General features: G+C 46.2%; 2 protein-coding genes across 13 annotated transcripts; both read right to left on the reverse strand.

The window, feature by feature from the left end:
* Positions 1-21276: 21276 nt before the first annotated feature.
* ZMIZ2 (zinc finger MIZ-type containing 2) lies at positions 21277-31038 on the reverse strand (the record flags this gene model as incomplete). 9 transcript variants are annotated; one of them, XM_084247895.1, is made up of 18 exons in its annotated part: positions 21277-21686; positions 22431-22670; positions 22771-22940; positions 23557-23801; positions 24071-24139; positions 24544-24611; positions 25625-25782; positions 26019-26124; positions 26767-26977; positions 27050-27194; positions 27880-28048; positions 28220-28297; positions 28951-29106; positions 29288-29542; positions 29812-29995; positions 30266-30372; positions 30766-30880; positions 30989-31038. In XM_084247895.1, 18 exons carry the CDS (start codon positions 31036-31038, stop codon positions 21579-21581), a joined length of 2634 nt encoding a protein of 877 aa, XP_084104021.1. In that variant the 3' UTR covers positions 21277-21578. The 9 variants fall into 9 exon arrangements, with proteins under 9 accessions (XP_084104021.1, XP_084104022.1, XP_084104018.1 ...); XM_084247896.1 differs by having other exon boundaries at positions 27050-27190; positions 27876-27946; positions 30266-30468; XM_084247892.1 differs by having other exon boundaries at positions 30266-30468.
* A 24424-nt stretch (positions 31039-55462) lies between these two features.
* Positions 55463-120534, reverse strand: OGDH (oxoglutarate dehydrogenase; the record flags this gene model as incomplete). Of its 4 annotated transcripts, none has more annotated exons than XM_084246714.1 (23): positions 55463-55583; positions 55725-55879; positions 56012-56175; positions 57216-57288; positions 57839-57967; positions 58825-58896; positions 59303-59481; positions 59626-59753; positions 60010-60160; positions 60493-60621; positions 60821-60923; positions 61667-61819; positions 62100-62279; positions 77695-77823; positions 81478-81657; positions 81996-82086; positions 84234-84380; positions 84563-84717; positions 90215-90330; positions 98510-98554; positions 104184-104286; positions 106078-106269; positions 120313-120534. In XM_084246714.1, 23 exons carry the CDS (start codon positions 120532-120534, stop codon positions 55463-55465), a joined length of 3117 nt encoding a protein of 1038 aa, XP_084102840.1. The 4 variants fall into 4 exon arrangements, with proteins under 4 accessions (XP_084102840.1, XP_084102841.1, XP_084102842.1 ...); XM_084246715.1 differs by lacking the exon at positions 104184-104286 and adding an exon at positions 104410-104500; XM_084246716.1 differs by lacking the exon at positions 98510-98554.
* Between the last annotated feature and the right edge of the window lie 18148 nt (positions 120535-138682).

Below are 138682 nucleotides of genomic sequence, written 5' to 3' on the forward strand. Positions count from 1 at the left end.
TTTTTACCATCCCTCTAAATCCTCAATGTTACTTCCTATTTGCTTTTACTTGGGAAAATCCGGACACACACCTCCCAGCAACTGGCCTGGACAGTCCTGCCTTAGGGTTCCCGGGACAGCCCTCATCTGTTTGGTCAGGCATTAGCCAGTGATCTCTCGACATGTCATACTCCACCCAGCACTCTCCTCCAGTGTGTTGCTGACTCCTCCTCTGCCGTCCTTCTCTGCCACAATCTCAGCAACACACTGCACAACTCCTCAGCTTCCTGTGCTCCAAAGAATACTGTCTCCCCATCCAAAGCTCAACTTTCAGTTCCCATAGTCATCTATCTGGGTCTTTGACTAACTCCCTCCAAACAGCTGACGGTGGACCACAAGCAGACAATCCAGGACCCTCCCTCCCCTGAATCAGCAGAACAAATCCTTTCTTTCCTAGGTTTGGTTGGATTCTTCCGTCATTAAATCCCTAATTTTGCTTTCCCAGCCAAGCCACTACACAACTCAACAAAAGCCTCCTAAAAAATCTCTCCAATCCCCCGAAAAGTCCGCAGGGCCTTCCTTTTACTCACACATATCCTTCTGAAGACACCTGTCCTTACCCTTCCTGATCCAGAAAAGCCTTTGCTCCTGTTCACAGCCAAACGTCAGGGTATGGCGGCAGGTGTCCTTTCCCAGCCTCTGGGCCTAGCTCTGCGTCCTGTCGCTTATCTCTCCAAGCAAATGAATTCCACTGTCAGGGGCTGGCAACCCTGCCTTAGAGCCCCGGCAGCGGCAGCCCAACTCACCCGGGGAACCCCTCAAACTTACTCTGGGAAGACCCGTCCAAGTACATTCCTCGCACTGCCTTCAGGACCTCCTGTCTCGCCGCTCGCTCTCCACTCTTACTCCTTCCTGCTTACAAAATTTCCATATATTCTTTATCGAAAACCCTCTAGTGAGTCTCACTCAGTCTAATTCTCTCAACCCAGGCACTCTCCTGCCTGTCTCTGGTCCCCTTTCTGCCGCCCATTTCTGCCCTGAAATCCTGGAAGATACACAAACTCTCCTTTGTCAGATGCCTCCTGTGCTTGTAGACTGGCAGCTCTTGTGAAGATGCACGTGGTCAGCAGCGGGCCACCTAGGCCACTGTTACCATCGATCAACTCACCAACTGCGTGGACACCTACCCAGACAGGATTGACCTCTCCCTACTCAGGCAACTACTCCAGCAACAGGCAGACCGGTACTTACCCAGTCCTGCCTCGGATCTCGACCTCCTCAACCAACCTTCCCTACCACTACATCCAGGAGACCAAGTCCTGCTCAAATCGCTTCAGCCAAAGCCACTGCAGCCTCGGTGGACCAGCCCACACACGGTCATTCTCACCACGCCTACAGCGGTAAAACTTCTGGGACACCCCTCCTGGCACCATCTATCACGGGTCAAATGTGCCCCTGAAGACAAACAGTATGTATGTTATAACCTGGGTCCTACTAGGATGTGCATTTCTTGTCAAAATCTCCCCTAGCTCAGTGTCATGTGTATGGAAATTCAAAGTTAGGGAGACCTTTGTCTCAGGATCCACTGAGACCACCCACTAGGTGGGTACTGCGGAGTGCCCACAGGCCGGATGCACAGCACTTATCACTCTCACCCTAACTCTTTCATCGATTACTAACCCTATGAACACCTTGTTTTGTTTCTTTACCATCAAACCTTAAATCACTGCAAAAATACCTATAGAGAATATGGGGGGTGCCCTTACCAGTCATGCACAGTGCACCTTCCAGACAAAGGCCAAATGTTCTCTCTGGTCCGTCATAATATGGGCTTCAATATGAGTCAAGTTAGCTATGCTATTTCAGATCCTTGGGACCAACGTTGGGTACAGGGAGTCCAAGCCGCAGGGTACACTGGCTGGCATTCCTATCCAGTGGCAACACTGACCATCTCAAGGGAATATGTCCCGACACAAAATGCCACAGTCCAAGTCTCCCAGGACATCCTCCATTCAGAACAAATCCTATAAAATTAGCTAACATCATCAGAAAAGACCGAGACACCCTCTGTTATAGGACAGGGAGAGGGGTAGCCACTCTGGGACAGAAGCTGAAAGAGCAAATTAAACATCTAAGCACAGATTACACCTCCCCCACACTAGGGAGGGACAACAACACAGGTATGAAAACCCGGCACAGTTAGTTACATGATGCACCCTAAAGAGTGCTTTCCATAACAGACCTTCCTCAGTAGGAAGCAGAAACTTAGAATCTTGTCTTACACCAGCAATTGAACAAATCCAGGATTCAAAATGGCAAACATGCCCAAAACAAATTGTGTAGACAAAATTCACAGCAGCAAATCCTTTCAGACTCAGACAAAATCTTGTTAATTTTTCTGATCCAGACTTTGCAAAAATTCAAGTTATCTCCAAGAATCCATCAAGGCTACCAGCAATTACCAGTTACTGCTCAAGGCTACTCTTTACTTAACACCCAGGCATACATTTGCTAATTTAAACACCACTACTCCACAATTGGCTTGCAAAATCCATCAGGCAGAGAGCAGGAAGTAGCCAAAGACAAAGCAACATACCACTGAAGAAACATTATTGCTTTTAGAAATGCTAATGAGACAGCAGAGATTACAAAAAGAAAGAAAAAAAAGTTCCAAAGTCCTAGCAACCAGAACCTTTGAATTTTACAAGAGGACGCCAAGTGCCCTCAGATGCCATCTTTGATCTGGCCACATGGTCCAATGTACTGCCTTATCTTTTGAGTAAAACTGGCACAGAAAAAAATTTCCACAAATTAAAATGTCTTAGCTAGTCACGACAAACAAATTACACACAAACGCACAGAATCTTCACAAAGCCCAAGCCAGTTTTTCAACAGCAAATCGACATATGAAACAAACACACTAGAGAAACCAAAAATCACATTTGCGCTTATGGTAGCCAGTGCCATAGGGAAGCCCAGTTTCCCCATGGGGCTGACTAACCACGGATGGCTCTGTCCTAAATCACGTTGGACGCCAAATCTGTTATAGGACAGGGAGAGGGGCAGCCCAAGCTGCCATCCGCCGCATCAACACAAAACATATGAGACTTTAATGGGAAGGAACTTTAATAAAACTAGGAAACAATACAGGTAAGGCAAAGAGTCTAGTTTCTAAATGAAGCACCCAAAGTTACCCGTCCCCTCGTGGGTAAAACTCCATCCATATGGGATCGGCCCAGAACAAGGCCCCAAAGCCTGCTACAAGTCTAAAGCATCTTCCAGTGGGGATCCACAGAAAAGGGTCACAAACAACCAGACAAGCCCGGAAGGAAAAGAGAAAAATCAACATCAAGATAAAAGCTGCCATTGTCACCTCCCCACGGGTCTCACCCACATCTGTGTCACCCAGTCCACGACCAAAAGACAAGCACAGTTTCTTTTTTTTTTTTTTTTTTTTTTTTTTTAAAGATTTATTTATTTATTTATACTGGGTACAGTCAGAAGCGCGGGAGGGTGAGAGAATTCACCAGAGCCAGAGCGGGGAGCAGAAGAGGCAGAGGGCGGCAGGAGAGGTCTGCGCACCATGTGGGACCCTCACCCAGCGGTCGGGGATCGAACCGGTGCTGCAGAGGCTGCAGCTTCGCAACCCAGCGCTCAACCGCTGCGCCACCAGGGAGGCCCCAAGCACAGTTTCTTTACGTGTCTCTAGGCTCCATGCGCCTCCTCCAGGTCTCCTTCTGACTCCATCCTGCTCCTTCCTTCCTCAGTCTCTTCTTCAGCTTCTTCTCTTCCTGCTCAGCTCCACCCTCCCTTGGGTGGGGCAGGGAACCTCCCCCTTTCCTGGGACCACCCTGTTACACCTCAACCTAAATTTATATAATCCAAAACGCTATAACCTTCCTAAATGACTCTTGGGACTAACACCTCCTCTTGTTTCCTCTGTGCTTCCCTTTGGAGGCCTCTACTGGCAGCAGGTCCAATTAATCTCAATACCACTACCACCAAGATAACGGACGCTGCTTGCCAGACTCCCCAACTCTCAGTCACCCTATGGGACTCCAATCACAGCTACCCCTGCTATCAAACTGATGCCCTTGTCGGCTTTCATTCCTGTGCTTCTAACATTTCGGTTACTTCTGTACTCCAAACAACAGCAAAGAGAAACTTTTTCTGGTGCAATGGCTCTCTCTCTCAGTGTACTAATTCTGCTACTCCAGGCCCACGTATCTGTGGAACTAAGCTTAGCCGAGGTTTCGCCATTTTGTATATCCTCCACCTTGATATGTTAGTCCTTGTCCAGCCGTATTCCGGAGATAGTTTCAGCAGTCACAACCCTCACTCCACTTGGTGACGAAAAAGCAGACCACCCCAGCCGCCAGTGAGGGCAGTCCTGTCCATAAATGGGACAGCATCTCTAACCGTCCAATCAGTTTGAAACTGTAACCGTGCGCGCCAAAATGCCTTTGTAGTAGCCAATGACTAATTGCCAGCTTCTTTCAAAGTTTGCGCCACTCGCGACCCTATAAGACACCCCTGCTTCCTCTGTTCGGGGCTCTCGACCTCTGCCGTTGCATCGGTGCGTGTCGAGGGCCCGGTCTCGAGCCCGTAATAAACTCCCTTTTGCATTTGCATCAGCTGTCTTTGGATTCTTGGAGGCTATGCTCGCCGAGTCTGCTGATCTTGGGTACTACAGTATCCAAGTCCTCGCGGTCCCACAGTTAGCTCTGTACAGATGGTCTGAGCTAGGTTAGTTATTCTCACCACATTGGACTAAGCGGGCAGCCTTTCTTTCAATCATGGTTGAAATCAGCCTGGCATCATCGATAGCAGCTGCAAGTATGGCAGGTGGGGCCCTGGGACACAGCCTGATTTCTGCCCAGGAATTTTATGAACAAATTGATACCTCCCTAGAAAAAACCTATGTGTCTTCAACATCATTAAAAAGACAGCTCACCTCCCTGGCACAGGTCACTCTCCCAAACCGGCGGGCTCTGGACTTGTTAACAGCTAATAAAGGGGGTACCTGCCTGTTCCTCAGGGAAGAATGTTATTACTAGTAAAACCGGGGACTCCAACTCTCTGCTGACATGGTTTCAAAATCCTATAGTGTCATGGCTCCTCCCACTCTTGGGGCCAATACTAATGATAACCTTATTTTTTTTCTTTTCGCTCCTTGCCTCCTAAAATTCATACAGGCTCGCATTCGGGAAATGTCCTTTAACCACCTTTAACCAGCTCCTGCTCCATCCATATTCTCACATCCCCGCAGAAGACCCTCATAACCAGGCCTGAGCCACCCCCTTGATCTTCGCCCCTTTTCAGCAGGAAGTAGCCAAAGAAAGAACCGTCGCCCCTTTTCCTATCAACAAAAGGCTGGTATGAAAGGTCCATGCAGGAAGCCAGAATGCAGGAGCCAACCAGGAAGCCCACCTGGGGGGCAGGAATGCGGATACCTGCCTGGAGGACTCAGACAATGAGCCTCCCCCCTCCCACTAAGAGTCTCATCTCAGACAAAGAACCTCTACCTGCCCTACAAACTTTTCCCGCAGTACGAGCCCAACTACCCACCTGACCTCTCCTCACCCTATAAAACCCTGCTTCCCCCTAACAACGTGCGCAACTCCACTGACCCCCACCTTGGGTGCGTGAGGTCCGCCCGGGGCGCAATAAACTTTCCCTCCCTTTGAGAAATGTAGCCTGGCTCTCCTCTCCTTTACCGCGCCGAACCTTTCACTTCCCAGCAGCTCCTCCTCTGGTGGCATCTGGATTCAGAGCACTTCCGGCTGCTAGGACAGATCAGTCTCTGACAGAAATGGCGTCCATCACTCTTCCAGCGGATCCTGGGCCAGGAAGTTACTGAGATCAGACAGGTCATAAGTCAAACAATGTATGTACGTGCAAATTCCTAAACTGTGCATGGTGCCCTTTTCATTCCCCTCCTTTGCTCCAATCAAAACTGTCAAGAATTTTCAAAATTAATGAAATATAGTAACTGATTCAAGGAGCTCAGCAATGCCCAAGCAGAATTAAAAATGAACAAACAAAAACACAAAATTTAGGGACTCCCTGGTGGCGCAAGAGGTTAAATGCAGCACTGAAAAGCTGTCTGCAGCCTCTGCAGTGTGAGTTTGATCCCCAGCCAGCTAGGGAGCAGCCAGGAGCTACCCACATGGCACGGCAGACCTCTTCTGTCTCGCCCACTGCTCCTCTCAGCAGTGTACTTCAGTCTATATGTCTGTTCTGTTCCCCACTATGTCTCTGGTGAATCCTCTCACCTCCCACATCTCTGGCCTGTGCCCTAGTTCTTGTATGCATAAATAAGTAAATCTTAAAAAAATAATATATCTGGGGCCTCCCTGGTAGCCTAGGAGTTAAGTCTCAGCATTATCACACTGTCACTGCTTTGGCCTGAGTTCTATCCCCAGCCAGGGAACTAACCCACATGGCCCAGCAGTCCTCTCCTGTCTCACCCACTGCTCCCCTCAGCAGTGTATTTCAGTAAGTCCACCTGTTCTGTTCCTCACTGTCTCTGGTGAATCCTCTCACCCTCTACACCTCTGAGGTTTGAGCCCTGCAGCTCTTGTATGGACAAATAAATCAAATAAATCTTTTAGTGCCTCCCAAGTGGTTAAGCACCACACTATGAAGCAATTTGCAGCCTCTGCAGCACGAGTTCGATCCCCCGCTGGTCAGGAGCAACCCACATGGCACAGCAGATCTCTCCTGTCTTGCCCGCTGCTCCCCTCAGCAGTGTATTTCTGTCAGTCTTCCTATTCTGTTCCCCACTCCGTCTCTGGTGAATCCTCTCACCCCCATTATCCCTGGCCTGTAACCCGGCTCTTGTATGCATAAATAAATAAACCTTAAAATAAATAAACAAATAAATAAATAAATAAACCTTTAAAAAAAAAGAAATTGGGGTGGGGGAAGCAAATATTGTTTAAAAATGAACAATGGGCCTCCCCTGGTGGCGCAGCAGTTGAGCGCTGGGCTGCGAAGCTGCCCGCAGCCTCTGCAGCGCCAGTTCAATCCCCGGCCACCGGGGAGGGTCCCACACAGCGCGCAGACCTCTCCTGCTGCCCGCTGCTCCCCTCAGCAGTGTGCTTCCGTCCTTCTGCCTGCTCTGCTCCCCGCTCTGGCTCTGGTGAATTCTCTCACCCTCCCGCGCTTCTGACTGAACCCAGTGCTTGTATAAATAAATAAATAAATCTTTTTTAAAAATTAAAAAAAAATAAAAATGAACAATGATGGAAAAAAATTTAAAAATTAATATTAGAAAAAAATAAAGAGAGAAAGAAAGTTAAATCTCATTAGGTCATATTCTCTAATCTTGTTTAAATGGTCTTTGTTTTGTTGAGTTTTTCTCTTCCTGTGTCCATCAATTTCTGAAAGTATATTAATGTACTATATCGTGACTATCAGTTTATTTCTCTTTTAGATCCGTCCATATTTTGAGACCATGTTCTTAAGCATATACAAATTTGAAATGAAGACGTAGTAACCTTCTCTCAAGCCTCTCCTTTGATCTGAACTCAGCTGCATATTATTCAATTCTGAAGTCCTTTTCGGGTCTTTTTCAAAACTGCAATGTTACTTTTTATAATGTCCTGTTTCCTGCAAATATTTTTTTTAAAGATTTATTTATGCATACAAAACCTTGGGTGCAGGCCAGAGGTGTGTGTGTGGGGGGGGTGAGAGGATTCACCAGAGACAGAGTGGAGAACAGAAAAGGAGGATCCGGGGCATCCCTGATGGCGCAAGGGATTAAGCACAGCACTGTGAAGATATCCACAGCCTCTGCAGCACAAGTTTGAACCCCAGCCGGCCAGGGAGCTGCCCACATGGCGCAGCAGACCGCTCCTGTCACGCCCGCTGCACCTCTCAGCAGTGTATTTCAGTCAGTCTGCCTGTTCTGTTCCCCACTCTTGTCTCTGGTGAATCTTCTTACCCCCTGAATCTCTGGCCTACACCCAATCCTCGTATGCATAAAAATAAATAAATCTTTAAAAAAAAAAAGAAATAAAAGAAAAGGCAGATTCACCAAAATACACTCTAGAGGTGAGCAGTGGTTAAGACCGGAGAGGTCTGCTGAGCCATGTGGGTCACCTCCCTTCCTGGGAATCAAACTTGTGTCCCAGTAGCTGCGGATAGCTTCATAGTGATGCGTCTTAATGCTTTGTACCACATGGGAGGTCCCAGCAAATATTTTTCAGGCTTGATTCTTTTTCTTTTAAAGATTTATTTATTTATGCATTCAAGAACTGGGTAGAGGCCAGAGGTGTTAGGGATGAGAGGATTCACCAGAGACAGAGTGGGGAACAGAACAGGCAGACTGACCAAAATACACTGCTGAGGGGAGCAGCAGGCGAGACAGGAGAGGTCTGCTGCGCCATGTGGGCCGCTCCCGGGGCAGCCAGGGTTCGAACCCATACTGCAGAGGCTGCGGATTGCTTTATAGTGTGGTGCTTTAACCCCTTGCGCCACCAGGGAGGCCCCTCAAGTTTGATTGTTATTCTTGAAATAGAATAAGCTTTCTATAGTATGTGCCTGATAATTTCAAGTTTGTTTGTTTTCTACCATTTTGGCTAAGTTTTATGTGCCTGGTTATCTTTGAATGAGTGTGAAAGTATATTTAAATTTTTATTTGTAGAAATCAAGGCATAGGATGAATCAGGAAAAGAATTTATTGGTGTCTTCCAGCTGTTTGGAGCAGCAGGAATACAGCATGACTTAACTCATCAGGTATCCCCCAGGCTATCAGGCCTTCCAGAGCAGGCCCTCTGGGTTTTCCTCCTTCTGGAGGTGAGGTGTGGCCCTTTAAGCTCACAGCTGAATGCTGTTGGGAGCCCTACCTTAGCCTTCATTCCATCTCTTAGGCTCCAAAGAGCAGCAAATTTCCACACAGTCCACTGATTATTTTGTAGGGACTGGTAGATGCCCTCAGGAGGAAGATAGTCGTATCTCTAGATTGAGCTCTCAAGGTTCTTGCCTTCTCAATTTTGGTAACTCCTCACTATCTTTTAGCTCTTAGAAGTTTTAATTAGTATTTTAAGATATTCTGTCTTTTACTTGCTTTAATAAGTTTCCTCTAAACTCCATTTTCACCACTGCTGAATGAGAGTGAACTTCCTAAAAGTAAAGATTTTCCTCAAGTCTTAAAAATTAAATAAAAAAAGAACTAGAAGTAAAGTATGAGGTATTTTTTTTTTTTTTATACTCTTGGGGAAGAGAAAGTCTTCATAGGCCTGACATAAAGGCCTAGATTAACAGATTAACAATAAAAAACAACATGACTTCAGCCAAAAAAATTAATATAAATGATACATGACATTTTCTAATAAGGTCAAACTTCATTAGAAAAAAATAAGGGGCCTCCTTGGTGGCACAAGGGGTTAAGACACAACCTATGAAGCTAGCAGCAGCCATTGCAGCACGAGTTTGATCCCCAGTCAGGGAGCTACCCACATGGCACAGCAGACTCTCCTGACTTGCCTGCTGCTCCCCTCAGCAGCTTATTTCAGTCAATCTGTTTGTTCTGCTCCCCACTCTGTCTTTGGTGAATCCTCTCACCCCACACACCTCTAGCCTACACCCCAGTTCTTGTATGCATAAATAAATCTTTAAAAAACAAAAAAGGGCAGATGTAGATGAGGGGCCTTGGAGCTCCATGGTGAGTAGGTCTCTGTCTGTGCTGAGCCCCCAGAAAGCAGGGAGGGCTGGGACACTTGTGCCTACCTTCATTCAGCCCAGCAATACCTACATATGAGACCCCTTGTTTTTCAGGAGGAACTCTCAGAACTCAAAATAGAACATGAATCCCTCTACCACAATCTCACAACTTGGTCTTTTCTGTCTGTGGATGTCCCTTGCCAGGTATTGTCCTCTTTTCTTTTATTTCTTTTTTTTTTCTTTTTCTTTTATTTCTTTATAAAGTATAAATTATGTTGTGTGTGAAATTCAAGTACCTACTTTTTTAAAAAAAGATTTATTTATTTTTGCATACGAGAGCTTGGGTACAGGCCAGAGGTGCAGGGGTGGGGGGTGGTGTGGAGGATTCACCAGAGACCGAGTGGGGAACAGAACAGGTGGACTGACTGAAATACACTGCTGAGGGGAGCAGCGGGCAAGTCAGGAGAGGTCTGCTGCACCATGTGGGTTGCTCCCTGGCTACCAGGATGAAACTCATCCTGCAGAGGCTGAGGGCAGCTTCATAGGTTGCGTCTTAACCCCTTGAGCCAACAGTGAGGCCCAAGCTACTTTTTTTTTTGTTTGATTTTGTTTTTAAAGATTTTTTTTTGTTTAATTTTTTTAAAGATTTATTTTTATTTTTATACAAGAGCTGGGGTACAGGCCAGAGGCATGGGAGGGTGAGAGGATTCACCAGAGACAGAGCTGGGAGCAGAACAGGCAGACGACCGATATACACTGCTGAGGAGAGCAGCAGGCGTGGGCAGGAAAGGTCTGCTGCGCCATGTGGGATTCTCTTTGGCTGGCCAGGAATCGAACCAGCGCTACAAACGCTGCGGACAGCTTCACAGTGCTGCGCTCAACCGGCTGCACCACCAGGGAGGCCCTAAAGATTTTTTTTTTAATTTATACAAGAACTGGAGTACAGGCCAGAGGCATGGGAGGGTGAGAAGATTCACCAGAGACAGAGCAGGGAGCAGAACAGGCAGACTGACCGAAGATACTGCTGAGAGTGGCAGAGGGCAAGGCAGGAGAGGTCTGCTGTGGCATGTGGGTAACTCCCTGGCGGGCCAGGAATCGAACCCTCGCTGCAGAGGCTGCAGACAGCTTCACAGCGCTGTGCTCAACCTGCTGCACCACCAGAGAGGGCCTCAATCACCTATTTTTTCAACTTAATCTTATACTGTAAGCATTTGATTGCATTCCAATTTCCTCAACAAATTTTTACACTGTTGGGTGATAATCTGTGTAAAGGAAGTTCCATATCCTGCCTATCTCCTTGATTGCTAAGCACTTATCTCTCTCCAGTTTTTTTTTTTTTTGTTTTGTTTTTACTTTATAAATAAGCAAGTGATTTTTCCCATGAAAGGAAACTAGGGTTCCCTGGCAAAATGGCTGAACCCAAGTCAGAGGGGTAGAAAGGGCAGGGTGAACTGGAACAAAAAGCAAGAGAATTTTAAAACTCTCATGGACTGTGTAGAAAAATTAAGGACTTTTGTTGAGGGGTATCACCAACCAAACCTGGGTCAATTTAAGTTCAAGAACAATAATAACAGGTAGAAACTATAGCACATTGAACAGAAACAAATTCAAGTCCCTGGTGATTCTAAATAATAAAAGTGTGTGTGTTTAAGGGGGCAGAGGTGGGGCCTTTTCTTTACAGAATTGCAGGTAGTACATGTAGAAGGAAAGATCAAGGAGGGAAATCACAGCTTTGCAATGTAATACATATATCATCAGGGGTCTTCAGTGAAGGCTAAAGCCACATTGAAAATGTTACAGGGCAGGGAGAGGGGCAGCCCAGACCCCGCAAACCTGCCTGCTCTAAATAGGTTCTGCCATCCACTGCATCAACACAAAATATATGAGACTTTAAGAAAAGGAACTTTAATGCAATTAGTAAACAACGCAGGAAAGGCAAAGAACATAGTTTCTAAATCAAGCACCCAAAGTTACCCGTCCCCTCGTGGGTAAAAGTCCACCCAAGCGGGATTGGCCCAGACTAAGGCCCCAAAGCCTGCCTCAAGTCTAAAGCACCTTCCAGTGGGGACCCACAGAAAAGGATCAGAAACAACCAGACAAGTCTGGAAGGAAAAGAGCAAAATCAAAATCAAGAAAAAAGTTGCCATTGTCACCTCCCCATGGGTCTCACCCACATCTGTGTCACCCAGTCTATGACCAAAAGGCAAGCGCAGTTTCTTCCACATGCCTCTCGGCTCCATGTGCCTCCTCCAGGTCTCCTTCTGACTCTTCATCCTGCTTCCTTCCTTCCTCAGTCTCCTCTGCAGCTTTTTCTCTTTAGCTCCATCCTCCCTTGAGTGGAGCAGGGAACCTGGAACTTCCCCTTTTCCTAGGCACTACCCTGTTACATACCCACTGTTGGATGAATGTGATGGAGGACAAGAATAGAAAACTGAAAAGGAGGTGCTCACAAGACCAGAAACCTGGCTCACACAAGTTGGTAGGGTAGAAAAGATTAACATAGCCATTGACACAGCTATGGAAACCAAGATCCTTAGGTGCCAATGCCTAGATTTCAAAGCATAAAATTCAAGCAGGTATCAGACTGCTGTAGAGAGTGTCTAGAGCATAGGCCCAAGGGTAAAGATATGGAGATTGAGCCCATTGTGGAACCTCCAGTCCCTTTTTAGTTTTGCCTAGTTATCCAAAAATCAGCAACAAACAGGCCACTCCACAAAGGAGTGAGTCCTTCCCAAAGAGAAAAGGACTGTATCAGGGCAGTCTCTGCATAGGCTCGGGGCAGCAGTCCCTCTGCCCACCTGTGACTATGCAGGTGCCTCTTCTTACCAACTCTCTCCCTCTGCAGGGCAGCAGCTTCCTGCCTGCCCGTAACCTGTACCTGCTGCCGGGGCTTCTCACTGACTTCCCTCAGCAGAGGCCACTCTCCTCAAGGCCGCCCGCGGGCACCTGTAACAGGTTGGTCCCCAGGAAAGGGGGAGGTTCCAGGTTCCCTGCCCCACTCAAAGGAGGGTGGAGCTGAGCAGGGAGAAAAGAAACTGCAGAGGAGACTGAGGAAGGAAGGAAGCAGGATGAAGAGTCAGAAGGAGACCTGGAGGAGGCACATGGAGCCGAGAGGCATGTGGAAGAAACTGCGCTTGCCTTTTGGTCATAGACTGGGTGACACAGATGTGGGTGAGACCCATGGGGAGGTGACAATGGCAACTTTTTTCTTGATTTTGATTTTGCTCTTTTCCTTCCAGACTTGTCTGGTTGTTTCTGATCCTTTTCTGTGGGTCCCCACTGGAAGGTGCTTTAGACTTGAGGCAGGCTTTGGGGCCTTAGTCTGGGCCAATCCCGCTTGGGTGGACTTTTACCCACGAGGGGACGGGTAACTTTGGGTGCTTGATTTAGAAACTATGTTCTTTGCCTTTCCTGCGTTGTTTACTAATTGCATTAAAGTTCCTTTTCTTAAAGTCTCATATATTTTGTGTTGATGCAGTGGATGGCAGAACCTATTTAGAGCAGGCAGGTTTGCGGGGTCTGGGCTGCCCCTCTCCCTGCCCTGTAACACAAGCATGCAGGCCTCTCTCAGCAAACCTGTCCCTTCTGGGGCAGCTCTTCCTGCCCGCTGTGTCTTTGTTAGTGTCTTTTACTCTTCCATCCCTTTCCCTAATAAACCTGCCCTTTAAATACAACCAATGTCTCTGTCTCCTGGAGAAGCTCACCTGGGAAACTTGCCGCGTGTCACTGAAACGGGAGCTCTGGTGAAAACTTTCCCAGGGTGAACCCAAGGACCCTGTACTCCAAACCCACAGACTCCAAAAATCCCATCAAATGGATAAACTAAACATGGCCTATATAAATAACGAACTACTATTCTGCCTTAAAAAGGGATGAAATTTTGGCACATGCTACAACATGGAGGGCTTTGAAGAGATTAAGTGAAATAGAGCCTCCCTGGTGGCCCAGGGGTTAAAGTCTCAGTGCTATCAAGCTATTGCCAGCCACTGCAGACCGAGTTCCATTAGCTGGCCAGCCAGGAAGCTGACCCACACGGTGCAGCAGACCTCTTCTGTCTCCCCGGCTGCTCCCCTCAGCAGTGTATTTCAGTGGATCTACCTGTTCTGCTCCCCACTCTTTCTCTGGTGAATCCTCTCACCCTCTGCACCTCGGCCTACCCAGTTCTTGTATGCATAAATAAAAATAAATCTTTAAAAAAGAGAGAAATTAAGTGAAATAAACCAGTCATAGAGGGACAAGTTCTCTAAGATTCCACTTCTGTGAAACACCTAGAGTGAGCAAGTAGAGTGGAAAGTAAAACAGAGGTCACCAGGGCCTCAGAAAGGGGACAATGGGGAATTATTATTTAATGAGTAGAATTTTGGGTGTAGGCTGGGGATGGCTACAAACACTGTGAATACATTTACTACCACTGAATTACATACTTGAATGTCTAAAATTATCAATATTACACTATAGATACACTATGGATACACCAAAACAAATTAGACAGACATGGAACATGGAAATTAGAGGTCATCATTCAAGAAGGAACCCTTTTGTCAGTACCCATGAAGTGCTGCTGCAGGTGAGGCCTCACACCATAGGAGCTTTTGAAGTCTTCAGGAAGACAAGGGATCTCATTGATTTCCAACAGCTATCATTTTTTAATAAGATTTTATTTATTTATTTATGCATATAAGAACTGGGGAGCAGGGTCAGAGGTGTGGGGAGTGAGAGGATTCACCAGGGACAGAGTGGGGAGCACAGTAGGCAGGTCTACTGAAATACTTTCCAAGGGGGAGTGGCGGGTGAGACAGGAGAGGTCTGCTATGTCATATGTGATTTATCTCTCTGGCTGGGGATAGAATTCAGGCCATCGCAGTGGGCCTTTGAGGTGGAAGTACTGAAACAACCCCTAGGCCACCAGGGAGGCCCAGTAGTTAACATTTTTAGGAAGAAAGAGCCGTGATTTCCCCTGCAGCTGTGAATGTCCACCACATGCAGGCGCGTGCGTCTGACGGTCAGGCTGTCATCTGGTGAGACATGACCCAGAACCCACAGGCTGCATCTCAGCTGTGTTTGGACATCAAGGGACCATGGAGTCCAGCACAAACCCTGAACTCACATGCTGTCCTTAGGCCCAGCTGTTCCCCCACAGGTGAGATTAGGGTACAGGTGCTATTGCCTGGCTTGGCTGTCATGCCCTCCCCACCACTTCATGAGATTCATTCATCGGGCTTGACCCTGCGTTCCCTCTTACTGCTGTTCCTTTCACTGAAGCTTGAAATCAGAGACAGGCTAGTGAGGCGCTTAAGGGGCCCCATTCCCAGGTCTCTCTTGGTTTCAGTGGACTCTCTATGGGTCCCTTTCCTCCTCAGTCCCATTCTACTCCTCTTTAGGAGACCCGTAGCAGGGACACTGGCTCTCACTAACACACACACACACACAAAGCGTGTCTGTGTTTGAAAATCAAAACCATTGCTGAGAGAAATACCCCTGATACAGAGCTTTGCTCTGTGGGCAACATGGCCAGGCTAGGAGGATGGGCACAGGAAGGAGAAGGCTCATCTAGACTTGTTTCCAAGTTTTTGAAGTTCCAAGACTGGTGGGCTGAGGCAGAGGAAGCCCCAATTCCAAGTCAGCCTGCTCTGACACTCAGGAGGGTGTTAGAACCACAGGCCGGGTGGGCTGGAGGAGGTGGCCCAGAGTGGTGTTCAGTCAGAGCAGAACACGGGTGGACATCTGTGCCTCTGTCAGGTTAGTGCCCCGTCCTCCTTCTGTGGCTAACAGCACCCAAGTTCCCTTTAGTGAGGCCCGTACCTGATCTCATTCCAGATACATATTCCAGGTGGAGCTGACCTTACTTTCCACTCTAGGAAGGGCCACACTCAGCTCTGGCAGGTAAAATGACAGTGCTCAGATCAGAACAGGCACAAATCCCAATCTGGCCAGTGTGGGATCTCCTGGGGCTTTCGCTGAAAGATTGCCAGAGGCTTTTTTTTTTTTTTTTTTTTTTTACAAACCTGTGTGTCAAGGACTGACTTTCAATAGAACACAGCGTGGGAGGAAGAGACTCCCTTTTTCTTGGCCTTGCTCGGATGTGGTCCTCATGCATCACTTTCCCAGGCGGTTCAAGCCCTCTTCCCTGACTGGGTCAGGGCACCACTTCCTAGCACCATGTCACATTCCTCAGCCCTGTGTCACCTCCCCCCAACCCCGTCCTGTGCCAACTCTGAAGCCCCGGCTCATCTCCCAGCACCCAGCAGCTGTAATCTCCTAGGCCTCTTGTCTCATTCTGCTAGGACCCTTTACAGAACTTGCAGGGCTTAGTGCAAAATGAAAATGTGGGGTGCTATATTCAAGTGTTATGAAGCATCTCAAAGTGGCAACATAAGGGCCTCCCTGGTGACACAGGGGTTAAGTCTCAGCACTATGAAGCTATCTGCAGCCACTGCAGCAAGGCACGATTCGATCCCTGGCCAGCCAGGGAGCTAACCCACCTGGTGCAGCAGACCTTTCCTGACTCGCCCGCTGCTCCCCTCAGCAGTGTATTTCAGTCAATTCACCTGTTCTGTTCCCTACTCTGTCTCTGGTGAATCCACTCATCCCTCTACACCTCTGGCCTATACCCCAGTTCTTGTATGCGTAAAAAAATCTTTAAAAAAAAAAAAAGTGGCAACATAGGACATTAACCCAAGCGTGGTCCCCCAGCTTGGTGCCCCTCCACACTGCACAGTGCAGCTGAGGTACAGCTTGGACTTGAGGGCCATGGCCACAGGTCCCTGCACTCCTCTGCGCCAGCTCTGTTCCGGACCTTGCTTGCCAGGCCCCACTGCCCGCACGATGTATCCTTTGCTGGCAAGGCTTCACTTCTCTGTTGGTCCCATTTCCCAGCACTGAGCTTTGCTGGTTCTGGAGTGGAGCTTGCTTGGTGTCCTCGGACCTCCACGGACTTAGAACTGTTGGTTCCCATTCCAGTGTTGATGAGGGAGGGGCATGATCAGAACTGGAAGTCCACAAGTGGATTTTTAAAAACATATCCTCTATACCAAACATTTCAATTATAATCAACAGAAATCAACACTAGCTCACTTAAGCCAAAAGGGGACTTATCGGAGGTCTCTCCAGTAGTAATTCAATTCAGGAGGGCAGGAGACACCAGCTCAGAAAATAGGCAGGAATAAGGTAACCTATACAGTCCTGAGTGCCCTGAAGATCAGTAGGATGGAGGCCGTCCCAGACTCCAGACAACCTGTGCCACTCCTTCCCTCCAACTGGTTTGCATCTCACCTGTATTGCACCCCTACTGCGCAGCACCCAAGCCCAGGTCTCTGCCTGCTTGTGAGAATCAAACCCTGCTCTAGTGTTTCATTTTAATTTTTACCATGAGTGCAATTACTATACAAAAGCAGCATTTCCTTTCCAGATCGCAAGGAACTTAGGTGGGTTGTGACACTGTTGGCATGACACCTGCCTCTCTTCTTCTTTTTTTTTTTTTTTTTTAAGATTTATTTTTATGGGCCTCCCCGGTGGCGCAGTGGTTGAGCGCTGGGTTGCGAAGCTGCCCACGGCCTCTGCGGCACCAGTTCGATCCCCAGCTGCTCCCCGGCCACCGGAGGAGGGTCCCACATGGCGCGCAGACCTCTCCTGCCGCCCGCTGCTCCCCTCAGCAGTGTACTTCAGTCCTTCTGCCTGCTCTGCTCCCCGCTCTGGCTCTGGTGAATTCTCTCACCCTCCCGTGCTTCTGACTGTACCCAGTGCATGTATAAACAAACAAACAAACAAAGAAATAAATAAAACATGCCTCTATAAAAAAAAATAAAAAAATAAAAAAAATAAAAAAAAAAGATTTATTTTTATACAAGAACCGGGGTACAGGCCAGATGCACGGGAGAGTGAGAGGATTCACCAGAGACAGAGCGGGGAACAGAACAGGCAGACTGACGAAATATGTTGCTGAGGGGAGCAGCGGGGAGCCAGGAGAGGTCTGCTTCACCATGTGGCCAGCGGGATTGAAACCGCGCTTCAGAGGCTGCGGGACAGCTTCACAGTGCGGCGCTTAACCATCTGTGCCACCAGGGAGGCTCCTGGCTCTCTTCTTCCTTCAGGCTCCTATGAGGAGGGTTGGGAGAACACCCAAAACAGACACCTTGGTGCTTGAGAGGGGACACCAAGGAACAAGTCGACTCTGGGACTGTGTAGTTTCAGTCAGAATAAGGTTTGGCATCAAGAGAGAAAACAACTCAATTTCAGCTCAAACCATGTGGACAATGAACTTTCTTACACCGTGGAGTACAGCTGGCCTGTCTAGGCTGGTGTGGCCGCTCCACAGTTTTCGGGGCCCAAGTCCCTGTCCCTTCTGCCCCCACTACCCTTGACATTTGGTGCCCACTTAGTGATGGAGTCCTAACCCCCATTCCACTTTCTACTTGGAGAAGGAAAAGAGGAGGGCGTGTCTCTCCTCACACACAGCCACCCCCTGGAGGCAGGTACATGCAACTGCAGAGGAGCTGGAAAGGGACTCCCTTCTGGCAGTCAGGCGTCCAGCTCAAGAGCTGGGTCACTACTCCCAAGGTAGAAGTGGGAAGTGTGCAGGAGGTGGCGGCAGTCGTTGCTGTGTTGTGCTTGAGGGTTCTCTAACAGGGTGCTCAGTCATCCATCCTTATAAAACAGATGACCATTAAGACAGCAAATGTTCACTGGACACCTGCTGACTGTCCTCCAGTGGCCCTGTTCCTAGCAGAGGACAGCCACAAGCTGAGTGGGAACACAAACAGGACTTGAGTACACTGGAAGCAGATGATGATACCAGTGGAATGGACCAGTCCAATTGCTCCTGTCACAGCCTTCATGTGTTCCTTGATTAATTTAACTGACAAACGTTGCCAGCACTGGAATAAATCAGAACACAGAGATCTAGTCCCTGTCCTGTGGAGCTTCAGTCTCTTAGGAAAAAGGGTTAAAAATAATGATCTCCTCTGACCAAGGACATTTAATCAAGTCCTAACCCTATTGTAAATCACAGGGAATACAGAGGACAAGGGGACAGAAGGTGTACGATGTACAAAGGATGCAAGGGTACAAGGGAGAGCAACACCAGGAAGAAGCAATTAAGCGAGTCACAACACAGGACAGACCGTAAGGTGACTTGCTTGCACCGTTCAAAACAAAAATCATTGTAAGGGGGAAAAAAGGCATTTTTTAGACTAAAAGGCTGAAGAGACACCAGATGTAAAATGCCAACCTTGAGGGAATGCCCCAAATTGGGGGGGGGGGGGGAGTTCTAAATGGTATTTTGAACAGTTGGGGGCATTTGAGTCAATGATGCAATGGAATTACTGTCCCTTTTCTTAGGTGATCACGGGAATGTTTATGTAAGAGGACATTCTTATTTTTCCAAGAGGCATGTTGAACTATTTAGGGATGAAGTGTCTATTTGCAACATGCTTCCTAAAGTTGGCAACAACAAAGGAGTGTATGCAAAAATACAGGTATGTACAAGAGGGGGAATATTTATGTACAATTGCAGTGTTCTCTTTAGTTCTGTAGGGCTGGTAGTAATTCCCCTATTTTCATTTGTGACCTCAGTTGTGTTTTTTCTCCTTAGTCAATCTGAGTTTTGTTCATGGATGCTTTTCAAACAAACTTTTGCTCCCATTGATTCTTTAACCTTTTCCTAGACTCTGTGGGCCCTAATCTTAATTACTTTCTTATGCTAATTTTGGATTTATTTTTCTAGTTTTTGGAGGTGTAGTTACATTATTAGAGCCCTCCTTTTTTTTAAACATAGACGCTTACAGCTATAAATATACCTCTGGACACTCTCCCATGCATCTCAAAATTTTAGGTGTCTTGTTTTAATCTGTCTCAAAATATCTAATTTGTGATTTTGTTCTTTGAGTCTTTAGTTGTTCATTTCCACAGCTTTCCCACTTCACTCTACTGTGGTCAGAGATTTTTGTATGATTCCCATCTTTTCCATTTTTTGAGACCTGTTTTGTGATCTGATGTGTACTATCTTGGAGACTGTTCATGTGCACTTGAGAAGAACATTCTGCTGCTCTTGGGTGAGGCATTGAAGTCTAGTTGGCTTTTAAATCATGACACATCATTACAGAGTGAAAACCCATCATGCCTCTACTTGCCCTTGAGGGTCAGACTGTCATAATCTTCACTTGTCACAAATGTGTACGTGTTCCATCGCCACAGGTAGCGCTGTAATAATTGTGTGGATTCTTCATAATTTTATAAGTTCTGTTTAAAAATGTATTTGGCATTGAGCTTTGTAAGAATGACATTACACTGAGTCTTTGGGATGTCAGGGCTCTCGTCCCTGTTCTACAGCTGTGATATTCCTGATGTCACCCTGTCCCTTATCCATCTTTCTATGGGAGGGACTACTGAGTAGCTTGTAGGTTTAGGCTCATATCCAGCTTCTGATTTCTCCGTTCCACCTGGGAGCACATGCTGAGGGTACATTGATGTCCTGCCAGACCACAGACAGCACCCCTTTATGCTGCCCCCCCCCCAGGTCGACCTGTCCACCACAGGCTGAGTGGGCTGTGAAGAACTCTGCTGGAGTCTGTCTATCTCCACCCTCCCCATATCTGGGCTGGGCTTCTGGATGAACTAAGCCTACAGCAAGGTACTGCACACTGTGCTGCTCCTAAGCCAGAAAAGCTGGAAACACAGGATTCTGAAAGAGACAAGGTGACCCACAACTGGAGTCCCAAATGGGCAACTCAGAGCCATGTGTCCCTCCCCTAAGGCAGGTTTCCCTTGCCCTCTCCTGCAGGGTTCCTAAGCCTCTTTGAACTGGGAGGGGGGAGGGGCGTCCTCCCAGGGGCAGAGCCTACATTCTGGCCCCAGAAATGTCCATGAATGTGACGTGGTAGCAAATGTGTCTCCTGGCCCTGGCAACAATTCACAAAATAGCTTTCTAGCTGATGCCAATTTGGAAAATTCCAGGGACAAGGAAACTCACAAGGGGCGGGGATAGCCAGGCCTTGGCTGGGAACAGTTGCCCCTCCCAGGTCAGAGCGTGGGCGGATCACGAAGGAGGAACGCGCCAGGCCCACCACGAGGGAGTCCTTTAATAGAGATGGGCACAGACAGGGGACACGACCCGGGCCCTGAGCCAAGGATGCGGTGGCTCCCTCCCCCACCTGGCCTGGCCCCAGAGTGAAGCCGGGAGGAGATTTTAAAAAACACAGCGGCTAACTGTTCACTCTCACGGAAACAGGGAACCACCCGGGAGAGCAGCCCGCTGGAGAATTCGTACATGGAAATGAGCGCCGCCCCCACACTGTCAGCCCCCCTCCTGCCCAGTGAATCGGGGGCAGGTCCAGAGGACTGGCAGCCCTACAGCTCTGGGTGTTTCTACACCATGTACATCCTTGTGCTTTAGCGTCCCCTCTCAGCCTCTGCCCGGAGATGGGGTGGGAAGTGACCTCCACCACCAACTACTCCGGGGCTGGGCGATTTCCAGGTCAGTACAGAGCCAGCCCCACTCTTGCTGGCTCTGCAGGTCCCAGAGGAATCAAAACACAAGGGTTAACGTTGAACGTGAAGCAGGCCAGTAGGTACAGGCAGGGGCAGAGGGTGGCAGAGGATGCAAATGTTCGTGGAGGCACCACGGAGGGGCAGGACATGGATGAGGTGAGCCAGGACAGGGTGATGCTGGGCACGGATAGGCGTGGACAGGGGGCGGGGCTGGGCATCTCATCATTTGTTCTGCAGCAGTGAGCTTGGTGGGGGTGCGGGCTGCTGCAAGGTCCCTCCCAACAGTGGGTTGCTTTCAGGGACCAGGAGGTGGAGGCCCAGGGCCTGGCTCCAGGCGTGCATGAAGGGAGGGTGCAGGGAGGGCAGCCAGTGTCAGATGGGGTTGGGTGTGGGGGGCAGGGCGTGGTGACATCTGTGGCTTCTCCCTGCCAGGAGGGTCAACAGGATCAGTTGTTCTCAAAGAGGGACAGCAGGTCATCATTGTTGTTTGTAGGGAGGTCGGGCGGGCCCAGGTAGGACAGCAACTCATCGGGGTTGGTCAGCTCTGGAAGCAGCTGAGGACAAAGTAAACTTATCAGGAGCTCTGGCCTCAAACCCACAAGCCCCCAGGCCCAGCAGGGCTATGACGCAACCTCCACTCCACCCCATTCACACACAGGCCTGAACAGGTGAACTCAGTCTGCACAAAGGCTCTCCCTGAAGAAGGCTGCTGTGTGACTAAGAATCACCCAGGACGAGCTGCCCAAGGACAACAGGGGATGTAGGTAGTTCTGCTGCTGAAGGTGCAGAGCGCACAGGATTGGGAGGGGAACCCCCCACTGGGGACAGGGCAAATGGAGGAGGCAGAATCCTCAGTCCCTAGAATTTTCTTCTTTGAACTGCTCTAATTTTTCTCACATTGCATGTCAGCGAGTTTTGTTTATTAGGGTAGACGGACGGTCACCTCTGTCTCTTATGTGCTGATTTTGGCTCACAAGCCACCTGTGAGTCAGGACAAACCAGACCCCAAGGCTGGTGTCATCAACTTCAAGCCCAGTCTTCTCAAGGGCTATGTCCACGTGGTGAGCAGGTCCCAAGAGCCCACAGCATAGACACAACCACCCCATGCCAGTTGGAACCCGAAACTCAGCAAAGAAAAAGCTGGTGTTATTTGATCAGCTCATCCTTTGATAGAGGTCACTGAGCTGTCAAGTGTTCTCCCTTCTATGAAGTGTATGGATCCTGGGGACAAGGGAAAAGTGGCCCCCCACCCAAGCCCCAGGTTCCATGCACACCCCACCTTTGGATCTGGCACTCACATCAAGGGTTGGTTCTGGGGCCTCCCCCCCACCAGACATGGGGGGCCCCATCACGCCTGTGGCAGGGTTGAAGGTCAGCTCGTTGACAGGACTGGAGCTCACTTGGCCCAGGGGCTGCCGTGATGCAGGGGAAGGATTCGGATGGTGCAGTTGGGGCCCTGGGGGGCCTCCAAGGTTAGGAGCGTGCAGCCCTGGCAGCCCAGCATTGTGAGCTGGGTCCAGGTGACCTGATGGTGCCATCTGGGGAAAGAGAGAAGAATCCGGTAAAACAGCCCAGGGAGTCCCTGGGGTGGGGGCTGGGGGTGGGGTGGGGAAGGTTTCCCATTGGTTTGGCACTGACCTGACCGGGGATACAGGGGGCAGACTTCTCTGGCGTCAGAAGGCTGCTAGGAATGTCGGACTGGTAGGAGATGGGGGGTGGTCCAGAGGTGAACTCAGGAAGGGTCGGGGTGCTGGGTGTGGTGGGCAGGAAGGAGTCAGGGAAGGTTCCAGGTCCTAGGAAGCTGGAACCTGAAAGAGGAGAGCCAGGTATTGGGTGAAGCCGATAGGATTCAAGTTGGCAGAGAAGCCGAGAAGGCAGGCTGACTGTGGATGGACACAACTCACAGTGCTCACCCACAGATAACAGGAGCTCTGGCCTCAGACCCACGAGGGTCTGCATCAGTTTTCACAGATGTCACTACTCAGAAAAGGGCACTTCTCATTGCTGCCAGGGGAACTGGCCTCACAACACTGCTAGGAGGTCTTGAGGGGACAGGAATGGGACCCACCACACCCAGATACCCACATTCAGGGTGGGAGGTGGGTGCAATCCATGGAAGTGTAACAGCAGACAAGCCCTATTCCAAAAAGCTGGGGAGGATGAGCAGAGCCAGAGACGTGGCCCTGCTGCCATCTGCACTGGCACAGCTGAGCCTGGGCCTCCACTGCCATGTCCCCAATCAGCCACTTGGTCCCAAGGCTGGGCGTCCAGGAGGACAGGCACCACTCAGCACGTTTTGGCTGGATGTTTTAACAATGTGTGGGGCACGCACAGTGTCACTTTCACAGGTAGGAGAGTATTCTGGAGAGGACAGATCATTTGCCCAGCGCCACGACACTTCTGGGCTGGGTCTGCTGTACTCACCCTGACTGGGGTAGTCGCTGGGGGCCGGGGTGGAGGGGGGCTGCAGGGGGGCGAAGGGGGTGACCCCAGGGCCCAGGGCAGCTATCATCTCCATCACGTTGGGCATGAGCACGTGGGCGGGGCTCACAGTGCGGCAGCGCTTCAGCACTGGCCCGTCCGGCTCTTCCTTGACATGCAAGTCAGGCTTCACAGGTACCGGCCTCCAGCTGCATGTGGGGTCGATGGTGATCTCCTCATAGTCTGAGCTGGGTGGGGACACAAGGGGGCTGGTCACCACCTGTCCTGCTGCCTCTCCTGGCCCTCTTGCAAGTTATAGGCAGACCTTCCACTCAAAGGCTCGCAGCCACCCAACATATTGCACGTGCCCTATGGGATGCCGGCCTGGATATGGATTCACCTGTAGCCTGGAATTGAGCCAGCTCTGTGGCTGATGAGCTAGGAGCATTTCCCCACCTGTCCTAGGACTTCCCTCTGTTGACCATAGATACTGGAGTGGCAGGAAGAGGAGACTTACTTCTGAATATAAATTAGGATGCCCAGCATGTACTGGTCCACCTCCAGACCCTCCAGCAGAGCTGTCTTGCTGTAGAAAATAAAGGAGACATGGCTCAGAGGCCTTGTCCAGCCTCACTCTGAGCACATACTCTCTTATTTCCATCACCCAGCATGATGCTGCCCAGTGCCAGGTAACCCTTTTTTAAGTGCCCCTGTGTGAGGGGCTGTATGAGGTGACACCACCAGGTGAATGAGGTCACTCTGCACCTGATCACCTGGGTCGGTGGCAGGATAGGAGTGCTGATCCTACAGGAGATGAATGTATAATGTGACCTATGTGAGGTCTCGACCCTGAGTCACATTATCTTAGTCTGTGCTGAGATCCCCAATACCTGGCTGGTGTATTTCTTGTGGTGTTGGAAGGACATGAGAGTCTCTGAGGAAGTGTCACCTGCTCCAGCACATACCATGAGGAGCGAACAAGACACTCACTTGCATACTGGGCACCTCCAGGTCCCCCGCTCACAGTTGAGCTGTAGGTACGACTCCAGGTCAAAACACTGCAGAGAGATGGGGGAAATACCTTTCCTCAGGCTGCGCAAGGGGGTGGGGGAGCGCAATGCATAGTCTGACCACATCCTGCAATCCAGTCACGTGGTTTCAGGAACATAAGACTTATTTACTTGCATGTGAGTGTGTATCACATGCAAGTATGTATGTATCAGGTTGTCACTGCAGGATCACACTAATAGACAGAGGTTGGGGTAGGCCATACAGCTGCCTGGACCAGAATGCTACTTGGCCAAAGCAGGAATTGGGCAGCTGTGCGGATGAGGAACTATCTCCAGACAATAGTGTTGAAAGAAAAAAGCATAGTGTGGAGTGCACCACAGTGTACAACAGTAACTTCTTGGGTAACCAAAAAAGGTGGAGGGATGAACACGTGCTGGCCACTGGGCAGAGTGTTTCTGCCAGAGACAGACACTCCAGTGTCACTCCTAGGGGCGTGACTGGAAGAAGACTGCACTGTGCCTCCTCCACGCCTCGAACAAAAGCCCGTGAAAGCAGTCACATGGTGACTATACTGAGAAAAAAACAAAAGTTCAGTCTGGGGGGAAGGAGCAGGGAGCCAGGTCACCTGCCCACTGGTTGGTCTGTTTTGCCAATTCTCAGCCAAGGTCCACATCCGCTAAAAACAGTCTAGAGGTGGGCCTCCCCGGTGGCGCAGCAGTTGAGCGCTGGGTTGCGAAGCTGCCCGCGGCCTCTGCCGCGCCGGTTCGATCCCCGGCTGCTCCCCGGCCACCAGAGGAGGATCCCACATGGTGCGCAGACCTCTCCTGCCACCCACTGCTCCCCTCAGCAGTGTACTTCAGTCCTTCTGCCTGCTCTGCTCCCCACTCTGGCTCTGGTGAATTCTCTCACCCTCCTGCGCTTCTGACTGTACCCAGTGCATGTATAAACAAAACAAACAAACAAACATAATAAATAAATAAATAAAAACATGCCTCTATTAAAAAAAAAAAAAACAGTCTAGAGGTGCAAGCTCTGACAAGGCTCTGCAGAGATCACCCACCTGTATGTGGCGGCAGTCATGGCCACGCGCAGGAAGCTGGATCCTGCGGAAGGTGATGGGGCACTTCAGGGACACCTTGATGGCTGTCTGCTCTACCCCATCCTCTCCGTTGGGTCCAGGGGTGCCAGGGATGGTGCCGCTGCTAAAGTTCCGCTTTACTGGTGTCAACAGGGGAAAGGGCCACCAACCAGGGACCCAGTCACTGGTGGCTCCACAGCTCTGAGGGGCAATCTGAGCTGAACACTGCTGTCCCTCCGCCCCCCACCTTGTGCAGAGGCTCCTTACCCAGAGGACACAGCCTTATGTCTGACACAAGATGGGCCACGTGGAGCAGTGGCCTCAGCAGAGGCACAGGCTGGCTGCCCAGTGGCCAAGGAATGCAAGGGCTACTCACTCTTGGTGATGCAGTGCTCAGCGGGCAGGAGCCGTTTCTTGAGGAGGCCCTGCAGCACGGAGCGGACAGAGGGCCGATGCACCAGTTGCAGCACGAAGAGGTGGGACTGCAATGGGAGGACTTGGTCAGAGAGACATAGGTCACACCAGCTACACTGCTGGGCAGCAGGGCCTGTCCCTCTCAGCAAGGGGGCACTGGCAGCATGTCTGGCTGACTCTCACCTGGAAACACAGGCTTGCCCATGCTAACACCTCCATGTAAAACTCCATGCCCATACAGTATTAGGTACTCAACTACTTGTCCTCTGCTTCTCCATCAAAACCAAGTATCTGAGAAACCTCTGCATGCATCCTGCTTACAGCACCCAACTTTAAGTACATTTTGTCTGAGTTCAGACCTCTCAAGTCCACAGAACATGGCTGGGGCTATACCATCTCAGCTCCCTCATACCCAGGCTGACCAAGGCTGCTTATCTAAATATTTTCTTTTGTAGCCGAAGTCCTGCCTGAATCCTGCTGACTCCTAACAAGGATTCGGGGTCAGCTGGGGACTCGCGAGCTTCCTCAAGGAATGACACAGGGCCAGTTTAGTCTCTCTTATGTAATTAACGTGAGCATCTGACCGAATTACACTGGAAAGCTGCTCAGGCGTATTTGATTGCATCCCTTTTCTGAAAAGGCTGGATTGAATGGAAGCCCCAAGGTGAGCATGAGGAAACACAATGCCTGACCCTACAGGGGGCACTCACACAGCAGCAGGCAGTGACGGTGATCTGGATGGTGTTGCGGCCAGGCTGGCACACGTGCTTCAGGTACAGGGGCTTGTGGGAGGTCTTGTTGTCACCACGCTCGATGGTGAGTGGGGTGGCATTGACGCTGACCTGCACTGAGGCCGGCCAGTTTGTGTTCATCTGCCGGTCCTCGTGGTGATAGCATTTGAACTGCAGCTCCAGGTCAGGCCTGTGTGGGGAGGAGGTACACTGAGAAAGAGGGGGTGGCACCAGGGGTCGGCGGCAGGATAGGAGTGCTCACCTCAGCATCAGGGTCTTATAGACGGAGTCTCGGAGCTGGAAGGCATGGTTGCTCACAGCCAAGTTGTGTTGCAGACGGAAGGGCTCCAGGACCACCCCGTCACGCACAGGGAAGGTCAGTCGCAGCTCGTCACAGGGGCCACTGCCTGGGAGCAGGCCATGCTGGGTGAGCTGGCTACTCGTACCAGAGCATGAGGACCTCCCAGGCCAGGCCGCCTGCCCCCTACCCCTGTGGCAAGAGGTACTTTGCCCCACCACCAGACACTGCTAGGCAGCCATGAGCCAAGTCATGGGGCTGAGTTTGGGGAGCATCTCTCCTGGGACCCTAGGTTCAGTGTCACCTCCAATAGTAACAGAAACTTTGTATCCCACTGTTCAGTCCTGTCCCACTTGCCCAGCTCTATCTCTAAATTATGACCAGACACCATGCCCCCAGCCCAGAAAGAAGCACTTCCGGTAAGAGGGCTAGAGGCTGAGGAGGTATGAACGGATCACTTGCCACCTCTCTCACGGTTAGCTTAGGATACCAACCTCTGCCTCATTAGATATGCCCCTGAAATTAGAGATTCTTAACCAGGAGAGGGGTTCCCCTGAAATTAGAGATTCTTAACCAGGAGTGGGGTTCAGGGAGCTTATGTATCTCCTGAAACTATATATAATATTTTCTGTGCGTGCGTATATGTCCTTTGAGAAAATCCACAGCCTTGAATGAATTTGCACGGAGGTCCACGAATAGAAAATAAAGGTGAAAGCCCTTGCCCCTCAGATTTCCTGTGCAAATCTCTGGAGTCTGACCCCCACCCACTTATCTTGAGAGCAGACGACACTCACCGGGGGGTGACGGGTGCAAGGAGCTCACACTGGGCTTGAGGTCAGGCAGGAAGGGAGACTTGACTTCCTGGCTGGTGGACATGTAGGGGACGCTGCTGCTGGGGGTCATGGGCGGCGTGGGGCTCCCCGGCAGTGGGGAGCTGGGGTAGCCAGGGATGGAACGGGTGGGCTGTAGGGTCGAGCACACAGTCAAGGCAGAATGGTGGGGGGGTAGTTTGTCTGTGGAGCACCCACTGGGAAAGGTCAGACAAAAATGGGTAGAGGCAGCCCCAGGAGGGTCCGCCGGGGTGCCCTCTCTCCACGCGCCCATCCCGTAAGCCTCCCTCCCCACTGCCCGTACCCCACTCAGGCCAGGCTGGCTGTAGCCGATGCTCCCCCCGTTGAAGCTGGCGCCCTGCCCGTTGAACTGCTCTGCAGGCTGCGGGAGACAAAACTATATGTGCCTGGGCCTCCGCCTGCCCCCAGCCAGGCCCCTGGACTTGACCGGAGGGGAGGGCTGGGAGCAGGGGGCCCTTCCCCCCCAAACATATGGGCACTGGCCTTTATTTTCTTCTTTGTACACTTTTTGGGTTATCCAAATAACCTCCAGGGAGCATGTACCGATTTCACAATTTTAAAAAGCACTACTACAGAAGTGGCACCACACCTCAGAAGGGCTTACAGGGAAGCAACAGAGAGGCTGAAAAAGAGAGGTGCACACCCCCCACCAGGCTTCTGGTAAGCTGCATTTCTCCCCCAGGTGACCCTGATGGGTCTGTCCCTAGCTGGGCTCTTCTGCAGTCAGCAGAAGGAATGGGGATACTTTCTCATAAAGGACATTTCAGTGGCTTGGGTGTCTGCCCACTGCTCCCTGCACTGATGTTTGTCCACTGAAATCTAGGACCCACAGAGAGGGTCCCCTTTCAGAACCAGCTCCCCCCACCCTTCCTGGAGCTGATGCGGCACTGGTCAGGACCCATGGCTGCCTGGCCTCTCCTAGCACATGCAGGCTGCTCCCCAGCATCCCAGACTGCCGTGGGGTCTATCTGTGTACACGGCACCTGGCACAGAGCCCAGGAGAAGTTGCCCTACCTTGTAATGCAGTGCTGCAGGGTTGGAGGCGGAAAGGGGCTGGCCCACAGCCTGTTGGAGGGGCAGTCTGTGACCAGGGTAGGAGGAAGGGGCAGGGGGCTGCCCAGGGCCAGGTGCATACTGGCCTCCTGGCAGGTACTGCTGTCCTGGATACACCTGAAGGAGGAAAAGAGCAAAGTGCCAGAGGAAGGAACAGGTATCTCTAGGGGCGGCAGCAGTGCCCCCTTGCTGGGCATGGTCAGTTCCTCTCATAACCAGGTGTCCCCTCACAATGGCTAGAGATGGTGCTCAGGGTTAAGGGCAGTCGTACCAAGGTCACACTGGCCCTGACACTCACCTCACTAGAATAGGCTCTCTTGACCCCCTGTCGGGGTAATGGCTGGGCCTGGGGAGGCCCAGGGTACCCATGCTGGGGCAGGCGTTGCCCTGCATACAGGGATGCCATGCCTGCTGCCCGGGTGGGGTTCATGCCCATGGGGTTCATGCCAGAGGAGCTCATCAGCCCTCCTACGCTGGTAGGGTTCATGCTGCTGGGCCCACGGGGTCCTCCATGCTGCAGGAACTGGCTGTTAAAAGACTGTCCAGCCCCCATCTGGGAAGAGAAGAGAGGAGTCACCTACGTCCTACCCACTGCTCTGGTGCCAGCTGTGCCTGTCTGTGCCTGTCAAGTCAACCCCCACCCCCAGCCCCTAGAGCCTCGCCCCCTTAGCTCCTCACTCCATCCCCACCCATCCCCCTCTCACCAGTCTCCTCTTTAGCGGCACAGCACATCTCATGTACATTTTGCGTCCTCAGACCCAAGCTGCCTGGTTGGTCCCTGCCTTCTAGACCCCTTGAATAGGAGAAGCTGCTGGGCCTCACCGCTCCGTACTGGCTCAGCTCCTGGCTCTGCTTCTCCTGGAGGGCAGCCACTGTGGCTGTGGCTGTGGCTGTGGCTGTGGCAGCAGCTGCAGCCACAGCAGCAGCTGCCGCTGCTTGAGTAAAATCAGTGGAAGGTCGTGTGGCATGTGAGGGGAGGCCGAGGCCCCCTGGGCCCCCCGCATACCTGCAAGAGAAACAGACTGGCTCAGTTCCTCTGACCATCATTTGAAGGCCAGGCCTACACTAATGGGGGTAGGGGGTAAATTGGGGAAACGCGCACACAGGACCAACAAGAGCTCCATTCTTTTCCATACACTCCTTAACTCATTATGGAAGGCAGAGACACAACCTTCTACAAATCAGTATCACACAGCTGCAAGGTGCCTGCCAAGCTGGAAGCATTACCCCCGGAGGACTCCCAGCATTAACGGCCAGGTGGGGCGTTTCTGCTTACCCAGTGGTGAAGCCAGGGCCCCCAGGGTAGCCCCCACGGCCATACACCCCTTGCTGCACGTAGCCCTTGGGTGTGCCACCTTCACCAAATGCCTGCTGTCCAAGGCACTGTGGAGAGTTCAGGGTGGAGCTGCCACCTGCCATGCCAGGCATTATGGAGGTGCTGGGGGGGCTCCCTGCAGGGCCCATGGGGTTCCCCAAAACCTACAAGGAAGCGAGAATCACCAAAAGTAATCATCCAAGCAGTTTCAAGCACTGGCTTTAAAGTGCTGGGAAGGAGAGGCCTGCTAGGTGAGGGTGACAGAAGGGAGGGGGAGGGAAGAAAATGAGGAGGGGAAAAGACGAGCCTGGCAGGGTGCAGCCGTCACAGGTGGGTCTGTGGAGGCCAGGTGAAGATAGGCAGAAAACCCACAACAAGCATGGAAGGAGAATAAATGTCCAAGGATGTGGGGGGCTCAGGAAGCTCTGGTGGCTTGAGGGTGGGGTCAGGTGTGGACTCACTTGGCTCTGGGCTGCGTTGCCGACTCCCCACACGGTTGTGACCACGGACAGCGATCCTGCTGGCTGAGTGGCACTTTGTTGCCAAGGCACTGCCTCGTAAGCGAATGGACCATCACTGCGAGGGGAGATGTTGGTGAGCTCACTTGGAAGGTGGGTATCGGGAGACCACAGGTGCCCATATCGCTAGAGACTAAAAGGGAGAGCAACAGGAACCCCAACTCACCTGTGTGGTGCGGGGGGCAGGGCAGGTTTCATGGGGTTCATGGGGTTCATTGGCTTTGAAGTAGCCTAAAGCCCAGGTTGGTGGGTTGTAGGAAGTAGCCTCACTGCTTCTTCTGTGGGGCTTAGCTGCTCTGGCAGTCAGGACAAGAGGGAAAGGATGTCAGCGGAGATAGAACTGTGGGACCCTGTTAGCAGGGTGGAAGAAGCAGTAGGCCCCGATCTTCCTTGGCTCCAGTTGAAGAGAGGGCAGCCTGGTAAGGGCCCGTCTTGCTGCCCACCCACGCAAACCTCTGCCCTTTCCCCCACCCAGACCCAACCTGGAAGCCAGTATTAGCCCTTTTAAACCCAGGCTCTGCCACCCAGGGCCCCTGGGATGGCTCTGGAAGCAAGTTTTTGGATCCCAAACACCTTCCATACTTCCATACACAAAGGTCTGGATACCCTAAAGCCAGGGGAAATTGAGGAACCACCCTGAAAAGGCCCATGGTGGAGGACAACACAAGCCAGAAGAGGAGGCTGAGGGGCCAGAAGGGGAGCCAGCAGATGACCCACCCACCCTGAGGCCAGGGCCAGCTAGGTCAGCCACCTCCGCCTGGCCTGGGGGAGGAATGTGTAGTATGTCTGCTGAAGCAGGGTGTGGTACCCTCCCAAAGAGCCCCTCCTCATAGCAGCATGTACTCACTTTTGAACTTGGGGCCAGAGGGACTGCCTGAGACTGTTGGGGGCACAGGGGCCAAGCAGGCAGATCTGACCCCCACAGCGAGTTCCTAACAGAGCAGGAACACACACTGTGAAACAGGTAGAGGGTTGGCAGCCACCTAAGGACACAGCAAGGGGCCAATGGGCGCTCAGCAGCAGTGGCCAGTGGCCTCTTCCTGCTGCAGACCCTCCTCCCATTTAGTATCTTAGAAAAAAGATGAGGCAAGGGCTGCCATTCCTCCAGGCTGCCAATGCCCTCTGACACCCCTACAAGCAAGCTCTTTACAGATGGGCTCTGATGTCCCCAAGGCCACCTTCCACACCCACTTCTGTCCAGCCTAGCCAGGAGGTACCTGGGTATGGTTCCCAGGGGGCCGCCTGGGGAGGCCCAAGCAAAGAGGCTGGGTACCTTCTTCTAGCTTGTTCTGGAGACAAGCTAATCTATGGGGTTCAATCCTAGCCCCCAGCACCCACAGTGCCTCCTATGTCCTGAGAGAGATGATGGCCCGGCACCAGTCAACTCTAGGGCTCTCATTCCTGAGTGCTGTCCATGAACAAACTTCACTGACACAGTGGCTGCAGGACAAAGGATCATCATCATGTCCTTAGCAAATACAAGGAGAGTGAGTCCCACACTCAGGCCCAGGGCAGCGAGGGACTGTCACTTAGGCCACCGGCATAACATGGGCAGGCCTGCCTTTGCAGGGTGTGGGCCTCACTGGCCCTTCCCACCATGGAACACTGAGGTAAATGAGCCCCAGAATTGAAGCAGAGCCAGGGCTAGAAGGGCAGTGACCCATCTGGTGAGAGGAAGAGGGAGGCAGTCAGCTGAGTCCCACCTTATACCTGGCCTGACCCCCAACTCCTCACCCCAGGCTCCTCTCCTTCTGTCCCCCAGCCCAGTTCCCACTAGTAAGCAGGCCTGGGAGCCAAGATCACCCAGTGGGCAAGGGAAGGCTATGTATGGTCCTCAGTCCCCACTGTCTGACTCAGGATGGTGACACTGGGGCCCCTGAGGGCCCAGAAACTCCTTCCCAGACCTGCTGAGTGGGGCCTGGAGCAACATGCAGGGTTTTTTTTTGTGTGTGTGTGGGACCCTCACCGGTGGCCGGGGATCGAACTGGCGCTGCAGAGGCTGCAGGCAGCCTCTGCGCCACCAGGGGAGGCCCTACAACATGGAGGGTTTTAAGGACTTCGAATATGGGTAGGCAATTCCAGACTGTAGTGTTGGTAGAGGGACACACGCACCCAGCAATGGAACAGCCCAGAGAACGAGAGAACCTGAAACAGACCCATGCAAATACACATAGCTGATTTTTGACAAAATCTATGCAATGATGAGCATTTTCAACTAATGGTGCAGGTGCAGCTGGATGTCCACAGGCAAAAGAAAAAGACCCAATGTCTCATATCGTACAGAAGTTACCAGAAAAAGGGCCACAGATTTAAATGCACAAAACTAGGAACACTTTAGGAAAATACAGAAGAGAATGTCTTCAGGATCTAGGACTACAGATAGAGTTCTTAGATTTGACACCAAACACATGATCCATGAAAGCAAAAACTGAAAACATTTGCTCTGAAAGACTGTATTAAGAGTATGAAAAAAAAAAGACAAGCTACAGATTGGGAGAACTTCTACAGACTACATATTCGACAAGTCACTATTATTTACAATTTGTAAAAAAATTCTCAAAATTCTCTAGCTAAAAAAAATCAAATTAGAAAATGGACAAAAGACATGAAAAGACACCTCACTGAAAAGAATACAGGTGACAAATAAGCACCGGTGACAACATTCAACATCAATGACAATCAGGGATATGCAACTTAAAACCACAACGAGGCATCTCTACACACCTATCAGAATGGCTCAAATGAAAAATAAAGACACCTGTGGCTGCTGGCAAGGAGAAATGGTCTCTTGCACACTGTTGGTGGGACTGTGAAATGGTATAGCCGCTCTGGAAAACAGTTTGGCAGTTTCTTGTAAAACTAAGCATGCAGCTATCATATAACCCAGCAACTGCACATTTATCTCAGAGAAATGTAAACTTATGTTCATATAAAAATCTGTACAAAAATGCTTACAGAAGCTTTACTCCTAATAGGCAAAGAATGGAACCCCAGATGACTTTCACTGGTGAAGAGGGAATCAACTGTGGTCCATCCACGACCTGAAGGCATACAAAGAACCAACGGTACAGGCACCCACCTGTAGGCGCTCCAAAGAATTATGCTGCATGGAAAAAGTGCCCAAGAATTACACACTGAATTATTACCACTCTGTAACATTCTTGAAATGCCGAAAATATAGACATGAAAACACAGCAATGGTAGCCAGCGGGTTAAGCTCAGGGGAGGGAAGTGGGTGTGAATGTAAGAAAGCAGGATGAACCTGCCCCTCCACTGTATCCACGCAGTATTCTGGAGTGATGCTGTACTAGTTTTGCAAGATCTTCCCACTAGAGAAACGGGTACAAGATACAACTGTTCTTTCCTTGTTTCCTTACAACTGCACGTGAATCTGTAATTATCTCAAAATAAAAAATTAGTTAAAAAACCACCATCCCACGCTCTCCCCAGACATGACAATGGCAATTCTTTCCCACCCCAGAGGTTGAGTTGGTCAGGCCCACTTCGTTGTCCCAAAAGCAAAGGGCAGGAAAGAGGCAGGAGTCCAAGGTTCATGGCAGGTGCTGTTCTTTTCAGAACTGCCTCTCCTCTAACTCCAGCACACTGACTCTTGGGGACAAGACTGCTCAGACCCCCCAAGTCAGAAGAACCTGCATTTCTAAGAAGGCACAGGTGATGCTGCTGGTCCAGTACCACAGTTTCAGAGCCTCCAGAGGCAGGGAGGAGGGAGACAGGGCAGGTGCTGGTCTTGAGGCCCAGGGCCACCTCCTGTATCACATGGGCACGGGGAATTCCACCCCCTTACGCCTCTGCCAAGGATGAGACCACAAACATTTCTAGTTCCCTCCAAGCTTACTGCAAGGGGGAGGTGACTTCCTGCTGAGTTCCTGAACTTAAGCTTGCTCTCCTCCCTGGGGACAAGTGTCTCTGAGAGGAACCACTCCAGGTCAGGTATCTCACAGCCTTCTGCTCCTGACAAGGGAGAGGTGTCTTATGAGTGCAGACTCTCCTACCTCAGGTCTTGAACTGTGCTGCCATGCTGTAGCTTTTCACTGGCCAGGAGGGTCTCCCCGTACACTAACTCCAGCTAGAAGCCAGACCCTTGGCATAGCTGCTCTGATGTAAGATGAGTCTAGAAGGCTACATGGCTTTCTTGGTGTCAGGGTCACATTGTCCTTCAGGGGAAAAAAAGGCTACAGAGAGCTCACTACCCAGACCTCTCCTCCCCAGAACCTCAAAGTGCCTGCATCTTCGAGTCTCTTGCTTGTCCACCAAAAACAGGTGACATCACTGTGAGTCAATGCTCTTCAGCCTCTACTCTGTCCCACCTGGCTGGTGACCCAGGAAAAGCACACACACCACAAGCCACCTGACCCCAGGAAGGCAGCTCATGCTCCAGGGTCACAGAGCACCTCTGGCAACAGCAGGGAGTCCATGGGTCCAGGGACAGGCCCAACCAGAGAGCAGATGGAATCAGATGGTCTCAAAGAACAGAGAAATGATGGTTCAAGTAGGGCAGGAATCAGGACTCAGAGCCAAAAGGAGGACACATGATGGGCCTATGTGTTGAGGTGGCTGGAAGTCCAGCTCCTTCTACCTATGAGACTACAATACTGACTACCTGAAGTGCTAGTGCTCATCCAAAAAGCCCAGGAATGGGCACTGATAATGGTCCAGGAGTGGGACACCAGGGAATGGCTTTGTTACTCTGGGCCTCAGTTGACAATATGTGAAATGGGTATGTGGCAGACATCCAAGGACTGAGGAAAGGTAAGGACACTTGACAGCCTTTAAGTTATTAGCCCTGGCCCCTGTCCTGAACACAGATGCAACTGGAAAAACCATGGAGGGGCCTGGTGCCCTTGGAGGTCAAGCCTAATGAATGGGAGTCCTCCCCAAACATATTTTACCTGTTCTTCAGAAGTCTCTTAACCTCTCATTACCATACCTTCCCCTTTCCTGATTTCTTATTTATAGCCTATAACCACCTTTTGGGCATGACAAGCCCCCAAGGTCAGTACCCATTAAGTGAGGTTAAGATTCTCACTTGCCCTGTTTCCCCTCTCCAGCTTCTTTAAGGGAATTCTTCTGGTTATAGCAGGCAGGATTTGGTGGGTGAGTCTTTGTTCACCCTATCTTATGCATCATGGTTTTACAGATCACATTAAGGTTCTGTTTAAGTCCCAGTGAAATCTTCTGCGATAATACAAATGACTTATAGACATCACCATGGATGATCTGCAACTACTGGAAAGAAGGTATGGGTGGGGAGGGCAGGTGGGGAACATGTCAGGGAGCAGCGGGGTAAGGGGGAGCAGGTTAGGATGAAGGTTCAGGGGAGGAAATGGGAGAGGGAAAATGGGATGGGGGAGAAGGGAGGGACCGACTAGAAGGGGGGGAGTGGGGAGGGGAGTCAAGAGCCTGGGTGGACAGGGCATGGGGTGGGGGTGGGGGGCGGCTAGGATAGTCCGGGGAAGCAAACGTCCTCTTCCCTGAGCTTCAGTATGTCCCGTTTCAAAAGGGGTCTACCCACCGAAACCAGGACTGCGGGTGAATGATCAACATCGCCCGGCGCCGGCTAGGGCCCCCCACATCACCGTACTGGTGGGCGCGTACGGGCCAGAGGGCCCTGAAAGGTGAACTCGTTGGTCCCAGCGCGTAGTGAAGACAGCCCGGGACCGCCTACTAGGCAAGGGCCGGGACCAGCCTCCTTGCCCAGGAGGCCGCGGAGACCGCGCACACCCCGGGCGCTCGACCCGCTTCCGGTCAGCCCCCAACAAAGGCTCAGGTGAGGGGTCGCTCCGGAGCGCACCGGGCCGGGTCGGCCCGAGCTCACAACGCACGCGCGCAGGTACGGCTGGGCCCAGCTCCCAGCCGGGTCCGGGCAGTCTAGGTGCCGGCTCCCGGGCGACAGCACCTGCCCGCCGCCCGCACCTGCCGCCCGCCGGCACCTGCGCACCTGCCGCCGCCCCCGCCCGCCCGCACCTGCCCCCCAGGCCCACTCACCTCGGCCCGCCCCGGCCCCTCGCCGCCGCGGCCCCCAGCCCGCGCTGCTCCATGCACTCAGCCCGCCCTCCGTGCCGCCAGCGGCCCCGGGGTCGCAGCAGCCCGCGCCATCGCGCCGCCGCCCGCTCGGAGGGCACAATGGAGCCTCCGCGCGCCGTTCATGCATATGCATGACGCCGTGCCGCCGGCCCCGCCCCCAGGCCAGAGCAGTAGAGCCCCGAGCCGCCGCTTCGGGCGGCAGCGCCTGCCACTCTGCGCGGGCCGGGCTGGGGCGCTGGGGTCCGGGAGGGTGGGGTGGGCGGCTGCGCGGGCTGGGGGCGACCTGCACCCCATCCCCTCGCCCCAGCACACCTTTCGGAACTCGGCGTTGGCGTAGCCACCTGCGCTTCCTGCTCGCTCTCCGCCGGGCGGGGCTGGGGGCGCGGCCTGGGCGGGGGGGCGGGCCGGGCGGGGTGGGCGCGCCACTTCTGGGAGGGGGTTTTGTGGAGAAAACCACCCTGAACAAAACAAGTCACTTCCCTCCCTGCTCTTCTAGCTTCCCAGAGCCGCCCCCATTAAAGCTCTTACCGTCGCTGTCGGCTTACAGCCAGATGAAGCGGCCTCTCTGATCAGATGGCACCTTTCAAAAGCTATTGTCACCCTTTAAGCTAGGCTTCTTCCCACCTCCGTTTAGGAACACCACATTCTCTGATTATTCACTTTTTTAAATTGTGATAAAACACTCAATATTTACCATTTCAATAATTTCTCAGGGTCCCGCTGAGTGGCACTAAATACATTCACGCTGATGTGCAGCCATCACCACCATCGAAATCCACAGTTTCTCATCTATTAAACTAACTCCCTCCTGGCAACCATCCTTTTACTTTCTGTCTATGAATTTGACTACTCTAAGTACCTCCTATGAGTAGAATCATAACAGTATTTGTCTTTTCATAGCTGATTTAGTTCATTTAGCATCGCTGTTATGGCGCCTTTCAGAATTTCCTTCTTTTTAAGGCTGAATAACAATCCATTTTATGGATAGACCCTATTTTGGTCTATCCATTTTGTAGGGTAAATGATTTTCAGTCTTTTCTGCCCTCCTACTATTAGGAATGCCCTGCCTGATGGGGCACCTACATTTGTTACATTGTTATAAGTTGCGTTGTTTACTTCTGTGGGCCATGACTGCAGTTTTGATATATTCTCCAAGAGAAACAGAGGCAGGAGACAGAGGCAAGAGAGGCAGGAGGGAGAAGGGGAGAAAGAAGCCCAGAGTGAAGACTTGCTGGAGGCTTGGAGGCCTCCTGGTCTCCTTCTCCCACCCTCCCAACCCCTGCCTGCCGTGTACCTGGTTGCTGCACTACATGTAAAAACTCATAAAAGCATGAGCAAGCCGGGCCTCCCCGGGGGCCCAGTGGTTGAGCGCCGGATTGCAAGGCTGCCTGCAGCCTCTGTAGCGCCAGTTTGATCCCCGGCTGCTGGGCGAGGATCCCACATGGCACGCAGACCTCTCCTGCTGCCCGCTGCTCCCCTCAGCAGTGTACTTCGTCGGTCTGCCTGCTCTGTTCCCCGCACTGGCTCTGGTGAATTCTCTCACCTTCCCGCGCTTCTGACTGTACCCAGTGCTTGCATAAATAAATAAATCTTTAAAAAAAAAAAAAAAGGAGGCATGAGCAAGCCACCGAGGGCTCCAGGACTCCTCCTTTACCTGGTCTGCATAGGATCATAGAAAACCAGCTCTGTGCCTTCCTGGTGCTACACACTTATTGGTCAATGAATGCGCTACAATTAAATTTTAATATTGCTACGATTTCTTCCTTCAAGGTTGTCTGAACCCTATGTTCTGTTTTGCTCCAGAACCATTAATTTATTGAACTGTATGGCAGGCCTGCTACGTGCCTGGGATGGTATGGGCTCTGAACATTCGTCTATCTCCAATGACTGCAACATAAGGCCTGTAGAGGAGAGAGAGGTCTTACTTTACTCACCAGGTAGCAATGTGTCTATCAGGACAAGTTGGGAAGAAAAGTAAAGCAGGACTAGAGGGTAGGGAACAATAGGGAAGGATTCCCTGGAGAGAGCTAGCCCTGCAGAAGTGGGGGTGGGAGGCATTACTGGACTCTGACCCTTTTTTTTTTTTTTTAAAGAAGCAGAACAGGCAGATTGACTGAAATACACTGCTGAATAAGCAGCAGGTGAGACAGGAGAGGTCTGCTGCGCCACGTGGGTTAGCTCCCTGGTCGGGGATTGAACTTGTTCTACACTGGTTGGCAATAGCTTCATAGCGCTGTGTCTTAACCCCTTGTCCTACCAGGGAGGCCCGTGACCCTCTTCTACCTCCAGGAGCCAATAGTTTGGGGTAACTGTAGGCAGATTCACACAGGAGGCCAGAAACTGCCACACCTAGTTGTCTAGCCAACGCAGCAGGTAGCCCTGCCCCTCAGTGCAAGGCCTGCCCCAGTTCTCCTAGGAGACACCATTTAGCGCCTGCTCCCTTCTAGACAGTGTTTTCATCTTTGACTATATGGATTATTAGAAAAGTATTCCTTAATTTCCAGAAAATGATTGCCCTCATGAAACCTTCCTTTAAAGTTGAGTACATGAGGGGCCTCCCTGGTGGCACAACAGGTTAAGCACAGCACAGTGAAGCAATCTGTAGCCTCTGCAGTAAGAGTTTGATCCCCGGCTGGCCAGGGAGCTATCCACATGGTGCAGCAGACCTCTCCTATCTCGCCTGCTGCTCCCCTCAGCAGTGTGTTTCAGTTAGTCTGCCTGTTCTGTTCCCCACTGTATCTGGTGAATCCTCTCACCTCCCTCACCTCTGGCCTGTATCCCAGTTCTTGTATGCACAACTAAATAAATCTTTAAAAAATAAATAAATAAATGAGAAGCTCATCAAGTATTGGAAGAAACTTCTCATTCCTTTTGGATGTTCTGTCAGAAAGAATAAAAATGCCCAGTTCAGCATGATTGTGAGAAGTCATACTGGTGGGCCACTCTCATTTAGATGCACACAGGTTAGAAAAAATGTAACATGGGGCCTCCCTGGTGGTGCAAGAGGTTAAGCACAACACTGCAAAGCTATACGTAGCCTCTTCATCAAGAGTTCGATTCCCAGCTGGCCAAGGAGCAACCCACATGGCGAAGCAGACCTCCCCTTTCTCACTTGCTGTTCCCCTCAGCAGTTTATTTCAGTCAGTCTGCCTGTTCTGTTCCCCACTCTGTCTCTGGTGAATCCTCTCCCCCCCACACACACTTCTGGCCTGTACCCCAGTTCTTGTATGCATAAATAAATGAATCTTAAAAAAAATTAAAATGTAACACAAAGAAGGTATATGACATGCCAAATTTACCTGCCTAGCACAGCACCTTGGGGCTTTTGTGAATTTAGTCTTTGTTGCAGGTGATGTGGCCTAAATTTGATTTTTAACTGGGACCCCCACTTAATATGAGTGACTTAAGTGATACAGGGCAGCAAGGAGCACTAAAACTGGCCAAGGACAGTGCCCAATAGTTTATCGGTGCAAATAGTTTATACTTGTGCACACAACTGCAAGACTACTCAGGTTCAGAGAACAACAATAATGGGACTTATTTAACAAACCAGGGAAAAACAAAGAGTCACTGAGGCCAGAAATGGCCACTTACCTCACCTGGAGCAGTGTCCAGTGTTTTAAAGTCCTAAACACAAACGCTCCCAAGATGGCATCCTCCTGCCACTGAGGACCTGGAGCACGCGGCAGCCCAATTATAAACTGGGATCCAACTCATGAAGACAGCAGAAGATACAACAGGAGATGCTCACTGGAGCTGCCAAGATGTGCCAGTACAGCACCAGACAAGTGACACTCAAAACAGCAGCTGCAGCAGCCAAACTGTTACAGGACAGCCCCGATATTGAATGGGTTCCTGGCTGTGGGTCCTCACCTGCGCGCTTAAAAAGGACTTATTAATACTCCACTATAGGCACACACAAAAGGTTAATAAAAGGTTTATTTACAAGGGAAAAGGAAATAAGGAAAATGTACAACTCAGGGAGAAAATAGGGAAATAAAGTCTTTAATGCGTCCTACCCGATCCCCCGACCAGGAAACCCAAAGTCACTCTCAGAGCTGGCCGGACGCTGCTAGTTGGTGGAGAGCCAAAATGGGGGACCCCCCACCAAAGCCCTCGTGTCTGCCTTTATATCAACCTGGCTGCTTAACCCCACCCTCAGGTCCCAGCCACCTTCCCTTTGGTGGTGATGGGATTTGGAGTTCCCAGTGTCTTTGGCTTTGGCCTGGGTTGGGGGTGGAGTCCACAAAGCCTGTATGGAATTAGCTTTAGGACATCCTTTTCCCCCTAACAAAACTACTCGACAAATGGCCACACTTATGTAGCTCAGGGAAGCACCGGGCTCTGGGTCTTCACCTTCCCTGCCAGACTGTAACAGCAGCAAAACTGGGAACAATTTTCAGTCACTCAACTACTTGCAAAGCCTCCAAACTTTTCCTCTTTGAGGGTGGCTGCTGGAAGCCTATGTTCTTCAAAGGCCCACGAGAGCCTTCTGGAAGATAGGCAAGGTGGGGACAGAAATCACCGATACCATAATCCCTGAAGATCTGAAAATGCTGAAATCCAGAACTGTATCCCAAACATTAGATAATGAGGGCTGCTTCCTCAGTCCTTATATTTCTTATCAGGGTTTCCACCCCACTGATACTTTGTTTGCATTTTCCCTGGGGCTATTCCTCCTCACCAGCAACCCCCTCCAGGGGGTACCACTTGTAACAGTCTTTGGCTTAAGACCCCCCTCTACCTCCCCATTACATAAGTACACATAGTTATAACTATTTTCTCCTTGCAAAAACTAACTTTAAAGATTTATTTTAATTTATTTATGCATAGAAGAACTGGGGTGTAGGCCAGAGGTGCAGAGAGTGAGAGGATTCACCAGAAACAGAGTGGGGAGCAGGGCCTCCCTGATGGCGCAAGGGGTTGAGTCGCAACACTGTGAGACTATCTGCAGCCTCTGCAGCATGGGTTTGATCCCTGGCCAGCCATGGAGCTGCCCACGTGGTGCAGCAGACCTCTCCTATCTCACCCGCTGCTCCCCTCAGCAGTGTATTTCAGTAGATCTGCCTGTTCTGCTCCCCACTTGGTCTCTAGTGAATCATCTCAGCCTCTGCACCTCTGACCTACACCCCAGTTCTTCTATGCATAAATAAATAAAAATAAATCTTTCAAAAAATAAAATAAAATGAAAATGTTTCTTTATGTACAACTAATATCTTCTAATTGTAGGAAAATTCAGAGTAAATCAAAACCTTCCACTATCCAAATATTACAAGATAATCCTTATTAGTTCTTGGTTCTATTTTCTCCCAGATGATTCTCTTTGCATATTTTTATGGTTTGGCAATTAGCATATACATGGTTTCCATATCCTTATTCTTTCACTCTATTGACATAAACATTTCCCTTCTTATAAACATTATCCTCATAAACACTGTGAAGATTTGTATGCAAGGATGTTTGCTGTGGCATTATCTGTGATATTGAAAAATTAGACACATACTGTATTCATTCATTCAACAAATTTTGGTTGTACTTCTGCCCTTTGCCAGACACTCTTCTCTGTGCTGGAAATATGGCAGCAAGTGCAACAGACCTAACGCAGTCATGGGGCTTCCATTAAAGCTAATGATTTAATTCTGTAGTTGACAGTTAAGAAGAATACAATTGTAGGGTCTCCCTGGTGGCGCAGCGGTTGAGCTGTCCCCAGCCTCTGCAGTGCCGTTTCGATCCCCGGCCATGGGCGAGGGTCCCACATAGTGCAGCAGACCTCTCATGCCACGCCCGCTGCTCCCTTCAGCAGTGTATTTCGTCAGTCTGCCTGTTCTGTTCCCTGCTCTGGCTCTGGTGAATTCTCTCACCCTCCCGTACTTCTGACTAAAGCCAGTGCTTGTATAAATAAATAAATCAATCTTTAAAAAAAAAATACACCTGTAGGTAATATTTTATACAACACCAAAAATTACATTTTTGAAGGATATTTACCGGTAAAAGAAGATTTTTACAACTTGTTAAATGAAAAACAGAATAGAAAGTTGTATGGTGCTAACATAGTTACTAAAAAAAATACATATATATATATATATATATATATATATATATATATATATTTATGGAACAGATGGTCTCCCATTAGGCCACTAACTCATTTCAAGCTGGGAAAGTTACCATTACAATAAAGACATCAGTTAGATACCACCTTAAACAAACAACAAGTCATTATCACCAATCACAGGACTAGACATCCTGTGCTTGCTGTGTGATGGTCAGAAAAAGGACACAGAACTCCCCCACATGGAAGTTCCAGACAGGAATGTTGGACCAGAATCTAATCATGACAAAAACACCAGATAAATTCACACAGGGTGTCCATCTCCAGAACTGACTGCTCCTAGAAAACACCAGGCCTGGAGAAATGGTCTTCATTAGAAGAGAACAGAGATAGCGAGAGAGAAATGCAAAGTCCTGAACTTGAGTGGACTTTGGGTGGGGAAAGACAGTTTTGGGCCATGGGGAAATTTGCATACAGGCTAGAGATGAGACAATAGCATTGAATGGGTGTTCAGTCTCCCAAGTATGATAACCACGTGTTGGATTTCGTAGAATGTCTTTGTTCTTAAAGCTGTCAGAAGAGGGACTCCCTGGTGGTGCAAGGGGTTAAGACATAACCTATGAAGTGGTCTGCAGCCACTGACTGCAGCACAAGTTTGATCCCTGGCCAGGGAGTTACCCACATGGTGCAGCAGACCTATCCTGTCTTGCCCACTGCTCCCCTCAGCAGTGTATTTCAGTTGATCTGCCTGTTCTGCTCCCCACTCTGTCTCTGGTTAATCCTCTCACTCCCTGCACCTCTGGCCGTTTACCCCAGTTCTTCTATGCATAAGTAAATAAATCTTTAAAAAATAAAGACTGTCAGAAGTATTTAAGAAGTGTGTTGTATGTGGTATGTGTGTACATATATGTGTAGATACAGGGAGAAATAAGGAAATGTGTCAAAGCATTCGTAGGGGAATCTTAAAAGTAGTTTATTTATTTATTTTAAAGACTTTTTTTTTATACATACAAGAGCTGGGGTACAGGCCAGAGGTGTGGGGGCAAGAGGATTCACCAGAGAAGAGAGGAGAGCAGAACAGGCAGATTGAGGAGCAGAGAGACAGGAGAGGTCTTCTGTGCTATGTGGGTTGCTCTCTGGCTGGCCGGGGATCGAACTCGTGCTGCATAGGCTGCATATTGCTTCACAGTGCTGTGCTTAACCCCTTGTGCCACCAGGGAGGCCCTTAAAAGTATTTTAAAAGGCATTAAGAAATGATTGTCAGGAAATCCACCAATTCACAAATAAGAAAACACTATTTGTAGATTTGTTACAGGGCAACCCCACTCTAAAACCGACTGCCTGACTGTGGGTCCTTACCCATGTGCTTAAAAGGGACTTACACTGCAGGCACACACAAAAGTTTAAGAAAGGCTTATTTACAAGGGAAGGGGAATGAGGAAATGTACAATTCAGGGAGAAAAGAGGGCGATAAAGTCATAAATGCCACCTACCCGTTCTCCGACCTGTAATTCCAAGTGACCCGCTGTGACCAAACCTGCCAAGCCAATTGCCTGAGACCCCACTAACACGGCTGGTTTTTATTTACTAACAGAGAAAATGGCTGCTTAACTCTGCCTTAGGTCCGCGCAACTTCCCTTTGGGGATCATGGGATTTGTAGTTCCCAGTGTCTTGATGGAGTGGGGGTGGCATCCACAAAGCCTGTATGGAGTTTTCTCAGGACATCCTTTCTCCCTAACAGAACCACAGTGGAAACTTTTTTTAATAAAAGATTTATTTAATTATGCATACAAGAACTGAAACTGGGGTATAGGCCAGAGGTGCGGGGTGGGGGTGGGGGAGAGGATTCACCAGAGAGACTGGGGAACAGAACAGGTGGATCTACTGAAATACACTGCTGAGGGGATCCGCAGGGAGACAGGAGAGGGCTACTGCACCACTCAGGTTAGTGGCTGGCTTGATAGCGCTGTGTCCTTAACCCCTGCACCACCAGGGAGGCCCCACCGTGGAAACTTATTGCCTATTTGAATGTGACATTCACATTGATCTTTTATAAATATTGATCACCACCAAGTAGAAAAGATTTATTCTTGGAAGTCAAAATTGATCATTGACCCAGAAGGAACAGATCAATGGAAAAGGGGTCCTAACCATCTGCTTCTTGCCTGTGCCCCCACTCACCCAGATAGGGTCTAGTTATCTAGCACTAGGAGGGAGGGAGTTCTCAGTCATTAGGAGGAGTTGCATTGTTACATTTAAGGCAAGGATATTATAGAAACAAAGAATCAGTTTTATAGGGCATCATTTTTCATAGATACATTTTAATCTCCTAACAGAATGTCTGCATACTTTAGACTCAGGAGATCATCATCTCTGGCTAATAAAATTTATATGTAATAAAGCCAAGGACTTAGGAGATAACAATCTATCACAAGGAATTGCTCATTTGGTTGGGAACAGAGGGTCTGTGGGTCATGGCAGGGGGGATACTCCTGACTTCTAGCCCGGGATTCCCTCTGGTAGATGACACGAGGCTTATCACTAGGGCTTATGATTGTAGCGCTCTTCACAACAGTTCTCTTTGTTCTATTGACACTGCCTCTGCAAGTCCATTCTCCTTTGCCCCAAACTTGATCTTTTTTTACCCTGGTGGGAATATGTCTTTGTTGTTGGTGGTGGTTTTTTTGTTTTGTTTGTTTTTTAAGATTTATTTATTTATGCATACAAGAACTGGGGTACAGGCCAGAGGTCTGGGGGGTGAGAGGATTCACCAGAGACAGAGTGGGGAGCAGAACAGGCAGAGTGACTGAAATATACTGCTGAGGGAAGCAGCGGGTGAGTCAGGAGAGGTCTGCTGTACCATGTGGGTAGCTCCCTGGCCAGGAATTGAACTCGTGTTGCAGAGGCTGCAGATTTCTTCACTGTGCTGTGTTTAACTTGTTGTGCCACCAGGGAGGCCCAGGTGGGAGTGTGTACTTGTAATACAGGTGTTTGGATGAGCGAGTATAGACACCATCTCTCCTGCACCTGTTGAAGTTAGCTCACCGAAAGATCCACATTCTGTGGGTATGGGTGCCTGTGGCCAAAAGGGACTATGGCTATGGGAAGTGGTTTTTCCCTTCTGTGACCAGTAAACAATATCTGGGACACAACTGACTTTTGTCCTCAACCTCCAGATGTCAGCACCCTGACTGACCCTAAGGGTCAAGGGCTGTGGAATCATTTTAAGTGTGCTCCCAGGTCCTTTAAGTCCCCCTCCACATGATGACACCATCACCCTGGCTCTTGCTTATACCACCAGCTCTGTTTACCTTCTTATCCACAGTGACACTCTTGGCCCTGTTCTAGATATCATCCACTGTCCTCATCATTTCCTCCATCTCCAGTGGCTTTGCTCCTGATTTCACTGAGAAAATGGAAGCTATGGGAAAAGCTTCTGTAGGTGCCCATGTCTGCCAACCTGTGCTCACACCATCCTTTGCTGTCTCTTTTTGCCCCCGATGTTGTTCCATGCACATAGAGTCTGTGACTATCACTTCACGTCATGCAAAAGGTATGACTGAGTTATGGACTGTGAGAGCACTTTATCCTGGATTATCTGGGTGGATCCTAAAAGCATAGGTGGGTCTCCCTGGTGGCACAGGGGTTAGTCTCAGCACTATCAAACTGTCGCCAGCCACTGCAGCATGAGTTCCATCCCTGGCCAGGTAGCTACCCACACGGCACAGCAGACCTCTCCTGCCTCGCCCGCTGTTCCCCTCAGCTGTGTATTTCAGTAGATCCACCTGTTCTGCTCCCCACTCTGTCTCTGGTGAATCCTCTAACCCCCAGAACCTCTGGCCTGCACCCCAGTTCTTGTACGCATGAATAAATAAAATAAATCTAAAAGTATAGGAGAGAGGAAGAGGGATAAGAGATGTATGCAGTCAGCCATGGGCCCACAGAACAGCCCCTAGGGAGACAAGGTCACCAACCAGGAAAGTTGGACATGCAGGGAGGGATGCTGCCTTGCAGCCTCCAGAGGGAATGCGGCCTTTCCACAACTTAATTTCAGATTTTTGGCTTTCAGACTGTGTAAGAGTGTATTCCTGTTGTTTTAAGCCAATTGGTTTGTGGTAATTTGTTACAGCGCACACTCCTGCAAATGCCTGGTCTGGTTTTCATTATATCAAATGTTTCCTGTCCTGTGTAGAGGCATCAGCATCTCCCATCTAGAGCATCCAGACTACCCTTCCTGGACTGCAGGTGTTTTGGGACCAGTGCCCCTCCTCTGTGACAGTGATATGCTGTCACTCCTTCCTGGACACCTCACTCACTCTGCATGGAACAAGTCAAGGGCAGTCCTGACCTTCTGTGAGGCCAAGCCTCCACCCTGAACTGTCCTCCTTGCCTTCTCTATTTGGGCTTGGTGGCCAGTGCTGGACCTCTCACTGTCCTCTTTCTTGAAGTAATGCTCCAGCAGCTGGTGTGGTCCTGTGTCTCTGTCTATGTGAAAGGATCTCACACATTCCTCCCCTGTGCCCTGGCTTGCCTGGCCTGTCACTTCTTTTTTCTGATACAAATCTCAGCATGTTCAAAATGGAATTCTGGGTTCTCTCCCAGGTCTGCTGACCCAGTTTCTCCTGTAGGCCTCCCCTGGTGTGCTAGCAGCCTCCCCTACATCTCCTGGACACCACTCTCCTCCTGCATACATTCCTGTCCCTGACCTCAGCCGACCCAAATTCAAACTCTTCTTACCACCAGCTACTGCTGCGTGGATCCCAGCCCTACCAGCTCTCTTTTTATTCTAGTAGTATCTTAATTGAGAAAGAACTCACATTCCATACAATTCACCCATACAAAGTGAGTAACCAATGATGTTACATTTATCTAAAATCATGCCAGGCCTTCCTGGTGGCACAGGGGTTAAAGACAGCTCTGTCAAGCTATCGCAAGCCATTGCAGCACTAGTTTGATCCCCAGCTGGCCACATGGCGCAGCAGATCTCTCCTGTCTCACCCACTGCTCCCCTCAGCAGTGGATTTCAGTAGATCTGCCTGTTCTGTTCCCCACTCTGTCTCTGGTGAATCCTTTCATTTCCGCCCCCTCCACACCTCTGGCTTACACTCCAGTTCTTGTATGCATAAATAAATAAATCTTTAAAAAAAAAAAATTATTGGGCCTCCCCGGTGGCGCAGCGGTTGAGCGCTGAGTTGCGAGGCTGCCCGCAGCCTTTGCAGCGCCAGTTCGATCCCCGGCTGCTCCCCGGCCACCGGAGGAGGGTCCCACATGGCGCGCAGACCTCTCCTGTCACCTGCTGCTCCCCTCAGCAGTGTACTTCGGTCCTTCTGCCAGCTCTGCTCCTCGCTCTGGCTCTGGTGAATTCTCTCACCCTCCCGCGCTTCAGACTGTGCCCAGTGCTTGTATAAACAAACAAATGAATAAATAAATAAATAAATCTTTTTAAAAAAAATAAAATTATTCACCATCACCACAATCTGTTTGTGTTTTCATCACCCCCAAGTGAAATCTATACCTTAACAATCACTCCCCATCTCTTTTCCAGCCCCAGCAACCAATAATCCACTTATTATCTGTGTGGATTTGCCTATTCTGGACATCTCACATATTTGGAATCGTAAAATGTGTTTGTTTTTTTTTTTTATCTAGCTGCCTTCACTTACAGGTTTTCAAAGTTCATGTTGTAGCATGTGTGAGCACTTTGTTCCTTTTTATGATTGAGTAATATTCCATTATATGGCTGTACTATGTTCTGTATGTTTATCCATCAACTGATGAGCACTTAGGTTGATTCCAATATTTTTTGCTATGTGAATAATGCTGCTGTGCAAATGTTCATGTACAAGTTTCTGTATGGACATATGTTTCCATTTCTCTGGGTATATACCTAAAAATGGAATTACTGGTCATATGATAATGCTGTGTTCAACCTTTAAAGTCATGCCAGAATTTGGGCCTCCCCGGTGGCGCAGCGGTTGAGCGCTGGGTTGCGAAGCTGCCCGCGGCCTCTGCGGCGCCAGTTCGATCCCCGGCTGCTCCCCAGCCACCGGAGGAGGGTCCCACATGGTGAGCAGACCTCTCCTGCCGCCCGCTGCTCCCCTCAGCAGTGTACTTCGGTCCTTCTGCCTGCTCTGCTCCCCGCTCTGGCTCTGGTGAATTCTCTCACCCTCCCGCGCTTCTGACTGTACCCAGTGCATGTATAAACCAAACAAACAAACAAATAATAAATAAATAAATAAATAAATAAATAAATAAATAAATAAATAAGACATGCCTCTAGAAAAATTAAAAAAAAAAACTATTAAAAAAAATTCTCTGTAAAGTCATGCCAGAATTTTACAAAGCAGCTGCACTATTTTATATTCCCACAAACAATGTACAAGAGTTCCAGGTTTCCCACATCCTTTATATTTTTTATTTATTATAGACATCCAAGTGGTTAAGCAAAGAGATTTTAGATTGGACAGCAAGAACTTGATTCATATTGATAAGTTATACTTTATCAAAATTAAATTTTTTTTGTCTATTGAAGTCTGGGTTAAGGGGATAAAAAAACAAACTGTAGCTATGGAAGATATTTGCAAATGAAAATCTCAACATGATTTTTTTTGGGCTGTTACATTAATATCCTTTGGTGTGTCTTGCATTGTAAATTCATCTTTTAACACGTGCACTATTTTGTAATATCATATATTGGTCATCTGCGATACGTTGAGTTATATAAATCATTTAAACTTTGGCACACTTCCACAAATGATCAAAAAATTACATGTTAATGTCAGAAAAGCTGTAAATACTGGGAAACTGTCAAACTCATGGTGACAGATACAAGTTTTCCAAAATTCTTTTTAAAAATTTAATGAAATTAACTAATATATTTATTTTTAAAAGATTTTTTTTGCATAGAAGAAGTGGGGTGTAGGCCAGAGGTGCGGGGGGTGAGAGGATTCACCAAAGACAGAGTCGGGAGCAGAGAAGGCAAATTTACTGAAATACACTGCCAAAGGAAGCAGCAGGCGAGACAGGAGAGGTCTGCTGCACCATGTGTGGGTCAGCTCCCTGGCATAGGATTGAACTCAGGCCATCATGGTGACAGCATTGAGACTTAACCCCTAGGCCACCAGGGAGACCCCAAGTTTTCCAAAATTCTAATTTTCATACAAAATATTTTTTATCAACGTATCATTATTAATATCACAAATACTAACAATTGCAGGTTTACTTCTTTTAGTTTAGACTGATGTTGGCAAAGTGCCCTTGTGTGAATATGTGTAGTTTGTATATGAGTTGTTCTTTCAAGTCAGTGAGATGCAATGTGAGAAAAGTTGCAAATTCAAGACAAGTAACCACACCAGAACCTTTCCTGGAGGCAATCTTCATGTTTCAGTACAGGGCATTTGTCATGTAGAATATTAAAAGGACATGTCCCTAAGGGTAGAGATTTAATAAAAATTAATTTTATTGCTTCATCAAGGGCATTCTTAAGTGAACTGGTGGTTTTATTTAAATAACGTTCCTTGAGGGCAGGGCTGGCAAGGGCGATGGGGCAAAGCTAAACTGTTTCAGTTTGGCGTCCAGGGCCAGGAGATTCACTGCTGTTGCTTTGTCACTATCAAGGCAAATGTCCACACAGACCAAAAGGCAAATACGGTTTTTTGTTTACAAAATAGTTTTGAGCTCACTGATCCCTAGTCGGGCTTCAGGGAGCGCTGAGGGTCTGTGACCCACACCTTTGAGAATCACTGCTCTGGGTCTTAGTTTCACTGGTAGGATCAGGGCCGGGCCTTCCCTAGCCACCTCAGGTGGGAATGCTCTGGGCAATCCCAGGACAACTGCACTTTGGTGTGCAACCTGGCCACCTGAATCCCTGTCCGGCCCAGCTGTATACCTCCCGAGGACACAACTGCTCTCTCCACCCCTCACCTGCTCACAGCGGAGTGTGCAGAACTGTCTGACTCAGACCTGTCAACTGCTGGGCCTCAGGCCAGCACCTTTCCACAGGGCACAGCCCTTCCTGACCTCTGACCTCTGATATTTGTCTTCTGCAGCCCCAGGTTTAATCTCACCTGCCTGACCTGTTTATGCTCCAGGAACTTCCAGGGCCTTCTGACTTGCCAGCTAGTCACACAACTGCCTGGCTTCTGGGATAAGATGTCACCCTGTAGGAAGACCTCTGGACTACCCACCTGTTATCCTGCACTTCTGACACTCACATCTCTTCTCTGGAACCAAGTATAATGCACCTGGATCTGGGCCTTCCTGGTGGCCTAGGGGTTAAGTCTCAGCATTAGCACCCTGAGGGGGCCTGAGCTGGATCCCAGCCAGGGAGCTAAACCACATGGTGCAGCAGACCTCTCCTGTCTCACCCACTGCTCCCCTCAGTGGTATATTTCAGTAAATCCACCTGCTCTGCTCCCCACTTTGTCTCTGGTGAATCCTCTCTCCCCCCACATCTCTGGTCTACACCCCAGTTCTACGCACAAATAAATAAAAATCTTTAAAAAATAATGCACACAGATCTATCCAGTATCCTTCATGGAACTTAGATACTAACTAAGCGCTCTTTTTTTTTTTTTAAAGATTTATTTATTCATGCATACAAGAACCAGGGTACAGGGCAGATGCGTGGGAGGGTGAGAGGATTCACCAGAGACAGAGTGGGGAACAGAACAGGCAGACTGACTGAAGTACACTGCTGAGAGGAGCAGCGGGTGAGTCAGGAGAGGTCTGCTGGGCCATGTGGGATTCTCGCTTGCCTGCGAATGGAACCAGCACTGCAGAGGCTATTGCACTTCACAGTGCTGCGCTCAACCGCCACCAGGGGAGGCCCTAACCGCTCTTCTTTTTTTTTTTTTTTTTTTGTTTTATACATGCACTGGGTACAGTCAGAAGCGCGGGAGGGTGAGAGAATTCACCAGAGCCAGAGCGGGGAGCAGAGCAGGCAGAAGGACCGAAGTACACTGCTGAGGGGAGCAGCGGGCGGCAGGAGAGGTCTGCGCGCCATGTGGGACCCTCGCCGGTGGCCGGGGAGCAACTGGGGATCGAACCGGCACCACAGAGGCCGCGGGCAGCTTCGCAACCCAGCGCTCAACCGCTGCGCCACCGGGGAGGCCCCCTAACCGCTCTTCTTAAGGCTAAACTTAAAGGAGCAGAGGAAGCAGCAGGGCAATCAGAACCCAAAGTCAGGAGAGGAAGGGCCTAGCATGGAGAGGGTTAATTTAGCTACAACACCCCTTAGGTGGTACACCTTACCAGGGTGAGTTGGGATATTGAGTTCCATGGGTCTGGGCACAGATGGTGTTGGGGGCAGGGAAGGGATACTGGGGTCTGCATGTTTGGGCAAAAGGTCACCAAGGGCAGGGGACCCAGACTGGGGTCCAGCTCTGGGCCGGGAAGATAGGGCCTTTGCTGTTCACTGGACTTCAGCAGGTGGGCAGATGGAGGGGAAAGGTATTCCAGCTCATCCGACACAGGCATTCAGGGTTAACAGAGGGGCTTGGTGGGATGGGGGTGGCTGGGAAGGTGGTGTAGGCAAGATGGGGCGGGATGTCAATTGGAGGAAGGAGTTCCCCTGGGGGTGAGGGGCAGGGCAGCGCCTGCTTGCCCCAGGAGGGTAACGGACTCTCCCACCCTCATGTCAGGATGCCAGGAGCCGGGTGTGGTAGGTGGACTCTGAGGGGACAGCAAACTGTGGAGTTGGGAGTCCCTGTCTGGAGACTGTGGAGGTGAGGTGTGTGGCTAACACTGAGGGGTTTTCTATGGTCTACTATGTTCAGTGTACTCCCAAATGAATACCCCAATAGGGAGCTCATCATTCCACCTCATTTGGGGCAGAAACAGGTTAGATGTTACTTCCAATTCTATTTTCACTAGAGAATATGGAGTTACCCAGTGGGCGCAGCCTTTTCCTCCCACATAGGACACCTGCCCCAGGGCTTGCCCACAATGGAGGGAAACTTGAGTCTCACTTGAGCCCTGCAGGGAGGTGGGGGCATGAGAGATGGCCAGGGTGGTCAGGGACCCCTGTTGCCACTCCTGGGGCCTGCAATCTCCTTGTCTTGGTCTCTCTGGCAGAGTCGGCAGGCCCTCTCCCAAATGCTTTCATAGCTGCTTCTATGTTGAATGGGTTTTACATCTGGAAAAGACCCCCAGAAACTGCATTGTCCAGCACACAGGCTCAGGTGCTCACCCACTCGTACCCACAAGCACCCATTCCCACACCCATTGGTTGGGTCAACTGAAAGCACATCTGGGCGCACAGGATGCTCTCCTAGACCACGAAGTGTCTTCCTTCTCATAGTTGTTCTTTCCCACTTTCAGGAGAGGGGCAACTGCAAACTGAAATGTAAAGCAGCTAACCAGACAACCATCTGCTCGGCATCCAATCTGACATCCATTCTTCTTGGATGGCACATGGCTGCAGACCCACACTCAGAGCAAAGGGAAAGGGAGAGGCCTCTGCGGCTGCCTCCCAGTTCCTGAGGCCCCAACGCCCAAGGGAAGGGCTGGTGCTGGATGCCCTTGACACCCTCAGGTACTTCAGGACCTAACTCGAGTCTGGCCTCCACTCTCAGAGTGTGTCCCCAACTTCGGCTCTGTCCATGGGTAGAGAGGAAGCAGTCTGAGAAGAGGTCCTAGCTTCCTTCTCATGTCTCACCCCAAATGATCTCCAGATTGGGGTAAAAGTGGACCCCTAACTCAACATGTAAGTGTAGAACCTGGATAGCTGCCCAGATAGAGCCAGGAATGTCTCCATGAAAGGAGGTCCTACCACTAACTTTTTGCCTTTTAGTTCTATCCACCCTGGCTGACCACATCAGATACAGTGAGGGCAGGTGGGACTGGGAGTAAGCACACACAGAGCCCCCCGCCGTACCCGACCCACTTGCATGGTGCCCCTGCACACCAGACTTGTGGAGAGATCCAGGGAGCACACAGGACAAAATGAAGAGATCCTGAGGTTTCAAGGACAAGGAATCCAAATGTGTGTGGCCTGGAGGACAAGGAGATGACCATCAGGGTTTGGGGGCCCCTCCTACTAGAGGGTACTCCATCTCCACCCCCTGGTCTCTCCCTGAGCTCTTTCCCTCATCACTGGGATCCACTGACCCCCAAGGAGGCCAAGGCGGTGAGGCTTTTGGCCAGAGGGTCACTGGGCTCTAGGGGCCTGCCAGTACGGTAGGCTCACCTCCAGAGGTCCAATAAGCTGCCTGAGCTTTGGGGTGCTAATCCACCAGGCACAATGGTTCAATATAAAAGCAGACTTAGAGCCCTTTTTAGGTGGAGTGGGGAGTAGGACCTAGGAGCAGGGGAGGCTCAGAAATTAGCTGCACCAGGGATGATCTGCAGAGATGGCAAAGCCAGGCCAGAAGGAAGTGAGTACTGCACACGGGGGCACTGCTCAGCAGAGCAGGAAGTTATCCCACTCCCTCCAGTGAGAAGGGGCTGCTTCCCAGGCAGGGTAAGTAGGGAGAAGCCTAGGCCAGTCCATTTTTCTCAGGGGAAAAGGTAAATGGGGAAGAATGACACAGCAGACAGGCCCATGGATAACTTAGTTTATGGGTCAAGCCAAATGCAATGCAAAGTTGTTTTCGTTCTTTTTTTTTTGTAACCAAAATAAATAAATCAGATCCATCCCTGTGACAAGTGTGGGGAGCTGGCCCCGCAGCCTCGTGTTCTCCTCATCCTCCTCCCTTCTCTCCTCTAACCAGCTTTGGCACAGCAGAGAACGCTCAGTCTCCAGTGTGTTGAAGGGAAGCAGGAGAGAAGAGTGGGCTGGGCAGGGTGGGAGGCCAGAGGGGGATGTGAAGGGAGAGCAGAACCCAAACAAGCAGCTGGTATACCAGCCGGGAGCCTGGAGATGTGCTTCCTGCCCACAAGCACACCTGGTGGGCCCCAGGTGGGTGAGCATGTACAGCCCCCACCACGGCCTGGGATCCTTTTGAGGTGCAGAAGTGGACACTGCAGAGAGTGAACCTGCCATCTCTGCCAGGTCAGGCTAGGGCCGTCTCCTGACAGCCACCCCTCAGTTCAATGGGCACTAGGGGCCTGCCAAAGCCCCATGCACCCCACAAAGACTCTGATGTCTGCTCTGAGAAATCTAGGGCTCAGCCCAGGAAGACAAAGTCACCCTAGTCCAGGTGCAAAAGCCCCCTCGATGGGTGATGAGGACTGCCAACATGCGGGGAAGCCACATAAGGCTGGTCCTGTGGGGTGAAGCTGGTGGGGTTGCGGGATGGTTGGGGATGGGGCAGAACCGACTCTCCCAGGACACCTTAAGGGCTCCATCTCCTCCTCCCACTCCCCACTGCCTCCGAGAAGGCTGCTGGCCTGACAGACATCACAGAGCCCGGAGAGTGTCTGGCATGGGGGCAGTCAAGTGCATGGGGAGAAGAGTAGCCTAATTCCTAAGCGAGCGAGGGGGGAGTGTGTGGTGCAGTAGACGGGCAGAGGTGTGGGCAGCGCTGAGGCACGATTCTTTAGTTGAGAAGCGAGGAGCAGTCGTGGATGAGGGCAAAGGGCCAAGAAGCCCCAGGCAGCATCTACGAGAAGTTCTTGAAGGCGTCTAGGTCGAAGGCCGTGTCCAGGAGGCGCTGCAGCTCGGTGAGGTGAGTCTTCTTATTGCCGGTGGCTGGAGCTGCTGCTGGGTCCCGACCAGCATACCTAGGGTGGCAGGTGGGTATGTGTAGTACTGAGTGGTGAGCGTCAGTGAGAAGTGACCGTGAGGGTCACCGAGAGGCTCAGACCTCATTTTTCTCCCTGGCCCCCAGCTAACCGTCCACTAGGCAGGGCTGCAGGTCTTACCACACGGGCTTGGCGCGGTTTATGGTGGTCCGAAGTCTTGGCTTCACATAGTCATAGTAGCCTTGGTTCTTGTGCTCTTCCTGGCACCAGGCTAGCTCGGCATTGGGGTACTTCTGTACCTCCTGCAGCAGGAGGTCAAAGGGGAATGGGGACAGCTGGGGAAAGAACAGGAGTCTTGTTAAGAAAGGACACTCAGAGCAAAGGGCCAGGCTGGTACCCAGAAAGGAGTGCTGGAATCTCTGGGAAGGAGGGGCCCCACTGTACAGTTACATGCCCCCTGCTCTCACCTGCTCAATCCTTGTGATGGCCACCTGCTCCACCATGTCCCGTGCTTTGCGCTCTCGGGTGAGGTCATAATACACCTTGCCAGTACAGAAGAGAAGTCTCTTGACATTTTCGGGGTTCTGAGCTGCAGGACCATCTTCTGGGATCACCCGTTGGAAGTGGGTTCCTAAGAGGGAATCCCCAGGGCCGGGGGTTCTCTTAGTGCTTGGTTGAGGACCCCCAGGGCCCTCCCACTGCTGTTGTGCACCAGCCAGAGTCCCATGAGGGCTATAGCATGGCGGACACCAGAATGTACAGTTTCTGAGGGTTAGAGATGCTGCTCCTTCCAGCCAGCCTCTGATGCCCTTGAATTCCTCCCGAGAGAACATGGTATGCAGCAGGCACAGTAAGCACGTCTGCCTCAGAGAACAAGTGACACCACTTCATTCTTCAAATCAGCCTGTGCCAGATTTCAGGGGCGACTAAGTCTACTAAAGCATCTATGACCACTCTGCTCTGACTCCTCATGAGTTGACAAATAGGAAAACCTTCCAGGCAATGGAGTAAATACTCAGATGCTTGTGGTTGAAGCTGTGCCTCCAGGAACAAGGCTTCCCCCAGGAAGCCATGTCCAAAATGAGGGGGCTCACTTCATGAAATGAATGCAACATCCAACATGCTTACATTCATGACACACAAGCAAAGCACTAGGATTAGGAGGAGCAACTTCAGGAAAACGTGTCTAAAACAAGGGTTCAAATTAATGATAACACAACTCACTCACATTCGTGACATATGCATATAACAGACTCACACTCATTATAAACACACACAACACACTGGGATTAGAAGGAAACTGCCTCTACAAGTTAAAGCTGTTGTGAAAAACCCGGTGAACACCATTCTTAAAATAGTCAAAGACTGAAGGTTTTCTCAATGAGATTGAAATAAAACAAGGATGCCTGCGTTCAACATTTCTATTCAATACAGTGCTAGAAGTTATATCAGGAACAATTAGGCAATGGAAAAAGGCACATAAATTGGAAAAGAAACAAAATTAACTCTATTTGCAGATGGTAAGATATAAGCATAAAATCCTTACAAGCATAAAATCCTAAAGATTTCACAAAAGAGCTGCTAGGTCTAAAAGGGTCTGAAGGCACACCCAGGCAAAAGTCACAGACACTGGGCGGAACATGAAACATGGCGTTTCACACTCATACCTACCTGGAAGCATCTCATCAAAACTGGTTCTGGCCTCAGGATGCCGCAGCAGGGATTTGGGGGTAAAGATGATTAACTGAAATACAGAACCACAGGCTCATGATGGACTAGATTCTATGGAATCAGGTAAGAAGTTTTATAGCAAGGGCCTCATCTTCAGGTGGTGCCTGGTGCTGCCTTCTGAACTCTGCAGTCAAGAGCCTCACACTGGAGGCAGAAAGAGGAGAGTGGGGATGATGCCAAGTCTCCCCAAGTCCACTTCTCTGTACAGAGAAGTTGGGCCCTATTCAGGTGGGCATCCACACATTCCAGCCTGCTATGAACCCTAGGTACCCTAAGTCTGAACAAATGCCTCTACATCCTGTTTCTGCCCCTAGAAAGGGCTGTCCAGTCCTGTGCTCCAGATGGCCGTTAATGGGCCTAGGCCCTGCAGAGCGCTGTTCCCTGGACCTTCACACTTACTCCTACTTACCCTTCAATACTGGCCCAGGAACCCACCAGGGCTCACCTCTCTTTCAGTGTGCTACCTACAGCCACCCACTCACACGTCAGTCCTCCCACTTGGCTGGGGCCCTGGACTCCTCAGATCAGGTAGGCCTCTCTGAGCAGGGACACCCCCAACTGACCGGCTTCCTGAAGGGCAGGAGAATCTGGCGGCGCAGCACATGGAAGAAGTTGCCAGGGGAGGAGCAATTGACAACCACCCAGTTGCAGTCATAGAGCTGGTTTATGTCGAAGTTGGCTTCTGCTAGGTCCTGCAACAAGGGGAAGATGGCCAGAGGCCAGGCGGCACTGAGCACTGCCATGGGAGGCGTGGGAGCAGAGGGCATCAGAAGGCACTCCTGGCCCTAAACTCGGTGCCACCAGTGTCACCTGGAGATGCAAATATGAAGGGACACTGACAAGAACTAAAGCAGCCCCTCAAATGCTGTGCATCGGATGCTTAGTTCCACATAATCCCTCCCATTTCTCTGTAAACCACTGCCCGGTTGGGACAGACACGTCTTATCTAAAACCCATTCTGATTTTCCTGAGAAATGGACTTCCAGGAAAGAAAAAAATGCTGCCAATTACAGCAAAATGGCAGTAGTTCAAAGAAATTATGTGTAGTAAAGCAAGTCAGATTGATAAGCCAAAGAGTGGACGTTCAGCAACATATAATACTTATGAAAATGCGTGGTCACAAATAAACAAGGTGAGGGCTTTAGGATAAGAGGGAAGGGGAGGGAGAAAAGGTCAAGGGGATACAAAGGATGGTGATGGGGGTGGGGAAGAGCATGAGTTCAAGAAAAGAAACAAAGTTGATTTACAGTAAAATTCTTTCAGCTCTGAAGTTCATTAAATCTCCCTGGAGCTCTTGCCTCTAAAATATTTACCTGAATCAAAATACAAACAATATTACTTCTAAAAGTTTTTGCTGCAGCTTTTACATTGCTCCTCTGCTTTCACAGCAGGTGTCAGGAGGCATCATGTACTCTCTCCTGTGCTCGGAAGGCCCTTGTTTTGGGAAGAACCGCAGGCTGTGGCCTACCCATTCAACCCTCAGAGAGTCCCCCTCCCTTGGCAACTCCGGGGAGGGACCAGAGTACAGAGGGGTAGCTGCTCCACTCACCGGCAGGACATCTGGGTCATCATTGCACATCTGCAGGAAGCGCTCTGGCCTGGCAGAGGAATGCTCGGGGCCCTGGAACCAGACACACCAAGTTACATTTCAGGAGCTTCAGACTCAAGGCTTTTCTTCCTGAACTCATTTCTTGTTTGAAAAATGCTAATTATCTTCTTCCCTGATGCCAGTTCAACTCCTTCCCTCCCACCCAGTGTGGAGGGGCACTGCTCACATCAGGACAGGGCTCTGCTCCTGGCTCCCTTCTGGCTCCTCATGGAGGAAGCAAACAGGGAGCCTGGGAGCATCTACATTAGCACCACTCACTTCTTGAGGAGAGGCAGGATGGAGGGACAGGCACACTGGCTTCCAGACAACCTGCCATCTGCCTTCACAGAAGGGTGCACCAGCAGATCTCTGCTGTGCTAGTTTGGAGCAGGTGCTTCCCCTGTCCTAAGTGTGGTAGGGAAGGTGGGTGGGGGCTCACCATGCCCTCCATGCCATGGGGCAGCAGCAGCACGATACCATTCTGCCGCACCCACTTGGCCTGTCCTGGGCAGATGAACTGGTCAATGATGCACTGGGCAGTGTTGTGGAAGTCACCAAACTGCGCCTCCCACAGGACCAGGGCATTGGGACTGGCCATGGCGAAACCCAGCTCAAAGCCTACAGAACAGAGGGAGGGAGAAAACCACGTTCTGGCAGGTAGGGAGGGCAGGGGGAGCAATGGGAAGGGGAGGCAGCAGGGGCAGAACATGTGCAGGGTGGGGACAGTGAGCTCAGAGGGCCTTTCAGGCTTTGGGCACTCACCTAGGACCCCGTATTCAGAGAGTGAGCTGTTGCACACCGTGTAGGGGGCCTGGTTGGGCCAAAGGTGGTTCATGGGGATGCAGGTTCTCTTGTCCACATTCTGATCATGCAGCACATGGTGGCGGTGGCTGAGGCAGAACAACACACATTGGTAGGTCCTGTGTTCTGCTCCCACAAGCAGATCCATAAGGGGAGAGGCAGAGCACAAAGGTCCATTTTTAACAGAAATGCCCAAACCAGGGAGGGGAGGGGCTTCTGGGTCTGAGACAGCAGAGCCCTAATCACTATTTTCTGGAAGTGATTTTCTTCTGGAAGATAAACACCAGAGCCCTCCCTATCTGTCTCCTACTCTTTAGACGGTTAACAAGAACACAAGAGCGTTACCTAAAAGTGCCCCGCTCCACATCCTGACCACTCAGCCGGATATGGATGCCCTCCTTCAGAAGGGAGCCGAAAGCCATGTACTCCGCCAGAGCCCAGTCCACTGTCCTGTTCTTCACCAGCTCTCCTCGGGTTTTCAAGATCCGGCTCAGCCCTGCAGAAACAGGGTGCTCACTAGAGACCAGCCTGGGTCTGTAGGGCCACCCTGCCCTACCCCCCGACAAGAGCAGAGTCTTCTTTGGTCCTAGCTTCTGGGTGTCATGAATAACCAGAAGGGTGGAGACCAAGTCAGAGAAAGGTGGTGACAGCTCATCCTTTCCTCCGCTGCTTGGCCAGCTGAGGATCACATCGGGGTGAAGTGGGGGCACACAGCGGGAGGTGAGGCAGGCGGGTTGGAGGGGAAGGATGAGGAGACCACCAGGTCCCAAGCAGGAGCAATGTCATCACTGGACTCGCCCATTTCCAAACGTCAGTGCAGCTCTGTACCTCCGTGAATGGTGAAGTTCTCCACAGGCACGGAGCTGGCCACGTTCCCAATATGTGTTAGAATATCTTCCTCCAGACCCGTGGAGGGGCAGGACATGCTCCGGGGCTGCCCATCCAGGGTGAAAAAGCCTAGGAGAGGAGGGACAGGCTGAGCATGGTCACACTTTTCCAGGAACCAAACTGTGGCCCGCATGAATCATGAAGGGTCAAGCAAGACTCAACCCAGCCTGGATTGCATCCCCTAGTTATTCTTAGTTGAGGATCCGAATCCAGGTCCCACAGAGGGGGGGTTGTGGGGATAGAAGGAGTCACTTTGTCCCTCACTCACCAGGCCAGGGGGAGTCCAGCCAGTGCTTGATGTGCAAGATCTTCTCATCCTTGGACCTGGTGAAGGCCTCCTCGCAGATCTTGTCATACTTGGAGATCTCCTCCTGGGGGACAAGCACGGCACAGGTCACGATGGCTGTGCGTGCCCCACTCCTGCGACTGCCAAGCACCTCAGACTCTATCACTTCCAAGCCTTTTCCCAACATGCACAACCTCTCTGAGAACTGAGAAGGCTACCACATTTTATTTTAAATCCCAGTGTTTTCTTCTCCTTATTTGATGGCTAGAGATCCTGCTCAAAGTTTGAGCCTCATATCCCTGCCCATCCTCTCCCTTATTCTTTCCTACAAACGGGTCTGATTCTCTGATCCCAGTACTGTCCCAAGGAGGCTTGATCCATAAAGTTCCACGGCCAGGGCTTGCACCTGAGCTTGGCACCACCCCCCTCCTGTACTTCTGATCAGCCTGTCACAACCAATCCTTCCCTCTACTTTCCATCTGAGCACCCTGCCTGGCCTTCCCACTTGCAACAGCCAGAACTGACCATTCAGTTCACACTAGGCCATCACCAAACTGATTCTTCATGTGCCTTTCACCCCCTACCCTGGACTCAGGAGAAAGCCTGCAGGGTGGCAGCCGCCTCATACCAAGATATGGTCAGGTTCCCTCTTCAGCATCAACCTCTCAGTAGCTGGCTCCACCAAGGAGCTGTGCATTGGAAGTGCAATGGTGGTAAATATCTCACCCATTCTACCCTACATCCTACTAACTGCAAAAGTGAGAGCTGACTCTGTGGCTGGTCTTCTCTCTCTGAGAGACCTGCTGGGATGACAAACTCAGAACATACCTCATACTCAGGCTGGTTGACCACGCCCTCTGACACCAGCAGCTCTGCATACTTCTGCAGCACTGGCTTCTGCTTGCGAATCTGCTTGTACATGAGTGGCTGCGTGAACATGGGCTCATCCATTTCATTGTGGCCATTACGCCGGTAACACACCTGGGCATGGAGGAAGACATCAGTATCAGGGGCTGTGCTGGCCAGACTTGGGATGCCTCAGTCTACTCTCTCTAGAATTAGGGGCCTATTTCTCCTTTACTATTTTTCCTTTACTATATTAAAGTCACTAGAGTGACCTGGGGATATTCCAGAATGGGGCCCCAAAGATCTTGACCATGGTTCACCCAGGCCCCAGCACTCAGGAGCTCTCTGGAGGAGTGAGACCCTTACTAAGGAACCATGAGGCCCTCTCACTAGGAATAGGACTGAGGTCACTCACCAGGTCCACGACCACATCCTTGTGAAAGGTGTTCCTCCACTCAGCTGCCACCTTGCACACGTACATGACAGCTTCTGGGTCATCGGAGTTCACATGGAAAATGGGGGCATTCACAACTCGAGCCACGTCGGTGGGGTAGGGAGAGGAGCGGGCCATGCGAGGGTCCGTGGTGAAGCCAATCTGCAAGGGACATGCAGTCCGGGCATGGGGCTGGGGGGTCCGAAGACGAGGGCAGGGCAGCACTGAGAGCCACTTGCTGGGTCCCTTGACTGCACTTGTCCCTCTGAGTAAGTCTCCAAGTGACTGTTTCTAAAAAAATTTTTTTTTTTCCTATTCTGGTAATAAAACTGTGCTAAACACAGAGGATCTGGAAGATAGTATACAAAATTAGTGACCTAAAATTCCACTGGGTGCAGTATAAATATGATGGTGTCATCCTTTCCAGATGATTTTCTTTGCAAGCATCTACATGCAATATATATTTGAAATTTCAGATTCTATTACTTATTTTTGCACTTTATTCACTTAACATTATAATTATTTTATCTTTGAAAAGAAACTTTAAAGAATCCACAATATCCTTACTATTTAGATGTTCTAAAACTTAAAATGAAAATGTATTCATTATTATTTATTTATTTATTTTAATTTTTTTTTTAATAGAGGCATGTTTTATTTATTTATTATTTGTTTGTTTGTTTTGTTTATACATGCACTGGGTACAGTCAGAAGCGTGGGAGGGTGAGAGAATTCACCAGAGCCAGAGCAGGGAGCAGAGCAGGCAGAAGGACCGAAGTACACTGCTGAGGGGAGCAGCGGGCGGCAGGAGAGGTCTGTGCGCCATGTGGGACCCTCCTCGGGTGGCCGGGGAGCAGCCAGGTATCAAACCGGCGCTGCAGAGGCTGCGGGCAGCTTCGCAACCCAGCGCTCAACCACTGCGCCACCCGGGAGGCCCGTATTCATTATTTTATAACCTGCGTTTATTTTTATGACGTACTTCAAGCATAAAGTATACCACTACATATGGTTACTCATGGACTTTTAACTCAACAGGAAAAAACCTTAACAGTTTCAGGCCCTCTCACATTCCTCTGAACAAAACAACACATTTTTGCCACAGCAGGCCATCACATGAGGAGGAGGCAGAGGACAACATTTCCAGGTGTTGCTATGTACATTTGTATACAAGATACAGCCTTCTGAGGCATGCCGGTAACTTTAAAATTTTGGTATAATTTCAAACTTATGAAATGTTGGAGGAATACAAGAATGCCCATGAAATCCTCACTCATACGCATCAGTTCTTCACATCTGCCCCTTTGTTATTACGCACATAAATCCTTTCCTTAACCATTCAAGAGTAGACCATGCCTACTTCTTAAAATGATGACATTCCGGGCCTCCCTGGTGGCACAGGCAGTTGAGAGCAGCGTTGTGAAGCTGTCCACAGCCTCTACAGCGCGGGTTCAATCCTGGCTGGCTGGGGAGATAGCTATACGGTGTGGCAGACCTCTCTTGTCTCACCCACTGCTCCCCTCAACAGTGTATTTCAGTCAGTCTGCCTGTTCTGTTCCCCGCTCTGTCTCTGGTGGATCCTCTCACCCTCCCGCACATCTGGCCTGTACCCCGATTGTTGTGTGCATGAATAAATAAATCTTTGGGGTAAAAAAATGACATTCCCTCACTAGGCACAGTACAATTCTCAGCTTCAAAGCAATTCAATACTATAAACTACTGTTGTCTAATCCACATTCTAGATGCACATTTCATCAATTGTCCTAATGATGTTTGGTCTTTGTATTTAATGCAGGACTTTACGTTGCATTGTCACTTCTCTCTAGTCTCCCTTAATATGGAAGGTTGCCCTGCCTCTCTTGGTTTTATATGACATTGATATTTTTGAAGAGCATGTCCATGATATTTATTTATTTATTTGTTTGTTTGTTTGTTTGTTTGTTTATTTATTTATACATACATACAAGCACCGGGTAGTCAGAAGCGCGGGAGGGTGAGAGGACCCTTTCCATCTCCCTTTTGTTTTACTCCTTTGTATAAATACCCCTGCCCTCTGCCAAAGAGCAGGATGGTTGTCTTTCAGACATGAGTCTGCTGCCCTTCTCATTTTCTGACAAATTAAACCACTTTCCTTTTCCTCAAACTCTGTTTCCTTTTATTGGCTGAGGAAAACTGAGGCCAGCATTCAGTATCACTGGTGGACATTTGTTTCTAATTTGTGGTGAATACAATGTTACTGTATACATCATTATACAGGTGTTCTCTCTGAAGCACTAAATTTATCACTAATATATGCCTAGGAAGGAAAAACTCAGTTATAAGCTACAAGCATCATCAACTTTTCTAAATTCTAGCAAACTGATCTCCGAAATGGTTGTGCCACTCCAAGGAGCAGTATTTGAGTCCCCTGTATTTCTATTGACCATATTGTGACAATTTCCCTGGGATTTAAAATTTTTTTTTTAAGATTTATTTATTTATGCATACAAGAACTGGGGTGTAGTCCAGAGGTGGGGGAGGGAAGGGGGAGAAAGGAAGGTGAGAGAATTCACCAGAGACAAGAGTGGGGAGCAGAACAGGCAGATCTACTGAAATACACTGCTGTGGGGAGCAGTGGGCAAGACAAGTAGTGGGCTGTGCCAAGTGGGTTAACTCCCTGGTCTGGCAGGGATCAAACTCATGCTACAGTGGCTGGCAATAGCTTGACAGCACCGTGTCTTTAACCCCTGCATCACCAGGGAGGCCCATATTTAAAATGATTATTAATACTACATTAAAAAAAAGATTTATTTATTTATTTATATAAGCACTGGGTACAGTCAGAAGCTTGGGAGGGTGAGAGAATTCACCAGAGCCAGAGTAGGGAACAGAACAGGCAGACTGATGAAATACACTGCTGAGGGGAGCAGTGGGAGTGGCAGGAGAGGTCTGCGCACCATGTGGGACCCTCTCCAGCGGCCAGGGATTGAACCGGTGCTGCAGAGGCTGTGGGCAGCTTAGCAGCCCAGCACTCAACCGCTGTGCCACCAGGGGAGGCCCTAATACTACATTTAAAAAAAATATATTTATTTACTTATGCATAGAAGAACTGGGGTAAACGGCCAGAGGTGCAGGGAGTGAGAGGATTAACCAGAGACAGAGTAGGGAGCAGAACAGGTGGATCTACTGAAATACACTGCTAAGAGAAGCAGTGGGTGAGACAGGAGAGGTCTGCTGTGGCATATGTGGGTTAGCTTCCTGGCAGGGGATCAAACTCAGGCCTTAGTGGTGATAGTGCTGAGACAACCTCTACGCCACCAAGGAGGTCCAATAATTGTTAATACCCCTTCTAATGGTTTTGCCAACACTTGTGCCAAGACTCTTCTATTACTATTACGGGCATTAGGCTTATTTCCTAATTCCTTAGTAGTATAAATATGGTTTTGACAAACTTTTTTTTTTTAAGATTTATTTATTTATGCATATAAGAACTGGGGTACAGGCCAGAGGTGTGGAGTGTGGGGTGAAAGGATTCACCAGAGACAGAGTGGGGAACAGACCGGGCGGACTGACTGAAATACAATGCTGAGGGGAGCAGCGGGCAAGTCAGGAGAGGTCTGCTGCACCACGTGGGCAGCTCCCTGGCTGGCCAGGATATCGAACCTGTGCTGCGGTGGCTGCGGATAGCTTCATAGTGCTGTGCTTAACCCCTTGCACCACCAGGGAGGTCCTGGTCTCAGTATTTTCAAGCTATCGCCAGCTACTGTGGCATGAGTTCTATCCCTGGCCAGGGAGCTGACGCACATGGCACAGCAGACCTCTCCTGTCTCACCCATTGCTCCAGTGTATTTCAGTAGATCCACCTGTTCTGCTCTCCACTCTGTCTCTGGTGAATCCTCTCACTCCCCCCACCCCCATACCTCTGGCCTATATCCCAGTTCTTATATGCATAAATAAATACAAAATAAATCTTAAAAAAATAAAAGATAGCTGCTACCCTGATGTTTATTGCAGCATCTTTTCAATAATCAAGACACAGAACCAACCTGTGTCCATCAATATATCAATGGGAGAATATGTAATATTCACATGAGATATGTAATTTCACAATGAGATATTATTTAGCCATAAAGAAAATAAATTATGTCATTTGCAATACATGGACGGACCTTGAGAGCATTATTCTAAGTGAAATAAAGCAGACAGGGACAAATACTACATGATCTCAGTACGTGGAATCTAAAACAAACAAACCCAAACTCACAGATATAGAGAACAGACTTGAGGGGCAGAGGAAATGGGTGATGGTGGCGAATAAAAAAAGATTCCCCAAATTCATCAAAACATAGAAATCTACAAATACCAAGTCAATTCAATGGGGAAAGATAGTCTTTTTCCACAAATGATTGGGACAATTGGTATCCATTTGCAAAAGAACGAAGTTGGGCCCTTCCTTGCATCATGCATACACAAAAGTTAATTTAGAATGGTTCATAGATCTAACAACTAAAATCACAGAATGTTTAGAAGGAAAGAAGTAAATCTTTGTGAACTTGGATTATGCAAACCTACTTGCATATGACATCAAAAGGATAAGAAACGGGGCCTCTCTGGTGGCGCAAGGGGTTAAGCACCGCACTATGAAGCAATCCACTGCCTCTGCAGCACAGATTCCATCCCCGGCGGGGCCAGGGAGAAACCCACATGGCGCAGCAGACTTCTCATGTCTCACCCGCTGCTCCCCTCAGCAGTATATTTCAGTCAGTCTGTCTGTTCTGTTCCCCACTCTGTCTCTGGTGGATCCTCTCACCCCTGCATCTCTGGCCTGTACCCCAGCTCTTGTATGCATAAAAAAACCCAAATCTTTAAAAATAAAAAAGAAAGCACAAGAAAAGAAAAAAACATAAAATTGGACATCTTAAAAATTAAAGATTTTGTGCTTCAAAAGACAACATCAAGAAAGTGAAAACAAACTGTAAAAAGGGAGAAAATATTTGTGAATTATTGTTTAATAAAGGATTTGTGGTCAGAATAGAGAGAATTCTTACAATTCAATAGTAAAGAGAGGGACTCCCTGGTGGCGCAAGGGAGTAAGATGCAACCTATGAAGCTATCCACAGCCACTGTAGCACTAGTTTGATCCCCGGCCAGGGAGCTACCCACATGGCGCAGCAGACCACTCCTGCCTCGCCCACTGCTCCCCTCAGTAGTGTATTTCAGTCAATCTGCCTGTTCTGTTCCCCACTCTGTCTCTGGTGAATCCTCTCACCTCCCCCCCACCACCTCTGGCCTATACCCCATTTCTTGTATGCATAAATAAATAAATCTTAAAAAAAAATAGCAAAGAGAAAAAATCAATTAAAAGAAAGGGCAAAGGATCTGAACAGACATTTCTCCAAAGAAATACAAATGGTCACAATAACATTAGTCATTAGGGAAATGTAAACCAAAAATGAGGTACTACTTCACACTCACTTTGATGGCTAAAATAAAAAAAGACAGACAATAACAAGTGTTAATATGAAAAAACTAGACTATTCACACAGTCCTGATGGGAAATGAAAGGGTGATGCCACTCTGGAAAGCAGCCTGGCAGTTTCTCAACGGTTAAACAGAGTCATCATATGATCCAGCAATTCTACTTTCAGAAATATATACATGAGAAAAGTAAGAATGTGTTCACATAAAAACTTGTACATGAAAGTTCACAGTAGCATTATTTATAATAATCAAAATGCAGAAACAATCCAATATCTCTCAATTGTGAATTGGTAAATAAAATGTGAAACAGGCATATAGCAGAATATTATGAGCAACGGGGCCTCCCTGGTGGTACAAGGGGTTAAGATGCAACCTATGAAGCAATCCGAAGCTACTGTAGCACGAGTTCGATCCTCAGCCAGGGAGCTACCCACGTGGCACATGAGACCTATCCTGACTCATCCGCTGCTCCCCTCAGCAATGTGTTTCAATTTACCTGTTCTGTTCCCCACTCTGTCTCCAGTGAATCATCTCACCCCCCACACCTCTGGCCTGAACCCCAGTTCTTGTATGCATAAATAAATCTTTAAAAAATATTATGAGCAATAAAAAGAATATTATGAGCAATAAAAAGAATGATATACTTGGGCTTCTCTGGTGGTGCAGTGAGTTGAATGCAGCACTGTGGAGCTGTCCGCAGCCTCTGCAGCATGCATTTGATTACCGGCCGGCTAGGGTGATACCCACATGGCACGGCAGACCAGTCCTGTCTCGCCCGCTGCTCCCCTCAGCAGTGTTTTTGATCCATCTGCCTGTTCTGCTCCCTGCTCTGTCTGGTTAATTCTCTCACCCTTCCACACTTCTGGCTTGTACCCCAGTTCTTGTATAAATAAAATAAATCTTTAAAAAAAAGATATAACACTGAAACATTATGTTAAGTGAAAAAAGGCCTTCCTGGTGGGTTAAGACTCAGCACTTAAGTCTCAGCATGTAGTGTCACCATAATGGCTTGGGTTCAATCCCCAGCCAGGGAGCTGACCCACATAGCGCAGCAGGCCTCTCTTGTCTTACCTGCTGTTCCTCTTAGCAGCTCCTCTTTTAGTAAATCTACCTATTCTGCTCCCCACTTTGTCTCACCAGGTGAATCCTCTCACCCCTTCCTGCACCTCTGGCCTATACCCCAGTTCTTCTACAAAATAAACAAATACTAAAAAAACCAACAAAAAAACCCCCATTATGTTGGGCCTTCCTAGTGACGCAAGGGATTATGTCTCAGCGCTACAAAGCAATTCGTAGCCACTGTAGCACAAGTTTGATCCCCAGCCAGGGAGCTGACCCACATGGCACAGCAGACCTCTCCTGTCTCACCCGCTGCTCCCCTCAGCAGTGTATTTCGGTCAAGCCAACTGTTCTGCTCCCCATTATGGCTCTGGTGAATCCTCTCACCCTCCCGCACCTCTGGCATACATCCTAGCTCTTGTATGCATAAATAAACCAATCTTTATTTTATTTATTTTTTTTTTTTATAGAGGCATGTTTATTTATTTATTTATTTTTTTTTTGTTTTGTTTGTTTATACATGCACTGGGTACAGTCAGAAGCACGGGAGGGTGAGAGAATTCACCAGAGCCAGAGCAGGGAGCAGAGCAGGCAGAAGGACCGAAGTACACTGCTGAGGGGAGCAGCGGGCGGCAGGAGAGGTCTGCGCACCATGTGGGATCCTCCTCCGGTGGCCGGGGAGCAGCCGGGGATCGAACCGGCGCTGCGGAGGCCGCGGGCAGCTTCGCAACCCAGCGCTCAACCGCTGCGCCACCGGGGAGGCCCAAATAAACCAATCTTTAAAAAAAGAAAACATTGCTAAGTGAAAGAAGCCAGTCACAAAGGATGTTTTATGTCACCCAATTAATATAAAATGTTCAAAATAGAAACCTTATAGAGTCCCCCGGCCACATGGCCAGTTAAATACTCAAACAGAGAACATAGCTGCTCAACTCTGCCCTCAAGTCCTCGCAACCTTCCCTTTGGGGATCATGGGATTTGTAGTTCCCAGTGTCTTGATGGAGTGGGGGAGGAGTGCACAAAGCCTGTATGGTGTTTGCTCAGGACACCCTTTCCCCCTAACAATTCTAAAATATATAAAAAGCAAATGAATGACCAAGGATAGCTAAATAATTTTAAAGGGCCTCCCTGATGGCCTAGGGGTTAAGTCTCGGCGCTATAACTGCTATGGCCTGAGTTTTGGCCAGGGAGCTACCCACATATGGTGCATCAGACCTCTCTTGTCTCACTTGCTGCTTCCCTCAGCAGTGTATGTCAGCAAATTCGCCTGCTCTGCTCCCTACTATGTCTCTGGTGAATTTGCTCACCACTCCCGCCCCCACCTCTGGCCTACATCACAGTTCCATACAAAAATAAATAAAACCTTAAAAAAACCTTTTTAAAGTTACAAATTTGGAGGACTACACATCTGCAAGCAAAAATAGAAATTCAAACTTAAAATATAGCACAGGCTTTATAAGAAATAAAGTTATAAACTTCTAGAGGATGAGGGAGAATCTTCGTGATCTTGGAAAAGTAAAGTTTCCTGAGATTTGACACTAAAACCATGACCTAGAAAAGAAAAAATTCATAAACAGAACTTTATGAAGATGAAGAAATTTTAATTCATGAAAGATACTGGTAGGAATAAGATAAGTTAAAAAATGAAGAAAATCTTCATAAAACACATCTCTTATAAGGGACTTGATCCAGAATCTATAAAGAACTCAAACTTTAATAGACAATCAGCTATCTCTCCACCCAACAAAGCCTTCACTAAGATAATATACAGTTAATATGCCCAGTAAAAGATGTTCAATACCTTGAGTCTTTAGGGAAATACAGAGTAAGCCACATGAGACACTATACACATATTAGAACACAAAAGTTAAAATGCAAAAAACACAGTATCTTGAGCTAGCAAGGAAGAGGAGCAACAGGAACTCATTCACTGCAAAGTATATAGACATTTGGGGTAATAGTTTGGCAGTTGTTTTTCTTTCCTTAAGGTTTTCTTTCTTTCTTTATTTTGAAGTAACAATGCAGAGTATTATGTAAGTTTCAAGTGTTCATTGTTTCCAATCAACATGTGTATATGCTACATTAAGTTCACTGCTAAAAGTCCAAATCTAGGGCCTCCCCGGTGGCGCAGCGGTTGAGCGCTGGGTTGCGAAGCTGCCCGCGGCCTCGGCGGCGCCGGTTCGATCCCCGGCTGCTCCCCGGCCACCGGAGGAGGGTCCCACATGGCGCGCAGACCTCTCCTGCCGCCCGCTGCTCCCCTCAGCAGTGTACTTCGGTCCTTCTGCCTGTTCTGCTCCCCGCTCTGGCTCTGGTGAATTCTCTCACTCTCCCGCGCTTCTGACTGTACCCAGTGCATGTATAAACAAAACAAGCAAGCAAATAAATAAATAAAAAAAAAAAATAAAAAAAAAAATAAAAGTCCAAATCTATTCTTTGCTATACCATTGTTTCTTCTCCCTCCTCTCTTCCCTTCCTTTCTGGCAACCATTAATTAGTCTGATAGGGCATATGAAAAAATGTTCAACATCACTTGTAATCAGGGAAATGCAAATCAAAACTACAATGAGATACCATCTTGCACCAGTGAGAATGGCACATATTAAAAAAACTAGCAACAACAAATGTTGGCGAGGGTGTGGAGAAAAAGGAACTCTCCTGCACTGTTGGTGGGAGTGCAAACTGGTCCAACCACTATGGAGAGCTGTGTGGAGATTTCTGGACCTACTAAACATAGAGCTTCCATATGACCCAGCAATTCCACTCCTAGGTATTTACCCAAAGGACACAGAAACATCAATTCCAAAGAACACCTGCACCCCTAATAGCCAAATGCCCCAAAATAGATGACTGGATCAAGAAGATGTGGTACATATACACCATGGAATATTACTCAGCAATCAAAAAAGATAAGCACATGCAATTTGCAGCAACATGGATGGCACTGAAAGGGATCATGCACAGCGAAATAAGCCAGAAAGAAAAAGAAAAATACTGGATGGTCTCACTCATAGCAGGAATCTAGAAAACTTAAATAAGGGACCAGGAAAAAGAATAACTATAAGAAAGAAAATATCAAAATCAACAAACAACTATGAACCAGAGACACTCTATGGGAGGTGGGGCGGGGAAAGGAGGGCTTGGGGTCAAAATAAGGGGGTTATAATTGTATGGGGAATATAAAAATAAAATTTAAATTAAAAAAAATTAATCTGAAAGTCCAAAAGTTAATTTTTGTTTTATTAGGTTCATCTGTATGTTTATTTTCTCTATATACCACATGTGAGTGAAATCATATGGTGTTTATCTTTGTCTAGCTTATTTCGTTATGCATAATTCCCTCTGGATCCATCCATCATAATGCAAATGGCAGGAATACATCTTCAATAGCGCTACAATAAACATGGAGGTGTACAGATCTCCTCCAATTAGGGTTTTGTTTTTAAATTTTTCAGGTAAATACCTCAGAAGTGGGATAACTGGATTATACGGGACTTCTATTTTTAATGTTTTGAGGAATCTCCTGCTTCCCATAATGCCTATACCAATTTACATTCCCACCAATAGTGCCTAAGAGTTCCCTTCTTTCTACATTCTTTAAAAAAAAAATTATTTATTTTTGCATAGAAGAACTGGGATACAGGCCAGAGGTGTGGGGGAGTGTGAGTGTGTGTGTGTGTGTGGGGGGAAGGGCGGGGCGGGATTTACCAGAGACAGAGTAGGGAGCAGAGGAGGCAGATTTACTGAGCTATACACTGCTAAGAGGAGCAGCAGGAGAGACAGAGGAGGTCTGCTGCACCATATGTAGGTTAGCTCCCTGGCCAGATACCAACTCAGGCAGTCAAGGTGGGCCTTTGCTGTGATAGAGCTGAGACTTCACCTCTAGGCCACCAGGGAGGCCCGCTTTCTACATCTTTTCTAACTAGTTGTTTGTCTTTTGGATAAGAGCCAGTCTCACAGAAATTAAGTGATATGTAATTGTTGTTTCAAATTGCATTTCTTTAATAATAAGAGATGATGAGAAACTTCATGTGCCTACGAGTTGTCTGTGTCTTTGGAGAGGTATGGCAGTTTCTTGTAAAGGATAACATATAGTTAACATACAGAACAGTTCCATCTCTTGGTATTTACAGGTATTTATACAGACTAAGAAAAACTGATGCATGTAATAAAATCTGCATGGGGAGTTTTCCAGTGGCCTTAATTATAATTGCCAATAGCAGAAAATAACCTAAAGTCCCTTCAGTGGGTGGATGAATAAACAAATCACAAGAATAAAGATGAATGCAAGTGGGAAGCCAGACTAAAAAAGCCACAGACTGGTTTCTATATATCAGAGATGGTGTTTTCCAGGGAGTTTTTTTCTGTAATGATTAAACTCACACATTGATGATGGTTACATGATTGCATGCATTTGTGAAAATTTAAAGAATTATATCCAAAATGGGTGAATTTATAAAGTATAATAAAAAAATAAAAATTTTATAATAAAACAATAAAAATAAAAGTCCTGTTGATTGTACCTCAACCTTCTGGACTGAGAGTTCTGAATCCTGATTCTAAATGTGCATCTCAGCTCTCCCTCTAAACTCTGGGTCATCTCTAAATGTTGCTTCCTCAGTTTCTCCTGTCACTGATAAAAGTGTGAACCTGACAGTGTATGCTACTATCACTAACTCATTAACCAGGAATTTCTGATAGGCATGTTATAATTAAGAGTCACACAACCACAACATTGTTCACATTACACTTCTCAACCAAGTGCACAAAAATGAAGGACTCGGTCAAGGGCCTGGGTGGCATACTATATTAGTGACATGTCCTTTGTTTAGGTTAAGAATCTATTCTGGTCTTTTTAACGGACTCTCACCTCATCTGGTTGCCATGATTTATAAGCCATTACTATGTAGGTTCTGCCATCAAATTAAATAATCTATGTATGACCCTTAGATTGAATTCACCCAAGTCTAGATATTTTACTTGTGGGAAACTGTTTTCTTGAGTCTGGGAGTCCAATTTCTCTGAATGATTTCTGCTGGCCCTTTTCCAATGTTAGTTCTCCTGCTAACATTTCAGTTCTACCCACAAGCACTAAGTCCATTCTGTACTTAGTCACTGATTTAAAATACAGTAGTAGAGTAATGGTCTTTTCTTTATTTTTAAGGCTTTTTTCCTTGGCTCTTTTTTTGTTTTTGAAAGTTTCCCATAATCACTTTTTTAATTTAAAAAAGTTTTTTAGGGCCTCCCCGGGTGGCCCAGCGGTTGAGCGCTGGGTTGCAAAGCTGCCCGCAGCCTCTGTGGTGCCGGTTCGATCCCCGGCTGCTCCCTGGCCACTGGAGGAGGGTCCCACATGGCGCGCAGACCTCTCCTGCCGCCCGCTGCTCCCCTCAGCAGTGTACTTCGCTCCTTCTGCCTGCTCTGCTCCCCGCTCTGGCTCTGGTGAATTCTCTCACCCTCCTGCGCTTCTGACTGTACCCAGTGCATGTATAAATAAAATTAATAAAAAAAAAAGTTTTTTAATGAAAAGTATGAAGTACCATTGTTTACATCCTTGTTAATTTTTTTTAAAAGATCCATCTATTTATGCATGCAAGAGCTGGGGTACAGGCCAGAGGCATGGGGGGTGAGAGGATTCATGAGAGACAGAGTAGGGAACAGAACAGGCAGACTGACCAAAGTACTCTGCTGAGGGGAGCAGTGGGCGGGCCAGGAGAGGTCTGCTGCATCATGTGGGTTGCTCCCAGCTGGGAATTGAACTCGTGCTGCAGTGCTGCAGACAGCTTCACAGGTTGCATCCCAACCTTTGTGCCACCAGGGAGGCCACTCCTTGTTAATTTTTTTTTTTAATTTATTTTTGCATAGAAGAACTGGGGTATAGGCCAGAGTTGCAGGGGGTATTTCGATTCACTAGAGACTGAGTGGGGAGCAGAACAGGCAGATTTACTAAGATACACTGCTAAGGGGGGAGCAGTGGGTGAGACAGGAGAGGTCTGCTGTGCCATATGTGGGTTAGCTCCCTGGCTGGGGATCGAACTCAGGTCTTAGAGGTGATACCACTAAGACTTAACCCCGAGGCCACCAGGGAGGTGATGACATCCTTGTTAATTTTTGACAGTACAGGATTTCTCACCTCAGGTGTGGTCACCCTACTTCACCCAAAGCACCATAATCCTTCACCATAGTCCACTGTGCTGTCCCCCCATTCTGTTCACAGCCCTCGCTCTCCCACTCCTTCTTTCTCTCTTGGATGCTTCAGATATATGGTCAGCTTTCAAGGGTTGTGTGGTTTTTTGGTTCTTTTTTTTAATATTCAGAAGGGCAGGTTTATTATAAAAAGGGAAGGGAAGTAAAGGATGCTTGCACAGACATAAGTGGGCAGAAAGAGCTGCCTCTGTTGCTTTGCAGAGGGAAAGGTTGGTGAAGAAAAACACCTGCATAGTCACACGTGGGCAGGAGAGCTGCTGCTGAATGGTTAGTTTTAAAGTTTGTCTTTGTGTGAGTATTTGTTTAGTTTCTCTATATTACACATGTACGTAAAACTGTTCTGTATTTATCTTTCTCCTTCTGGCTTATTTTGCTTAGCATAATCCCTTCCAGCTCTGTCCGTGTTGCTGCACTATTGTGCAAGTTTCTCTTTTAAAAACTTTTTTTTGGTATATATTTTGTATGAGTTTATCTTTTTTGCATTACCAAGTAGTATTCCACTGTGTATACACCACAGCTTCTGTTTTTTTTTTTTTTTTATTTTTAAATGCCACCCACATCTTATTGAACCATTCATCCGTTTTGAGATATTTAGGTTGCTTCCATATCTTAGCTATTGCATATAGTATTACAATAAACATAGGAGTGCAGGTTTCCTTTTGAATTAGTGTTTTTGTGTGTTTTTGGGTAGATGGAATATTGGGTCATATAGCGGATCCATTTTTAGTCTTTTGAGAAATCTCCATTCTGCTTCCCACTCTGTCTGGAGCAGTCTACAGTCCTACCAACATTCCTACATTCCGGTATAAGAGGGTTCCTCTATCTCCACACCCTCACCAGTATTTATTGTGCGTTTTTTTTTTTTTTTTAATATGGCCATTTTCACAGATATGAGGTAGTATCTCATTGTGGTTCTGATTTGCATTTCCCTAATAAGTGATGAACATTTTTTCATGTCCTTGGCACTTTTTCAAAATTCTTCTTCATATTGGGCCTACCTGGCACAGGGATTAAAGTCTCAGAGCTATCAAGTTATCACCAGCCACTGCTGCATGAGTTCAACACACAGGGTGCAACAGCCCTCTCCTGTCTCCCCTGCTGCTCCCCTCAGCAGTGTATTTCAGTAGATTGGCCTGTTCTGCTCTACTCTGTCTCTGGTGAATCCTCTCACTCCCTGCACCTGTGCCCTATACCCCAGGTCTTACATGCATAAATAAATTAAAAAAAAAATCTTTCAAAATTCTTCCTCATATTATGTGAAGGAAAGATGATCAAACACTGGTTCTCAAGCAAGTTATTCACTCTGCTCAATTTTCTGCTCTGTAAAATGGGAATTAACACCACCTAAACCATAGGTAGCAACTGGATTAAGTCTGGGAAGTACCTAATTTAATGTCTGACACTTAATAAATAGCTGTTATACTGTGTGGATATCCATGCTTGATACTATTCTTCACTCTTTTGTATCTGACCAGATTCTTCAGCAGTTACTATACAGTGAAAACCACACTTACTTCAGTGTTAACAATTTCCCTTCTCTACTTCTTGCTGGGATAGGTACAACTGTTTCTCTGCCCTCCTCATTCTGTAAGTGGCAACCAATCATCTTTATAAATCAAACTATTTCTTGTCCCCTTGCTTCAGTTTCTCTGGATTTGGAACAAGATCCTCTTTACTTGGGGGCCTCGCAGAAGCTGGCTGATGAGGGCTGCCTCTCATACAACCACACATTAGCTGGGATGACCTTGCCTCCTCCTTGGACACAGGGACCGTTTCCTTAGCTTGATCCATGCTCCCTAATATTTGTTCACTTGACCTTTAATCTTCATTTAATGGTCAAATCTTCAAAGAAACATTTAACCCAGTATCTCACAGACCCCTTCCCCTGCATTAAACTACAGACTTTGTGAGGGCAGGGAACACACCCTTTCTTTGGTATCAAGTGCAATGCCTGTACTTAAAAGGCACATGAAAGCTCACATAAGTTAGTGAGATGCATCCTAAGACACCTTCAGTTGACTGAAGATATAACAGTGACATGTGTCAGAGATGGGCAGAAGTATTAACCTGTAAGACTATTCATCACAGCATTATTTAAAACAGTGAAAATGAGACTCCTAAAGGTCTAACAACATGGAAATGTTTATTTTCTCAAGTAACCTATAATGGATATTTCCATTAAAATAGTAGTTGAGACTATGACATGAAAAATGATGTGGTAAGGAAGCAATGGATATGAAATAGTTATGTAGAACTTGTTTCTTAAAAAAGAAAAGTTATCTATATGTTCAAGAGAAAAAGTTCTAAAACACCACCACTACCTGAAGTGATGTAATTAAAATCTCTCTACTTAAAAAGTTTCCTGTGGGACCTCCCCTGGTGGCTCAGCAGTTGAGCGCTGGGCTACCAAGCTGCCCGCAGCCTCTGCAGCGCCAGTTCGATCCCCAGCCTCTGGCGAGGGTCCCACATGGTACACAGACCTCTCCTGCCACCCACTGCTCCCCTCAGCAGTGTATTTTGTCAGTCTCTCTGTTCTGTTCCCCGCTCTGGCTCTGGTGAATTCTCTCACCCTCCCGCGCTTCTGCTGTACCCAGTGCTTGTATAAATAAGTAAATCTTAAAAAAAAAAAAAAAAAGTTTCCTGTGTCCATATTATTTATAATACACATAAAAATTATATTTTTATAATTAAAAAACTACAAATATTTTCAATAACTAAGAAATGTCATTCTTAAGTAAGAGTAATATGAGCATAGAATCCTCAAGAGAAAGAGTGATCAGGTACTGATCTGATTCTGTGGTCTTGGCCTTCTACAACCAAAAGACCTCATGCCTGCCTGTTGCTGGAAAAACCCAGTTACCTGGTTGTTGACAACCACATGGACGGTGCCGTGAGTTGTATAGGATGGTAGGTCACTCAGGTGGAAAGTCTCGTACACGATGCCCTGACCAGCAAAAGCAGCGTCTCCATGCAGAAGGATGGACATAACCTGCAGATACATAAGGGAGACCCTAAATCCAACACACTCTTGCCTGCCATGGCCATAAGGTACACTAGTGATTAAGTCACAATCTGCTTTCAAAATCTGTTCTGAGATCATTTCAAATTTAGAAAGTGACAGGAGAGCACAAAGATGCCCAAACCTGCCCCAGCCCCAGACTTGCCAGCAGCCCAGCGTATCTGCTCCATGTCTACACACCCACCATCCCACTATCATGGTCTGCTCAGAGCCAATGTCCACCGTCCCTGAACACACCACTCGGGACTCTGACCAGGAAAGTAGTGCTGGCTCAGACCTGCACCCACCCAAACCCTAGATTTGGGCTGTGGCGTCATAGGTCTTCAGTTCCTTCAATATGGAGCAGCTCCTTATCTCTCCTGTCTCCACATCCTTGTGTACTGAGACTCAGGGATGGTGCTTGAGCTGGCCTGCCCCATGCTGGTGAGGTTAACTTCAGTTACTGGTGTAAGTAGCTGTCTGCTGTTTCTCCTTTTAAATTCACTATTTTCTCCTTGGTGTGAGATCAGTGGTAGTATTTATGAGGAAAACCCCACCAAACCTCTGCCCATGAGCCTCAATGACCACCTCCTGCATGCTGCCAGGTGTCACTCCTACATTGATTTGCTGGTGTCTTCTGCAAGGAAGAAACTTCATTTCTTTCTTGCCTTTTATTTATTTATTTATATTAGATGTACCTGTGGATCCCATTTTACTCAACAGGTTATAACTGATTCATGACAGTAGTTATTTTGGTGCTCACATATCCCAGATGTGGTTCGGACTCATCACTTTCTGGAACAACAGATTTCGGCCTCACGTTGAGCTTATCCTGCCCAGTCCTGAAAGCAGCCATTTCTCTAAGGGGGCTAGTTCCTTCAGTAGAGAATGGCACTTATCACCAGTATTTGGGTGCTCATCACTAGTAAGATATTACCACTTCCAGGACTTTCAACATTAACAAACTGAAAACAGATGTATATCCATTCACACACATAGATGTTTCTGTATCTTTGAAATATAGCATAGCTACACCTTTCATTCCAACCCAACTTTTTTCTGTTTTCTTCCATATTTATAAACACCTCCTATACTGTGAGATCCTTAGTTCTCATTGCCTTCAACACATTATACATTTGTGCAGTGTCCCCCATGTCCCAGCCCACCCCTACTCATTGATGCCTTCTTGACATGTCTCCTTGGCTCCCCACGTTTCCAGTCTTTGATGGATGCAGGGACATTCACTAGCTCAGATGGACAGTAAACACAAGTGTCTGGTCTGTTTAGGGGCCTCCTCATGGGTGGTCCCAGCCAGGTCCCAGCTTGGTGCCCTGGTGGGTGGGAAAGTAACTAGAAGATAGGCTGTTTCTTTCTGATTGCCATGGTGTGTCATTTCCTTCTTACAGAGCTGTCTCTGCACAATCTTCTGTTGTCACGTGCACTTCAGGGTGGCCTTTTCTCTTGATCTTTCTGTGACGTCATACTGCCTTCATTACAAGGCTGCACAGCTGTCCCTCAGGTTCCTTCAGCATAGGGCTGGCTGCTGGAATCATGTACTCCTATGCTCCATTTGTCTGGCTTACTCCAGTGGCCTGGCCTGAACCCTGGCTGGAGCTGGTCTCCATCTGCTGCAGGTCACCCTGCCACACTGGGGAGCTGCTTGCCCACATCAACATCCCAAAGGCCACATTACCTCAGAGCCACACTAGGTCAGTTTCAACCTTGCACAGGGTTACTGAATAACCTCAACCACATTTATAAAAATTACGTAATTTTCCTTCAACACTAAAAGTTATGTAACACATACTCCAGTTCCCTAAATTCTGGGTTGAAGAGAATCAAATTACCTGGGGTTTTTGTAAGATTACAGAGAGGCTGAGAGAAGGGTGGCCTGGGGGTTTTGGGCAGTGTGACCACTCCCTACAACAAGGTGGTGACCAGAAGGCTAACGAGGTTCTCTGACTTCACAGCTCGCAAGACTAGAGTGATCATTTTAAAGCACTTCATATATTTTACTACTTTTTCAAAATTATTTTATTTCATTTCAGGATGTTTACAGCATTCTAAGCAAGCACTGCTTGAGTGACCTTTGTCTATAATTTATGAATGTGGATGTCACATAAAGTTTTTGGTAATCTCATTCCTTCTTGTTCTACTTGTCTCAAAATGTCCACAGCCAAGCATCTTAACCAGGAACTTACTAGCTCAAGTGGATGGTAAACACAAGTGTAAGGTCTGTTTAGGGGCAGAAGTACTGGAGTCACTGGTCACCAATGCTGACTTCCTCCCTGTCCCATCCTAGCCATCCATCTCACTGGTGAAGGTACTACATGGGCGGCCCCTTTCCATTGACCTGGCGTTTCTATGGCAATGTCCAGCCTTCAAGTTCATGCAAATAACCTCCACTTCCTAACATCTTCCCCAGCAGTCATACTCTTTCTTTACTGCAGGTGTCAACTAATGCAGGAACTATGTTTTGTTCCCAGTATCACCTCTGGCCCAGACTCTATCACCAGCAGTTATCTTCATCTTCCATGTATAACTGCATAGTATCAGTAGACTTACAGAATTTTTAAATTACAGAATGCTGTAAACTAATACTTGGTTCCACCTCTAAAAAGTCTGATCTTTGTCCAGGGCATTCGTGGACCAGTTCTCTCTGCCCCAGCTTCTTTTCTGCTCTGCCCACAGGGCCTCCAACCCATCCTCCAACTTTGCTCCTATCTTTCATCTTCAGAGTACTTTCTTTCCTTCCCACCTACCTAAATCTTGCTGCTCCTTCAACAAAATGTGATGACTGCCTGCTGTCTGAGGCTTGACTACCTTTAGGTGCACTGCCAACATACACCCGTATAAATCTGCCAGTAACTAGCAGATCTATTATCATACTGTGTATAGTCTATCAGATTCATTACATATGGTCTTGATTCTAGAAAATGCAAGAAATCCATAAGAGGAGGGTGGTGAAGCTGATGTCACAGACACATTACAATAGCTTATGATCTTTCTGATAGTTTAGATTTGATGTCATCATTAAGTAATAAAAATTATATAACTAGTTTCAGACCTCTATCCTCAGAGCAGGCAAGGACAAACAGCTGCAATCAACTGAGGATTTCTATACACACGCAGGCTGGCCAATCAACACCGAGTGTTCACCATCGAACAACTGGAAAATGCCAGCTCCAGGGCTCTCTGTCCTCCATTTCTGAGAGTGCCATGAGCTTACCTCCCTTACAATGATGAGGGAGCTATTCTCACATCTGCCAGTTTTACAGTTTCTCCTTTAGACTTACCCACACTTTTTCCTTAAGATTCTCTCCTCCTGTTCAGTGACAATACCTCTTTGCCCATCAACATTATTTGGCTTTTCCAGAGATGTGGTTATGACAAAAGCAAATCATTTTCTGCCTAGTTCTGGTGGTCACAACTTGGGAGAAAGAGTATATGTAATAGCGACTATTTTATTATTGCTATTATTATATTTCAAAGTCTATTAGAAACTTTCTGTTAGCAACTGTTTGAAATATTTTGTTAAAATTGGGGGAGGGGAGAAAAATCAAAGATAAGAATATTTTGTTAAATTCCAGAAACAAAGTCTGAGACATGCCAGGACCTTCCCTGGCCAGGCTCCAGCAAACTTACCTTCTTCCCCTCGGTGTCCCCACAGTAAAACTGCTCAGCTTTGGTCTTGCCCATTACTACAGGGTCGGCGGCCTCAAGGTGGGAAGGGTTTGCCACTAGCGACAGGGTGATGTTCCTGTCTGTCACACGGTTGATTCGCCGGTGATACATGCCCAGGTGGTACTTCACGTCTCCAGAACCCTGGCAGCACAAACAGTGTGTCTTTATCCTGGGCAGGGGGAGGCTAACTTTGCACAACAGTCCTATTGTGTGTTATTTCTACTCCCAGAATTTCCATTCCTGGAAGGATGGGAAAGCTTCCTCCCAGAATTGCTCCCACCCAAAGCACAGGGTAAAGGTTCTGTGGTCAGAGGGACAGGTCCTCACTCCAGTGGGGAAGCTTCTGGGGGTGGCCAGGTATGGGGGTGAATGGTATGGAGGATCCCAGCTCCTGATAAGTATTTCCAGAGAAGAATGTGGGGTCAGGGATCTTGAAAGGATTGAAACCATGCTGGAAGTTTCTAATAGAAATTAGGTACCTCATCAGCTGCTTCCAGCTTTGAATCGAACTGACAGAAAATCTGCTCCAACTCCTTCCTGATTACATTTGCAAGCACGTTCAGCCGCCCCCTAAGATGCACAGGGGTGAGAAGGTCATTAACGTGGCACTCTAGATAGCAGGATAGCTGGTCATGTTGTTCAATCTCCCTTCCCTGTGGTACAAGGCATCCAGCTTCTTTTCATCAGCATCCAAGGCCACATGAGGTAGGAGGAAGAAAGGTGAAAACAGAAAACGCCACTGCCCCATAGACTCTGTTCTGACCTCTGGGCTAAATATCCTCTGTTGTGACCTGATAAGACAATGGGCTTACTCTGCATAGTGAAAGAAACTATCGATTAAACAGAAAGACATCTTACTAACGGGAGAAATTATTTGCATATATCTGACAAAGGGCTGATGCCCAAAATATATGAAGAACTTATACAACTCAACAAAAAGAAAACAACCCAATCAAAAACTGAATAGAAGAGCTAGCTAAATAGACATCTCCAAAGAAGACAATAGATGGCCAATAGGCAATGAAAAACTGCTCATCACTTATCAGGAAAATGTAATTCAAAACAAAGAGCTACCATCTATGCCATGAGAATGGCCCACATGGAAAAAACCAGAAACAACAAGTCTTGGCAAGGATATGGGGGGGGGTGGGAAGGAACCCTTATAAACTGTTGGTGAGAATGTAGACTAGTTCAGTCCCTATGGAAAACAGTACGGAACTTTGGGCCTCCTTGGTGGCCTAGGGGTTAAGTCTTAGCACTATCACCTCTAAGGCCTGAGTTTGATCCCAGCCAGGGAGCTAACCCACATATGGCGCAGGAGACCTCTCCTGTTTTGCCTGCTGCTCCCCTTAGCAGTGTATTTCAGTAAATCTGCCTGTTCTGCTCCTCATTCTGTCTCTGGTGAATCCTCTCACTCCGTCCCCCACACCTCTGACCTATACTCCAGATCTTGTATGCATAAATAAATCTTTAAAAAAAAAATATGACCCAGCAATTCCACTCCTAGGTATCTACACAAAGAATACAAAAGCACTAATTTAAGGGATGTGTGTACTCCTATCTTCACTACAGCCCTATTTACAATAGCCTATTAAAAAAACAGGCTAATTGTCCATGGATAGGCGTGGATCAGGAAAATGTGGTATATGTGTGCTGTGTATAGATACAGACACACACACAATGGAACACTATTCAGCTATAAAAGATAATTCTTGGGCCTATAGCTAAGCTTTGGAAACAACCCAAATGCCCAAAAATAGATGATTGGATCAAGAAGATGTGGTACATATACACCATGGAATATTACTCAGCATTCAAAAAAGATAAACACATGCAATTTGCAGCAATATGGATGGCGCTGGAAGGGATCATGCTCAGTGAAATAAGCCAAAAAGAAAAAGAAAAATACAGGATGGTCTCACTCATAGCAGGAATCTAGAAAACTTAAATAAGGGACCAGGAAAAAGAATAACTATAAGAAAGAAAATATCAAAATCAACAAACAACTATGAACCAGAGACACTCTATGGGGAGTGGGGGGCGGGGAAAGGAGGGCTTGGGGTCAAAATAAGGGGGTTGTAATTGTATGGGGAATATAAAAATAAATTTAAATAAAAAAAAGAAGATAATTCTTGTCATTTGTGATAACATGAATGGAACTGGAAAGAAAAATGCTAAGTGAAACAAGACAAAAACTGGGTATTCTCACTCATATGTGGTATATAGACAAACAAAACAAAGTGTCAGTCTAAAACAAACCAATAATAAACCCTTGGCATCTGACTGCAAAATTAAGGCAATCAGAAGGGGAGGGTGGCAGGGTAGGAATGGGGGAATAAAGGAAGGGCCAAGAGAACATGGTGGAAGATTATTAGGGCATTCACATTAGATGTGAAACCACACATTTGTATGGGTTTAAACCTATAACCCACAAAGCAGATATACCAATGTAAAGCAACTTTACTTCAATAAACATTATTTGTTTAAAAAAAAAAAAAAAGGGAGGGTATTGGGCTTAATTTTTGTGAGGCTGAGCACAAGACCTAGATGTCTGTCTGAAACCACTTGCGGCCATGGGTGGGACTGTGCCTGTGGACTGATGCTGTGGCAACAGTTACCTGGGGCAAGAATGGCACCATTGCATGCAGTGAGAACCCAGTTCACTGCCTGCTCAGTGTCCTGTCCAATATGAACAGGTGGGAGGGCCAGGCAGGTACCTGTGTGGCATCCCCATGATCACATAGTCTACTCCATTCTCACTGGACTTGTCGATGATGGTCTTGAGGGCAGGAATTAGCACCTCACAGCCTTCCAAGCCAAAACGCTTCTCAGATGACCACTTCCGCTGCAGAAACTCCTCAAACCTGGATGGGAACAATGACACCTTCTAGAGCCATGTCACCAGGACCAATCACATAATCTGTGAGGGTGTGCTCACACCCCAAACACCCACCCATGGTGGACAGGCCGTGCTCAATAGACATTGGAATCACTTTTTCCCTGGAAGTGCACATTCCATATCCCGCACCCTGAGTGCAGCCTGTACCTGGTAGAGCGCACAAGTCTAGCCAGTAGAGTCCGCTTCTCCTCATTTGTGAACTGCATGATCCCAGGGGTCTCAAATTTCTGCCGGATCCACTGGCACTGCTCCAGGTCGTTGATGAACATGAACTCCACCCCAATATGCTGACAGTAGGCCATCTGTTTCACACAACAAGCAGGAGGATTTTCACCCAGATTCGCTGACTGCCACTTAGGAGGCTGGGGACTAACAGGTGGCCTTCATTTCAAATGTACCAAGAGCTACTGTGATAAGGGTAGAGATTTAGTATGGCAATCAGGCCTGGCCCCTCAACCTTCTCTGACTCCCAACATAGTCATGAAGTGCTTCCTCCAGGGACCCAGGTTGCACAAATCCCAATGGACAAGGAGAGGATGGTGAGAAACCTGGGCTGAGGCATGACCCACATGTTTAATCCATTACTTAACAATGGGATGATGGACAACAGCAGCTGGGGGTCTGGAAAGCTCCCAAGGGAGGCAGCTTCTCTGACGTTAAGGTTAGACTTTGTGCCCCATACTGTGAGAAAGAAAAGCCCAGTGCTGGTAGGAGATAACACAGATCAATGACACTTAAGGTTCGTTGGCTTTTAGATTATAAATTATTCATTTTAGTAACAGACTACTTTTAGGAACTTTAGGTCCCACAGAAAAGCACAATCATATATATATAATAAAATAAATGGTCCTGAATAGATCAGATGCTTCCTAGGTCACCACTATCACAATGAGAAGTGGCCATGTGTCCTGTCAAAAGCTTAAGGTGAGAAGGCAGTGTGTGGGTCAGCTCTGATGAGCAGGAGAGGCAGGTAGGGCTCAGTGGAAAGAGAGGGAGAGACTAGATAAACCAGAGAGTAAGGCAGTCAACTCTGTGGACACCCTCCTGGGTTCCAGGCAGCATTCTGTAGGAGCCATGACTTTCCTGAGCCAAGTGACCAATGCTCACCTTCCTCTTCCATCTGCCAGCAATTCTGGTATCAGAACAAGAAAGCAAAACTGAATCAGCAGTGGAGTTAAAAGCTGAACAAGAATTCAAGAGTCTGTGGCCTCTGGTTCTCATAACGGACATGGAAACCAGCTGGCATAGCACAGAGAGGGGATGTGTCCACAGTCCTGGCATCAGGTTCTGGACCTGACACCAGATCCCTCTTCTCCCATTGCCTAAATCCTGAAGCCAGAATGGGTATTATTGTACCTCTGCTCCATAAATGTAAAATCTGCCAGAACTCAAAATAATGGCCAACAAAAATATTGTCATCCTAGCCAAGAGGAGGACAATCTGGCCTAAGACAAAAGGGAAACTTGAGCTCAGAAGGAACTTTGTATCTAATTACAGTTCACCCTTAAATGACATAGGTTTGAACTGAGCAGGTCCACTGATATGTGGATTTTCTGGTAAACAGACAAATCAAATTTATGGTTTTTATAAATATATTAAGAAGTGCTATAAATGTTCTCGTCCTTATGATTTTCTTAATAACATTTCTTTTCTCTAGCTTACTTTATTGTAAGAATGCAGTATAAAATACATAGGATATAAAAAATATGTGTAATCAATTGTTTATGCCATTTGTAAGGCTTCTGGTCAATAGCAGGCTATTAGTAAAGTTTTTTTTTTTTTTTTTTTAAGATTTATTTATTTATTTATACAAGCACTGGGTACAGTCAGAAGTGTGGGAGGGTGAGAGAATTCACCAGAGCCAGAGCGGGGAACACAACAGGCAGACTGATGAAATACACTGCTGAGGGGAGCAGCAGGCACGGCAGGAGGGGTCTGTCGTGCCATGTGGGACCCTCGCCAGTGGGCAGGTATTGAACCGGCGCTGCAGAGGCTGCGGGCAGCTTCACAGCCCAGTGCTCAACTGCTGCACCACCAGGGGAGGCCCTATTAGTAAAGTTTTTGAGGAGTCAAAAGTTATATGTGGACTGTTGACTGCTTGGGGACTGGCACTCTTATCCCCCAAATGCTCAAGATTCAACTGTATTTTCATTAACTCCACCTACTATTTCCCTAATAACATCCTAGATGGTCAAGCTGGAAACTTTTAAATCAGACACACAAGCAGCCCAGGAATGGCGTGCAGTCTGCCTGCCTTCCCTTCAGCACCAACATCTACCTGCCATGCCATTCCTACCTCAGCACTACTGCACCTTGATCCACTGACCTGTAGAAGACAGCACATTTCTTCATAAATATGCTTGAGAAACATGGTCTGGTTATAGTGTGTGCTAACAATCACTTTCTTTCATTAGCTTAAAAAAGGACACAAATTCCTTGTGGCTCAACTCTGGCTGCAAGTCTGGTAGAGGGGACAGGAGGTCTCTCCTTATGACACCTCACACCTGGAGGTTAGATAACTTGAGAATGCTCCTTGCTCTCTGCTCCTGATGCAGGCAGGGGCAATGTTTCCATTACTGAACAATAAACAGCTCAGTGGAAACTATTAGGTCAAAATCTCTAGAAATCAGTCCATCTCCAATCTTACCAGCACTAGTTTAGCTATTAACTTGGACATGGAGTTGTAAGACATTGCATCATGTTTTGCTTTTTCTGTTCTTGGCTCAATCCCCAGGAGAAAAGGGCAGTGAACTTTAGGCTGACTCATCACTTCTCATTCTACTGGGATCAAGAGAATCTCTAAAGCTCTATCAGGTCACACCAGCAATCTGGCGTACACATATCCATACCAAGTTAATGCAGCATCATCAAACAAGTTTACTCAAGTATCTGTAACCTGCAAGAATGGGGTATTCTCAGGCCTCCCAGGTGGCGCAGTGGTAGAGTGCTGGGTTGCGAAGCTGCCCGCAGCCTCTGCGGCACTGGTTCGATCCCCGGCTGCTCCCCGGCCATCGGAGGAGGGTCCCACCTGGCGCGCAGACCTCTCCTGCCTCCCGCTGCTCCTCTCAGCAGTGTACTTCGGTCCTTCTGCCTGCTCTGCTCCCCGCTGTGGCTCTGGTGAATTCTCTCACCCTCCCGCACTTCTGACTGTACCCAGTGCATGTATAAACCAACCAAACAAACAAATAAATAAAACATGCCTCTATAAAAAAAAAAAATTAAAAAAAAAAAGGGGTATTCTCAGTTGGGACAAGGAACGTTGACCCAGAATGAGCGGCTCTCTCTGAAGAGCCCTGGACACGAGACATTTTGGGAATAGAGGTGCTATGGTTGGGACCCTTGGAGTGCAGATTCAACTGTCCCAGACAACTCCTGGGCTTCAGCATTGGTCCCGACTGAAAGTAAGAGGCTTGGGGCTCCTTAACCCTATTCAAAGGCCAGGGTCAGTAAGACTTCAGATTCAAGATTCAGAGAAGTTTACGCATAGGAAGACTTTCAACAGCCCCCCGGCCTTGATTCTGCTCTCTGGAAAGAATAATGCTGAAGGGTGAATTTGAGAGGAAGAGGAGACATTTGCCGTGGAAACAATATCCACTGGGAGTTAGGGAGGAAGGTTTTACTATGAGAGGCTGAGCTCCTCACTGGACAGTCACCTGCACTAAGTAAAAGAGGTGCTGGCGCCCAGAGTAACCTCTAGTGCAGACAGATTTAATTCCACTGCTGTCCAGATAGAGAAATCTGAAAAAGCCGAGGGAATGGGGTGGGATCAGTGAGCCTGGGTACTTGGCCTGGAGGTCTGACAAAAGGAAGTAAAGTAACTTTGGGGCTGGGTGATCTGGAAATGTACTAGTCTATATGGGGTACCATTTGTGGATCTAGATAACATGAGAATGCCTAGACCAGCAGCATCCAACAGGAGCATAGTGTGAGTCATATACATAATTAAAATTTTTCTAGTATAAATTAATTCTCATATTCTGTTTGACCCAATATATAAACACAGTGCCTTTTCTATACTTAAAAAGTTATTCAGATACTTTGTACATTTCTAAGGCTCTATGGTCACGTGTAGCTCCCTGATGCCTACCTATCCCCTACATCTACCCCCCCCCCCACTGCCACTGATGCCCACTCCTCCCAAAAGCTCTCCCCTCCTTGCCTAACCCTCCCAAAGCTGACTCTTCAACATGCCCACATCCACCTGATGCTAGTACCAGGCCCCCAGATTACCACACTTTTCTTTCCCCTCAAGCTTGAAAATGAGGAAGGGAGCACACCAAGTTGGACGCTGACAACATTGTAGGATATATGACACAAATTAATGCCAATTAACAAATGTTGCCAAAAGATGATCAGATCTTCTTACTCCACTCTGAAGCCAAAAGTGGACCATTAACAAGAGAATTTTAAAACAGACTTCACTTACTGGAGCTGGTTCTCCCTCTTAGTTACACAACTAAGTCACAAGCACAGGAGCGAGGGTCTGGCTTGGTGGACTGGATCTTGAGGGGTGGTTCCAGTGCCTGAATCAGGGAGGGAGCCCCCTCGGGGAGCCCTGTTACTCCCAGGACTTGTTAGGAATACCTGGTGTCACAATGATTCAGAGTATGCACATTAGGAAGGGTTCTAGGTGACTGTACAGTCAATCTGAAGAGTACTGTGCCAAAGTTTTCTCAGTCTGTGTGACTGTTGACTCTTGAGATCCAAGTGCTATGGATAGCACTGAGGAACAGTTAATGGCTGAGAACTGGCAGGCAATCCCATCAACTGTTATCAAGCCGGGATGCCAGAGAACCAGGAAGCAAATGGTTAAGGCAATCGTTTGACTGATTTCTTTTCAGGAAGGCAGTTAAATGCTTAACTGATTTATTTCAAACAATGCCTCAATTTATTTTACTAATCAGGTTCCAACCACCTCAGTTCAGTTTGTGCAGCCTGCAAGAAGGACGAAAGCATGCATAGTTCTGGTCTTGAATGACCTAAAACCGCCAAAAGTCCTATTTACTAAAATCTCTGCCCCAGGAAGACCTAAACTATCATTTTGTGAACATGTAACATGATGAAGTATATAGTCTTCAGTTCCTGCACAGATGCCCCAGAGTTGCCTAGTACTCTAGCACCCAAACACGCAAGGCTTCTTTGATCTACTTTTATTCTTCTCCTTTTAAAAACCTTTCAAATCTTCTACCTGGGAAGGCAGTCTTTGGAAATCTATTTCCATAGCTCTTACTTGTCACAAGTAATGAAACAGTTCTTTGACAAACTTGGATCTGCTCTGTTTGCATATGGTGATCCCTTTTATTGGGTAACACAAGGGCAAGTCATCCTCACACAGAGTTTGGAAGCGATGCCAGTCAGTGCAGAAGGGGACAGACACAGGTAGAACTTGCTCTACAGTGTGTAGAGGAGTGTCCTGGCAGGCTTAATATTAACCAAGTCCAGAAAGGAGAAGGAAAAACAGAATAAAAAGGGAAAGGATGAAGGACAGAGAGAGGAGGAAAAGAAAAGGTGGGGAGTATGAGCCAGGGAAGGCTCTGCAGCTGGAATGTATGTGTGCTGGGGACCTCACACATCTGAAATAAACTCCCATTAGGACTAAAATGCAGAGAATTTTTTTCTCCTTACTATAGTTGATTGTAAAAACATGGATTTCTATTTCCAAAACAGAAAAAAAATTCCCTTTCCCTTACATTAAAAAAAGATAAAGAAGAAAAAGACAAACTAGTCTGGAGGCCTTCTGCCAATATAGGTTTTTAACAAGTCCACTAGATTTTTCTGGAGATGGAGATTGTTTCTTACCTCTAGTCGTCGGATGATCTCCCGCAGAGGAAGTGCAGACTCCTGCCCTCCTATGAACGTGGTGGTGGGTAGGTGGAAGACCTTGTCCAGATCAGACTCATCTAGGCCATAGAACCCTGGAGGGTGAGGAAAGATGGGCATAGCCAAACAGGAGCCACAGTTTATGAAAAAGGGAAGGAACTCCCCAAGGGAGAGAAAAGAGAAGAGAAAAATCATAAAAATATCTGATACATATGAAAATAAATATTTTATAGTCAGAAACACAATGTCAACAAATGGAAGCTGAGATTATTACTTGGTGTCATTGGTAAGTGAAAATAAGATTCATATTATGCATATATTAGTCCAGTGCACCAATTATCCATAATTTAGAGAAAAATGTATTTCAAAGACCCAAAGAAACAAATCAATTTGGGTTTGAAAAGACACTAGGTAAGTCAATTAGAAAGCAAATGGAAAAAAAGTTAAGGAGAAAATTCAAGTAGAAAATGAAGAATTGGAATAGAATAGGTCATTTATGCTTTATATGTTATTGACATAGGTATGTGTTAAATAACAGGCACTGGGGAGGCTTAAGAAGTGAAGGGACAATCACCAAGTTGAGTGGTTTGTTGGAGAGCTTTTGTCAGCAGAACAGAGAATTAAATGGCTGTCCTTTGATGATGGATGGTGCTCTTCTAAAAAAACCTCACAACTGAACCCATTCTTGAGACAACACTCTACAGAAATGAATCTAATTCTCCCTCTTCCAATACTAAGAAATATTTACTGACTGATCACTAACTCACTAATTAACCAACTGCTAATAATTTCTGGAACATTGACTGTATGCAAGGAGCCTCTTCATCTGAAAGCATATTTTAAACTGATAAAAAACATGACAGAAGGGCTCATTACTGGGCATTATAAGCCTTATACAAGAAGAATATATCAAAGGGGAAAAGAAACTTGGAGGAAAACTATCAGGTGTCATTGTAGGTTGTGGCTATCAATTACCCTGAAAGTGTATAACTAAAATGAAGTAAAGGGGCAGTTCATAATCACTAGGGCTCCAACATTTCACACCAATAACCCAGTCAGGTGAAAAGTAACATTGAAAACAAGTATGCCATTGTCTCTAACATTTCACTGCACAAAATCAGATACTTTTCCTGGCTTAATTGAGCTTAAGTAAGAGCAATTGTGACACATAACAACCCAGTGTGGGACTACAGCAGTAGCCTGCAAACCTAAGTATGTATCTGAATTTCTAGGAAATTTGTAGAAATGCACACTTCCAGTTTTCATAAGTGAGTCAAGTGGTCAGGCATAGGCCAGTAATCTACCCAGAGGCTCCTATTCAAACCAGCTTAGGAGTCACAGCCTTTAATTATCTAATACTTTAGGGCACACATTTAGTCTTAAAAGCAAATTTTATATTTTTGAAGTTTTATTTTATGAAAACAAAAGCAATATGATGTTCTTCCCTGGGGGTGGTGACAGCAGCAGCTGCTTAGTTAAGCCTGCGCATGCTTTCCTGCTGCTACTCTATTAAGATGGGGACATGCCATCATGTGGGTCTGGGCAAATCACTTGGCTGTGGTCATTCACAGGGCAGCTCATGGTGTTCATGGAGAAAGCCACAATTGATTTGGGGATATTTTTCCTAGATAATGAAGGAGGATCAAGGAACCAGAATATCCAGAGTGTATACTCTGTTGGGAACATTTTGACCCTTGAGCTGACCAGTGAGGCATTTCCCCCCAGAAGAACCTGGGCTGTGTAATTTTTCGGTATGAAAACCCCTGGGGCTCACTTTGTGTGTGGTTCTTCACTTTGTTGCCCTGAACTGATATTCTTAGGCTGTTCTGCTGAACCTCAAAACCACTGGCCTGTTTCTGGGTTCTTCAGTCATTTGAGAAATGAAATGTACAGATGTCCTGGGAAGGTGGAATAGATGCATTCTTCCCTACCCTATTACTCCACTAAGTGCCCATAACTATCCTAGACATCATATGTGAAACCAACATAAAATAATTCTGAAAGGTGGAGAAGGGGGGTGTAGCCGTCAGTGAAGCCTGAGAAAAACAGCAGGGAGGCCCCTGGGTTTCCTTTGATCATCCATTTCCCTGACAAAGCAAAGAACCAGCAACCCAGAAATTCCCACAGGTGCAAACAAAAATGTCCAAACAAAAGGTATTCTCTCTAAGAGGTAAGGAAAATTAGCTTATCAGAAAAGAAAACTTTTATACAGTAACTACTCTATTCTACACAAACACACAGAACAAACTGTAGCCCCCCATATCACCCCTCGGCCAAAGGGCTATAAAGGAGTCTAACCTCTGATCCCAGCCCAAGGTTTCAGAGAGGGTCCAAAGAGAGAGCCCAAACTTTCATTTCCTCTAAGAGGCAATGTGCCAGCCCACTCCCCAACCCCAATGTCAGTAGAGACCTCAGGGCACCATCCCCACCTGAGAGTAACTAGGTGGGCCTCTCCCCACCACAGCAGTGTTCAGAGGAAATCTGCTTTAACAGATTTAAATGGGATTTCAAGTGTCATGATACCCCAAATGCCTTGGTTTCAATAAAAAAGTCACTCATAACAAGAATCAGAAATATCTTAGATTGAATAAAATATCAACAGATACCAACACCTAAATGACAGATGTTATAATTACTTGACTAAGATTTTGAAGAAGCCACCATCAAATGATTTCACTAAGCAACTAAAACATGATAAAGACAAAGGGAAAAAATAGGTCTCAGCAAAAAAAGTGCCAGCAAAACACTGACGGTACAAAGGACTACATGGAAAATTTTGAAGCTGCTTAACATACTAACCAGAATGAAAAATGTAATATAAATGGACTCAATGGCAGAATCAGGGACTATAAGATCAAAGAACTTGAAGGCAGAACAACCGTATTAGCCAGTCTGAAGAACAGAGAGAAAGCAAACTCAGGGGAAAAAATGAAGAGATACCCCGGGAAACATGACAGTACAAGGAAAGATTTCACATATGTGTCAATTTCAGAAGGAGAGGGGGAAAAAAGGTGGTTGAAAATTTCCAAAATACAGCAAAAGTATTAAACTAAAGAAGATAGAATAAACACAAAGAAATGCATGCCAAAACATGCTGTAATTTGTTACTTCTGAAAATTAAAGACAGATAAAATCTTGAAAGCAGCCACAGTAAAATGATACCTTACCTACATGGAAAACAAATAATGACAGTAGATTTCCCATCAGAAACCACGAAGGCCAGAAGGATGTAGTACCGCACTTTCTAAGAGCTGAAAGGAAAGAACTGTCTACTGGAACACTGTATTTAGTGACAATATCCTTCAGGAATGAAGGGGAGATGAAGACATTTTCAGATGAAGGGAACCGAGAGAGATTATCACCTTAAACAAAGGGCTAAAGGAAGTCCTTTAAACAAAATGGGAAGGATGTTAGACGGAATCTCAGATATCAAGAAGGAAGAATGAACATGGAAAACAAAAAAATGGGTAAGTAAAAACACTTTCCTTTTCCTGTTGGGTCTTCTAAATTATGCCTGTTGGCTGGAACAAAATTTACAACACTGGGGCCTCCCTGGTGGTGCAAGGGGTTAAGCAACACACTATGAAGCTGTCTGCAGCCTCTGCAGCAGGAGTTGGATCCCCGGCCTGCTAGGAAGCAACCCACATGGAGCAGCAGACCTCTCCTGTCTCGCCTGCTGCTCCCCTCAGCAGTGTATTTCAGTCAGTCTGCCTGTTCTGTTCCCCACTCTGTCTCTGGTGAATCCTCTCACTCCCTGCATCTCTGGCCTGTACCCCAGCTCTTGTATGCATAAATAAACAAATCTTAAAAAAAAAAATTTACAACACTGATGTGGCTCTAAATATATGTAGAGAAAATATTTAAGACAATTACATTATAAATATTGAGAATGAAGGGGCATAAAGGAAGTTATGATTTCCATACTTTACCTGAACTAATAAAACAATGACACCAATAGATTGTGATGTTATGTGATTACATAATGTAATATCTAGATAGCTACAGAAAGGCTACAAACCTCTAAACATAATGAAATACAGATGAAAAATGCTCTCTATAAATAAAAATGGAATTTCAAAATACATTAAAAACCCCCACAAGAAATGAAGAAAAGGCAGAGAAATGAAAAAGACAAGCAAATATGCAGACTTAAACCCTAACATATCAATAATTCATTAAATACAACTGATTTAAACATATCAGAAATTGGCAGAGCAGATTAAAAGAACAGAACTCAACTATTTGCTTGTCTATAAGAAATCCCCTTCACAGGCTTCCCTGGTAGCGCAAGGGGTTAAGACATAACCTATGAAGCTGTCTGCAGCCTCTGTAGCACGAGTTGGATCCCCCGGCTGGCCAGGGAGCAACCCACATGGAGCAGCAGACCTCTCCTGACTCGCCCGCTGCTCCCCTCAGCAGTATATCTCAGTCAGTCTGTCTGTTCTGCTCTCTACTGTCTCTGGTAAATCCTCTCACCCCCCACACCTTTGGCCTGTACCCAGCTCTTGTATGCATAAATAAATAAATCTTAAAAAAAAAAAAAAGAAATCCCCCTCAAATATGATGATATAGTCACAACAATAAAGAGATAGAAAAAAATAATGTTAACACTAATTAAAAGCAGGAGTGGCTATATAATCAGGTAACATAGATTAGAGCAAAGAAAATTATACTAGAAACAGTAATGAGCAGTACAATGAGAAGATATAGTAATCCTAAATGTGTGTGCACTGAACAACAGAACCACAAAATACTGTAATCCACAATTACAGTTGGAGACTTCAATATCCTTATCTCAATAACTAAGAAGTATATAGAGAGCCAGCAAGGATATAGAAGGTTATCAACCAACAGGATCTAATGGGCACATATAGAACACTTTACACAACAGCAGCAGAATATACATTCTTTCCAGTGTGCATGGAACACATGCCAAGGCAGATAATAAATTGGGCCATAAGAAAATCTCAAAAATTGGCAGAATTGAAATCAGACTGCGTACATTATCTGACCTTAATAGAATCAAATCAGAACTTAAAAACCAAAAAAGGACATGGAAAATCTCCAAGTTCTTAGAAAATGAACAATACATTGATACTTCTAAAAACTTATGGGTAATAGGAAATAGTAAAGGTCAAATAAAATAGTTCAAATATTGAAATGAATGAAAATGAAAATACAAATTATCAAAGTTTGTGGGATAGCTTAGGTAGTTCTGAGAGGGATTTATAGCAGTGAATATACACATTAGAGAAGGAAAGATTATAATCAGTAATATAAGCTCCTACAACAAAAAACTAGAAAAAGGAAAAGAAAACAAGAAAACTTCAGAAGGAAAGAATAAAGAGTAGAACTCAGTGAAACTGAAAATAGCAGAACAACAGAGAAAAATCAATGAACCAAAGAGCTAGTTCTTTGAAAAGATCAATAACATTGAAAAGCCTTTTTTCTTTGTAGAAAAAAAGACACCAATTACCAATATCAGAAATATGAGATGGTATATCTCATTGCAGATTTTCAAGAATAAGGGAAAAAGCATGAACAATTCTATATACTACATTTGACAATTTAGATGAAATGAATTACCCCTAGAACAACACGACAATTACCCAATATGAAATAGATAATTTTAATAGTTCTATGACTATGAAGAAGTTGAATTCATAAATAAAGATTCTGAAAGAGAAATCTCTGACCCAGATAGGTTTGCAGGAGAATTCTATCATGTACTAAGAGAAGAATTAATGCCAATTCTATACAACCTCTCCCAGAGAACAGGAAAACTTCTCAACTCACTTTACAAAGCTAGAATTACGCTGATACTAAGGGCAAACGAGGATAGTGCCAAGAAGGAAAATTACAGTCTGATCTCCTTCATGAATATAGTTGCAAAAAATATAGAAATACACAAATATAAAGAATTAAGTACCAAGGCCAGACCAGGCATGTGCCAGTATGCAAGTTTGGGTCAATATTTGAAAATCAATGTAATCCACTGTACAATTAGATTCTCAGAAGGATAAAAACCATATAATCATATCAACAGATAAAGAAAAAGTATGTGGCAAAATTTAACACTGACAATAAAAACTATCACAAAAAACAGGAAAAGAGGAACTTCCTCAATTTGATAAAGAGAACCTATAAAAAAAATCTACAGCTAATATATTTAATGGTGGAAAGACTGAATGTTTTCTTCCTAAGATAAGGGACCAGGCAAGGATGTTCAATGTGCTTAAACAAAGTACAGGAAGTTTTAGTTACGGCAATAAAAGGAAAAGAAATAAATGTTTCTATATTCAGATGTTGACACAAAAAATCCTTAGGAATCTTTTAAAAAAAAAGTCTTAGAGAGAGCTCATTAATTTCACAGGATACAACAAACACAAAAATCAATTGTATTTCTAGATGTTAGTAATGAATAGGAAAATTAAAAAGAAAAATAGGTAAATTAAAATGCAATTTACATGTAAATTAAAAAATGTACAGAACTCATGCAAACACTACAAAAAACTAATGAAAAATCAAGAATATCTAAATAAATGAAAAGACATACTATGCTCACGGGTTGGAAGGTAATATAGTAAAGATATCAATTCCTCCTAAATTGGTCTTTAGGTTTAATATAATTCTTATCAACATGAGAGCAAAGCTTTTTGTAAACATTCACCAGATTATCCTAAAATTTACATGGAAAGAAAAAAGTCCTAGAATAGTGAAGACAATTCTGAAAAAGGAAAATAAAGTTCAGCAGCTATAGTAATCCAGACAGTGTGGGGATGGAGGAACGAACACAGATCAAATAAAAGGAAGAACATTCAGGAATAGACCTACTTGAGTAAGTCTAACTGATTTTTGACAAAAGTGCAAAAAACAATTCAATGAAGAAAAGACAAATGTTTCAGTTAATGATGAGAGAACAACTGGGCATAATAGGCCAAAAAAAGGTTCCTTGACCTGGACTTCAAATCTTACACAGAAATGATTCCAAAATGAATCATAGATTTAAATGTAAAATACAAAACTAGAAAACATTTAGAAAGATATGTAGAGAAAATATTTGATCTCTAGAGATAAGAGCTCTAGGAAAGTTCTTAGAATTGACACCGACAGCATGACGACCAATAAAAGGAAAAATGGGTAAGTTGGACTTCATCAATATGTAAAAACTTTTGTACTACAAGAGATCCTACTAGCTGAAGAATGTGTTTAACACAAATGTCCTTCAATGAGTAAATGATAAAAACAACTGTAGTACACCCAAGTCAAAGACTACTACTCAGCAATAAGATGAAATTCTAGAACATCATGCTGATTGAAAAAAATACCAATTCCAAAAGGTTACATACTCTGATTCCATTTGCATAACATTCTTGAATGTTGTAACATTCTTGAGTTGCACACAAGGTGGAATGGAAGGGAGCAGGTATGGCTATACAGGGGAGCAGGAAGGACTCTTGGGGTAGTGGAGGCATCTTATTTTGCCTGTTGTTGGTGTCAGTATCCTAGTGTGATGTAATATGGTTCACAAGATGTTACTTTGGTGAAAATGGGCTAAAAGGAACATGGAATCTGCTATTTTTTTTACAACTGCTTATCAAGGTACAATTATCTTAAAGTAAAAAGTTAAATCAAAACTACAGTACTGCAGATACACATAAGATGGAAAAAAAGAGAACTTCTCAGAGAAGCCTGGTGTGGAAGGAAGACTGGTCACTGGGGGAGATGACAATAGGCAGATGAACCCAGCACTTCAACTCTGGATTCCTCAAATGTGTCTTGCCTAGAACCCTGGGCCATTAAAAATTTCCAGTAAGTTTTTATTAATATTTTAGTTGCCTATCAAACATGGGAAGATCACTGTCAAAAATGCCCAGGAAACAGAATCTGAGAGAATCCAGAGTCCAGTCAAAGGCACAGCGTAGATATAGAGGAGAGGATGTGGCAACATGCAAAATGCAGTGTGGCCTCAGGTCCCTGCTGGTTATAGCAGGGGCTCGAGACACACTGAAGATGGGAGCAAAGCGATGGGAAACACACTTGAGTGAAGATGCCCTTCAGAACACAGAAGGGACAGAAACAAAAGTGACATGATAAATATGGCTCTACTATTGATTCATAAGTAAATGACAGAAACATTTCAAAACAATAAACTTCAAGACACTTGACAGAAGTTGCATCAACTTTCCCCAAATTACATGCTAGGAAAAGTTGCCCATTGTATCCAAATGAAGTCCTCAGCTGCAGAAAGGTGAAGGCTTGTTATTTTCATACCTCCTACTGTTAGCATTCGAAGTCGTTCCTTGAAAACTGCAAGATCTGAGAGGCAGAGTGGGGTAGCATGAGTGAGCGCAGAAGGAAAAAGACAGGTGAGAGTTAGTTAAAAAAACAAAAAACAACACAAAAACTAAACAAACACCAAAACACCCAAACTATACCATTACCGGTCACAGGTGACACAGACAACATCACACAGACATACACACGCCGAAGGAAAGGAGGGAGGGTATGTCACTTTAGTAACATGGTCACTGTTCCTAAACAGCTGGAATAAGGTGAATGTAAGGGAGGGAGCTGCTCCCCCACATTTAGAAGCCACCAGGTGGCAGTGATTGAGACTTTCATTCCCTACAGAGGCTGACAGATCTTGGCTGAAAAGTCAAATCCACCCAATCTAGACTACTTTGGAATGAAAACACAGGGAGAGAAAATGAGAAAGCTTAATTTTTAGTGTACCATTCCTAACAACAGGAACAAGAGTCACACTAGATTCCAAACCTCAAGATTATGACAGATTCTAAAGAACAGAAGGAGGGTGCATGATCTCCCTTGAAGGCAGAACGAGGACAGAAGCACTGAGTTGCTGAGAACACAATGTAGCTGAGAGCTGCACATACAGCTGTGCATTTTCCTTTGTCAGACAGCTCTGCAGAGCATTTACCACACCTAGCAGCATTCCTGGCCATGGCTGGTATCTGGATACAGTGGTCACTGAGTGGATGATCACAGTGACAGGCTCACAAGGGCCAATGGCAGATGGGCAGAGCATGGTCCCTGGTATTGGGGTTGCTCTCTGCCCCTGGAGTGCAGAGAAAGCCATGCCTACACTTCTGAGAAAGGTGAAGGTAAGTGACTCTGAGAGGATATACTCCTAAAGGCTCACTGGGTGAGTACAGCTCTCTTTTTTTACAACAGCAGCACTCACCAAAGATTTCCGAGCTAGTGGCTCTTAAGACAACAGAACATCCAAATTCTACACAAAAGTACGAATGCTTTGCTTAAGGAAGAATGAAGAATTTACATTTTTCTACTTCAATCCTCAAAAGTCAAGACACAGGACTATGTCAGGCAGCCATCTTTGTTGTCTGTTGCCCTCCTCTCACACCACGAGAACTACAAAGGCTTAAAAACCTAAAAATTAAAAAATTTAAAGGCAACATGATAAAATGTTTACATTTGTTCTCCCTGGATACTGGGTATGTGGATGCTTTTAGTTTTATCTGTACTTTTCTGTATTTCTAAAAGAAATACAAACCAAAGATACAAACCAAAGAAAAAGACAGTGAAGAGAGAATGGAAGATGTTCTGGCTGTCATTCATAGAAAGCACCTGAGTGACTTAAACATTAAAAAAAATTACTTCTTGATGAGCACAGAAGGCTCTGCTGCAGAGATTTGGCTATGGAACTGCTGGCTTGAAGCAGGAAGATAACCAGAGGGCCTAGGTGTGACCCAGTCTGCCAACTTCTGGGCATCCAGGAGGGAGAACAGAGTCAAGGATTCAGGTAATTCTAGTCTTATCCCACCCCTGCAGGGAGATATGCCTCATCTGGGTTGCTTTCCCAAGTCATCTATGGAACTTGCCTCAGTTCTTCACTTATCTGGTGCACCACCTGCTGTGCACAGCAGACAACATACATTAGACAAACTGCTCTCTATCACTCTGAATTATCGAAGTTGCTTAAAAAACAACTCTATTTTCAGCTTATCCTTTAGTCATCAAGGGAGCAAATCTCGACTAGGAAAACCTAGAGGATTCTGAGAGGTCAGGAGGAAGGACAGGGAGACTTTACCTCCTGCTCTGCTGGGAATGAACTCATTAAGTTAAGTCAAGTCATAATTTTGGGTTTCTGAACTGATTTGAAACTCTAACTCAAGTTTATTTCCTATGACTAAAATTTGCAAACAAAACAATCTCATGTTTTCCTCCCTTTTTATTGATAGAATTCATGTTTTGAGTGTATGTTTCTTCAATCTTACATAAGTCTCACATGAAATGATCTCAAATTATTTTACCAGTGTGAAAAGTTATACTATAGGATTTATACAGAAACCATAGACAATGGCATCTTAACACTGGAATCTAATTTAAATACTACACTTGAAAGTGAAGAGAAACTGAGGGCATGAGTTGATGGGAATTTTCTCTAAACTTCCAAACCAGTCAAGGGCAGCTCTCTTCTCAGGTTAGAAATAAACCGTTAAACCCCTCCATACCCCACCACCACCAAAGTAAGTGCTGGATGCCAGTAGAGGACAAGAGACTGGGTTCAATTCATAGTCAACTTGATTCTAATGAAGATACAATAATCCCACAGGACCCACTGTGTCAACAGTTACATCCTGACCCTTCTCAGGGCCAATCAGGAAAAGTCTTGTGAGGAAACCTGGTCCTGCCTGGAGATCTTCCTCCAGCTTCACCACGGACACAGGCAGAATGGGTGCCTGGATATCTCATGTTGGAGTTTTCAATCCTTTTCCTTAGGACAAGGAGTTGACAGCATAATTCAGCACAAATTAAGATGAGCTTCTGAGGCCCACTTGGAAATTAGTCCCTTCATAGCCCACACCTATTTGATAAAGGGTTTTGACTTTAACCTGGCATTCTGGGACTGTCCGGGAGCCTGAATGTCTGCTCTGGCAGGGAAGAGCTTGCTCGCTCACCTTGCTCACTCCACCCACTATTTCAGGTCCAGAAGAATGTCTGAGATATGAGGATACTAGAAGACGGGTGATAGGCCAGCATTTCCCAGCCTTTTTATTACTGACCAGCAAAGGTCAAGAACTCAGCAAAACTATTTCACATACTCCACTTTATAAAAAAATTATGAGCAACATAAGCCCTGTTTGCACACAGACCAGTGCTGGCTGTCCTTGGGGATGGCTTGCTCGTTATGTTGGTGGTCTTCCTGCCTCCCCCACCCTCCCACAGTGAAGGCTTCCCACAGCACCCCTCAACCCTCATGTTTTTCAAAAACAGCAGAATGTGCTTTCCAACCTGTGGGTGTACAGTGTTGAGTCTCAGTTTCCCCCATAAGAGAATGGAAAAATTGTGCCTGTATCCACAGGCAGGAGAGAAGGGGAGTTCAGAGAAGCTTGGGGAAGAATGCTGTGTGACACAGGACACCACAGAGGGCAAGTATGTACCCCAGATCTACACCTGTTTAGGCAGGTTCCTGTACCACAGCCACTACTCAGGTAGCTCAGTCTTCATCACTACCAACTCTCGTGTGACCTAGGCTACTGATTAAATATCTGTTTCTGAATTCATCCATTACCAGAGAGCCTGGCAATTCTGTATCTCAAAAGATTATCAATAATTACAAAGCAGTTCACATTTGGCCAAAGTTAGTAAGCTCCAGGCACTATTGCAGGAGTTTGTTTAATTTTGAAACAAGCTTACAGATGAGGAGACATGAAGATATGGAAAGACAGCACTTGGCAGATTCTGGAATCCAATCTGGGAGACAGCTCTGAGGTTCAAATGAAATAAGAGGCATGGAAATACTCTAGAAACCGCAGTGTCTATCTACAAAGTAGCTGAGCTGGACCTGTTGTTCTTTGAAGACCTGCAGACCTCAAGAGTGAGATAATTCAAGACAAACTTTCCTACAGATTCAAATACATAATAAGCTTACGCGATTTCCATTTTTTTGCACCTAAAGAAACAAATGATTACAAATTTAATGTGACACTACTTCAAGTTCTCAAAATAAAAACGTAAATAGAGGGTCTATTTCCAACTTTCTCTTGGTGGTTCTGAGGGGCTCTCGTCAGAGGATGCAAAAATCTCCCCCTCCAATGAGTATAGGGGGCTCTGGACTGCCTGGTTCCTGACTCCTCTGCCATTTCCCTGCACTGTGTTGATGCTGAACCTGGACTGCATATCTCAGACAAGCACAACATTCAGGGACACTATTCCAGAGGCAAGGCCCCTAATGGCGTAGAAATGCAGAGATCCTACATCTGTCATTGACAAGTGCTGTACATTCAGGAGGTAGGTGGTGTTATAGGCCTGGTTTCTCACCCTTCAAGGAGTAGCTTGGTAGGTGTTGTCTGGGGGGACTTTCAGGAAAACTCAGCATCTGCCTGTCAGCTCTGGGTCTCCTGCTGACCTGACCAGTCTTAAGTGGGACAGAAAAGAGTACTAGGTTCACCAGGCAGTTCTAAGAGTTGAGAATCACATAGAAAGGTATGCTTTCATCCCGGCAAAATGCCAACCTAGGATATTACTGGAGAGGGGGGCTGAGGAGATACAGTTTCAGCTAGGGGAGACCCTGAGCTCCTGTATGCTTTTCTAGTATGTTTTGCCATGTATGAAACACTAGCCTCTGTAGGCCAGCCCCTGACTGGCTCAGCAGCTGGGCTACTCTTTGGAGATAGTCCCAGTCTGCTGGCCTCTCGAGCAGGAAGCTCTGCCCAGCCCTAAGCATGGAGGCTTGAGAATAAGTGAGGAAGGGCTGTATTAGGTCTGGATGGTGAGGTGTGCCCTGCAAGTGCCCTTGGGGACTTTGCAAAGAGAAGCCCACTTTTGCGATCACAAGGTGATCACCATTGAATAAAGCAGCAATACTCAACTCAAACTCTACCATCTGAACTGGTCCTATTCAATCACATTCAGGAGGGTTTCTCCAATCTATTTTCCTAAAACCATTAAGGTACAGGTACAAAGAGAGGAGACCCTGTGTTATCTAGGAATGGTTTTGAGATGAAGACAAAGGACAATTACAAACCATTAACACTGGTCCAGAGTCAAGGCTGTTTGCAATCTAGTCTTGCCTGACTACTGCCTCACCCCCATGCCATAACTTGATAATGCCTATATAGGCATTTGGGCACTGCAGAGTGTTAACAGACCATGATCCAGAGGAGGCTAATTATTCTCCCTCCCAAAGAACAGTGTTAGGCAGGTAGGTAATCATCAGTTTTATTAGCATGCATAGTGTTTCTTGTAAAAACCTGGCCATTTCAAAATTAGTAACGTCATCATTTCTTTAGCACAGGTTAGCAGCATGGTGACTTAGAGCAGATTAACTTGAGAAAGCAACTGCAGGTGTGAGCCCAGCCATGGCCTTGTGCTCCCGCCAGCAGTGGATGTGACAACAACTGCCTGAGCTCCACATATGCCTCCTTGCTCACAGTGGGGACGCCTTCCAAAGTTTCCTCAGTGTGATCACCAGCATTTAAGAATTAAGACGCCCAAACTGCACAACTTACTCTGGAATTCACCCTGGTACACGGCAGACCACACTGTGCTTTGGAGCAGTGTGTGACAACACTGATGAGCAAGGCCTCCTCTGGGCAAGGCCTCCTCAAGGCAGCATTGGCACTGATGGAAACAGAAGCCAAAGAGCTGGTGGTCTCTGAAATATCTTCTGACCCACTTGGGGCATCTTTTTTTCCCTGTGCCATAAACCTTTCCTGCCCCCAATTTTACTTTCCAATTTTGAGACTTAAGACAATTGAGCTCATACAATCTGGCTGAAAAACTGAGATAAAAATAACTTGCCCAAAAAACACACTAAGGCTGTGTTACCAATAAATTTCAAGTGATCAGAACGAAGGAAACTTAAGAGTCTTTCCCTTCTATCTGTGGACATCCTGGCTATCACAAGCTGTGACACAGAGGAGCTCAAGCAGCGCAGTGCTGACTGCTCTCAGACCCTCACCAAGTTTGTCTGTGGATGAGATAATGTCAGCGGGCACGGAGGAGTCCAGATCAGCATCCAAAATTCCCAGGGGGTCCAGCTGTGCTACATGGTGCCCTCGTATCTACGAATGGGCCAACGGTGGGGAGGGAAGGACACACACAAAAGGACAGGAGAAAAAAAAGAGGGAAGGGGTAAAAAAAAAGTAAAATTACATTAAAATTATCATTTACAGATTAATTCTCACCCACGTTTGAAGAAACAGTTACTGGAGCATCATCAAAATTTACACAACTAATTCCGAGAGGATCAAGTTTTGCAATGTGGTGACCCCTGACCTGGAAGCAATAACACAAGCAAATTGTTAAGCAGGGCTATGGGTGTGTGTGTGTGTGTGTGTGTGTGTAAAAGTTACACTTGGTTAGCCTTTCCCCTGAGAACGTCAATGAACCCAAATAACAAAAATAGTTATTTTTTTAAAAAAATCCTAGGATAGTTTACTTTAAAAGCATTATTGTGGATAAATGCACTTTTACTAAAAAAAAAAAAAAAAGACTCAATGCAGGTTATGATAAATGTGGCTGTCTAAAAGAGTCATTTCTTGGGATTGTGACATATTTTTCCTGGATTAATGGAAATGGGATGTGCTGGGGATTCTCACTCCAGTGTGAGGCCTACTTAGCTTGGAACAAAGAAATTTACCTAAGGAAGAAGGGAAGGTGAGGGGCTGGTGGGAGGGGGTAAGGGGTGTGTGGCTGCTGAGTAGGTTGGGGCACGGTGGTTAGAACAAAAACACTCACAACAAAGACTTCAGCATCTGAGCTAACTGTTTAAAAAACAAAAGGAGAAAGCCTGTTCCATTTTTAAGTTGCTTTAGGTCTTGGGAATTTCACCCAAAATTTCTTGCTAGTAATTTGAGGAGGGGAAGGGATGCTGAGAAGTCACTGAGATTAGTTGAAGTTGTTACTGGGGCTAAATGAGGATGGCCCTATATAGTTAACACACTGTCTGAGCCTCTTTCTTAGGGCTATCCCTCATGGACAAGCACTTTTGAGTACATCTTCTTTTTGACCTAGGGTGAGAACCTTACTTGTCAGACTCCAGCAGGCTGGCTTCTGTCTTAACCTGTACTACCTTGTCCTGATACCAGAGGAAAACACCCACTTAGCCTTTTTCAGCAAACAGGAACCAGAGGGTTGGAGAGAAAGAACTCCCCTTGCCACACTGCAGTGATGCAGGAAGAGATAGGCAGCAGGGAAGTTCTCAGAGACTCCCAGAAGGGACACTGTAGGGTGCTTTCCTCCTCCTCAAAACTATGGGGTGACTAGGTTTTAAGGTCTGAATTCTGGGCTCTTTCTTCCCCATGTGAGGTGGATGTCCTGAAAGAGGTTTTTGGGCTCTGAGAAAGGTCAAGGACCTTCCCCCGGAGAACATCTATGAACCCAAATAATATTCTGCCTGACCCTCCTCTGATTGGGCAGATCACTCCAAAACCATCTGCTTTTGGAGAGATCTCCCCTGCCTCTTGCTACTCTCTTCAGACTTAAAGTTCCTTCTCACCTGCTGCTCCTTATTTACAGAGATTCTGTCCTGTCCCAAATACTACAGGTTTATTTTCTCTCATAGTATTTGGGTATTAGGGAGGGCAGCACCTTCTGGGGGAGCATGCCCCTATCAGTCACTGCTCGCCCTGGTGATAGGCATGTTCCCTCCCTCCATGCCCAGGCCATGACTGGGTTTTCCTATCCACAAATCTTTCTTATGGAAAGAAATAAGAAGTTATTTCCATCAGGCATTAAAGGTGGCAGAGATTGCTCAGAGTGAGAGCACCTATTTTTGTGGGGGTGAAAGTTAAATGACAGGATTCATGGCGGTGGGGGCGGCGGGGGGGGGCGGCCTGAAGAGGCTACCTTACCTGGTAGGCTCTGATGAGAGACTGCACTGCCAGGTGATCCTCCACCAGCTTATCCACGTTGGGCTGGGTATCCACCAGTGGCCGTGCTCCAGCTACAGCAGACAGGGAACGCGGGCTCAAGGGGAGTGGGCTCTGGTAGGCGGTGCCTGGGGGTGCTCCAGCATTGGTGTTTCGGAAGAAAATGTCCCATGACTGAAGACAGAGAAGGAACACATGAGCTATTCCACTGCTCATCTAAGGTCTAGGATTCATTTTTAGCCAAAGAGAGAACTTCTGTTGGCAGGCAAGTCGCATCTTGGTTATTATGTACCAGTAAGCCAGTTGAGTAAACTTTCTCCTGCTCTGGACAGTCCACCTCCCTATCAACCCTCAAAGGGTGTATTTCTCTCAGAGATTAGGCCCTTGCTTTTATCATTCCCCAGAATAAGCCTTCTAAACCCCAAGTCCATGACACAGATGCTCTGTGGCTTCCCTTCCATCAAAACCCCCAAGGCTCAAGGTCACACAGTGCTGCTCTTGAACATGCTGTGAACAGTGCAGGAGGCAGGTGTCCGGAGGCCCTTTCCATCCCTGTTCCCAGTCAGCCACCTGCAAGGTTGTCTGTAAGTCAACAGCAGTGCCAGATCCTCAAACCCTGATGCAACCACCTGAGCAGTACTAAGTAGATTCAGAGTGTCCCTCGAGACCCCAGAACCTGGCTTAGTTTCTGAGGAGCCAGGGGCAGTTGTTCATGCTCTTACTCTAGGATGCAAGACTGATTTGTGGCTTTTGAGTGGGAGGCCCTGGGTTTGTTATCTGTGAAGCCTGAAACATTCTTTCACTGACTTGAGACAGTCTGGCCTATACTCCAGGAAGGGTCACTCAGGAGCTAAGGATTCGGGATGTGGGACTGGAGACAGACATTCACAACTCTGCAATCCTATTGAGTTAGCTAACTTTCTGGGCTTGGTTTTTTCACCTGTAAGAGAAAGACAATAATCTATACTATATTTTTATAGTAACTCAATCATATAAATAAAGGCACTCAGCACACAATCTAGTGGGCAGAGAGAACTTAGTAAGAGACAGGAATTACTCTATTTCAATTTCCTTTGTGCTAATATGAACTAACTCCTTTACTTTTCCTGTTTTTGGTTATTTCACGATTGAATGATTCAATTATAATTTGTATGGATACACTGAACTTTAAGTTTATTCATCTCATACAAGATATGTTTAAAAAACAAATATTTCAGGGCCTCCCTGGTGGCGCAGCGGTTGAGCGCTGGGTTGTGAAGCTGCCCACAGCCTCTGCAGCACTGGTTTGATTCCCTGCAGCCAGGCGAGGGTCCCACATGGCACATGGCGCGCAGACCTCTCCTGCCGCCCGCTTCTCCCTTCAGCAGTGTACTTTGGTCCTTCTGCCTGCTCTGCTCCCCGCTCTGGCTCTGGTGAATTCTCTCACCCTCCCGCACTTCTGACTGTACCCAGTGCTTGTATAAATCAATAAATCAATAAATCTTTAAAAAAAAAAAAAACAACAAATATTTCAGGGGCCTCCCTGGTGGCGCAAGGGGTTAAGACACAGCTATGAAGCTATCCGCAGCCACTGAAGCAGGAGTTTGATCCCCAGCCAGAGAGCTACCCACATGGCGCAGCAGACCTCTCCTGCCTTGCCTGCTGCTCCCCTCAGTAGTGTATTTCAATACATCTGCCTGTTCTGTTTCCCACTGTCTCTGGTGAATCCTCTCACCACCCCCACCCCACACCTCTAGCCTGTATCCCAGTTCTTGTAAGAATAAATAAATAAATCTTAAAAAACAAACAAACAAACATTTCAGAGGTGAGAGACGCTAAGTCAAAATTCTTAGGGGGAAAAAAACTGATTGGACTTCTTGAAAAGTCTGGAGAGAATTTCCCGAGACTTCTGGGTTCACCTTCCAAGTAAGCACTTCCAAGATGCTGTACAGATATGTTCCTCATCTGGGTCTTGAGGAGAAACCTTACGGTCTGCCCAGGCTTCACAGAAACCATGAGAATGACCTACATTTTTTCAGACAGGTTCTTTTAAAGTGCTGTGCAGGGTGTGGAAGTACCTGATTGGCGCAGCTCCCATGAGAACATTGTTGCAAGGTGCTGCCACCATCAAACTAGAAAACTCACAAGTGCAGGCCTGGCACATCTGTCTCATACAGGGCAGGCTGACCTCTCATGAAAACTGTTTCCCAGGGGCGCTTTGTGAAATATGTAAATTCTTCTACAATAAGAAAATAATCCTTTTATATTCAGAACATTAATTTTTAAAAATCAAACTTAGGCAGATAATTATATGACATGAATATATATGACTAAGTGACTAAAAAACAGTTTACACTTCATGTTAATTATGCCTCAATAACAATTTTTGAATGTTTTACTAAATTTATTCAAGATTTTACCTTTCTGGTTAATTTTCAGCGTGTCAGCTGATGGTAGAAAGATTTGGGGTTCTCTTCTGACACTGGCCATAAAATGGACTGTAAAGCACCTTTTACTATGTTACCTGATATCTGGAGCATTTCTTTGTAATCCAGCCCTAGGAACCTCAAGACCATCCTCTCCATTGTCTTCCACTGACACTGAACCCTCCTCTGACAGGGGTAAAAGCCAGCATTTCCACCAGAGAAGCTATGGCATTATTTTTGTAAGTAAAGGAGAGGGCATCTTGGACTAATTAACTCATCTGGTTCTTTACAAAGATGTAAGGAGCTGACACACCAGATACTTACAAACCCCCATGTACCACGGAGCTGATACATCAGGTGTGAGTGAGCTCCTCTCATTCTGGGAATGGCTCTGGCACAGGGCTCTCTGTGATCTCTATCTAGGCCTCCCAGGGCCAATCCTCAAAGAAGCCCCTCTAATGCAGCAGCAGATGCTTCAGGAGTCCACCAAGCCAGGCACAGCAAGAACCTATAGCAATATGCTCTTGCCAATTAAAACCTACCCAAGATTCATTTTACCCCAAACCTGCCCCGATGCTGATGTTTCTACCTTCACCTGTGTCCATACCAAGTCCTGCTCTGGACACATATCCTAGGGTTGTGACAAGATTAAAGGTATGACCCTGAAACCAAGTAGCTGCTGGAGAGCAGGACATAGACCCAAACTTCCTTCAATTCTAAAGCAGAGAGCCTGTCTTCTTTCTCACAGAACACACAAAGATGTTCAGAAACAGTGGCAGATGCCCAACAGCAAGACCTTGGATAAAGGGTCTTCCCAGCTGCACACTGACCCCTCATTCTGATGGGAACCAGCTGCTTATGGATCCAAGCCAAAAGATATTGCAAAAATCACAAGTTCATCTCTCTTTTGGGAAAATCAGCTTTGACTAAGAATAAAAATAGTAACAAGAACAGTACTGGCAGCAACAGAGGTACATATACTCTGAGCACTTGGCACACCAACCATATCCTGCTAGGGAGAGGTTCAGGCAGGCAGGACAGATATAGCAGTCACAAACAGGGGTACTGATCAGATTAATTAAGAGAATAAGGTTAAATGAATAAGAGCAGGCAACCCTTACACAAACACATCCCTTATTCTGGCTGACCCTTGTCAAAGCATGGGACAAAAAAATGAAAGGAATTTCTGGGCTGACGTCCAGAAGCTGGGGTTTGATCAGAGGCACTCCCAAGGGCACAAGTTGGAAGCAAAAGGCTGCAGGGCCCCCTGACTGGCATGGACGAAAGAGGGTCCATGTCTTGGACCTTATATTTTACCAGGATAAAACTCCAGGTGATTTTCAATTGGCTAAGAACAACTGCACAGAAATTCTGCTGCTGGAGACGGTCAGAACAAACTGGTTTATACTGTTATTGCAGATATCTAGGAACAATCTGAAAGACTACGCCAGAATGCACCTACTGCCTTTCCTGTGATTTCACCCCTCTCCCTAACCAACATACAAACCACCACTTTGCTTTCCTGAAGTTCAGTCAGTCCCTGCCTCCCATGTCCTAGGCAAAGGTAGGTACCTGCATTCAGGTGAGCACTGTCCAGTCTTCAGAATAGGAGCCCACCGCCCAACGAGAGCAAGCCCCCTTCCACCATGGGTGGTAAGACTGTCACACTTGAGTGACAGTTTCAAGCTACACCTTTTCTCACTCAGGCCCTTGATATGTGGGAGGGCGAACTTCTAGCAACTTCTTGCACAACACCTGCAAAGCCCTCTCTGTCCAGCACTTACCCTCCATGTCCTCTTTTCACCTGCTGGCCCATGTTATCTTTGACATTTGGCCTTGAGAAGGTCTCTCCTTTTGATAATGTATACAAGACCTTATACACATTTCAACATGAGGTTTTGGCTATGTTTGTGTTTACCTGCTGCTGGGTCTGGTTCTCGCCCCAACAGTTTCCCTGCTGTCAGACGAAGTGTCTGCAATCCAGCTGCAGGGATAGGTCAGCACAAGGTTAGTGACTGATCAGTGGCCAGCCAGGGAACCCCTTCACAAATTAAGAGAATATGTCAAGGAGAGAGAAAACTGGGAAGGTAGGGCTGGGACAGGTGGTTTGTGCTCAGGGAGCAAGACCTGAACCAGCCAGTGGGGAAGAGGTTGATATATGCAAGGAGGGCAACTTCCCACCAGCAGGTTTAAAGCTGTCAAAGCGTTTTGTGAAACAAAAACACAATAGATTTCAAATGTAGATAACTGTAACATCTGATTGAAACAAAATGAGATTATTACTTACAATTTAGATAACTGAAAGTATTTAACTATAGTATGTGAAGATTTGTTTTCACTCTCTTATACTCCCTCTCACCACCACCAACTTTCCCTTCTTCTAAGTAACCAGGACTGACTTTCCTTGAATTGTTAGAGCTTTCCTCCATAATTAGAGGAAACACTTTATTTATTTATTTATTTATTTAATTATTATTATTATTATTTTTTTTTGTTTATACATGCACTGGGCACAGTCAGAAGCGCGGGAGGGTGAGAGAATTCACCAGAGCCAGAGCAGGGAGCAGAGCAGGCAGAAGGAGGACCGAAGTACACTGCTGAGGGGAGCAGCGGGCGGCAGGAGAGGTCCGCGCGCCATGTGGGACCCTCCTCTGGTGGCCGGGGAGCAGCCAGGGATCGAACCGGCGCTGCAGAGGCCGCGGGCAGCCTCGCAACCCAGCGCTCAACCGCTGCGCCACCGGGGAGGCCCAGAGGAAACACTTTAAAGGTGGCAAACATCCTCTACCTTTCCTGTACCATGTCCTTGGGAAGCTAATCAGTGCTTTGTACACAGTGAGTACTCGGCGTACCTCTTGAGTGAAATTCAGACTCAGGCAACCGCCTGTGAGGTGTTGTGTCAGGCATTGTGCTAGGAGGTCCAGTGCTAGGTGCAGTGTTAGGCATATTGTCAGGTGTGATTACAGAGGCAAGATGTCAGTGTGGTGCTCGGGGCACATCAGTGTGGTGCCTAGTCCAGAGTCCAAAAGCTCCACCTTATCAGAATGGGTGCTGACCTTGCAGTGTGGGATTACCAACTTCCAGGACACATGGCCTCTTCACACATGGGTGTGAGCAGTTCAGTGAGCCAAGCAGACTTTGCCCTATTTATTGTCAGCTGATTAATTATCTTAGGAGTCACATTTCTGGTTGTGAAGGTCACAACAGAGACTATTCATGGAATGCTTCAACTTCAGAGTGGTGGGCAAACACACCACTTGCACTTACCTATCTTATAGGCCCCCAGTGTGTGTTGGATGCATGGGCCAATGCAGTGCGAGACCAAACTGTACCAGGAACATGACCAACTCTATCATAGCAGGCGGGCCTGCCTGCCATAGTCTCACAGGATTGGGAAGCCCCAATTCTGCCTATGACAGACTGTCAAGGGTTAAGGGAATTTACTTCAGCCTGATTTCTTTTGTATAAAAGCAGGGAGCACAGCCTATTGTATTGTAGCCTATTGAAGAAGTATCTGCATTTGCATTGCCTTTTACACCTTAAAAAGCAACTTTAGGTATGCCTGTTTAAGAAGCTAATGAGCAAAGCTTAAACTAGGGGTTACTAATTCTTATTCTAGTTGCCAAATTCTCTGACTCTAGGTTCTGCGCTGACCTGACCAAAGTCTCTTTCAGATGCCACTCCTGTGGCCACCTTGCAGTCTTCACTTAAGCTGTGGAACAAGCCCCACCCCTCACCCACAATATGCACCCTCATCTATGTCATGAGGTCACCTGATGGCCCTCTGTGGGGTGCCCTGCTCAGCACCCTGAAGTAAACTGCAGAGGAAGCAGGTGGGGCAGCCTCTGGTTTCTCTTTAATAGGGCCAAACCCATGCTCAAAGGCCATCACATAATTGATAAACTAATGACTGGTAGGTTGGGTATCAGAACCCAGCTTGTCACAGACAATCATATTATTCCTTCTGTTACTAACTACCACAAACATGAAATTCACAACAATGAGTGATCAAGAACCGGTGCATGGCCATTCTGAAATAAGGCCATTCTGAAATTAAGTGGTTTTAATTCAGTGAAGTGGGCAGGTAGCAGCTCCCCAAGTACCCTGGTGTCCTGAAGGGAGCCACCGTTGCTTTGGGGCAGCACATCTCCCCCAGTCACCCTGCACAGGGGTTCTTCCCCTTAGAAAGTATGCTGGCAAATTCACACCATTTCCAATGCACCCCAGATTACTGTGCAAACCTGTCTAGCTACAGTATGGATTCATGTCCTCTCTGTGCCTACACAGGCTGTACTGGGCAGTCCCACAACCTTCTAATGAATCATAAACATATCAACTGTCACACCCTGCATGACTGTCCTGAATATTCTAACAAGACATGAGGAGGCCTGTGGTGGGCTGACAATTTCCACAGAACCTTCAACAAAAGATTCCTACTTTAAGGCTAAGAGGTCTCAAAGAGAGCACCATAGGATGCCTATGGACTTCGGATTCCTCCACCCAAAGCAGGGCTGTGCCCAGACCCTATCCCAAGCAAGGCCTACCATCTAGTTCAGAGGCAAGAGCTAGCAATAGTCAACCTTTATACATTGGAAACAGTTAAAATTAGGGGTTCCACTTGGGTATTTCTCAGTTATAAACCCAAGTGAATTTATGCTTGTTGAGAGAGCACTGCTATTGTTTTTATAGCCACAGTATAGCACAGATGAGAGAATGCAGCAAACAGCCTCTACAATTTTCTCTCTGTGGGTATGTAAATAAAATGCCAATACACCCAGATAAACAAAGAAAAGCTGCCTCAGCTCTGCCCTGTGAAGCCTGTTGACAGTGGATAGTTGATCCTCCCTAGGACAGACTCTGTCCTAGACTAAAGGTCTAAGTGGCCAGCCCATCAGACCCGGTGGCTGTCCAATGGACACACATCCTCCTGTGCCCATTCGAATGCCTCACACTGTAGCAATACAGCTCCTCTCTCAGAGACGAACCCTTGGGGGCTGCTCTGAGAAAGGATACGGAGCAAGAAAGGCAGTGTGCAACTTCTGGCCCAGGCATCCATAGCCCACAGCCTTTTTTCCTCCTGGAGCTACCCTGTGGCCTTGTGAAGAGTCCCTCCACTATCCTAAATAATGGGCAGGGGCCAGAGAATAGCTAGCACCCACACCAGACATGAGGGAAGCTTTTGCCATACTCCAGCCCAGCGGAGCCTCAGCTACAGGAGTCAGAATCATCAGAATGCACTGGTGTTCCAAGTTGCCAACTTTTGGGGTGGTCTATTATACAAGTTTATGGAAATCAGACTCTCTCTTAACCCCGAAACTTAACCTAGAAATCCGCACACAGACAGCAGAGTCAAGGGCACCAAAGACCTTCAGGTTCCCTCCAGAGGGGCCCTAAACAGGCAAGGAGCAGGGGTGCAAGTTAGAAAATGATGCTTTCCCTCATGTATGGCACCTTTCCAGGAAAGGCCAGAACACCTCTCCATTGACAAACTCTGCCCCCTTACTTTCTTTGGGTTACAGCCTGCTGTTCTTTACTCAGAAACTACCTGTCATCTAGAAACAACCCGTTTCTTTTTTACTCCTGATGTTCACCTTCATGTTGTTTATTTTCTTAATGTCTCTCCCATTCCTTTAATCACTGACATTAAAAAACTTACTTTTGCTTAAAATATAGTACCGATGATTGAGCATTAAAAAAATCACTCTCCCTAAATACAGCAATCCTTGACTCCAATCCACAACTCCTCCCATGGCAATTTCAGATAGTTCTTCATCAGCGTCAGGAGCCCTGTCAGCCTGACACCCTCACACTCTCCTCTCCTAAATGCTGAGGGGAACACTTCCAAATCATTTCACAAAATAAACAAATGCCCCTTAGCTTGATCTTAAACCCTTTCCTTTCACATTGCAGCCCCTACTTTTGGTTTTCACTTGTTTGTGGCTGCTGCACTAAGCCCCATGCTCTCTGAATGTACTCACCGCGCCCTTCACACCCTCTCCTGAGGCCTCTGTCTGCCTTCACCTGTGATGTCCTGAGCACACACTCCTTCCCACGGTGGGACCCCTTCCTTATCATCAATGTTCAGTACAACTGGCAATTCTCTTCAGAGGCTGATCAGCTTCTCTGTATGGCAACTGTTGGTCAGCTCACCCAATTCCCCACTGTCTGGCCTGTGAGCTCAAGGGTGTCAATATGCAGTACACCTGGCAGTCACTCAATAGGGTCCCCCAACAAAACCACTGTGAGTTGCCAACTGCTACACAAATAAGTGACGGTGCTGCTTCACAGTGCTTATATTTTTCAAAGGTGTTAATTTTACCTTCCTAACTGAATTATATAAATGCAAACCCCTTAACAGCAAAATACAGTACTGAAGTTAGGGAAAATCTCTCAATTGTTTAGCTAATTTAACACAAAAGTCACCACTATCAAATTTCCTTCTGATGGAGGAAGCTGAGTATCATTGAAGAGCAACTTCAAAATTCTGTTGAACAGCTTGATCAGTGAAATCCCATTAGGCGTACCAAGAATCTTAAATATATGTATGTTCCTCCAACTCCTTGTAACTGGGACAAAACTGGGGGTGATTATGGTACCAAATTTTCAAGGTGCAGCCAAGCCAGTCTCAAAGTTGCAGAGTGAAACTGTACATGTCACCTCACACTGGGGGATGATGTATATCAGTTTTTCCTCCACTTAGCTGATTCACTTAGAGGAAATAACAGGATTGTGTTTCATGAGCATGCATTCCAAGAAAAAGCACAACTATCTGGGTCAGAAAAGCAGTGTGTTCAAACCAAAGAGGTGGTTTTGAATCTAAACCTTAAATGCAGACACAGAGAACTTCCTGCAAGTTTACAGTGGGCCAGAAAACTGTTGTTACATGTATGAACTGGCCAAGAAAAGCAGGGGAAAAAATGGACACAGGGTAACTAGAACAGGAAGATAGGCTTCAGGAAGTAGGCAGAGGTCAAAAACAAGGTCAGGAGCAGGAGCAGAAAGCACTGAGGCACTGAGATGGTGATAAAGAGTCCAATGACCATGGGGCCAAGAAGGTAATGCAAGGCAGAGGAGGACAACAGACACTTCCAAAGCTCCAGTGCAGGATCCCCTGCTGGGTACTCGAAGGAAGAGCTGACACAACTCCACATCTGTATGTGGGCACCTGCCTCCACTGCACAAACAAGGGCTAATGAGAACTTGCTAATTCTCACTGACATGCTTGTCTTAAACATTAACAAGGACAATCCAGTTGTGACGTCCAAATGGCTGAGACCCTAAGAGAGGCTTCTCTTGCTGACTGAATGGGCCATGGTTGAAAGCTCCTATGGGGTCAAAGGATACACTGTACTTGACAGAGACCAGACTAGAGAAATGGTGGGAAAGAGACGACTAGTGGTGTAGAAAGGAGGCACAGGAGCAACCAGGTGCTTGCAGCTTTGAATCACTTGATTAAGTTACAACAAATATAATGCTGAAACATAATTTTCACAATTAAACAGTTTAGAATAAAATTTTTCTTAAGAATTCAGATATAACCAGCTGTAAACTATAAACCAATATAAAAGGACAGTTTAAGATAATAACACATATCTGAACATACAATAAGAATAAAATTCTATTAGATAAAACATTTTTTAAAAGATTATATTAGAGAATGATCTTAACTTTTGTTGGGTGTAGTTAAGAAAACATTTCTTTGTTAGTCAGAGCCACACTGATACATTTATGGCAAAAATGACTCAGCTCTGGGATTTGCCTTTCCAGTGGTTCAGGCCTAAAACAAACCAACAAATAGAAAGGCAAGTAGGGAATGGAACTGATTTTAATTTTTTTTTTAAGATTTATTTATTTATTTATTTATACAAGAACCAGGGTACAGGCCAGATGTGCGGGAGGGTGAGAGGATTCACCAGAGACAGAGTGGGGAACAGAACAGGCAGACTGACGAAATACACTGCTGAGGGGAGCAGCGGGCGAGTCAGAAGAGGTCTGCCGCACCATGTGGGACCCTTGCGGGCCGGCCAGGATCGAACTGGCACTGCAGAGGCTGCAGACAGCTTCACAGCACGGAGCTCAACTGCCTGCGCCACCAGGGGAAGCCCTGGAATCGATTTTTAAAGAGCGCAAACTGTAGAGAGCTGTAAACATGGCAATGGATTGTTTCATGGAGCCTTCTTCATAATAAATAGTCTCAAGTTTGAAAGCATCATAATAAAAAGTTAAAAAAAATAAATAACCGGGAAGAGAGTACAGAAGGGCAGGGACGGAGAGATGTTAACTTCATCTGGTTTTTGGTCGATAAAACAAAAATTCTGTCCTAGAAATTCCCCATGAACTCTCTGAAAAGTGGGAGAAGAAAGATGAGAGAATCAGCCCTTAGGACAAGAACTCAAGGTCGGCTCTGATACAGAAATAGGAGATTAAAAAAATCATCAGTCTAAATCTCAAAATCTAATGTTAGTTATCTCTACCTACACTATTTATCCCAAAATAAGAACACAAATGAACCAACTACTTATAAGACCTTTTGTGGTTCACAAGATATCTCTGAAAAACAGATAAAAGCTCTGGATCATCTCTCTCATAAAACAAAAGAAAATAAAAATGAATTTAGATCAGCTATCAGGCCTAATTCAACTTGGAGAGGTGGTTAAGTCCCAACTTGCTGGATAGCAGAGATGGGGACAGAGGACACAAGAAATGCTATAGAGTGCCTCCACTGGAGAATCCCAGCAACAAAACTGGTGGAAAAGCTGGGTCAAAGAAGCCAAGCAGAATGTATTCTCTTATAAAACAGAAAAATCCCTTTTTGAGATTCTCCACCCATATTCCCACAGAATCTCTCAATGAGGCTCTCGCTGACCAACAAAGTGAAGGACTCAATCTATCTTCTGGAGTCATCCCCAGTAGGTTGCATCTGTGCCTGTCAGGAGACCTCTCAATGTGCTATCTCATTCCCAGGACAGATACCGTGACACCCCCCCTTTCCCAGCCAGAGAACCCCCAAGTGCCTTCTAGTCATTATGTTTTACCTTCCTTAATTCCACTCAGTAAAAATACTTTTCCAGGACAGGTACTTCTGAAGTTAGTGAAAACACTGTGCATGATGTATAATGGTGGATACGTACACATTTGTCCAAAACCTTAGATTGCATAAGAATAAAAACAAACCCCGATGTAAACCATGGACTTTGGGAGACAATGATATGAATAAGTGATATTGTGAGTTATAAGAAGAAATAAATATATAGGACTCTGCCCGGGTTCCTGACGCAGGGCTCCTGAGACCCTGGAAAATTCTGGGTGATAGTAATGTCTTCATTCTAATGAGGTGCCTCGGCTCCTGAATGGTGGTTGGTCACCAGAAAGACTGAGCCAAAATTAAAGCTTGGATTTTTCAGCTGTGTTCCTCCTCTCACCTCCTGAGAAGGGATATAGGAGCTAATAATGGACCCTATGTGATGAAGTGTCCACAATTTCCAAAAATAAGGGTTTTGGGAGCTTCTGAGCTGATGACCACATGAAGGTGCTCACACACCTGGAGATCCCATGATAGTTCAGAGCCCTCTTCCATACCTCATCCTACCCATCTCTTCCAGTTAGATGTTCATCTGTATCTTTTGTCATATCATTTTATAATAAACCAGTAAATATAATTAAGTGTTTCCCTGAGTTCTGTGAGAAGCTCTCACATATTAATCAAACTTGAGGAGAGGGTCATGGGAACCTCCAAACTATATCTGGTTGGTGAAGTACATCGGTCACAATGTGGGTTTGTGGCTGGCATTTGAAATGTGTGTGAGGGAAGAGTCTTATGGAACTGAGTTTTTAACCTGGGGGACCTGACTATCTGTGGGTAGATAGTATCAGAATTAAGTTAAATTGTAGGACATGCAGTTGGTATAGTAGAAAATTACTTGGTATGAGGAAAAATGACACATTTGGTGGTGAAGTGTTTTGTGCAAAAGCAGACACATAGGGAAGAAACCCACAGTAGGAAAGAACTGGGTTTTTCCCTAGACAGAGAATGGAAAAATTGAGATTTTCCCTTTCCATGTGTCATGTGGGTTTACCATTTGTAACAAATGTACCCTTTGGTGGGGATGTTCATAGTGGGAGAGGCTGTACATGTATGAAGTCAAGGGTCACAGTGGGAAATCTCTATGTCTTCTTCTTTTATTAGGACCCTAATACAGCTTTAAAAGATAAAGACTTGATTGAAAAAAAAAAAACAACAATAATATTGATACAAATACTAACGACAATGGTAATAAATCTAAGGAACTGGAAAAAAAACTTTTCAATGAAAATTATCATTTATGCATCACTGGTATCATACCCCATGAAAAAACTTCCTCATAAAGCTTCTGCAGGAGCAACTAGAAGGGTTTCAATTCCACTTTTCAGAGCTCTGTAGCCACAGAGCAATAGTGTGCTTCTCCCATGGCAATCCACTGCCATCACACTCAGATCCCTCCCCCCCTTACCTTACGAAAAGTTACTTTCTTTAAAAGCAAATGTAATTTAAGAAGACTTAGTTCCACAAAAGGATTATGCTGGGGGAAATTCAAGCAAAGGGACAGGCCTGGGAAGAAGATAACAATCTGACTTGGAACTCTAAATTAGGTTTACTCTAGAGATAATCTATCCCACTTGCCAGGGACCAGGGAAAGAGATCCGAGATCTCCTCTTAAGGAGACGAGGTCTTATCCTGCTCAGGGAGTGAAGTGACGTTTAGGTTGCCATGAAAACAGGGAAGGGCCAGCTAGATGTCTTCCTCTATTGAGCAATGAGGTTCAGAACAAGAGGCAGTATTCCCAAAGAAACAGGGCTGGTGGTTCCTGCTGCCAAAGAAGTTTCCAGTTTAAAATGTTACTGCCACTTCAGGGTAGAATTTATTCACAGGGGCCCAAGGGAAGCGAACTGCCTTTTGATGATAAGACCCTACAACTCAAGAGTAAAGAGGCCAAATTAATGGTGATGAAAACCAACCTCCGCTGAGTATTCCCTTTGTGCCAGACACTGAACATTATGTACAAACTGAGATTTCCCTTAAATCACCCACAGCCTTACAAATGAGGTTGAGTAACTTAGGTATCCACCTTTTAGCACCTGCACTGGGGCAGCTGTCTGACCTGAAAATCAAGAGTGGTTATCAAATCCATAAATATTCACTGAATAAACACCATGAAGAAATTCTGCCTCTAGGCATACCCTATGACAAGCAATAGCATAGAGAGAGGTGCTAAGAAGGAAGTGCCATCTAGGTAACACAGAGAAATCAGAAAGAAGTCTTTGCGGAATTTACTCTCAAATATAGAAGAAAAACATGAGTGTAATGCTCTAAAAGGTCATTTATACAGCAATTACATGAGATAATTTTAAGGTGTTCTTGGGGCTGTGGGATGGACGGGCGTGCTTGGGGTCACTCTTTCCATGTGTATTCTTTCTCCAACATCTCCATCAGCAGCAGGTTTGGAGAGATCCTGGAAGCGGTGTGACTGTGTTTTCATATCCTAATGGGCTTCATCATGTAGTTGGCGCAGGAACCGAGATCTCAAGTATGTGGCACATCAAGCAAGAGGGGAAGGCCCCTCTGAGGAAGGCAGCTCCTGCTGGGTCTGGTTCTGATGGTCGAGCTGGGACTGTTACATAGGAATCAAGTTGGTAGGCGCTCCCAGCAGCTGCTCTGCCTGTGCGTCTGCTTCCTCGGGGCTTGTCGGAAAGCCTGGCATGCACTTACCTGGGACAGTCAGCCCACATCAGGCCACAACACCAAACACATGATGATGCCCACTCCTCCAAGTCTTACCTTGTGTACACTTTTTGGGTTTTCCAACCAGGCATAGTACATTTCCTCCACATAGTTTGAACTAGTTCCACTGAGGAAGGGCTCTGCAGCAACGGGGGCAGAATAGCACCGAATCTGCCGAAACGTCCTAGCTGCTGCTGGTCTGTTTTGTGAAAATGTCTTAACAGTCTGGGAAGCCGTCAACGGCCTCAATTTAACAGCACAAGTCCTTAAGTGAAACATTCTGGAGTCCTGAAGTTTCTCACGACAGGCTGTACAAAAAAAAAAAAAAAAAAGTTAAACCATTTAAAGTTAAAAGCTAAAGCATTTTAGCAGTAAGACTACTGAGAAGAAACTTGCAGGAGGAGAAAAGATAGGTGGGAAAGTATGAAGAAACACATGGGAAGAACAAGAATCATTTGATACTGGACAGGAAAAGGAAGGGTCCTGACTATCACATAAGGAGTCTGGCCACTTTCATAAGCACTAGAGAACCAGAGGAGGTTTTAAAGTGGTTAAAAAGGAATGTGCACGTAGCACATTTGCCCTGTACAGCTCTACTGTCAGCAACTTGTTAGGACTTTTTATGAGGTCCACAAATTCCTTAGCAGGAAGAGATGAGGTTCTTTTGTTTTACAGACCGCATTTCTCTGTTTCAGCTTCTTTAAAGGTTCCCCATGGTCATAGGGCCATTAATAGCACAGCCAGGATCTAAGAGGTCTTTCTGACAGCAAAGTCCCAGTTCTACCTACCAGGAACTGTCTGGCTCTTGAGCAACAGCATATGAAGGCTGGAGAGGGAGGGAAAAGTCAGAGAGACTAGACTAAGGTAGAGGGGGAAGAGTAGGAGTTGGGGGTACATGAAGAAGGAGAAGGTGGGAGAGGAGATGGGTTCCATTTACTTACTTCTGCTTTGACTGGAGTTTATACTCTATGATCTTGACTAAACATAATCTATGGCTATCAAAAACTGTTCTTTTATAAGAGAAAGTGATGTGCCTGTCAGAATAGAAAGAATTTAGATGTTCCCAGAGGATCTTAAATCACTTCCAAGAATCCAGCATACCCTTGGGCTGTCAAGAGGGGACAAGGACACTGCAGGTCCTCTTCCTTAAAGAATCCCAGCTGTGGGCCTCCTTAGTGGCCTAGGGGTTAAGTCTCAGCACTATGTGTCTCACCACTGTGGCCTGAGTTCTATCCCTGACCAGGGAGCTAACCCACATGGCACAGAAAACCTCTCCTGGCTCTCCCGCTTCTCCCCTCAGCAGTGTATTTCAGTCAATCCGCTTGTTCTGCTCCCCACTCCGTCTCTGGTGAATCCTCTCACTCCCACACCTCTGGCCTGTACCCCAGTTCTTCCATGAAAAAAAAAAAAAAATCCCAGTTGTCCCAGAGCACTTTTGTGTCACAGAAAAGGGGCCCTGGGGGACCCTTAGGGCCAGAGGTACAGGGCTCATGGCAGTCCTCTACCCAGGATAGTGTGCTTTATGGTCTAAGACATGCTTGCTCATGAATTCGCCTTAAAGCAAGTGTCCTGTTTGTGAAGGTGGACTTACCCCTTACCTCCACACCTACTTGAAGCTTTGAAACAAGCTGTGAATTACCCAGAAACAGTGCATACAATATCTTCTGTACTGTTTATAAGACCCTTTCCTCTTGTGCAACAAGATCAGAATGAGTACAAAGGACAAAAAGGAGAGACTTCAAGAGTGTGCTGCCTGCTCTGCTGCTGGGAAAAACAGGCAACAAGGGGAAAAGCAGAATATATGCTTTAAAAACAAGCTAAAGGACAAACAATTGTTCCTTAAAAATGAACACATAGGGCCTCCCTGGTAGTGCAAGGGGTTGGGACACAGCCTATGAAGCTGTCCGCAGCCACTGCAGCACAAGTTCAATCCCTTGCCTGCCAGGGAGCAATCCACATGGCGCAGTAGACCTCTCCTGACTCTCCCGCTGCTCCCCTCAGCAGTGTACTTCGGTCAATCTGCCTGTTCTGTTCCCCACTCTGTCTCTGGTAGATCCTCTCTTCCCCCACATCTCTGGCCTGTAACCCCAGTTCTTGTATGCATAAATATCTTTTTTAAAAAATGAACACATACCTTTCGTATACAGTTACAGAATGCAATCTTAATCCTTATGACTTTTTTTTTTTTACATTAAAAGTAATCTATTTTAGGGCCTCCCTGGTGGCACAAGGGGTTAAGACACAACATATGAAGCTTGCTGCAGCTACTGCAGCAAAAGTTCAATCCCTAGCCAGGGAGCTACATACATGGTGCAGCAGACCTCTCCTGACTCACCCACTCTTCCCCTCAGCAGTGTATTTCAGTCAATCCGCCTGTTCTGTTTCCCACCATGTCTCTGGTGAATCCTCTCACCCCCCACAACTCTGGCCTGTACCCCAGTTCCTGTATGTATAAATAAATAAATCTTTTTAAGTAATCTATTTTAAGTAAATTTGGTAATTCTTAGCATCTTCAACTACACTCCAATTTTCCTCATTAATAAATTTAAGGCAGACAAAGTCAAAGATATTGAGGGCAAAAATTACTATTACTGATGTTGCGTTCATGTTAATTTCTAAGAGTTATCCAGGTCCAAAGGAAAATGTTCATTCCCCCCCCCCCCCTTCAAGGTCATTATTATCTAGGCAGGTTGAAATATTCAATCATTTCTTGAGTAAGGTTTTTCTCCTAGAATATACATCATTATCAACTCCATTAACTATCTGTTATTATTCAGCTGCAAGTCCCAAAATGGAGTCACTGTGTAAGCCCAGTAAGACAAAATATCTAACCTAATTGCAGCTTCAATCTCCTCCAGGAATGTAGTCTTAACTGCCCAGTACGGAATTTTCTGGTCAGCACCACTGAAGCAATTTTTTCCATTACCCAAAGAAGATGAGATAATCTGTCACAAGACCTTTTTCATTCCCCATGGGCAGTTACCTAAGCCTGAAATAATTCCCTGCCCCCTTATCTTGTCCTTTTTCTGCCTATAAAAACCTTTCACATTATACAGTATTTCAGAGCACTTTCCTACATGCTAGATGGGATGCTATCTGATTTATTAATCATTTAATAAAGTCAATTAGATTTTAAAAATTAACTCCATTGGATTTTTGTTATTTAACAATCCCAATCAACAGGACCTACACTGAAAGACACAAAACTGCCCATTTTATCTATTTTTCCCAAAGTTGTCTTCCCAAGATGATACTGCAAGTAAACCATGTCCTCTAGCTACTGGCAGTCATTGAATTTGCAAATAACTCCGTGCTGCCCAGTACTACAATCAAGATAGGTCAGCTATTTTCAAACTTCCCTGAAGATGACTCATCAAAAAAGTTGTCCTTTAGCAGAAGGTTCAACATCCCCTATCTTCTACCCTTGATGGCCGGAACAGCTGTTCTCTGTTCATGATCTGATGGACCCAGAGAACAGACACTAACTTTACATTTCAGATTTGGGTGGATAGCTATCTTTCCAATTCCAGAGTCGATTTTAGGAGTATTTGCATCATTTGGTAGAGATATTCAATTATTCAAACACTTTCATGAAAGTCTTGTATTTTCCAATAAGTTCAAGTATTCTCGTTTTTGGTTTAGAAGAAAATGTCTATTTGACAAGGAGTCAAAAAACCTTATGGGGGGGGGGAAACAGTCTTTAATATGGTGATGGGACAGCTGGAGTTCCATATGTAAAAGAATGAAATTAGACCCCTACCTTACACTTTCTACAAAATTAACCCAAAATGGATTGACAACCTAAATGTAAGACTGAAAACTCTTACAAGTTTTGTACTTCCAAGTTATAATGGAGTAATTCATTAACTCAGGCAATAGATTCTTAGGACACCACAAAAATACAAACAAGAAAAAAAAATCAGACTTCATCAAAATAAAAACTTTTGTGCTTCAAAGGACACCATCAAGAAAAGAGAAAAACAAAGGAAATATCTGCAAGTTATATAACTGATAAGGGACTTTTATACAGAACATACAAAGAACTCTTATAACTCAACAATGAAAAGAAAAATAACCCAATCAAAAATAGGCAAAGGACACGAAAAGATATTTTGCCAAATATATACAAATGACCAATAACATGTCTTTAAAAACGTAAACAAAAACCATAAGCTATCACTTCATGCCCACTAGACTAGACACAAACAAAAAGAAAATAACAAATGTTGGTGAAAACACATAGAAATTAGAACCCTCATACAATTCTGGGTGGAATATCAGCTTGTACAGTCACTTTGGGGAAAGTTTGGCAATTCCTCAACAAGTTAAACATAGATTTTGGGAGACTGTGGAGTCCTGCTGGGAGCAGACTTCTAAAATATGGCTGGAAGGTTGTGGTGGAGGTCATTTTTGCTGGCTACAAGAGGTATCTCTGGAACCAGAGGGAATATATGGCTCTTCTTAAAATTGAAGATGTTTATGCTCGAGATGAAACTGAATTCTATCTAGGGAAGAGATACACATATGCATACAAAGCAAAGACAACATAGTGAATAATACTAGAACAACCTAGAGAAAGGTAATGTATACCCATGGAAACAGTGGCATGGTCTGAGTCAAATTCCAAAGCAAGCTTCCTGCTAAGGTCACAGGACACAGACTCCATGTAATGCTGTACCTCTCCAGGGCTAAAACTACTGAAAAGCCAATAAATAAAAGTGGATTTGTTCTCTTGTTAAAAAAAAAAAGTTAAACAGAGGACCATATGACTCAGCAATCTTACCCCTAGGTACAAAACCATGAGAAAATAAAAACATGTCCACACAAAAATATGTACATAAAAGTTCACAGCAGTGTATTCAAACCAGTCATAAAGTGGAAACAACTCAAATGTCTGTCAAGTGATGAATGGGTATATAGAATGTGTTATAATCATATAACAAACAGAACATTAAGCAATAAAAAGGAATGAAATACTGGTAAAGTCATTCACAAAAACAATGTATGATTTCATTGATAATGAAATATTCAGAACAGCCAAATTTATCTACATAAATGTAGATAAACTACATTTATGACGACTAGGGCTGGGGGCAGAGGTATAAGATGAGATTATTAATGGGTATGGAGGTTCTGTTTAGGGGTGATGAAAATGGTCTAAAACTATATTATGGTTGCACAACCTTCTAATATACTGAAAACATTCAACTGCACAATTTAAGTGGGTGAATTATATGGTATATGAATTTTATCTCAAAATTGTTTAAGAAAAAAATATGTAAGAAAAAATTTGAGGGCCTCCCCTGGCGGCGCAGTGGTTGAGTGCTGGGCTGCGAAGCTGCCCGCAGCCTCTGCAGCGCCGGTTTGATCCCTGGCCGCCAGCAACGGTCCCACATGGTGCGACAAACCTCTCCTGCTGCACCCCCTGCTCCCCTCAGCAGTGTATTTCGTCAGTCTGCCTGTTCTGTTCCCCACTCTGGCTCTGGTGAATTCTCTCACCTTCCCGTGCTTCTGACTGTACCCAGTGCTTGTATAAATAAATAAATACATCTTTAAAAAAAAAAAAGAAAAAGAAAAAATTTGAGAACCTATCAACACTGATAGAGTCCAAAAACAAACACTATTTGTAACCCATTACTTTCAAGATGAAAGTATAAACCTATACATTCGAGAAAAGATTGAAAACAAGTGAAAACCAAAGCAAAATGTGTTTTTAAAAGTTCAGTGCCCTGCTCTTTGGAAACTATAAGCTGAAATAAAATAGAACTTTTTTTATCTGTTCCTGAACCTTCATGAGTCAGGCAACACACAACTCACCACCTCCTTATACACAGAATTGTATCACCTGCCAATGTAATGTTGACTAGGCAGAGGGATAATTAAAGAGGCAATGTCTAGTAAAACCACCCTGTGCAGATACACAGGAAATGAGTCTGAAAGAAAACAGCACACACCAATAAGTGATTGTTGTCTGTCTGTTGCCTGACAACTTTAAAAGAACTCATCTTGAAAATATTTTCCATTTTTTTCTTTTTTTTCCCTTTCTGACTTATTAAGATCCTTCTGATGAATCTAGAAGACAACAATTGCTATACACCTGTGGCTATTACTCCATATCTGCAATTATTTTAGTTTCAGCAGTGATACCAAGTACTTACATACACAGAGAGCACAGATTTCAGCTCATCTTATTGATAGGGAATTTCAAAGATTTCAACATCTTTCACTTTTTTTTTTTTAAGGTTTATTTATACAAGCACTGCGTACAGTCAGAAGCGCGGGAGGGTGAGAGAATTCAGCCAGACTAGGGAGCAGAACAGGCAGACCGACGAAGTACATTGCTGAGGGGGGCAGCGGGCGTGGCAGAAGAGGTCTGCATGCCATATGGGACCCTCGCCAGAGGCTGGGGATCGAATCTGCGCTGCAGAGGCTGCGGGCAGCTTCGCAGCCCAGCGTTCAACCTCTGCACCACCAAGGAGGCCCAACATTTTTCACTTTTGATGCCTCATTGAAAAAAAAACTGTGGGGTAGGGAGGTAGTGAGGATTTTTTTTTTTTTTTTTGAGGATTACTTTTAAATTGCAAAGGAATTTTGCCATTACTAGTTGGAAATGATGGTTGAGCCTGCAGGGCAAACAGGCTGTGACAATGACTGTATGAGCCTTAAACACATTACTAGATCTGGCTTTGGTTTCCCTCACCATAAAATGAAGACAGCAATTCCTCCTGTTTCCTTTGTATAAAAGCTTTTTTGAGGGGAAAAAAGAACTATCATACAAACATGAAAGCATTTTGCCCACTTTGAAAGTATCCCCATGACTAAAGAATTACAACTTAAGAAAAATCTTTTTTATAAAGCTCAAGTTCCCAAGTTTCCAAACTTAAACATGAGTTAATATGGAGTAGAATGACAGCCAGATCACGGACTTTATCTTTGGTTGGGAGGGACTTCTACCTCAGAATCAGAACCCTGAACAAGCTTCAATGCCTGGGTCTGAAGGCTGATGTAGACCTCACCCAGAGCAGCATCATGTGACCAGAGGTGCCCCAGAACACAGTCATCTATGCGTGGGTAAATAGAAACTTATGAAAAGCATTGGCTAGAGTACACATTATTAAATCTTTATTGCTAGGAAGGATATTTGTTAATATTCATTAAAATTTTAAGATAACATATAGGACTTCCTTCTGCCAAATGCTGTTAAAAATGCGAGATGCTACTTTTAAAAGAAAAGACTCTGAAATAAGAGAGCCTGGGAAAGGACTTCAGTGCCCAAAGGAAAATACAGGGAAGGGAGGGAGAGAGAGAAAAGGAAAAAGAAGAAGAGGAAGGAAGGAAGGAAGGAAGAAAAAGAAAGAATCACAGCATTGAGTTCTCTATTTTCTTTTTGCTTCCTATATCCCAAGCCAGGTCCTAGAAAAGCTGGCAACCAAAAATGCCAAGTAATTCAAACAAAAAAAAGATACAACAAAATGCCTGCTCTCTCTACCCAAAGGATGAGGATGGGCAATCTGGTGGGACAGAACATTTTTAGAAAATAACCACACTACTGCAGTGAACACAGAACACACTATGGCCCATCCCCACCGTAGCTGGTCTCAGAGAGCCAGGACTTTCATCACTACTAGCTGACAATGAACCCCACCTCTACTGCTTACTCCTGATACCAGTGGAGACCAGAAGGCGAGCCTAGATTCTACTCCCACCCACAAGGAACAGGGAAGCACCCCTCCCTACCCAGGCAGGATAGTATTACAAAGTACTAATGGGGAACTTACACCCACAAAGCAGTAACAAGGAATCCCTCTCCAAGATACCAAGAAGACCGGGTGGGGAGGCTGGATTCCACAAGCTACAAAAGAAACATGGCAGCATCCCTCACCCCCAGCAGTGTCAGAAGAAACCTATTCTGCTCTACTTGGATTTACATAAAATCCAAAGTCTCATAAAACAACAACCAAAATGTTCAATTACACTGAAAGATAGTCATTACATCAAGATCCAGAATGATCTCAACTGAAACAAACAAAGACAATCTATAGACACCAACAAGATGACAGATGTTAGAGTCATTTGGTAAAGATTTTAAAGGAACCATAATCAAAATGCTTCATGAGCAACTAGGAAGATGCTTGAAACAAATGAAAACTAAGAATCCTTACCAAGAAACAGAAGATATAAATTATCAGAACTAAAAATACAATGATAAAAAAACAAAACAAAAACACACTTCCCCCTAATTGGTAGATGGGTTAAACTGCAGAACAGAGGAAACAAGAAAAACAAAGAACATGAAGATAGAACAAAAGAAGTTACCCAAACTGAACAACAGTGACAACAGACTAAAACACAAACAAACAGGGCCTCAGGAATATTTGGGACTATAACCAAAGATGTTATGACATGAATATGTCATTCTAGGGCCTCCCTGGCAGCACAAGGGGTAAGTCTCAGCACTATGAAGCTGTGGGCAGCCACTGCAGCCTGAGTTTGATCCCCGGCCAGGGAGCTACCCACATGGCACAGCAGACCTTTCCTATCTCACCCGCTGCTCCCCTTAGCAGTATATTTCAGTTAGTCCACCTGCCCTGCTCCCCACTGTCTTTGGTGAATCCTCTCACCCCGGTACAGCTCTGGCCTACCTCTGGCTCTTGTATGCAAAATAATGAAATAAATCTTTAAAAAAAAAAAAAATGGTCATTCTAATTCCAGGAAAAGAAAGGGAGGGGCTAAAAAAGTATGCAAATAGTAATGGCTGAAAATATCCCAAATTTGGCAAAAGTTATAAATTGACAGATTCAAGATGTTTAAGCAAATTCCAAATAGAATAAACCCAAAGAAACCCACTCCAAGATACATCATAAGAAAGATTTTGAAACTAGACAAAAAAATTGAATAGCATATAGTGTATTTCTTATCAGAGAAACTATGGTTGCCAAGAAAAGTGCTAAAGAAAACTACAAGTGGGCCTCACCTGGTGGCGCACTGGTTGAGTGCTGGGGTGCGAAGCTGCCCACAGCCTCTACAGTGCCGGTTCAATCCCCGGCCACCAGCGAGGGTCCCACATGGCGCAGCAGACCTCTCCTGCCGCGCCCGCTGCTCCCCTCAGCAGTGTACTTTGTCAGTCTGCCTGCTCTGTTCCCTGCTCTGGCTCTGGTGAATTCTTCTCACCCTCCCGCGCTTCTGACTGTACCCAGTGTTTGTATAAATAAATAAATAAATCTTAAAAAAAAAAAGAAAGAAAACCCATTCAACCTAGACTTTACACTTTATATAGAAATTAACTATAAATGGCCCCCACATTTAAGTGTATAACACAAAACTATGAAACTTTTAGAAAGGTATATGCATCATCAGGAACAACAACTGGGCAAAAGGTCTTTAGACTTGATACCAAAAGCATGATCAAGACTAAACTGACAAATTGGACTTCAACCAAATTAAAAACTTTTGCTCTGCAAAATATCCCTTTCAAGAAGATAAAAAGACAAGCTACAGACCAGGAGAAAATATTTGCAAAACATATCTAACAAGAGGATCAGTATATCTAGAACATAAGGAATACTCAAAACTCAAAACTTCTTTAAAAAGACCCAATGACAAAATGGGCAAAGAACAGGCATTTTACCAAAAAGCATACAGAGACGGCAAACAAGCAAATGAAAAGATGTTCAATATACCAGCCTTCAGAATAATGTAAATTAATACCAAAAGACACCACTACACATAGATTTGGATGACTAAAATAAATAGAAACATCACCAAATGCTGGCAATGATGTGGAGAAACTGGATCACAAATACATTACTCTTGAGAACGTAAAATGGTACAGCCACTCTGGAAAATATATCAGCTATTTCTTAAAAAAGGAAACATGCAACTACCTATGTGACCTAGTGAAACTATCGTGTGACTAATGATTGCAATCCTGGCAGTTTTTCCCAAAGAAATAACAACTTAGGTTCACATAAAAACCTGTATATGAATGTTTATAGCAGTCTTATTCATAATAGCCAAAAAATGGAAACAACCCAGATGCTGAAATCAATTGGCACAGTCCTGCAACATACAGGACTTTTAGGGCATAAAAAGAAATAAACTACAGATACAGACTTTAACTTGCCTGCATCTCCAGAGAATTATGCTGGGTGGAAAAAGCTAATCCCAAAAGGTTACACACTATATAATTCTCTTTATACATAGTCTTGCCAGGCTAAAATTATAGAAATGGAGAACAGATTTTGTGGTTGCCAGGAGCAAAGGAGCTGAAGGCAGGAAGGAAGTACATGTGACTAAAAAGGCAAGGAGAGACTCTTGTGATGATAAAAATGTTCAGAATCTTGACTATTATCAATGTCAATATCTGGCTGCAATATTGTATTACAGTTGTTGCAAAATGTTATGAGAGGGAACCTGTTAAGAAGATACTGAGATCTGTGTATAATTTGCTATACCTGCAAAAAATGGATTTCTCTAAATTGCACAATCCTCAAAATAAATTTCTCAACAATTGCAATTATCTCCAAAAAAGTACCTGACTATTTAAGAGGTAAATGGTATGATATTTTTTTCAAGTGGGTCATTGAAGAGTGAGATTTTTTTTTAAAGCAGGAGCATATATACAATTATGTGATATACATATAATATATATGACATTTGGTATTTATAAACTGCATTCAAGTTTAAATGAAACCAACAGATTTTCAAACTTCTGAAATTATTGTTAGTTGTAAAAGTAATTGATTTGTGGTAACCATTGCATAATTGTGACTACACACAAACCACTTGTTTACTTGATGGTATACTTTGAATGAGTGAATTGTATGGTACCTGATGATGTAGCTCAAAAGAGCTGTTAAGAAGGAAATAATAGTTGAAATGTGGAAATTGTTAAAAAAAAAAAATCAGGATATTCTGACCTTTATCCCACTCTCCAAGATCTTGTCCTCAGCTAATTTGCGAAGCCAGAATAATATGATTTATTTTCACATGAGGTAGAGCTGCTCAGGAAAAACTGCAGTTTGCTGCACATCGTACAACAAGTGCAAACAAAGCTAGGAGCCAGGGCACTCATTCTATGTTGCGGAAAGCAATGTAAGCATTTTAGCAATAGTTCTACAGTCCTTACTTCAACGTACAGGACTGCAAGAACAAGTCACGGAGAAATTCCAATAGAGTTCACATCTCAGACATATCTCTTCAAGGTAAAAGGGAGAACAGCAGGTTCTTGTCGACTCATAGCCTCGCCACCAATTTTCTACTAAGTTGAGCTACACAACGTACATTCGCGACAGATAACTGCCAAAGAGAAAGGTGCACGATTAATGTGTTCCTCCAGGAAACATGCTTCACCGCAACAAGGGCAATGAAACCTTCAAAAGAAGCTCGAACACAGCGGGGATGGTGCAGGGTCATCTGTTCATCAAGGGTGTCATACACTGGGAGAAGGATGAGCACGACAGGTACTGAGTATGGCGGGGTGCTGGATACAGCACGGTACCAAGTACGGGGGAACGCTGCAGGGCAATCTACACACCAAGGCGTCACCACGGGGGCGCAGGGGCGGCCAAAACAGACCCGCCCAAGTTGTGCGTACCCGGGTAGAGGGGTGGCCCGGAGCCCCAGGCCGCTTTATCAAGGACGCCCGGGAACCCCGGGATCAAGTGGAAGCCTGCAGAGGACACGACCTGGAGGCCACCACGTGACACCTCCCGACCTTGGGGGTCACTCTGGCGCTGGCGCCCGTTCCCTCACATCCGCCGCGCGGCTCGGCCCCGGGTCGCCACAACCAATGGCGCGCCGCTCCGCGCCCCGCGCGACCCCCGCACCCGCCAATCTCCGCCTGCCCGGCGGCGCCCGACGCGCCATTGACTGCCACGCCCGTCTGTCAGGCCCCGTCCCGCCCACAGCGCCCCCCTCCGCCAGCCCCGCTCTATCCAGCTTCACTCCCTGTCACTGCAGCGCCAGGGATAACAAGGGCATGGACGCTTCGTCCTCTGCCGCGACTCTTGACCCTGCCCGGCGGACACGGAGTCCCCTACACCGAGCTGGGCCGGCGGCAGCTAGCGCTTACCTGTCTCCCGCACAGCTCCACCCGAATGAAGCGCCGACACCCCGCTCCGGGGCACCAAACTCTCGGCCCCGCCCCGGCGTGTGGCGTCAGCACGCAGATCCGCCCCGGGAGGGGAAGTGCGCCCCTGGGCTGTGGGCGGGGCCATGACGTCACAACACCGCGCCAGTCTCGCCCGCCCAGTGTTCTTCAGGGCTGCGGAGCCCCGCTATTCAAACTACCTGGGGGTGGGTTATCCCCGGCAGAGGGCTGTAGGGACTTTCAGAAAGAGAGCGGAGCAGACCTGCGCTGTGTTGCCAGACAAAGGGAGCTCCTTGGTCCTCGCTGCATGTTAGGGCTCCACGGGTGGTGGCGGTTGGAGGCCCGGGGGTCTCCGGCGTCCCGCGTGGGTGTGTAGGCCACAGTGCGCCTTCGGATACTAGAGTGGGCTCAGCGGTCGCGCGGACTGCGTGCCATGCTGTTCATAGACAGCCAGATTTTGTCTTGTATGCTACGAAAAACGCTGTTGCTAGCAGGTATCCCTATTATAAAATGGGAGAAAAGGTATCTCAGTTGAAGAAATACGGTAAATCACTTTCGGAGAAAGTCCGCTGCAGTTCCTCGGTCTTCAGTAAAGCAAGGAAAGTCTCATTTATGCTAATGTGTCTTTAAATCCATTCTTTTTCTTTCTTTTCCCTTTTTTTAAAAAGATTTATTTATTTATACATACAAGAACTGGGGTACAGCCTCTCAGAGATGGGGGTGGTGATAGTAAGAGGATTCACCAGAGACAGAGTGGGGAGCAGAACAGGCAGATTGACTGAACTACACTGCTGAGGGGAGCAGCAGGTGAGACAGGAGAGGTCTGCTGCGCCAGGTGGGTCAGCTCCTTGGTCGGGGATGGAACTCGTGCTGCAGTGATTGCTGATAGCTTCATAGTGCTGCGACTTAACCCCTTGAGCCACTAGGGAGGCCCTTCTTTCCCTATTTGATGGATCATAACTTGGCCTTGAAAATTTTTGGTGGGCTGTAACTAAAACTATAACTTAAGCTGCTTTGTCTTCATGATTTCTGATAGTTTATCTTTGTTGTTTGTGGCAAATAGTACTGTTTTTCCATTTACAGTAATGACAAGTTTTCTTTTGTAATGGTTCCATTTAAACGCCATTAACTAGAAATTAATTTGAAGGTGGCATCCAAGTAACTTGACCTCGGGGAAACGCTGTTACAGACTCTTGTGCTAGGTATGTTCCCAACAACTTAAAGACATGGATTATGTCATGAGGCATAACAGCAGATATGGGGCGAACGGGGTAGCAATCTGACTGCAGTCTAGTTCACAGAGGACACAAATACACCATTTGGCTAGGAACTCAGACATAGACTTACCACCCTCTTGTGGGGGATAATACAGAATTAGAGCAATTTCTAAAGGAAAAATCAGGTAAGATGGTTAAGTAGGGAGTGTTAAGTACTTGCAAAGGCACAGTTGGGCTGATGTGTCGGACAAGTATTTGGATATGGAGAAACCAAGGAACAAACATCAGTGTATTTCTTGTAAAATATAAGAAAAAAGTTTGGTCACTTTAACCTTTTTAAAGTACAGTCAATGGGCCTCCCTGGTGGCGCAGCGGTTGAGCGCTGGGTTGCAAAGCTGCCAGCGGCCTCCGCAGCTCCGGTTCGATCCCCGGCTGCTCCCCGGCCACCGGAGGAGGGTCCCACATGGCGCGCAGACCTCTCCTGCCGCCCGCTGCTCCCCTCAACAGTGTACTTCGGTCCTTCTGCCTGCTCTGCTCCCTGCTCTGGCTCTGGTGAATTCTCTCACCCTCCCACTCTTCTGACTGTACCCAGTGCTTGTATGTATAAATAAATAAAAAATAAATCTTAAAAAAAAAAAGGAGTTTATTAAAAAAAAATAAAGTACAGTCAAGTGATGTTAATTATTCATGACATTATATCATGAAAGCACTATAAGCAATAACTTCCCATTCCCTTCCTCTCTCCCTTCTCTGTTGGTAACTCTACTATCTGTCTTTAAATTTGGCTATTCTAGCTACTTGTAATAAGAGAAATCACACAGTATTTGCTCTTTTATGTTTTTTTTAAAGATTTATTTATTTATACAAGAACCGGGGTACAGACCAGATGCGCGGGAGGTGAGAGGATTCACCAGAGCCAGAGTGGGGAACAGAACAGGCAGACTGACGAAATACACTGCTGAGGGGAGCAGTGGGCACCGCAGGAGAGGTCTGCGCACCATGTGGGACCCTTGCATGCGGAAGCTGCGGGCAGCTTTGCAACCCAGCGCTCAACCACTGCGCCACCAGGGGAGGCCCTCTTTTATGTTTTCTATTCCACTCAACATAATGTCCTCAAGGTTCATCATCATGTTATAAGGTGTCAGGCATTTCCTTTTTTATGACTGAATAATACCCATTGTCTAGATATATTCACATTTGTATGTTATACCACATTCATCCATTGCTAGATGCTTGGGTTGTTTCCACCTTTTGGATGTTGTAAACAATGCTACAATGACTAAGTTTTTAATAAGTGTTTGTTGACTACTACTTTTATTTTGGTAATTTGTATATAGTTGACCTTTTGTATCTCTGAGTTCCATATCATGGTTTCAGCCAATCACAAATTGAAAGTACCTACCATGTAGTTAGGGCATACATTGGTTGCATTTATATTAAACATGTACCAACTTTTTGTTGTCATGTTCCCTAAATAATACAATGTAAAAACTATTTACATAGCATTTATGTTGTTATTATCTGTAAACCAGAGATGATTTAAATGATATATATAGTTTATGGGGCCTCCCCAGTGGCGCAGTGGTTGAGTGCTTGGCTGCAAAGCTGCCCACAGCCTCTGCAGGGCCGGTTCAATCCCTGGCCACCAGCGAGGGTCTCACATGGCACGCAGACCTCTCCTGCCACCCTCTGCTCCCCTTAGCAGTGTACTTCGTCACTCTGCCTGCTCTACTCTCCGCTCTAGCTCTGGTGAATTCTCTCACCTCCCACGCTTCTGACTGTACCCAGTGCTGTATAAATAAATAAATAAATCTTAAAAAAAAAAAGTGACCCTGTTCAGGTCATGAAAACTTTAAAAAAAAAAGGATATATGCAGTTTATGTGCAAAAACACCATTTTATATATGGGACTTGAACATCCTAGGATTTTAGTATCATTGGAGGTCCTGAAATCAATCTCTGGAGGACATAGAGGGACCAACTGTACATACCTAGAAATGAAATTGGTTGGTCATATGGTAATTCTATGTCTTGCTTTTTGAGGAAGCACTAACTGTATCCCACAGCAGCCATACCATCTTTACCCACAGGCAATGTACAAATGTTCCAATTTATCCACATCCTTGTCATTAGTTGTTTTTAGATTCTTATTATCATCCATCGTTTTTAGAATCTTACCATCCCAGTAGGTTTGAGGTGATTTCACTGTGGTCTTCATTTTCATTTCTTTAATGACTAATGATGTTGACCATCCTTTCATGTATTTACTGGCCAATTGTATATAATCATTCTTTGGAAAAAAGTCTATTTGACCATTTTTAAAATATATTTATTTATTTATATATAGAAGAACTGGCATGTAGGCCAAAGGTGGGGGGGGGTGAAGGGATTCACCAGAGACAGTGGGGAGCAGAACAGGAAGATCTACTGAAATACACTGTTAGGGGGAGCAGCAGGCAAGACAGGAGAGGTCTGCTGCGCCATATGTGGGTTAGTTCCCTGGCCTGGGAGCAAACTCAGATAGCAGTGGTGATACATGGTAGTGCTGAAAATTAACCCCTACACCATCAGGGAGGCACTATTTGCCCATTTTTTGAATTGGGTTGCTTGTCTCTTTGCTGTTGAATTGGAGTAGTTTTTAAAATTTATTCTGGGTTTTCTAGCTAGAGGATTTGCAAATATTTCCTATTCCTAGGGTGTCTTTTCCCTTTTTCTTCTTTTGGCTTAAACAAAGAAATATTTTTGTTTGTTTGTTTTTCACACAATTCTGGAGGTAAGAATTCTGAGCTCAAAGTGTTGGCTATGTTTTCTTTTCACTTTCTTTATAATTTCCTTGAATGAACAAGTTTCTGATTTTGATAAAATCCATTTAATCCATGTTTGTTGATGTTGCTCTAATCTTTTTTTTTAAAATTTATTTATGCATACAAGAACCGGGGTGTAGGCCAGAGGTGGGGGGTGAGAGGATTCACCAGAGACAGAGTGGGGAACACAACAGGTGGATTGATTGAAATACGCTGCTGAGGGGAGCAACGGGGAGACAGGAGAGGTCTGCTGTGCCCTGTGGGTCAACTCCCTGGCCAGGGATCAAACTCATGTTGCAGCACTGTGTCTTTAACCCCCGCACTACCAGGGAGGCCCAGATGTTGCTCTACTCTTATCTGAGAACCTACTGCTTAATCTGAGATGTGAAGATTTACCTCTCTGTTTCTTCCAAGAGTTTTATGGTTTTAGCTTTTATACTTAGGTGTTTATCCATTTTGAATTAATTTTTGCATGTGATGTGCAGTAGGGTCCAATTTTATTTTGCATGTGGAACTCCGCTTGCCTAAGCACTATCTGTTGAAGAGATGATTCTTTTCCCATTGAATGGAATTAGTACTCTGAAAATCAGTTGACTGTATATGTTGGGTTTATTTATGGACTCAATTCCACTCCGCTGGTCTGTATGCTGTCTTTATGTCATAACAACACTGTTTTGATTACTGCAGCTTTGTAGTACGTTTTGAAATCAAGAAGTGTGAGTTTTCTGGCTTTGGTGTTCTTTTTAAGATTACTTTGGTTATTTGGGGCCCTTGCAATTTTGTATCACTTTTCTACTTAGGAAAACAGGGGTGCAGGCTAGAGGTGTGGGGGGCTGAGAGAATTTACCAGAGACAGAGTGGGGATCAGAACAGTCAGACTGAAATACACTGCTTAGGGGAGCAGTGGGCAAGACAGGAAAGGTTTGCTGCACCATATGGGTAGCTCGCTGGCCTGCCAGGGAATTGAACTCGTGCTGCAGAGGCTGCAGATAGCTTCACAGTGTTGTGCTTAACCCCTTGCGCCGCTAGGGAGGCCCAGTATTGACATTTTAAGAATATTAAATCTGGGCCTCCCCGGTGGTGCAGCCGTAGAGCGCTGGGTTGTGAAGCTGCCCGCGGCCTCTGCGGCGCCGGTTCAATCCCTGGCTGCTCCCTGGCCACCGGAGGAGGGTCCCACATGGCGCGCAGACTTCTCCTGCCGCCCGCTGCTCCCCTCAGCAGTGTACTTCGGTCCTTCTGCCTGCTCTGCTCCCCGCTCTGGCTCTGGTGAATTCTTTCATCCTCCCGTGCTTCTGACTGTACCCAGTGCATGTATAAACAAAAAACAAACAAACAAATAAATAAATAAAAACATGCCTTAAAAAAAAAAAGAGAGAATATTAAATCTTCTAGTCTATGAACATGGGCTCTATTTCCATTTATTTGTGTCATGTTTAATTCTTTTTTTTAAGATTTATTTATGCATACAAGAGCTGAGGTACAGGCCAGAGATGTGGGGAGTGAGAGGACCCACCAGAGACAGAGTAGGGAACAGAATAGGCAGATTGACTGAAATGCACTGCTCATGGGAGCAGCGGGCGAGACAGAAGAGGTCTGCCTTGCCATGTGGATTTCTCCCTGGCCAGCCCAGGATCCAACTCGTGCTGCAGAGGCTGTGGATTGAGTCATAGTGCGGTGTTTAATCCCTTGCACCACCAGGGAGGCCCATGTTTAATTCTTTTCATCAGTGTGTTTTAGTTTTCAGTGTAAATGTATATTTAAGTCTTTCATCATCTTGGTTACATTATTCCCTTTTTCAAAAAAAAATATATTTGTAGATGGAATTGCTCTCTTAATTTTCCTCTTGGGTTATTCATTATTGGTGTACTGATTTTTATGTATTGATCTTGAGCCCTGCAGTTTCACTGAGTCCTATTACTAATTCTAGTAGCTTTCTTTTGGATCCTTTGGGACTTTCTATATACAGGATCTTGTCATCTGTAGAGAGAGACAGAGTTTTTTACCCCTTCCTGTTTGTATGCCTTCTAATTTTTTTTCTTTTCTAAGTCTTCTGCTAGACCATCCAATTCAGTCCTGAATAACATGGTAAAAGACATCCTTGGTTTTTTCCTGATCCTAGAGGAATGGTTTTTAGTATTTCACTATTGAGTATGTTTTTGTGGGATCTTTGCAAATATTCTCTATCTTGTTGAGGAAGTTCATTGCTACTTTTAGTTTTCTGAGTCTTTTTTAGTGACAAAATTGTGTTGGTTTTTGCCAAATACTTTTTAACGCATCAGTGAAAATAATCATTTTCCCCCTGTCATCTATTAATGT

This window comes from Talpa europaea (genome assembly GCF_964194135.1).
Source record: "Talpa europaea genome assembly, chromosome: 11".
NCBI classification, from domain to species: domain Eukaryota; kingdom Metazoa; phylum Chordata; class Mammalia; order Eulipotyphla; family Talpidae; genus Talpa; species Talpa europaea.